The sequence below is a fragment of the Oryza sativa genome, chromosome 4, assembly GCF_034140825.1.
Source record: "Oryza sativa Japonica Group chromosome 4, ASM3414082v1".
Classification (NCBI taxonomy): Eukaryota; Viridiplantae; Streptophyta; class Magnoliopsida; order Poales; family Poaceae; genus Oryza; species Oryza sativa.
Genome location: NC_089038.1, coordinates 4465160 through 4607234, shown reverse-complemented (window position 1 = coordinate 4607234; position 142075 = coordinate 4465160). Strand labels below are relative to the sequence as shown.

The following is a 142075-nucleotide window of genomic DNA, read 5'->3' as shown; positions in this document are numbered from 1 at the left end:
TCTATTTTTATGTCGATTCTCCTCTATTTTATGTTTATTCTTTGCAAGAGATTAGTAATCCTAGTGCTAGTGGAATATATATTATTTAAATACAAATATGCATTGCGAGCATAACTAGTTCTTATTTTAGTAATATTGACGGGCGAAACTGATCGCTAACGACCGTCAACAGGGCCATGTATTAGTAGTGTATTATATGACTATATATGATTTGAATAGTAGTTAGCTATACTATTAAACTTGCTTTTAGGAGTCTTCATCGTCTCACTCAATTGGCATCTCCTCTTAGGCCTAGTTCTTTCCAAAAACGTTATATCGAATCTTTGGATATATACACGGAACATTAAATATAGATAAAAATAAAAACTAATTACACGGTTTGCATGAAAATCGCTTGACGAATCTTTTGAGCCTAATTAGTCCATGATTAGCTATAAGTGCTACATTAACCCACATATGCTAATGACAGCTTAATTATGCTCAAAAGATTCGTCTTATGGTTTCCAAGCGAGTTATGAAATTAGTTTTTTTTATTTATGTCTAAAAATCCCTTCGGACATCCGGTCAAACATCTGATGTGACACCCAAAAATTTTCTTTTCGCGAAATAAACGCATCTTTACTAAACCATGGACCTTATCCATCTACAATTTCACATCATATTTATTTAATGACCGATGAACAGAAATAGAAAAAGAAAGTATTTTTTTAAGACTAACATTCGATATTTAGAAAATTATAATGGCATGGTTATAATTTTTTTTTATGGTTAGCCCTGTTTAGATGGGACTAAAACTTCTAAGTCCATATCACATCGGATGTTTGAAAATTAATTATAAATATTAAACGTAGACTATTAATAAAACCCATCCATAATCTTGGACTAATTTGCGAGACGAATCTAATGAGCCTAATTAATCCATGATTAGCCTATGTGATGCTACAGTAAACATTCTCTAATTATAGATTAATTAGGCTTAAAAAATTTGTCTCGTGAATTAGCTTTTATTTATGTAATTAGTTTTGTAAGTAGTCTATATTTAATACTCTAAATTAGTGTCTAAAGACAGGGACTTAAGTTAAGTCCCTGGATGTAAAAACCACCTAACATTCACTCCGCACCTACCGAACACACCGGAAAGATCCAAACCCAAAATAAACAACGAAACTCGCACAAAAAAGGGAAAAAGAATGCGCCACCGTGGCCCACCGCCGTGACCTCGCCGCCGGCGAGGCCTCCCCTGCCCATGGACTCCGCCGGCGTCATCCTCTCCATCCTCAGCAAGCTGCAGTCTCTCGGCTTCTGCGCCCATCTCCGGATCGGCGACGCCGCGGCCTCCGGCCCCCCCTCGGACCTGTTCGACACCGTCCTCGCCGCGTTCCTCCGCGAGGTCTACCCGGGCGGCCGCGAGGTGCGCCCTCTCCCGGCGAAGCTCGGCGACGGGAGCCGCGTCGACCTGCTCCGCCTCTTCTCCGCCATCCGCGCCGCCGGCGGCTACGCCGCGACGTCGTCGTCCCCCGCCGTCTGGGCCTCCGCCGCCGAGTCCGTTTGCCTCGACGCCACCCTCGCCGCGCCCGTCAAGCTAATCTACCACAAGTACCTCGCCGCCCTGGACCGCTGGATCCAGAGGCTCGTGGAGGCGCATGGACCCTTCCTGGATGGCAACGACGGGAGGAAGAAGCCAGAGCCATTCTTCGATTCCAATGGAAGGGAGAATGAAGAACCACTCTTGGAATGCAATGGGGGAGATCTGCAGCATCCAATCTTGAAGAGGAAGAGGGAGGACATGGTTGGGATGTTGGATTGGGTCAGGGAGCTTGCCGAGAATGGCGGTGAGGCAGGCACCATGGCTGCCGGCTCGGCGAATGGGTACTACTCGTTGGCGTTGGCAGCGAGGAAGGCGGTGTTCGCGAAGAGGGCTCGCCGCTCGAGCATGACGATGAATGGTGCACTCATGCAGGTTATTCCAATACCTTCAGTAGCACTTTATCGAAATGTTTGGCATCATTCATGTTGTTTAATCGTATTTTGATGTACTAACTGAATTGAGGTTAGCTTAACTATGATGATTCACCGATTGTATTAAGGCCTTGTTTAGTTGGGGAAAATTTTTGGGTTTGGTTGTCACATCGGATATACGGACGCACATATGAAGTATGAAACGTAGTCTAATAACAAAACAAATTACAGATTCTGCCAGGAAACTGCGAGACGAATTTATTAAGCCTAATTAATCCATCATTAGCAAATGTTTACTGTAGCACCACATTGTCAAATCATGGCACAATTGAGCTTAAAAGATTCGTCTCGCAATTTATACGCAATTTGTGTAATTTTTTTTTGTCTACATTTAATACTCCATGCATGTGTCTAAACATTCGATGTGACAACGTGAATTTTTTTGTTTTGGGAATTAAACAGGGCCTAAATCTTTTTGCTCAAATCCAATTGATAATGCTTGTTGAGAATAGACCAACTTATTGACGCATCTTTGTGATATTTGGCATTTTAGTGTAATTTGGAGAGTACATTTGTATTTCTTAGAGATTACACTGATATGATTGTTTGGAAGATAGTATAATGCCAACAGAAAGCCTAGGCGAAAACATTATTTCCGTCAATTCCTCCCTTCTGAGCCATAGTTAGATACTCGACATAAGTTGCTACCTGAGTCGGGAGTTGGCTATAATTGTTGATACATGCTAAAATGATCATTCTAATCGTACCTCCAATACTTGATTATTTGATATCTATTTATATGTTCTATAGTAATCTTGATAAGAAGATGCATACCTTTTCGCTCTTTGATAACTTGATACCTTCACAATAATAAAATTTAGAGGAGTTTAAAGGTTTTCTTTGGGTTCTGATTGATTCATAAATTCAATTGAGTTTGTGAGAATGGTTAAGTGTCTGAATTTCAAAGGATATGCATTGCATAAAAAACAAATAAATCCAAGTTTTTTTTACATCAAAACGAGTTGTGGAAAACAGCAATAAGCAGCACTCCAAATTCTATTTTGGAAGCTTTTTCTGATGGGAAAACTATCAATGATACTTTTAAAGCTTTTTTAGTTATAATGAAATGAAATTGTGGAAACTCCCATAGATAGGCAACTTATAATTCACATGCTATATCTTTCTTAGGTATTCAATCTTAGCTAAGCTTTTCTTGAATTTCTCTGCTTCTTATCTTTCTCTGGCATTCATCACTGTGGAATTTACAGAACAGTACAGAATTCAGCTTGAACCATGTTTCGCACAGGCAACAGCAATACTCTGGGTCGATCTGCAATATTATTAAAGATAACTTTGAGGAATAATAATAGCATTCGGCTGCTATACGGAAAGTTCTTTTTTATGACTAACTCATACTAACTAATTCTCTCTCCTAGGCAGATGGATTATATTTTTGACTCCACCTAAGACTGATCATATGATTCCTTGTTTTTGTTCCAGCTTCTAGGGTTTCCTCTTGTATAATCTCATTTATATACTGTAATCAATGTATTCATTTATGATCTTTTAGCTTAGGAATTGAGGCCTATGGGGGTCTCATATAATTATTGCTTTGAATATTTGTGTTGGTGGCTGTAATGATTTGTTCAAACAAAACTGTTTTTGCTACAACTCACTGACACATCGTAATGCTGTTACAAATAATTTGGGGCCTATCCTTTTATAATTTTCATGGCACTGAAACATACTCTTTCCTTACATCCTGCTATTACTAGACTTCTATTTCTGCAAAAATGGTGCAGACTGCAGCGTAATCCACAGACTCTGACCCCTCCACTACCAACTTTGGTTCACTATTCAATTTGGGGATACTGTTCAGTTTAGCAACAGTACTTAGGAACCATATTTATTTTTGTAGATTACTGATCCAAATGCCATCATGGATACAAATTACAGATTATATCAGATTAATGATAATTATATCCTCTGAATGTTTTGGTTTATGGCAAAACCAACTCCTACTGCATAGCAAATCCTTCTGCACACTCTGATTTCCCAAAAGCTTTGTTTGAATCATCATCTTGGATGATCAAGAACTTCGATATCTACTGACAAAGAAGTATAAAGGCTCTTAAATTTAGTCTACATTGACCATCATACCTAAAACTCCTAGTTTATGCATAAATCCTTCTGCATCCTACAATTTCCTTAAATCTTCAAATAGAATTAGATTTTAATTAGAATGGAACCACAAATTTAGTTTTTGTTTGGTTTCCAAAGGAACTACAGTATATAAATCGATTTGTAAGCCAATTCTAAGGGTCAATTTGTGTTTGCTGATTTACTGTGCTGCGCTGTTGTTCTTTTGTTTTTAGCATGGAAATGCAGATGTAAAAAATATTGTAGTTTACTTTGTAAATCAAATTAAGTTTAGTTAAATTTTGTTATCAAACTATTAATTTCTCGAACTCATTCAGTTTTTGGTTGCCAAAGGAAATGCAAAATCCGAAATCACCATGACGTTGTGATTTTCGTGCATGATATTGTCCTAGCACCTAATATACCCCTTTTTTGTTTTCTGTCGTTTGCAGGAAATATTTCCAATGGATTGCAAGTGCTGCATGAGTTCCAGCACTACTGGAATTGACACACAAGAAAAATGCAGTAAAAAGATTCAACTTGTCATTCCACAGGCTGGTTCAGATATTAATGAATTGATAAATGTTGTAGAAAACATAAATGTGCCTTCAATTGGAATGGAGCAAGAGAACAACATTATTGGACAAGCGAAATATGAGAGTAGGAAACATCATAACTCTGACAACTGGCTTTTTACGAGTCAGCAGAGGAACAAAATACCAGTGGGCTCTGAGTTCCAAGCACAAGTACCACAATGGACTGGTGAGTTGCCTGTAAGCTATGATAATGCAGAAACCAGGAAATGGTTGGGCACAAAGGTCTGGCCTCTGGAAAATGGTAACAGGAAATTATCATATTTTTGTAACCCTGTTGGAAAAGGTAGAGAAGGTGTTTGTGGCTGCAACCTTCCAGGATCTGTAGAATGTGTTAGGTTTCATGTTGCAGAAAGGAGACTTCAGCTGCGACGTGAACTTGATTCAGCTTTCTATGCATGGGGATTTGATCGTATGGGAGAGGAAATCGCACTTTCCTGGACAGATAAAGAGGAAGCAAATTTCAAGGCTTGCGTGCAGCTTAATGCCCCATCTTCAGGAAGGAATTTCTGGAAGCGTCTCCATATGCTTTTTCAGTCAAAGGGTAGGAAAGAACTTGTGAGCTACTATTTTAATTGTTTTCTACTTAGACGGAGGTGTTATCAGAATAGGATGACTCCAAATAACATAGATAGTGATGATGAGGATGAGACAGAATTTGGATTCTTGGGTAACCGCCTTGGTCATAATGCAACTAAGTATGACAGTTCCAAGTATACCCTTTGCATCGAAAGTACACACTGCATGGATCTCAACCAATAGTTTCTGATCAGCATTAATGAAGATGATTGAAGTTTAGTAGTTCACTTCTCTTGCTGTTGAGTGTCTTGGATAAGGTTTAAATAGGCGGATTGGAGTTTTGGTGTTTAACTTCTCTCATTGCCAATGGTTTCTGCGCGATATAAAGAAGCTTACTGAAATTTGGCAATTAATTTCTTCCATTGCCAATGGTTTCTGATCAGATATAGAGAAGCCGATTGAGTTTGATAATACACTTCTCTCTTTGCGAAAAGTTTCTGATCAGATGAATGCTTTCATCCACTGATTTCTTATGCAGACGGAAATGTAAATGCTTAAGTGCAAGCCAATCATTTGAACAAGTTGCTTACCGCTGCGGAAGATTTGACCGAAGCTTGCGATTGAAGTTGGGAGGCAAGTTTTGATAGAGTGTAGTGGCACTGATATGTGAACAATCACATGGATTCATTATATCCACAAGGTGAAAAAGAGAACAGCGGTAGCATTTTTACCGATGCTTCCTTGAAGGTATCACATGTACCATTTTCTAGTTTTATCCTTTGTGTAAAGTAGTTTTGCATACATTGCACAGTAGTATGATTAACTGTTCCTTGCTCTAGGCTCCCTTTTCGTAGTATTTATCTAGACTAAGGGCTCCTTTGGATGCACGGGGAGAAAACCCCTGGGAAATAATCCCCCAAGGGGATCTTCCCTGTGACATATGAACTCCCTCCATTTCCTAGGGAAGTTGCTCCCGTGAGGGAAAAGTCCCCTACGTTCATTTGGAAGACTCCCACGAGGGGAAATTCCACGCTCCATTCCTTTGAAAATGCTAGCTGCTAGGGTTTAAAATGCGTAGCATGATAAAATATAAAACTCACGATAACTAACGAGCAGGAGAAGATAATCAGGGTGACAAAATAAATTCAAAAATTTCATAGAAAATTTGGAATATCCACAGAAAATTCCAAAAATTCAGACATTCATATGGAAAAGGCATAGCAAATTTGGTAAAAATCCAGAAAATTCACAAATAATTTGAAAAATTCAACATTCAGCTAATACAAAATATGAAAAATTACAAAAATTGAACCTTGGATGATTGGAATATTTTACATAGGCATACATTAAAATGACAGATAAAGCAAGCTAAAACATTAGTGTGATGTCTTTTCAACAACTAATGTGCAATCATTAACAGTTGGCACACAAATAGACACACATGTAAGCAAAGGTTAAGTGGAAAAGATATAATCCTTGGAATTTTCAAATAATCATCTCGGTGCAACTGGTCTTAATCTTTACTCTTGTCACTTGTTGATCCCCAAAACTGCAATTTCACAATAGATAATATGTCAATTTTTTTCTCAATTAATGGTTGCAAATCAAAACACAAGAAACAACAAGGGACAAATTTCGCGAATCATCGCTGAAGTGCTAATGTATTGCATCCACAATTATGCTTCTAGGATTCTATACAAGAATTATGTATCCAGAATTTTGAGGGCTATTTTCATGTACTAGACTAATGTACTTTCTACATGCATACTGTATTATGTTACCAGAATTCTACAGTGCTACTAAGGTAAGTTTTTCATGCTATGCTGCATACAAAGTCAAAATTCCTGAATCATTTCCCATTGCATACAACCAGATAAATAACCACCAAACAATTGCAAACGGAGTTTTTAATGGACACTTAACAACATTGGAGATAAGAAGATCATTAAAAACTGATAGTGATTCAGAATTATGTATTGCTTCCAGAATTCTACACCAGAATTATGCATTCATAATTTAGAGAGCTATTTTGATATTTTCATGTATTCCAAAATTCTATACAGTACTAGTCAAGTAAGTTTTTCATGCTATGTTGCATACAAGTAAAACATTCTGCATCCTAGGGAACTTGACATAGAAAATTCTGCATCATAGGGAACCTGACAACAATAATATCTCAAATTCTCAATCAACCAGAACTTAACATGATATTTCCCATTGCAAGTATAGCAGGGACCAATACGAAAAATAGTTCATCATCCTCTAGTAAAAACTTTCTAATTTGCTCGTTTGCAGAGCCCATCACTTTTCTGTTAGAAAATCAGACTAAAATTACAACAAAAAAATAAAACAACTGATTGGTAAAAAAAAAGAGAGCAAGATTCATCATGGCAAACACAAAAGGGGCAAGAAAGAATTATGCAAGACAGCATAAGCAGGTCTGCCACTAAAATTGACAGAGCAATACTGTACGTAAAAACATCTCAATACAGCCACTAATTCTTCCTGCAATAAGAGCAGGATGAACACCAAAACAGGTTTAATTGCAACAATTTCTTTGATGTGCTATGGTTCACTGTCTCATATTCAGAACACAATTTCAATTCAGCCATGTTATATACTACAATTCAGTGATTGACTAGCACAGACAACAGTTAAATCAGCTAAAATACTTCAATGAACAGCCTACTAAAAAATCTTATCTGTACAATGTACTTTGCAAACAAAAATCATCATGCCATATACTGTGCAAACAATGAATAATAACATTATTAGGGATACACATGCAGATGCAGTGCAACACGTACTTGTCCACTACTATATTAGTACTCATCATGTCTGCATATAGCTATAATAGTACCCATGAGTGCTGTGCACAATACACTGTAGATATGAAATCAACTGAATCCTGAATTTCTGATCATCTCTGATGGCATATGCAAAACTTATAGCTAAGCTGCCATTAATTAATTAGACATACTGTTATGTGGATCGATCTTTCGGCGTATCGATGAAATGAACAAGTCAGTGCTAGCTGTATATAAGCTAGTAATTATATACAGCAAGACAAATCTCTGTGATACTAAACAGCAAAACAAATCTAGCAAGAAGGAGATAGATAGTCATAATCATCTCTTGCAGTGCGTTCTCACAATCCACAGACCAGAAACTCCATTGAACCCTAGCACCTGCGTGTACCCATCCCTCCACGGATTCAACGCTCAAGAACAACATAAATCTACCGGGACAACACAGAACCAAGCTTACAGCGGGGAAGAAACTAACAGAGCAAGAATTCTTTGCGCGCGTGGAGAAACAAACCAAATCAAGAAACAAACCAAATTCTTTGCTACCTTGGATCTGCGCCTCAACGCCTCCTCCGCCGGTGCGTCGCGCCACCTTGGATCTCCCCCCGGTCCTCCGCCGGTGCTGTGCGCCCGTGCTGCCGAGGCGCCGCTGCGTCACCGCCGCGTTTCTGTGCCTGCGATGCGAGAGATGAGACCGAACGGAGGCGAAAACCCTAGAGGAGGAGAACGGGAACCCTAGGAGGATGAGAGGAGGGGAAAGAGGAGAAGGGCTTATCCTTCTCGCCGGAGGAAGAGTCCCGGTGGTGGCGCGTCTCACCGGAGGAGGAGGCACGGCGGCGCCCGCTCTTGGTCGCTGCTTTTGCGCGAGAGAGCGGCGGATCGGGAGAGGAAAATTTCCTGACCTCGAGAGGTCGGGTTCCTTTCCCTGGGGTTTCCCCGCGGATTGGGCCGGGAAATCCCTGCCTCGTGGGTTTCCAAATGGACCAGAAATAAGGAATAAGTTCACCGGAGGTCCCTCAACTTAACAGCGATATTTTTTGAGGTCCCTTAACCACAAAACCAGAAATGTGTACCCCTAAACTCACTCAAACCGTTCACCGGAGGTCCCTCAGCAGTATTTTTTGCCCGGTTTTGCTGACGTGGCATCCTAGTCAGCAAAAACATTAAAAAAAACACGTGGGGCCCACATGTCAGCTTTCACATATTTTTTCTCCTCTTTTCTTCTCCTTCTCTCCTCTTCTCTTTTCTTTTCTCTCTCTTCTCTTCTCCTTCAGGCTGCAGGCGGAGCAGCCGCGCGCCATGGCCGCCGCCGTCGTTAGCTCTCCACCGTCGTCGTCACCGTGGGCGAGGCTACGCGGCGCGGCCATCCGGCGGCGGAGCGGAGGCAGCGGAGCGCGGCGGCGGAGCGGAGGTAGCGGGCGGAGCGGCGAGCACAGATGCGGGCGGCGCAGCGGAGGGCGAGCGCGGCAACGGAGCAGTGGAAGGCGCGAGCGCGGCGACGGGCCGAGCAGTGGAGCGCGAGCAGGCCGCGGACAGAGTAGCGGAGCGCGAGCGCGGCGGCCAGCGAGTTTAGGAGGGAGGGAGAGGCGGTCGGCGACCAAGAAACAATCTCTTCCTCTGCCTCTTCCCCTTCTGCCGCCGGCGGTGCCTCTCCTAGCATCGTCGGCCACCCGCGGGGCCACGGCGGTGACGGCGGCCGAGCATGGGGGAGCTCCTCGTCCCATCCACTGTCTTCCGCTTCGCCTAGCTCGCCCTCCGCTGCTTTGCCCACCGCTGCGCTCGCCCGCCGCCGCTCCTCCGCCGCGCTCGCCTTCCGCTGCACCCCCCGCATCCGCGCTCCTCCGCTGCATGTAATGGGATATATACATGTGAGTGTGCTCAGCCATATACACATGCTTGGCTAATACTCCCTCCGTTTCGTTTTATTTGACACCGTTGACTTTTTAGCACATGTTTGACCGTTCGTCTTATTAAAAACTTTGGTGAAATATGTAAAACTATACGTATGCATAAAAGTATATTTAACGATGAATCAAATGATAGCAAAAGAATTAATAATTATTTAAATTTTTTGAATAAGACGAGCGGTCAAACATATGCTAAAAAGTCAACGGTGTCAAATAAAACGAAACGGAGAGAGTATATACGTCTGCATGTTATCGGGCGGAAAACCAACAAGAAGCTAGCTAGGCTATAGCTGGTCGTCTCCATGCATGCATATATATGCTCGTACGAAGACGCATGTACATGCGGCCGTCTGTACCCGGCGTATATGCGTATGAGCTACGACGTCAAGTGCTACCGCGACGTCGTCGAAGACGACGAGGGTCACCGCGCCCGCGCCGACCACCGTCCACGACGCCGATGGCACACCGAGCGTGGACACGCTCCTGCTGCAGCTGCGCGAGCTGGGCGTCCGGGAGGACTATGGGATCAGGCCGGCGACGCTGCCGCCGCCACCACTGCCGCTGTCGCGGCACAGGAGGAGCGCGAGCGACTGGGGTGCATCGTCAGCCGGCACTTCGAGCCACCTATGCACGGCCACTGCGACGCCTGGCCGATGCCGCCGAACGGCCGCGCCGTGTAGCCTCGCCCACGGCGACGACGACGGTGGAGAGCCGATGATGACGGCGGCCACGGCGCGCGGTTGCTCCGCCCGTAGCCTCCGCTCCGCCGCCGCGCTCTACCGCCGGGATCACCCGCCGTCCGCTCCGCCCACAGCCTGCCACCGCTCTGCTGCCGCACTCGCCGGCCGCCCGCATCCGCGCTCGGCCATCGCGGCTGCGCCCGCCGCCAGCCTGAAGGAGAAGAGAGAGGAGAGAAGAGAAAAAAGAAGAGAAGGAGAAGAAAAGAGAAGAAAAAATATGTGAAGCTGACATGTGGGCCCCACGTACTTTTTTAATTTTTTTTGCTGACTAGGATGCCACGTCAGCAAAACCGGGCAAAAATACTGCCGAGGTACCTCCAGTGAACGGTTTGAGTAAGTTTAGGGGTAGACATTTCTAGTTTTGTGATTAAGGGACCTCAAAAAATCTCGCTGTTAAGTTAAGGGACCTTCGGTGAACTTATTCCCAGAAATAATACCAGTGGCAATTTCCCCCGCGGGCCTTTCTCCCAGGGATTGGGCCGGGATCCCGGTGGTTTCCTGGGCTGCTAAAGGAGCCCTAAGGGTTAGATCCTTAAAAAGCTATGAGCATGTATGTAGAGGTTAGTCTTCGGAAACTATCACTTTTTTAAGATAATGGAAGCTTTATTAAGACTCAGTCAAATACACCAAGATGATACATTCCAACTGAGCCCACCCCCGGCCTCTGCATAAAATGCACACAACCAATAAAAGGACAAAACTAAACCCCCATCACGAAACATAGATATTAGTGACTATCAATCCATAGACTAGATTGCCACCCATGCTCCTGGGTAAAAACATCCCGTGCCACCTGGTCCAAATGTCGAGATATCACCGCAATAGTATCCCGTAATCCCGGTTTGTGGAGGATAGCCCAGGTACGTAACCACCGGGTTACTAGAGTAATAACCTGTAGAGGAGAAGACACTAACTTGTTATCAAAAATAACCCCGTTTCTGCTTAGCCAAATGGACCAACAAATAGCTGCTGCACCCATCAAAAACAGATTTCTCATTTCTTTAGGAACACATGAAAGCCAACGCCCAAACATATGAGTAACATTTCGAGGAGGTTGAAAGTTAGAGGCCATATGAATAACGGACCATACCAAACGAGATAGATGACATTGGAAGAACAAATAACGAGATAGATGACATTGGAAGAACAAATGTTGAATGGTTTCATCCTTATGACAAAAGCAACATTTTTTACTACCTTTCCAATTTCGCTTAGCTAGGTTATCCTTGGTTAGAATTACTCCCCGACGTAAGTACCAAAGGAAAACTTTTACTTTTAACGGTACATTAATCTTCCAAATACGTCTATTAATATTCGGGACGCCCATATGAACAAGAGCTATGTAATGTGAATTGATCGAGAAGACCCCATTGGGGGTGAGATTCCAGCGAAATTCATCTTGCTCTTGTGTCAACACCAAATCAGCTATGAGAGGCAATAAATTATGCCAAGCAGCTAATTTTGCTCCAATTAAATCTCGTCTCCATGAAAAGCTTGGAGGGTTTGTTTGAAAGATTTGTGATATTGTCGTTTGTTTATGCCTAACTATAACAGTTATAGAGACAAGGATATTGATCTCTCAACGAGGCATTACCCAACCACTTATCTTCCCAAAACCTTATTTGAGAGCCATCCCTAATACGAAAAGACCCAAACCGAAAAAAATCTTGTTTGGCCTTCATAAGACTATCCCAAAAATGTGAGTCGCCTGCTTTCCAATAAGCCTGAGATAAAGGTTGTGATCCCAAATATTTGTTACGTATCAACTGTTGCCACATTCCGTTTGTGGTAAGCAACTTGAATAGCCACTTGCTAAGTAACGCTATATTCTTTACCTCGAGGTCATGAATTCCCAGCCTCCCTTGATCTTTGGGACGACAGATGATGTCCCACTTAGCAAGCTGGTATTTTTTCTTATGGCCATCCCCTTGCCAATAGAACCTAGATCGAAGGTAATCAAGTTTTTTAAGTACCCCACTAGGTATTGCAAGGAACGACATCATATACATTGGGAGACTACTAAGTACTGAGTTAATCAGTGTTAGTCGCCCTCCCAACGAAAGAAGTTTTCCTTTCCAGCTACTTAATTTCTTTTCAAATCTTTCGACCACTTCTTTCCATTCCGCATTTCTTAACTTCCTACAATGGATCGGAATGCCAAGATATCGAAAAGGAAAATTACCAACCTGGCAACCGAAGAGTTGGGCATATTGATCTCTATACTCAAGTGCTTCGCCAAAACAATATAGTTCACTTTTATGAAAATTGATCTTCAGACCTGACAATTGCTCAAAGGCTAGAAGCACCGACTTCATATTCTGAGCTTTCTCAAGGTCATGATTCATAAAAAGAACTATGTCATCGACATATTGTAATATAGATAGTCCCCCATCAATCAAATGCGGAATGAGACCATCTACTTGCCCTTGTGTTTTGGCTCTATTTATCAAGGTAGCTAACATGTCAACAATAAAGTTGAATAGGATTGGGGAGAGAGGGTCTCCTTGCTGAAGGCCTTTTTTAGTCTGGAAAAAAGGTCCGACATCATCATTGACTTTGACCGCCACACTTCCCCCGACGATGAAAGATTTGATCCAAGAAATCCACTTGGGCGAGAAACCTTTCATCCGTAGAGTTTGTAACAAGAAGGGCCATTTGACCTTGTCATAGGCTTTTTCAAAGTCAATTTTGAATATCACCCCATTTAATTTTTTTCTGTGTAGTTCATGAACTGTTTCATGTATGATGGCGACTCCATCTAAGATGTTTCGCCCACGCATGAAAGCTGTTTGTGTTGGATTCACTAAATTGTCAGCTACCGAGCTAATTCGGTTTGTGGCGACCTTAGTGAATATTTTATAACTGACATTTAACAAGCATATTGGTCTATATTGTTGGATTCGATTTGCTTCTTCAACTTTCGGAATAAGAGTAATCACCCCAAAGTTTAGACCAAAAATTGGAAGGCTGCCAGAGTGGAATTCATTAAATAAATTCAGTAGATCATGCTTAATGACTTCCCAAAATTTTTGGTAAAATTCAACTGGGAAACCATCTGGTCCAGGAGCTTTATTATGATCCATTGCAAAGATCGCTTCCTTTATTTCTTTCTCAGAAAAGGAGCAGTAAGAAAGTCATTTTCTGCTTGTGTGGCCTGAGCCATATCCTCAGTTATGTGCTCATCAAGTGAAAATGAGTTTTCCGCTGGCGGTCCAAAGAATTTCTTGTAAAAATTTGTAATGTATGTTTTCAACGCCTCAACCCCCTCAATTTTTCCTTCATCCTGATCTAGGAAGAAGATCCATCTTCCTATGTTTGCCATTGGCAATCAAGTTAAAATATTTTGTATTATTGTCTCCAAGGAGAACGTCTGAGACTTTTGAGCGTTGGTACCATCTAATCTCCTCTGCACAAAGTAGTCTTGCAAGATTATCCCTCGATTGATCAAGAAGATTTCTTTCTTGATCCGAAAGGAGTCACACCTCTGCAGCGATATCTAGTTCGTCAACGGTCCGTTGTAGATGAGCTTTTTTCTATTTAAAGATACCATTGGTATGAGCAGACCAACCTCTCAGATGTCGGCGTAAAGCGCTCATTTTTTTATTCCATCGTTGGACTGCATTACGACCCTTGATTGGTTTATTCCAAATTTCGACAACACGATCATGGAAATCGTCGCGCAGAAACCAGCTAAGTTCCATCTTGAACTGCTTAAGGTTTCCGGCAAAGGCCGCTTCCCCTGTATCAAGGAACAAAGGCGTGTGATCTGACACCCCTCTATCTAGTGCATGAACCGATTCCATAGGGTATTTGGATTCCCATTCCGTGGAAGTAAGAACCCTATCTAGCTTCTCATACGTCGGTATAAGGAGCGAGTTTGCCCAAGTATATTGCCTGCCTGTTAGAGCGATCTCTCTTAAGTCAAAGCTATCAATCACAACATTGAAGAGAAAAGGCCAGCGAGCGTTGTATCGGTCATTGTTTATTTCCGCACTACTTCTCAAAATGTTGAAATCCCCCCTATTAGAGTGGGGAGATGATTATGCTGGCACGTGCGAACTAACTCTGCCAAGAAACTAGATTTAAAATCATCTTGGGCCGGTCCATACACTGCCATCAAAATCCATTTAAAGTTATCCTCCCTATTGTTGAGATGAAATTTAACGAAAAATTCCCCTTCAACAATTAAGGATAGATCCAATACAGCCGCATTAACCCCAAGTAGAATACCCCCCGATCTTCCTTTAGGTGGGAGACAATGCCAAACAAAATCAGCACCTCCAGAGAGGCGATCTAAATTTGTCTTCGACATTTCGCCCTTTCTTGTCTCAAGCAATGCAACAAAGTCTAGCTTTTTTTCTCTAACAATATCTGCCACAAACCGGAATTTAGCCAAGTCTGAAAGACCTTTGCTATTCCAAAAAATTTCTTTCATGATGAAACAATTTTAGTGGTTTTTGGATTTTTGGGATGAGACTTTCGCTCTTTCCTTTTTGAAGATGATTTAGATTTTCTAGTGGAAACCAACAAGTCACAAATTTTGTTACTTTGGTCTACATCCTCCATATCAATCTCCGAGATATCCTTAACTAAGTGAGCGAGTAGGGCGCCATCAATATCGTCGCCCTCGTCATCACTTGTCATAAAAGGATCTACCTCCGACACAAAAGAAATGGACTGGTTGTTTTCTCTAGGCTTGGTTGCTACTTTTGTTCTATCTACCTCAATATGTTTCAAGACATTGAGCAGAAAAGAAACATTAGAAGTACCCAAAGAAACTCCTAAAGATTTAAGATTGGAAGCAACATTAACATGAGGTAAAGAAGGTAGGGACTGAGAAGGCCTAGTAGCAGTACCTTGCTGAAATGATGCAATACGAGAGGCCGAGTGCAGCTGATTCGTCGGTGCCGAAACCTCCCGTGCCGCAAAGCTATCATCCAAATTACGCACTGCTGTCCTCTTCATTGCCTTGAGCAGCGAGTCGTCATCCCCTCTAGCGATGCCATCCAAGTTCTCAACATTGGATCGCATACTACGGCGACGAGGTGTGGAGGAGCCAGCCTTGCTGCCACTTGCGCGAGTCAACTGCGGTACAGGCGAAGAAGTGTTTATTTTCCCTTCCTGTAAGACTTCCTCATGTGCCACCGGAGAAAGGACAGCAGTTGTCCTAGTTGCTGCAGCCGACCTAGGGGTGAGCAAAGGGAGATGTTCCGACCCCGTTGTCTGCGTGCGAAGTTGCTCAGGTGCAGAAGGGATGCCGTCCGGTTTATAAGAGCAGGTATGTGTCATAATTCTTGGTGTTGACCTGGCTGTCATGACCTCTTTCTCATCAGCTATCACAGGCCGAGGAGGTGGCAGAGGCTGGCAATTCACAAGAGGAGTTAAGGCCAGTTGCATGGCTGTAACATCTGAAGATTGCTCCTTTGGAGGAGTTGTATTTTCTGAGTTCCTTGCCTTCTTATGCACCTGATCATGGTGACCATCCCTTGATGAGTCATCTTGATCTTCTTGTGTGTCCCCATCATGATCCATCTGATCAACCTCCATAATCTTAGCCGGACGAAAACTCTCATTTTCCAAAGCATAAGTGATAGGGTATCCCAACTTTCCAAAGACAACATCCGTTGTGATCGGCAACACTACACTGCTATGCATGAACACCTTCATTCTAATCACCCCCGTGCGTCTGTAAGTGAGCATATCAACCTCCTGTGTAGCCCCAATGACACAACCTAATGCCCAAAAGGCCAAGTAATGATGCCATGGGGCGGGCACACCCGACACATGTATCCACACCTCATCCAATTCATATGCCGGTATCACATCATCAGGAGTCTTCCACTCAATTATTGTCATTGAAACCCCGTGATTCTTTAGACGGAATTCAACGTCATCCATCCTCTTTAATTCCTCAAAAGAAGGGAAGGCGACGAGGAAAGAGTTGTCACCATGAGGGACAGCTTCCCACTTCCAGTCCGGCCTTATCCGATGAGCTAGCTCGGCCTGAACTATCTCTCGGGACAGCACGCCACCGTGAATGGATACCAATGCCATGGGAGCAGTTGAGGGTGATTGCACATTCATTCCAAAGCCACTAATTTGGAGAAAACCAAACTCGGTTTTACCGAAACCAAAAAGTGAGCATGTGGGTTTCGGCAACTTGAGCACTGGACACTTCGTTGCTAGATGAGAATCCTTCTTGTTGCAAATGTAGCAATCAAGGTCCGCTTTGCATACCTGCGCCATATGGCCACTTGTTTTGCACCTGTGACAAAGAGGCGGTCTCGGTTTCTTTGCTTTAGCTGTCTCTACTTGCTGCGTTGGTATCTCCCTCTGTTGTTCTTGGTTTGTCGGCACCGGCGCTGTGGGTGGTTGTACCGGTCTAACTTGGAGGGCAGTCCGCGACTGGTCTCCATGATCGGCGGCCCGGGATTGGCTCCCTGATGGAACTTGCTGAAAGAGTGGTGCTGCCCTTGAGCAGCCCCTCCTTGCCAGCGTTGTTGCCTCCAAATCTTGGGAGATGTGGACGCTGGAACTGCTGTTTCCTCACGACGTTGCCCAGCCATCGCCGGGTCGAGCCGCCATTGCCGCGTACGAGAGTTTGCCCTGGACTGGTTTTTTGGGTAGAGATTGTGGTACCAACCAACGAATGCGAATCCGAACTATTTCGATCCCACCACCGAGAGGCAGGGGTCGGGAAGCCAATTTCCTCCCAAAAGTTGTCAACTAATAGTAGAGAATCGGAATCTCCTGTTTGAGAGGCAGTTTTCATCTCCTCACCTTCAAGGCTAGCTAGTAGCCAACTACCGAGTAACTGTTCTGAAGCAGGGAAAAGAGACGTGCTATCCATGGTCGAGAGATGATCAAGTCCAGAGCCATGTTCTTGATCGCACCCGCTTGGAGAAGCTACAACGCCCATCCTCAAAAACATCAGATAAACTATGTCGACGAGAAGGACGCCGTGCATCACCTCCATCGATTTGGGCATCACCTGCAACAACAGCGCAGGCTTCCGGCGCCGACGCCGATGACGAGACCCTCTCCCTGGACTGAAACACGATCTCTGCCTGACAGGGAGAAGAAAGAGCCGCCGAGGAAGACGATCTCTGCCTGATACGTTTTCGTGATTAGGATGCAGCGCCGATGAGGGCAGGAGGCATCTGCACAGAGCGTGGATGGCGGCTTGAAACAGTGCCCGAATCCTGTTACTGAATAGGCCAGTGCCAGGAGACAGGAGGAGGATCCGGCGCCTCCGCCAGCGAAGCCCCGACCCTGAAATCGCCCAACTATCGCCCCTCCACAAAACTCGGGCATTCAAATAGATGAATACTGTATGATATTTCTCATGTTCGGAAACTATCACTTACTCCCTCCGTCCAAAAAAAAAAAAGACAAACCCTAGGTTTTCGTGTCCAACTTTGACTGTCCGTCTTATATGAAATTTTTTTATAATTCGTATTTTCATTGTTATTAGATGATAAAATATGATTAATATTTTATGCGTGACTTGTCTTTTTAATTTTTTTTATAATTTTTTCAAATAAGACGAACGGTCAAACATTGGACACGGAAACCAGGGTTTGTCTTTTTTTGGGATGGAGGGAGTAAGATGTTGTTCTTTGTAGATTCAGTATATATGTTGATAACACCCTTCCCTGTAGTCTCCTTTCGACTTGCAATATATATGGTTGAAAAATGCCCCCATTTTATTGTGTTCCAGTTCACTAAAAAAGTTATCACCTACTGTGATGTTCTTATTTGGTATGTTCCATATATTCAGTCATGTGGATTCCGCGCATACTGTATTGTTTGTCTCTTGCTTCTTGATATGAAATGATGTACGTAAACAGGTCAAATGGAAGTAACCGAAATTCCGTGCTAATCAAGAGTCCCATCGCTGGTAAAAGCCTGCATAATGCAGGTTGGATGGTATATGCCTCTGAAAATAGGACTTTTGTGCTTGTTCAGTATGTTGCAACTTGCAAGAAAGGAATTGCCAGCCAGGCTATATTTTCTCGTTGTTACTTTATCCTTGGAAGGTACCAAACAAAGTGAATTTTGCTTTTCTGCATGTCTGAAATGTCTGTTAAATTTCATGACGGAAGTTTAATCCATATATATATGGCGAACATACACTGGCTTGAAACTAAGCATTCCGTTTAGTCTTGTGTGAAAGATTGATGTTTCTTCTTTCATGGAGCTCCATTATTGAATCATATAATGTTATGTGAAATATTATTGTTTCTTCTTGCAAATGGAGATCCATTGTTGTATGTACCATGTATTGTTATGTGAAAGATAAAGCAGGGACCAAAGAAAAATACTTTGTTGTGTAACGGGTTCTTTTGCATGCACCTAATGTTTGTAATGGTTCCGTTGCAATGCACGACGACTTTTTTCTTTATCTTTTGCTTTCATTTTTTTATGGAAATGGGCAATGTCTTCATTTTCTATTATGTATTTTTTTAACAACGAAGCTTGGATGCCAATGCCAATCTCTTTTTTTGGGGTGGGGTTGGGCGCTCGTCATTAGCGCTTTAATGACTGTGCTAATCACATTAATTATGCTAATAAATGAATAGTTAAGTTGAGAAGTTTTGTAATATGAGATGAAAGTTTCCAATATTTGGATAACTTAGACTTGAAAGTTTTTAAAATTTGAGTTAAAAGTTTTCGAGAATTAAGTTGAAAGTATTCAAGATTTGAGTTGGAAGTCATCAAAATTTGAGTTAACATTTTTCAAATTTTGAGTTGAAAAGATTTCAAAATTTGAGTTAGTTTTAGATTATGAGTTCAAAGTTTTTAAATTTTGAGGTGACGAAAGTTTTCAAATTCCGAGTTGAAAGTTTAAAATATTAGATGTGACTTTTTTTTAAGAAAGTTCTAAATTTTATTTGAAAGTTTTAAATTTCATGTATTCTACCTCCATCCCAAAATATAACCACTTTTGGCTATGTATCTGGACACACAGTTGTCCAGATTCATAGCTAAAATTGCTTATATTTTGGGACGGAGGGAGTAGATTTTTAAATGTTTAGTAAAAAAAGGAAAAAAAATCTAGAATCTCCTGCCAAAAAAGGAAATCTTACCTTAGTTAATACTCCTTCTGTCCTATTTTAAGTGCAACTATAGTTTTCGTATCCAACGTTTGACCATCCGTCTTATTTAAAAAACTTTAAAAAAAGTTTTAAAAAATAAGTCATGTATAAAGTACTATTTATATTAAAATACGGAGGGAGTACAAGGTGTAGACGATATCATATAGAGACAAAACCTATATAAAAGTTGTAGATAAGGATTAGATCTACAATTTTGTAGTTGATAAACTTTTCATTTGAGCTTATCTATGGTGCTAAATATGGTTTATAAGTTTGGATAGCAGCAGCCACAAAATAATATCATTTGTTTCTAAGACAAGAACTATTTGTAGGTTTGGTGTTAAGGTGACTTTGTGTGAATAGAGAGGACTTGAGTTCGAATATTTCTTGACACGTATATGAATATGAGTTGAAGAAATAATATGAATTGTGGGATTAAGAGTGTGATTGTATAGGAGCTTAACAAAAATACTAATTTTTTTTCAATTTTTTAGCACCTACAAAAATAAAAAACGGCTGCACCCTTATAGATGCCAGTTCTAAATTCATAGTCAATAACCGGCACCTATCTACCCTATAAGCCCTTTAGAAAGCAATAGGAGTGAAAAAAGATGGGTATTTCCTAGCCGCTCGGCCAGGAGGCTCATGGGAAAGTTACTGGATAGAATTATATATCTGATATTATCCGAGCTCAAATCCAAATCTATTAAAAGTATGAATTAGGATATGAGGAGTTATCCATATGTATGTCCTACATTATCAAACATATAACAAACAAACTAAATGTTACTATTTTAGTTCACCAGTAATATTACACAACCGTTTTCTCATCGAATCTTTTTTACACTAATTTCCTCCTAGACTTATTATCTATTATTAGAGTTATAAATAGATATTTGAATATGGTTTCATGAACATAAGATACTTGATGAGCACCTGACAGCGAGCGTCCCGATTTTTCCCTCTTTCACAGCAGATATAAAAATCAAGCAACAACAAAAATTCAGAGAATAACTTGGTTTGGCTTACAAGTATTGCAAGCCAAAACCCTAGAAAAATCCTCCACCCGTGCTTGACCAAGACGAACAGAAGATGAGATCCTCTAGAATCAAGTGACGAACCCAGGATTTAATCTCCTGATCTCGCCTCCTCCTTAAGATCGGCAACATTTCAACTCTGTGTAGATGGGATCGCCATCATCGGTCTTCCAGGAACAAAGCTCGGCAGGAGAAACACCAAGATAAAAAGCATGTCGAACCGGACTCAGAACCAACTCGGTTCCTAAATGCTAGACAAAAATAAATGACTCCCTGTTGATGAAAAACCCATGCTCCGCCGATGGTGCTGGATCTGTGTTGGCGCAAACTAAGTCGACAACAACGACGCCCTGAGAGATTTGCTTAGCTTCAGTGCAGATCTAAAAATTGATAAGATGCGAGCGTGCCAGTCAGCTTGATCCTACAACTGACAAGATATGTAAACAACAGATCAAATAGCTGATCGACTAACAAGCCGATGGAGTAGTTCTTGCCGATGTTGATAGAGTTTTGAACAATCACCTATATGTCCAATATAGATAACGGTATAAAGACAATTGGCTAATGATAATGTAATAAACAATAATATAATCCGGTAGAAATCAATCGGCTAATAATGATGTAATAGAATAAACATTGATCCGATGGTTAAAGTATACATCGGCCGGAGGTCTGATGTCATAAAATCTAGAAGGTTAGATAATTAATGAAACCTTTGTTGCGATCGGCTAAAACCAACTTATATGCAATCTTTGTAAGCCGGTGCAACGTCCAGATAACTCATCAGCTGAAACCCCAATGAAACCCTTATTATAATCAAAGACAGGTTAGCCTTTATGATTCTAGTTACGATAAGGGATGATGCATCGCAAAGTATGCTGAGAAACATAAATTCTAAATAATCGAGTCTTTGACTAAAATTTAGGATGGTGGATACCTTAATTAATCTAATCTAGCAAGATAATTTAGCCGATGCCTATATAAACCCTACAATGTATCTCAACAAATCTGATCAAATTAAGATGCTAAGTTAGATTAACTAAGATATATGATAAATATGTAGGCAAATATATCAACCGAATCAGAGCAATCCAAGAGGTTGAAGGGATGTAGCCTTTAACAACACCAATTTAGTCGATACAATTGTCGGTGCCGGCGGAACGTAGGACTTATCCCTTCGCTGGAGATCGAAAGCCGATGCAGCCCTGCGCCAGATGCCAAGTTCCACCAGTGATAAGTAAAAACCTTGGAAAATAGGGTGGCGATGCGCCGATAGTAGTTTTATTGATCGAGAGAGAGTTTATAATGACCCCGGGTATACATATTTATACCCATGGATAGATACTAGTCCTTTTTGGATAGGAAAAAAACTAAACGTAAAGTTCTTGTCAGATACGAAACATATTTTTCTAAATATAAAAAGAAACTACATATTTTTCTAAATATAAAAAGAAACTAACAGACTCTTTCTAATTAATAGATAAACTGTCATGCCGCATCCTCCTTGAATCGGTCTCTTCTAAATAAACTTTCCATAATTAATTAATTTCCTTAATCGAATCTATCAAGAATCCGACTGCTGGCGACTTGACAACTCCCGTCGGCCGATTCTAGGATTCTGAAGCTGATACTGACTCTAGGCCTATGACGACCTCGGGGCTTACCAAATTTTGACGTTAACACTCTAGCTAATCACCTCTAAGAATAATAAAATAATATGGCATCTATGCTAATCTCTACTATTATAAAAATTGAAGATGTTTTTGCCAGTACTTTGGTACGTCATTCGTGAATGAGTCGGTTTTTAATTCCGTTTTCTTTTGGAAATACATATATGTATTTGAGTCGGCTTTTAAGTTTGTTCGTTTTTGAAATACAGAAAAGACTCCTAATTGCAGGTCATGATTTTCTAAAAAAATATATATACGTCCAAACGAATTCCTATAGTGAATTTCATATTAACTAAACCATATAACAATAATAAAATTAAAATAGCTTTCACCCGTTGCAACACACATGCATTATTTTTTCTAGTGTAAAAACAACAATAGAAAATTAAGATAACACCACCAATACCTAAGTATTGAACTCTGATCGTGCGTGCAGGAATATAATAATCCTAATAATCCGGCACCGGTGCCTAATGATCTCTGTTACCTGGATTGAACCGAGGAGAAAAAATGTTGTCTCAATTCCTTTTCTTCCTTGGCCGTCAAGGTAGCATTATCATCTACTGATTTACAACCTCCTTAATTAACAAGCACGGGTTTCATGTCAACAGAAAATTGCCGTTTAGCCATGGACATAACTTGTGAAAAAGAAACTTGATAATAGGTGGTGTAAAATTGTGACAGTACATGGTATATAAATTGTTATGTTCCAAACATATAAATGACTTTTCCAATATTGAGATTTATAATAATAACTACATATATGGCTGTGTTCTTTTCCCCTCTTTCAACTCACTTTCATTGTTTCCGCGCACACGCTTTTCAAACTACTGAACGGTTTACTTTTTGCAAAAGTTTTCTATATGAAAGTTGCTTTAAAAAAAATCATATTAATCCATTTTTCAAGCTTTTTAGACTAATGCTTAATTAATCTCAATATAATCGCGTGCTTTGTTTTCCGTGTCAGGAGGCAAGGTGGGAAACTTGCCCTCCCGAACACAGCCCTGGGTTGCAAATGCACGACACATAAATGATTGAGATCAAAGCATTAAAAAGATCCAAAAACTAATATTTTCTTGATGATGTGGCTCTATGCATGTCAAGCTTTTGATTCTAGTAACTATACTAAGTAGGTTGTATGAATTCGGGTTCAGGCGGGTTAGGTGTGATACTGAGGAATAGTTCTGGCAAACCCATTTTTTCTGCTTGCGGATTCATCGAGCGCTGCAGTAGCCCTTTGGAAGCTGAACTACTAGCCTGCAAAGAGGGCATTATTATGGCCCTTGGACCTTGCTGCCCATCATTGTGGAGTTTGATTGCTCGGTCGCAGTGAATATGATCCAGGCTGCGATGGAGGAGAAGTCTCAGTTTGCCCATCTGACACGGGACATAGGAAACCTGATCACAGGAAACAGGGAAGTTTTACAACGGAAATCAATCGTACTCAGAACCGCATTAGCCATTTCCTAGCCAATAAGGCCCGTGCTGAACTCTGTATAGAGTTTTGGCCAGACGAAAATTGTGATATTAACTCACAATTTGTTTGTGAGGAGGCTGCTTCCGAGTAATATATTCTCTTTTCCCCGAAAAAAAATACTAAGTAGGTTGTAAATGTACATGATATATAAATTGTTGAGATCAAAGCATGAGAAATATGCAAAATCTAATTTTTTTTTTATGATGTGGCTCTTTGCATGCATGTCAACATTTTTCTCCAACTATTAAAATATATAGATTGGATACGATACATGATAAGTGATGGCACTATCGATATCCATACCCGGCCCCAACTGAAGAACAATACGATATACTGTGATTTGAACCTGTTCCAGCTCTGAGGAAAAATATGAAATAGGATACAAGAACGTGATATGACCGGACATGACCTGATTTCATCTCTATATAGAGATAAAGAAGTTGTGTAAAATTACCGCGTCTAGTGATGCGAAGAAGTTACTCCCCTGAAATAACTGAGTAGATTATCGGCTTTGGATGTAATGAATTCACGTTGGAGCCATATGTATATATCGATGAGTCATCGATCGAGCTCTTGCAAAACGGATATGTAGACTAATGGTTGTAGTGACCTAAGTAGCACTCTAAGGTTCTGAGTTTAAATCTTTATATGAGTGAATTTCACATTAGGTTGTTTGATAGGCTAAGTTCCTAATTTAAAAAGGCTGCATATATCCGGTTGGATGTAGAGACCGGGCAAAATATACCCTTCTCTAAAAAAATAAAAAATCGATTGAGCTCTTTTTTTTTTCTTTTCTTCTACCTTTCATCTTTATTCGTTAGGTGTGTCCCAAGCAAAGAGCAAAGCATTGGATATATTCCTTTATGAAAGGCAATGCCAAAACGAAACATGAAGATAGCACAATTGAGTAGCTACACTACGCATCAAAGTGCTTATTTAATTCGCTAGGTAGTTCCCTGGCCTTGACGATCAATTGTTCATCACCATTTTTGCTTTGCGACACCGTACGTCCATGTTGCCCCAAACAACTCCGCTTAATTTGCATTGACGATCACTTCTGCCACCAGGTACTAAATTAATTATTTCTTGCAGTTTTTGTTTCTTTTTCTTCTCAACGATAGGCATTTGGATTAACACGCCGGTTCATCCATGGCCATCTTGAATAAAACTTAATTAATTTGTTATTGCAGGGGAAGTGGAGATCCATCTCGATCGATCGATAGATATGGGTTAGATTTGTTTTGTGGAGCTTCTTTTACTTGTCCTTGGAGATAGACAGGAATTCATCATGCGTCGGGAGGTATTTTTTTTTTGTTCTTCCTCAGAATGCAGCAGATACATACATATAGTATTGTTAATTATACAGTTTAATTGTATATGCTTTCGAAACAATGATAGATTTGCGTGTGCGCACTCAGAGGGATGATTGTGCGCATATTGTGAGTGGCAGTGTTTATACCGTGTTTCTTAAAAAAGCATTGACCAGTTGGCAGTTGTATTATCAACTGTTGGTAGTGATGGACAGGAAAATATACAGTGGAAACTACATACGTAGTGAGACCTGAAAACTACCGTTTGATCAAAAAATAGACGTCTGAGATTCATCCAATCATTAAAGTAAAAGTTTTACTCACAAATTCACTTATGAGTAAAAATTACTCATGGTGATGTGGATGAATCTCAAATGTCCATTTTTTATCCAACGGTTGTTTACAAATTTTCACTACATATGTTATATGTTGTTTGCACTACATATTTTCCTGTGATGCTGTACAGTGCCTATATACAGACATCGTCTCGTTTTTTCCCTTTAATAGGTAATTAATTAAGCAATTATTATTTGTTAGCTTAAGTAGTCAGCGTTCACAGTAAAAACAATTTATAGAGGAGATGTTTGAGCTAATAATTAAATTAACCTAATCGCCGCATCCTTTAGTTATCTCTGATGATGATGTGCGCCCGGGTGTTTTTTTGTTTCTGTGCATGCATGTATGACCACAAATATGGCTGGTTAATTATTTGTGTAATCCGGAAAAAAAAAATTGTACCTGTGACACTGCCACAACGTAACCAGGATTATTTCTGCGGCCAGCTATAGCTACCTTTTTCTGATGGATCTGCACCTTTTAAATAACTAACAATCTATAGATATTTGATTATTAAAAAAACAATCTATAGATATGCTATATAAACCTAAACTAAACATTAGTAGCTAGTATAACAGACTAGGAATTACTTATGTATTATTTGCGGTCAGGGAGTGAGAGTGACATCAACTAATCAATCGGCATATAATGCAGCGCATTGATGCGACTAGTGTTGAGGCGGCGGTAGAATCACTAATCCCTTACTTGGAGGATACCAGCAGTGCTGCACATAAGTCCATCTACTTTGACGGATGGGATGGACTGGGTGCGTCTGCGGTGCTCAGAGCGATAGCAGAAAATCCAGCGCCATCTCTGAGGAAGAAATTTGACAGGATTATCCATGTTGACTGCTCGAGATGGAAGAAACGAAGGCAACTGCAAAGAGCGATCGCTGATCAACTCAAGCTTCCTCAGCATGTAATGGATTTGTTTGATAGGCAGGATGAGGAGGATGATTTCAGCGGGGTTGAAGAAAGCTCCAGAGCAGAGGTAACAGATATCGGAAAGGAGATCTATCAAACCATCAAGGACCTCAGTTGTTTGTTGATTTTTCATAATGGGAGTGACGACACAGTTGATACAAGCAAACTTGGCTTCCCCCTATACGATTGGTCTGATAATAAAGTGCTTTGGACCTTCAGAGGAAGGCTACGGCTCAATCCAAAAATTGCAGATAATGTGGACAGTTCACACCTCAATATTTATAGTCATTATTATTATCATTTTTATTCATTTGAAAGTTTGAATGATTTATTACCAAGAGAAGCTGAAGAAATCACTCAATACTCAGGTGAGCTCCACCTTGATGGCACCAAAGCTGCAGAATGTTGCTTGTATCTATTGTCTCTGAATTATAGGGGTGGCCACATCATGGACTACAACTGGGCAACCCATGCCTGCAACTATTGGGTTTGCGATGGAATAATAACAGTACAAGAAGAAAAAGGAGGAGGTAGCCTACAGGAGGACCAAGCATGGGAGCTTGCAGCTGCTCTGCATCAGGAGATACGTCTAGAGGACTACTCATCCAACAGAGTGCCTGGTTTTGGTCATTATTTGGATACTCCCCCAAATCGATGGGTTTTGGTCACCCAGGAGTCTGACATGAAGGACAAACCAACTCTAGAAACAACGTCCTTGTTCATTGCATTCCAAAGTGTGGTATTGTTACCGGATGACATGTTCCATCAAGCAAACAAAGTCCAAGTACTGAGATTGTGCAACTGTGCCTTCAACTTTTCGTCACCTCCTTTCCATTGCTGCCACAACTTAAGATTTCTTGGCCTGGATAAATGCCAAGATCATCGGACACAAGAAGCTGGAGAGGATAAGAGCAACACTAGTTCAGCACTGGAGTTTTTTCAGAGGCTATGGGTATTAGACATATGCTACATAGATTGGGAGCTGCCTTTCCCTACAGAGAGTACAAGAGAGCAGCAAATGGCAATGAACATTAGGGAGGTACATATAAACAAGGGAAGGATTTGGCGCAGAAATTTTGCATGGCGGCGATTGAAGAACCTTCGAAAGCTTCGAGTAATTGAGCCTACACACCCTTGGGGTAACAAAGGGGAAATAGATGAGTTTGCTGACATGCTGAAGCTGGAGATCCTTGACCTGTCTAAGAATACTATGATACAAGTTTTGCCAAGCCTATGTGGTGCCAGTAGCCTCAAAACACTGATCCTAGATGATTGTGTTGTGCTGGAACAAGTTGGCCCCCAGGGACTTCCTCCTTCGCTTGAATCATTCAGCTTTGCTTCAAGAGAAGGAAACAAAGCTAAAATCTCATCTATCTCCTTGGCTGGTTGCTCGAGCTTGGTGAACTTCACATTACGTGGGCCATTGCAAAACCTTAGGGGATTGGACCTCTCTGGCACAATGATAAAAATGCTTGACCTTCGAGATGTACAAGACTCATGTATTGGACAAATAATTCTGCTACGGTGTGAGAAGCTATGCACCATATTATGGCCAGAGAAAGGATTCCCAAACCTAAGCATGCTACACATTGATTCATTGGTTTGCCATGTAGAAACAGAGCAGCAGCAAGCATATGCAACCGTGATGGATTTAAGATTTGTTCAATCCTTGGTGTTAAGAAGCAATAACAAGTTCTGTTGGAACTGCAATAAGACCCATATAAATATATGCATCTCTTCTACCCCAAAAGATGCAACACCAAAAAAGAAGACAATGAGCTATTACAGCGCTCAAAAAGTAGTTGGCTCACCTCTACACATGCCAATAGTCACCACCATTCAACCTGTTGTTTGCTACAAGGATGTCAACTTGGCCATGATATCTGCTATTGAGCTGGAAGGCAGCAGTGCACCACGGCATGAGCCACTAGACATCCATGTGGAGATCGGAGAGGGAATAAGCTATGCTAATGTTGTCAGTGAACAAGCATTGAGTGCAGTATCATTTATGATGAACAAGGCCAAGTCTTTGCACGTACATGACAATTTTTCAATCACCAGTGTTAACCCTAAACACGTGATTTTGACAGAGGATAAGGAAATTACATGGTATTGTCTAAAGAGGTGCCACATTGAGAGATGTCACAAGTTGAACACTGTCTTCTCTACCGATTATATCAAATACCGCTTTCAAACACTGGAGGCATTTTCAGCAGCTGAGCTCATGATGGCAAATTGTATTTGGAGCAGAGGAAGGACATTCCCTGGTTGGAACAGTAATATGTTTGCAAAACTGAGGAGTATACACTTACACTACTGTCCGAGGCTCACGTTTGTGCTTCCACTATCATGGCCTACTCCATACTCACACTTGCCCAGCTTGGAGACTCTCCACATCGTCTACTGCAGTGAACTCAGACAGATCTTCCCCGTGGAGGCAGTTGCTCTAAGGGAACAACCAAGAGGTGTGCTGAGATTCCCAAAGCTGAAGCACATCCACCTGCATGATGTCCCCAAGCTGCATCAGATATGCGAAATCAGCAGGATGGTTGCTCCTGTGCTCGAGACAATCAGGGTGAGGGGATGCTGGGCTCTCAAGCGCATCCCCGCCATCAACGGTCGCCCAATCGTGGACTGCGAGAAGGACTGGTGGGAGAAGCTGGAATGGGAGGGGATGAATGTTGGCCATGACCCCTCCCTCTTTGAGCCTCGCCACTCGATGTACTACAAGAAGGCTCTACCCAGATGCTCTCTTCTCCGGTGAGGCGACATGCAGACGCTGTATCAACTGCTGCTCACTTGTTAAGGTACTCATGAATGAATGCAATAGCATTCACTACCTTCTCTAGTATTTGTTTTCTCCATGTTAATTCGTCTATGTATGTATGTATAGTACACATTACATTAATTATCACCGGCAAATTAATAAAAGCTACTCCTACTATCCACCTGCTTTAATTTGCAGTACCTTCATGCTAACTGCTAGTTCAAATGCAGCTGATAAAAAAAATGGAGCACATCGATATGATGTATAGTAAATTGTCAGAAATATATGTCTCTGGGAAGTATTAGTTGTGTTCATATATATGATTCTCTAATCACTTGTATACTTCTTGCATTGCTTCTGTAGATTTACTGATGGATCAACCAAGTTGTCTGCATGCTTTCTTCCGTCTCGCTGCAGTGGTTTCGAGTGTTTGCTTGTTTTCTGAAGAATAAATTGGTGCATCATGTGCTTGCAGCAAGCACCTCTGAGTTGTATATATTGTTGTGTGCTTGCATACTAAGTTAATTAATTCGCGTGTGTGTCTCTCAGGGGAGTGACGCAGAACCATCTGTGTGTGTGGATTTGTTGATGATGTATGTGCTTGAAATAAGAGGGTCTGATGGGCCTCTGTGGTGTGCCTACCACTAGTTCCCAGAAGTTCATGGTGTGACAGTGTGTAATTGCAAACGAATGGACATAAATTAAATATTGATGCTGCATCGTGGTGATGCTGCAACAAATGTATTGTGTGATCTACATGTGGACTACTGATTTGATTGTTTAATTCTAACATCTGTTAATATATTTTCCTGGCATATGTATGGATTGGAGTGACTAGATAAGCTTAGATGGCTGCATTTGCATAGCCATCAAAACGAAACAACTTCGGTGATTTAGTTAATTGCAATTTAATCATGTGAGGATATATGAGGTTTTTGAGCCAACATTGCTTCCTATATGTGTTATTACTTACAACTTGATCCTGCTTGTGAATTCTACAATAGAAAATTTTATACCTGTAAAAAAGAACACCTCTAACTTCAGTGGGTTATAGCCATGTGTTTTATCCCAGTTAAATAAGTAATTACAGGTCTATAATTTGCGCTGGCATTGTACCAATTGTATGGCTTCCAAGCAAGCTAACCAAAGTGTACTTTTTTGAATAATGATCCGGCCAACCATAGTATTGCAACAGATATATACTAAAAAATCAACGCACCATTTGGCGTGCCCAATAATTTCAATCTCGTATGTGTTGTTAAGGACTTCTATGGAATATAAAAGGTTCCAATAAGACTCTTAGATCATGCTAGATATAAAAGACTCAGTTATGTTAGAGTTTGTATTGAATATGCATATAAAGTCGGTTACAGTTTAGATTTGGAGTTATACTAGGTGCAGGAATAGAGTAAGAGTTGGACTCTATCCTAATCTCTCTCTTAAATAGAGGGCGGACATGTTGTAACCGTATGGTGACTTAGCAATATAGGCGAGAGGTAACAGCTGTCGGCAGGGGTCGACCGAGGGGTGTTGTAACTCTGATACGCTGTAATTATATTGGATCAGGGAGGAGCTCCTGTAATCAATGCCTAGATATGTAGGCTACGGTTACATTGTCAAATATCGTGCCTCATTGTTGTTATTAGTCTTGGATCTTCTACGGCGTTTCTTTCGCATTTGGTTTCCGATGTGAAATTCGGGTTGGTTTTATAACACGTTAGTGGTATTCTTACCACCATATACAAATATTTTGTACAATAGATAGAAGATAGTATTGTTATTAAGATATTATTTTTGGATACTTTTAATTTGAGATGAACTTATGTAAATAATTCATTATGGATTTCATTTCATTATATTTATTCAAGTTGAATTGAATTTATATTTTAATTTCTAAGGTATTTAAATATATCTAACTTTTTTGGGGAAAATATTATTTATTTGAAAAGACTATCATATCTTAATTATAGAAGAGTTATTAGTTTTCTTTTAAATTTATGCTTCATTGGCCATGACGGTCTATTAGACGGAATCTTTTTATTTATATATTTAGTTTTTTATAAAAACAGAAATATCTTTTTTCCAAAAATTACAGTAATATACTCATAATGTTCCTTGGGAGGACGTTTTCCAAAAATCGAGAAGGGCTTTAAAATTTTTCTTTTTTTTTTTGCATCTACACACTTTTCATTGGTTTTAAATGTAAAAAACTAATAATGCTTATTTGACACTGAATAATTTTAAATGAATAGGTGATAAACTAAAAGGTTGTAGACCTACTTGAGCTCTACAACTTTTATATAAAATTTGTCTGCATCGGAGGTTGTTTGAAATGTAGATATGAGAATTAGTAAAAATAAATTTTAAATTTTCTTTGATGAATATTCAGACTCCTAAACGATCTTAAAGGAAAGTTGTTAACTAGATGATCTCCTCGAGCTCTACAATTTTGATGCAAAGTTTGATTTCATCTTATTTAATGTGACATATCTGTAAATTATAAAAAAACGAAATTAGCAAGTTGTGCTGAGAATTTTGCATTTAAGCTCTCTCTTGCTCTCTCAGAGTATGATTTTTTTTTAAAAAAAAAAGAATAACACACTCCCGAAAGATGTTATGCTATATTTCTGTAATTTTTTAGTACAAAATTTCTAGTTTTTCTACAAACTTTTTCTAGTATCAAATTTGGACTTCACTGCCACAAAAGAGCACACATCAGTGCCCCTCATCAGTACCGGTTTGACAAAATCCGGCACTGATGATGGTTTTCAACCCAAAAAACAAGTTCGCCGGCATTGATCAGGAGACATCAGTGCCGGTCTTATAATCATCCCGCACTGATTGTTCAACGACACATTAGTGCCAGTCTTGCCACTAACCGGCACTAATGAGTGATACATGAGTGACGGGTCTTACTATTTGGAGCGAGATGATTGGACTTTTGGCAGGAAAATACATCAGTGCCGCCAGGTCTTTGGAATACTCAGCATTGATGCCAATCAGATCAGTGTCAGGTATTCTAATGACCCGGCACCCTAATCATATTAGTGCTAATTTCAGATATATGAACTTAACTTTTTCATACAAACTCGGATTGTGACAAAGTTTATATAATAATTGTAACTCTCGATAAGATTATGATTTTGTAGCTGACAACCTTTTCATTTGAGTTTTTTTAGATACTCAAATTCAAAATTTAAATCTCGTTTAAGAAGGCTCAAAAGAAAAAAAAAATATTCATTTGCCAACAAGATTCATATGCAGGTGAGTTGGTAAGGATATGTGTTTGTGGGGGAGATGTCTTGAGTTTGAATCCTTGCAATGGCAAAAATTATATACAACTTGCAAAAATATATATTAGTGGTTGGGGCTTTGTATATACATGAGTAAAGATGGTAGGAGTATTCAAAAATATTTTTTAGCCTAAATTTTGAATTTGGCTCCGTATTATCAGTGCCGGGTTTAGCCCACACCCGGCATAGATGAACCCATATCAGTGTCGAGTCTACAAATACCCAGCACAGATGTGCCCACATCAGTGCCGAGTGTAGAGAATACCCGGCACATATGAGTCTATCCAGATTCTACCTAAGTACTTCTAAGTACATCTGTGCAGGGTTGAGACCTGGCACTGATGAGAGGGGGTCATCAATGGCGAAAATTTTGTGCCGGGTCTATTTCCGGCACTGATGCCAATTACGAACCGGCACTGATGTTATTTTCTGTAGTAGTACTTGTATTTTTTTCTTTGGGATTTCTAAACATGTTCATATACCTCGAACAACATAGAGAAATTAAGTATGGACTAATGACATATTTATGGAGCTTCTGACGACTACAACTTCACTACAAATCAAAAGTACCCAAACAATCTAGTATTTCTTATAGATTGTGAATCTCTATGGATGTAAAAGTCAGAATAGTGATGGACGCAACTTTAAAATATAGATGGGGTGGCATCTAGCAAAGAGCTAGACCTAATTAGATAATGATACAACGATAAAAATCATAGTCACCGGTTCACGGCACCAGCAGCAACGCACAACACGAACATTGAGCAAGTTAACAGCGGAAATTAGTAGTTGAACAAACTTCATAGTCAGTAGGCAAGGCAGTAAGCGTAGTCACAAAGATGAGATACGATGGATGCCTTATGCCATGAATTAGGGATGAAAATGATTGAACACAAAATCATTTATTTAAAAACAAATTTATAAGCATATGGGAATATTCATATTTTAAAATATTCATTTCACTCCCCGGGACTATTTCATTGGATCCCTTAACCGCTAAAATATATTTTGCTCATTTGACCCCTAAACTATTGAAAATGGTTTGCTTTGCTACTTAATAGCATTTCTCTTCTTTGTTTCTCTTTATACAAGTCATATTTTAAGAAAATATTTTCTAGGCCATAAATGACATCATTATCAAAGCTTCAAAATATTTTAAAAATAAGCGCTTCAAAGCATATGTAAATAGTGACAAAATTAAAAAAATATTAAGAGGTAGGTCATAATGGATCTATCAATCATACCAAATTTTTGTGCAAATATAACTTATATATGACTTATATGAAGAGAGATTATAAAAAAAGAGAAATGTTGTTAGGCAGTAAGGGGAACCGCTTTCAATAGTTCAAGGATATAAAACGAGATAAAAAATTATTTCAGGTTTTATGTGCTTCACCAAATAGCTCAGGAGAGTAAAGTGGATTTTTTTATATATTTACCAATTTAACTATTCACTGTAGATTGTAATATGTCCTAAAGAAATAAAAAAATCAAATTTTATGTATGACCAAAATTAGAAATGGTCAAAATGGTACTGCTTATATAGAAATAATACTCATTTGGTCACAAATTTTCATATATGTTTTAACCCCTACTTAAAATACGTAATTTATCTGATTATTTAATAGTGGGCTCATGACTAATGTGCTAGAAACAAGATTAAAAATAAGGTTTGAGGGTGTCGTGTGACGTGCACTGTAGCTGGGCCGACCAACCCAGAGAGTATGTCCACCACTATTTAAAGAAACAAATTATAGCATATCCATAAGTTGTTTTTGCTAGCTTCTCCGGATTTTTACGAACTGAATTTCTTTCTCGGAATTTAAAGCTTCCAAATATACCTAAATCAACATTGAACATGGAGAAATCAAAGTTCAGTACATACAGCCGCCGGTCCATATTTTTCTATCCTCTTTTCACTTGATTATAGTGTGCAATGAACGAGGCCACGAACCTACCTACCTACCGCTGCTCAACGTTGGGCAGAGGCCAGATTCTTTCCATCTACCCTTTTTTTTTTCCGCATGCATATGTCTCCGGCAGTATGGAGGCCACACGCACAACGCAACACCCATGTGAGTTTTGATTAGTAAAGGGGGCTTCATTACAAAAGTTGTTAGCTTAATTAAGCAACATCAAAGAGCAAATATATTTAAATATAGGGTGTGGTGAAGTAATTTTGATTTACTAATTACTAATACAACTTTGGGATGATATATGATTGGAGTGAATTGTAATTTAGGCATGTAAACATATTGGAATTAATGTCTAGTATTAAGTCAATAATGTAAATGAGATTTGAATGCTTTTGAGGCCACATTTATAGAGCGTACGATGAGTGCTTATTTACCTCGATGCTACACGTTGGAGTAGAAAAAAGAGCTATAGTGAATGGAAATTTTCACACGATATTCCTTTGAAATTATAGGGAGCGAAGAAAATTTGCTACGTTTTTTTCTTAACTCCGTTCCTACAAACTAAATGGACAAATAGTATTGGTTATTCTTAGGATTGTAAGATTCTTGTTTCCATATTCTTATTATTTGTGAACCGAAATAATTGCAAACATATATATAGCAAGTAATAATAACTAAGAAAGATTCCAGCTGTGATTCGCCGCCACTCAAAACCAAATCAACAACGGCTCAATCATCAGCTACAGCTATCATGAATATAATTGGTCAGCATATTAGCAGCCGGACAGGAAGGATCCCCACGAGACAACCCAGTGTTCGCTACAACCTTTTAGAGTTTGTATAGAAATTGGTTTGATTCGAGCTGAAATTGAGAAAAAATTATATTGCAATTTGCAAAGAAGCTTAACTTTTCTAAAAAAAAAGAATTTTGTTTTGACTAAAGAAATATAGCAATTCATTTTTTAAAGAAAAAGAGAGTGTTTTAATGGTTCTTAGATAGACACGGAAAGATACACTTAATTTATGGTGTGCCGCCAATTATACCTTAAGCTCGGGAAACAATAAGTAGTCAAAAAATCATACCGTAAATTTAGTTCATGAAAACCCATAAAAACTCTCTGAAAAATATTGCTCCCTCGGTTTCTTTTTTATGGCGTTTATTCAACATCGTACATTTTATGATGAAGGGAGTATATTTAATTCCATAACCTCTACTAGCAAATGTATTTTTCCAAACACCTAGGTTTTATTTTTTTCGTGGTGAACAAAAAATCATGCTTTTACTGCTTGTAAAAATAGCGAGACACCTTATAAGTCTTAAGTCTAGTCTATCATGTGAAAATCGATTTTTACATGTGGGGTATAAAGAGGTCTACCTTCAGAAATTAATATGTGTATTTTTCACGTATTGAACGTTAGTTCAAGTATATTTTCAAATATGTTTTTTTCAGTAGCGAACGCTATATTTTTCTTAGGTTCAATAACAAATGGATAAGGTCTAAGCTGATCTTTTTCATTTCCACCCACAAGATGCTTGACAAAAACAGTTGTGCAAGACTTTAAAAAAACAACACTGAAAAATAAAAGGCCAAAAAAGTAATTGATGAGTAAAACTTTTATGTCTATGTTAGAGATTTCAAAGTTAATGCTAAAAATAAAATACGATAAAAAAAATCAAATTTCACTCTAAATTTAGTATTCAAAATTTTAATTTTAGCTATTTCCGTGCGGTGGGAATCAGTTTTCGCGTGCGGATCTTCCACCCGTCTGGAACGAGGTGTCTGCGAAAATACGATTTTTCGTGTGGGTGACGCACCCGCACGCGAAAATATAAAATCGAAACAAAAAAATCGAACCCTAATCCAGCGACCGCCGCCGCTGTCACCACCGTCGTCATCGCTGCCTTGCCCGAGGCTCGCCGCTGTCATCCCCGCGGTTGCCAGCGACGAATCCGGCCTCCCCGCAGTGACAGGCGATGAATCCGGCCTCCCCGCGGTGGCCGGCGATAGATCCAGCCTCCCCGCGGTCGCCGGCGACGAATCCGGCCTCCCCGCGGTGGCAGGCGACGGATCCGGCCTCCCCGCGGTCGCCGGCGAAGGATCCGGCCTCCCCGCGGTCACTGACAATGGATCCGGCCTCCCCATGGTGGCCGGCGACGGATCCGCTCCGCCACCACCACCCTAGCCGATATCGCCACCGCACTTGTCTATGCCGCCGCTGCCTCCGCCGCTCTAACCGATGCCGCCGCCCTAGCCGAGGCCGCCGCTGTCACCGGGGTTGGGAGATGGGAGGAGGAGGAGGAGGAGGAGGAGAGGTATAGGGAGTAGGAGATGGGAGGAGTGGGAGGAGTCGAGAGTGAGATGGGAGGAGAGGGAGATGGGAAGAGATGGGTGAGCGTGGGATAGGCGGTGATGGCGGGATTAAAAAGGTGTGTGGGCTATTTTCGTATGCGCCAGCGAAAATTGATTTTTCCATGCGGTCATTTTAAAGAGCCGCACGTGAAAATGGAGCACGATTTTTGCATACGCAACCACTTACGATCCGTCTGCAATCTAAAATGAGTCCCGTCCAGAAAAATCGAAAATCATTCGTGTACTAGTGATTGAGCTCCAAATTATCGTGGAATAGAGTTCTACGGTGTGTTTGAGAGGAAGAATTAGAGATTTCTTCTTCGTGCACGAAAAACAAACTAGCTAGCGTATTAGCGTATCATTAGGGCCCCTTTGAATCGCATGATTGAGAAAACATAGGATTTGGATAGGAATGCAAGTGTAAAACAGAGGATTGCAAAATACAGGAAAAACATAGGAATGACCGTTTGATTGAACCGCAGGAAAAACGCAGGAATTGGATGAGAGAGATAGACTCAAAGGAAAGTTACCAAGAGGTTGAAACTCTTACTAAATTTCCTCCAAAATCTCTATAGGATTGTCCATTCCATAGGAATTTTATTGTGACTTAATTCATCATCAAATGTTATTTACACATGATATAAATATTTTCATATTTGCACAAAATATTTAAATAAAACGAATGGTCAAAAAGTCAGCGGCGTCATACATTAAAATACGGAGTCAGCGGCATCATACATTAAAATACGGAGGAAGTACAAGGTGTAGACGATATCATATGGAGACAAAACCTATATAAAAGTTGTAGATAAGGATTAGATCTACAATTTTATAGTTGATAAACTTTTCATTTGAGCTTATCTATGGTGCTAAATATGGTTTATAAGTTTGGATAGCAGCAGCCTCAAAATAATATCATTTGTTTCTAAGACAAGAACTATTTGTAGGTTGTAGGTTTGGTGTTAAGGTGACTTTGTGTGAATAGAGAGGACTTGAGTTCGAATATTTCTTGACACGTATATGAATATGAGTTGAAGAAATAATATGAATTGTGGGATTAAGAGTGTGATTGTATAGGAGCTTAACAAAAATACTAATTTTTTTTCAATTTTTTAGCACCTACAAAAATAAAAAACGGCTGCACCCTTATAGATGCCAGTTCTAAATTCATAGTCAATAACCGGCACCTATCTACCCTATAAGCCCTTTAGAAAGCAATAGGAGTGAAAAAAGATGGGTATTTCCTAGCCGCTCGGCCAGGAGGCTCATGGGAAAGTTACTGGATAGAATTATATATCTGATATTATCCGAGCTCAAATCCAAATCTATTAAAAGTATGAATTAGGATATGAGGAGTTATCCATATGTATGTCCTACATTATCAAACATATAACAAACAAACTAAATGTTACTATTTTAGTTCACCAGTAATATTACACAACCGTTTTCTCATCGAATCTTTTTTACACTAATTTCCTCCTAGACTTATTATCTATTATTAGAGTTATAAATAGATATTTGAATATGGTTTCATGAACATAAGATACTTGATGAGCACCTGACAGCGAGCGTCCCGATTTTTCCCTCTTTCACAGCAGATATAAAAATCAAGCAACAACAAAAATTCAGAGAATAACTTGGTTTGGCTTACAAGTATTGCAAGCCAAAACCCTAGAAAAATCCTCCACCCGTGCTTGACCAAGACGAACAGAAGATGAGATCCTCTAGAATCAAGTGACGAACCCAGGATTTAATCTCCTGATCTCGCCTCCTCCTTAAGATCGGCAACATTTCAACTCTGTGTAGATGGGATCGCCATCATCGGTCTTCCAGGAACAAAGCTCGGCAGGAGAAACACCAAGATAAAAAGCATGTCGAACCGGACTCAGAACCAACTCGGTTCCTAAATGCTAGACAAAAATAAATGACTCCCTGTTGATGAAAAACCCATGCTCCGCCGATGGTGCTGGATCTGTGTTGGCGCAAACTAAGTCGACAACAACGACGCCCTGAGAGATTTGCTTAGCTTCAGTGCAGATCTAAAAATTGATAAGATGCGAGCGTGCCAGTCAGCTTGATCCTACAACTGACAAGATATGTAAACAACAGATCAAATAGCTGATCGACTAACAAGCCGATGGAGTAGTTCTTGCCGATGTTGATAGAGTTTTGAACAATCACCTATATGTCCAATATAGATAACGGTATAAAGACAATTGGCTAATGATAATGTAATAAACAATAATATAATCCGGTAGAAATCAATCGGCTAATAATGATGTAATAGAATAAATATTGATCCGATGGTTAAAGTATACATCGGCCGGAGGTCTGATGTCATAAAATCTAGAAGGTTAGATAATTAATGAAACCTTTGTTGCGATCGGCTAAAACCAACTTATATGCAATCTTTGTAAGCCGGTGCAACGTCCAGATAACTCATCAGCTGAAACCCCAATGAAACCCTTATTATAATCAAAGACAGGTTAGCCTTTATGATTCTAGTTACGATAAGGGATGATGCATCGCAAAGTATGCTGAGAAACATAAATTCTAAATAATCGAGTCTTTGACTAAAATTTAGGATGGTGGATACCTTAATTAATCTAATCTAGCAAGATAATTTAGCCGATGCCTATATAAACCCTACAATGTATCTCAACAAATCTGATCAAATTAAGATGCTAAGTTAGATTAACTAAGATATATGATAAATATGTAGGCAAATATATCAACCGAATCAGAGCAATCCAAGAGGTTGAAGGGATGTAGCCTTTAACAACACCAATTTAGTCGATACAATTGTCGGTGCCGGCGGAACGTAGGACTTATCCCTTCGCTGGAGATCGAAAGCCGATGCAGCCCTGCGCCAGATGCCAAGTTCCACCAGTGATAAGTAAAAACCTTGGAAAATAGGGTGGCGATGCGCCGATAGTAGTTTTATTGATCGAGAGAGAGTTTATAATGACCCTGGGTATACATATTTATACCCATGGATAGATACTAGTCCTTTTTGGATAGGAAAAAAACTAAACGTAAAGTTCTTGTCAGATACGAAACATATTTTTCTAAATATAAAAAGAAACTACATATTTTTCTAAATATAAAAAGAAACTAACAGACTCTTTCTAATTAATAGATAAACTGTCATGCCGCATCCTCCTTGAATCGGTCTCTTCTAAATAAACTTTCCATAATTAATTAATTTCCTTAATCGAATCTACCAAGAATCCGACTGCTGGCGACTTGACAACTCCCGTCGGCCGATTCTAGGATTCTGAAGCTGATACTGACTCTAGGCCTATGACGACCTCGGGGCTTACCAAATTTTGACGTTAACACTCTAGCTAATCACCTCTAAGAATAATAAAATAATATGGCATCTATGCTAATCTCTACTATTATAAAAATTGAAGATGTTTTTGCCAGTACTTTGGTACGTCATTCGTGAATGAGCCGGTTTTTAATTCTGTTTTCTTTTGGAAATACATATCTGTATTTGAGTCGGCTTTTAAGTTTGTTCGTTTTTGAAATACACAAAAGACTCCTAATTGCAGGTCATGATTTTCTAAAAAAATATATATACGCCAAACGAATTCCTATAGTGAATTTCATATTAACTAAACTATATAACAATAATAAAATTAAAATAGCTTTCACCCGTTGTAACGCATAGGCATTTTTTCTAGTGTAAAAACAACAATAGAAAATTAAGATAACACCACCAATACCTAAGTATTGAACTCTGATCGTGCGTGCAGGAATATAATAATCCTAATAATCCGGCACCGGTGCCTAATGATCTCGATCTGTTACCTGGATTGAACCGAGGAGAAAAAATGTTGTCTCAATTCCTTTTCTTCCTTGGCCGTCAAGGTAGCATTATCATCTACTGATTTACAACCTCCTTAATTAACAAGCACGGGTTTCATGTCAACAGAAAATTGCCGTTTAGCCATGGACATAATTTGTGAAAAAGAAACTTGATAATAGGTGGTGTAAAATTGTGACAGTACATGGTATATAAATTGTTATGTTCCAAACATAGAAATGACTTTTCCAATATTGAGATTTATAATAATAACTACATATATGGCTGTGTTCTTTTCCCCTCTTTCCTAACTCACTTTCATTGTTTCCGCAGACACGCTTTTCAAACTACTAAACGGTTTACTTTTTGCAAAAGTTTTCTATATGAAAGTTGCTTTAAAAAAATCATATTAATCCATTTTTCAAGTTTTTTAGACTAATGCTTAATTAATCTCAATATAATCGCGTGCTTTGTTTTCCGTGTCAGGAGGCAAGGTTGGAAACTTGCCCTCCCGAACACAGCCTGGGTTGCAAATGCACGACACATAAATGATTGAGATCAAAGCATTAAAAAGATCCAAAAACTAATATTTTCTTGATGATGTGGCTCTATGCATGTCAAGCTTTTGATTCTAGTAACTATACTAAGTAGGTTGTATGAATTCGGGTTCAGGCGGGTTAGGTGTGATACTGAGGAATAGTTCTGGCAAACCCATTTTTTCTGCTTGCGGATTCATCGAGCGCTGCAGTAGCCCTTTGGAAGCTGAACTACTAGCCTGCAAAGAGGGCATTATTATGGCCCTTGGACCTTGCTGCCCATCATTGTGGAGTTTGATTGCTCGGTCGCAGTGAATATGGAGGATGATTATGGAGGGCATTATTATGGCCCTTGGACCTTGCTGCCCATCATTATGGCCCTTGGACCTCAGCATGTAATGGATTTGTTTGATAGGCAGGATGAGGAGGATGATTTCAGCGGGGTTGAAGAAAGCTCCAGAGCTGAGATAGCAGATATCAGAAGGGAAATCTATAGAACCTTTATGGACCTCACTTGTTTGTTGATTCTGAACAATGGGAGTGATCACACGCTTGATATAGCCAGTTTTGGCTTCCCCCTAAATGATTGGTATAATCTTAGAGATAATAGATTGCTTTGGACCTTCAGAGGAAGGCTACGGCTCAATCCAAAAATTGCAGATAATGTGGACAGTTCACACCTCAATATTTTTAATGATGATTATTATTATTCAACTGAAATTTGGAAGGATTTTTTACCAAGAGAAGCTGAAGAAATCACTCAATACTCAGGTGAGCTCCACCTTGATGGCACCAAAGCTGCAGAATGTTGCTTGTATCTATTGTCTCTGAATTATAGGGGTGGCCACATCATGGACTACAACTGGGCAACCCATGCCTGCAACTATTGGGTTTGCGATGGAATAATAACAGTACAAGAAGAAAAAGGAGGAGGTAGCCTACAGGAGGACCAAGCATGGGAGCTTGCAGCTGCTCTGCATCAGGAGATACGTCTAGAGGACTACTCATCTAACAGAGTGCCTGATTTTGGTGATGAATTGTATACTCCCCCAAATCGATGGGTTTTGGTCACCCAGGAGTATGACATGAAAAACAAACCAACTCTAGATACAACGTCCTTGTTCATTGCATTCCAAAGTGTGATATTGTTACCGGATGACATGTTCCATCAAGCAAACAAAGTCCAAGTACTGAGATTGTGCAACTGTGCCTTCAACTTTTCGTCACCTCCTTTCCATTGCTGCCACAACTTAAGATTTCTTGGCCTGGATAAATGCCAAGATCATCGGACACAAGAAGCTGGAGAGGATAAGAGCAACACTAGTTCAGCACTGGAGATTTTTCAGAGGCTATGGGTATTAGACATATGCTACATAGATTGGGAGCTGCCTTTCCCTACAGAGAGTACAAGAGAGCAGCAAATGGCAATGAACATTAGGGAGGTACATATAAACAAGGGAAGGATTTGGCGCAGAAATTTTGCATGGCGGCGATTGAAGAACCTTCGAAAGCTTCGAGTAATTGAGCCTACACACCCTTGGGGTAACAAAGGGGAAATAGATGAGTTTGCTGACATGCTGAAGCTGGAGATCCTTGACCTGTCTAAGAATACTATGATACAAGTTTTGCCAAGCCTATGTGGTGCCAGTAGCCTCAAAACACTGATCCTAGATGATTGTGTTGTGCTGGAACAAGTTGGCCCCCAGGGACTTCCTCCTTCGCTTGAATCATTCAGCTTTGCTTCAAGAGAAGGAAACAAAGCTAAAATCTCATCTATCTCCTTGGCTGGTTGCTCGAGCTTGGTGAACTTCACATTACGTGGGCCATTGCAAAACCTTAGGGGATTGGACCTCTCTGGCACAATGATAAAAATGCTTGACCTCCGAGATGTACAAGACTCATGTATTGGACAAATAATTCTGCTACGGTGTGAGAAGCTATGCACCATATTATGGCCAGAGAAAGGATTCCCAAACCTAAGCATGCTACACATTGATCCATTGGTTTGCCATGTAGAAACAGAGCAGCAGCAAGCATATGCAACCGTGATGGATTTAAGATTTGTTCAATCCTTGGTGTTAAGAAGCAATGACAAGTTCTGTTGGAACTGCAATAAGACCCATATAAATATATGCATCTCTTCTACCCCAAAAGATGCAACACCAAAAAAGAAGACAATGAGCTATTACAGCGCTCAAAAAGTAGTTGGCTCACCTCTACACATGCCAATAGTCACCACCATTCAACCTGTTGTTTGCTACAAGGATGTCAACTTGGCCATGATATCTGCTATTGAGCTGGAAGGCAGCAGTGCACCACGGCATGAGCCACTAGACATCCATGTGGAGATCGGAGAGGGAATAAGCTATGCTAATGTTGTCAGTGCACAAGCATTGAGTGCAGTATCATTTATGATGAACAAGGCCAAGTCTTTGCACGTACATGACAATTTTTCAATCACCAGTGTTAACCCTAAACACGTGATTTTGACAGGGGATAAGGAAATTAGATGGGATTGTCTAAAGAGGTGCCACATTGAGAGATGTCACAAGTTGAACACTGTCTTCTCTACCGATTATACTAAATACTGCTTTGAAACACTGGAGGCATTTTCAGCAGCTGAGCTCATGATGGCAAATTGTATTTGGAGCAGAGGAAGGACAGCCAGTCCTCGGGACGATAGTTCCTTTGCAAAACTGAGGAGTATACACTTACACTACTGTCCGAGGCTCACGTTTGTGCTTCCACTATCATGGCCTACATCAGACTCACACTTGCCCAGCTTGGAGACTCTCCACATCGTCTACTGCAGTGAACTCAGACAGATCTTCCCCGTGGAGGCAGTTGCTCTAATGGAACAACCAAGAGGTGTGCTGAGATTCCCAAAGCTGAAGCACATCCACCTGCATGATGTCCCCAAGCTGCATGAGATATGCGAAATCAGCAGGATGGTTGCTCCTGTGCTCGAGACAATCAGGGTGAGGGGATGCTGGGCTCTCAAGCGCATCCCCGCCATCGACGGCAGCCTCCGTGGTCAGGACAGTTGCCCAATCGTGGACTGCGAGAAGGACTGGTGGGAGAAGCTGGAATGGGAGGGGATGAATGTTGGCCATGACCCCTCCCTCTTTGAGCCTCGCCACTCGATGTACTACAAGAAGGCTCTACCCAGATTCTCTCTTCTCCGGTGAGGCAACCTGCAGACGATGTATCAACTGCTGCTCATTTGTTAAGGTACACATGAATGAAATGCAATAGCATTCACTACCTTCTCTAGTATTTGTTTTCTCCATGTTAATTCGTCTATGTATGTATGTATAGTACACATTACATTAATTATCACTGGCAAATTAATAAAAGCTACTCCTACTATCCACCTGCTTTAATTTGCAGTACCTTCATGCTAACTGCTAGTTCAAATGCAGCTGATAAAAAAAATGGAGCACATCGATATGATGTATAGTAAATTGTCAGAAATATATGTCTCTGGGAAGTATTAGTTGTGTTCATATATATGATTCTCTAATCACTTGTATACTTCTTGCATTGCTTCTGTAGATTTACTGATGGATCAACCAAGGTGTCTGCCTGCTTTCTTCCGTCTCGCTGCAGTGGTTTCGAGTGTTTGCTTGTTTTCTGAAGAATAAATTGGTGCATCATGTGCTTGCAGCATGCACCTCTGAGTTGTATATATTGTTGTGTGCTTGCATACTAAGTTAATTAATTCGCGTGTGTGTCTCTCAGGGGAGTGACGCAGAACCATCTGTGTGTGTGTGAATTTGTTGATTGTCGATGTATGTGCTTGAAATAAGATGCATGGTCTGATGGGCCTGTGGTGTGCCTACCACTAGTTCCCAGAAGTTCATGGTGTGATAGTGTGTAATTGCAAACGAATGGACATAAATTAAATATTGATGCTGCATCGTGGTGATGCTGCAACAAATGTATTGTGTGATCTACATGTGGACTACTGATTTGATTGTTTAATTCTAACATCTGTTAATATATTTTCCTGGCATATGTATGGATTGGAGTGACTAGATAAGCTTAGATGGCTGCATTTGCATAGCCATCAAAACGAAACAACTTCGGTGATTTAGTTAATTGCAATTTAATCATGTGAGGATATATGAGGTTTTTGAGCCAACATTGCTTCCTATATGTGTTATTACTTACAACTTGATCCTGCTTGTGAATTCTACAATAGAAAATTTTATACCTGTAAAAAAGAACACCTCTAACTTCAGTGGGTTATAGCCATGTGTTTTATCCCAGTTAAATAAGTAATTACAGGTCTATAATTTGCGGCTGGCATTGTACCAATTGTATGGCTTCCAAGCAAGCTAACCAAAGTGTACTTTTTTGAATAATGATCCGGCCAACCATAGTATTGCAACGGATATATACTAGAAAATCAACGCACCATTTGGCGTGCCCAATAATTTCAATCTCGTATGTGTTGTTAAGGACTTCTATGGAATATAAAAGGTTCCAATAAGACTCTTAGATCATGCTAGATATAAAAGACTCAGTTATGTTAGAGTTTGTGTTGAATATGCATATAAAGTCGATTACAGTTTAGATTTGGAGTTATACTAGGTGCAGGAATAGAGTAAGAGTTGGACTCTATCCTAATCTCTCTCTTAAATAGAGGGCGGACATGTTGTAACCGTACGGTGACTTAGCAATATAGGCGAGAGGTAACAGCTGTCGGCAGGGGTCGACCGAGGGGTGTTGTAACTCTGATACGCTGTAATTATCTTGGATCAGGGAGGAGCTCCTGTCATCAATGCCTAGATATGTAGGCTACGGTTACATTGTCAAATATCGTGCCTCATTGTTGTTATTAGTCTTGGATCTTCTATGGCGTTTCTTTCGCATTTGGTTTCCGATGTGAAATTCGGGTTGGTTTTATAACACGTTAGTGGTATTCTTACCACAATATACAAATATTTTGTACAATAGATAGAAGATAGTATTGTTATTAAGATATTATTTTTGGATACTTTTAATTTGAGATGAACTTATGTAAATAATTCATTATGGATTTCATTTCATTATATTTATTCAAGTTGAATTGAATTTATATTTTAATTTCTAAGGTATTTAAATATATCTAACTTTTTTTGGGGAAAATATGATTTATTTGAAAAGACTATCATATCTTAATTATAGAAGAGTTATTAGTTTTCTTTTAAATTTATGCTTCATTGGCCATGACGGTCTATTAGACGGAATCTTTTTATTTATATATTTAGTTTTTTATAAAAACAGAAATATCTTTTTTCCAAAAATTACAGTAATATACTCATAATGATCCTTGGGAGGACGTTTTCCAAAAATCGAGAAGGGCTTTAAAATTTTTCTTTTTTTTTTGCATTTACACATTTTTCATTGGTTTTAAATGTAAAAAACTAATAATGCTTATTTGACACTGAATAATTTTAAATGAATAGGTGATAAACTAAAAGGTTGTATAGACCTACTTGAGCTCTACAACTTTTATATAAAATTTGTCTGCATCAGAGGTTGTTTGAAATGTAGATATGAGAATTAGTAAAAATAAATTTTAAATTTTCTTTGATGAATATTCAGACTCCTAAACGATCTTAAAGGAAAGTTGTTAACTAGATGATCTCCTCGAGCTCTACAATTTTGATGCAAAGTTTGATTTCATCTGATTTAATGTGACATATCTGTAAATTATAAAAAAAACGAAATTAGCAAGTTGTGCTGAGAATTTTGCATTTAAGCTCTCTCTTGCTCTCTCAGAGTATGATTTTTTTAAAAAAAAAAGAATAACACACTCCCGAAAGATGTTATGGTATATTTCTGTAATTTTTTAGTACAAAATTTCTAGTTTTTCTACAAACTTTTTCTAGTATCAAATTTGGACTTCACTGCCACAAAAGAGCACACATCAGTGCCCCTCATCAGTACCGGTTTGACAAAATCCGGCACTGATGATGGTTTTCAACCCAAAAAACAAGTTCGCCGGCATTGATCAGGAGACATCAGTGCCGGTCTTATAATCATCCCGCACTGATTGTTCAACGACACATTAGTGCCAGTCTTGCCACTAACCGGCACTAATGAGTGATACATGAGTGACGGGTCTTACTATTTGGAGCGAGATGATTGGACTTTTGGCAGGAAAATACATCAGTGCCGCCAGGTCTTTGGAATACTCAGCATTGATGCCAATCAGATCAGTGTCAGGTATTCTAATGACCCGGCACCCTAATCATATTAGTGCTAATTTCAGATATATGAACTTAACTTTTTCATACAAACTCGGATTGTGACAAAGTTTATATAATAATTGTAACTCTCGATAAGATTATGATTTTGTAGCTGACAACCTTTTCATTTGAGTTTTTTTAGATACTCAAATTCAAAATTTAAATCTCGTTTAAGAAGGCTCAAAAGAAAAAAAATATATTCATTTGCCAACAAGATTCATATGCAGGTGAGTTGGTAAGGATATGTGTTTGTGGGGGAGATGTCTTGAGTTTGAATCCTTGCAATGGCAAAAATTATATACAACTTGCAAAAATATATATTAGTGGTTGGGGCTTTGTATATACATGAGTAAAGATGGTAGGAGTATTCAAAAATATTTTTTAGCCTAAATTTTGAATTTGGCTCCGTATTATCAGTGCCGGGTTTAGCCCACACCCGGCATAGATGAACCCATATCAGTGTCGAGTCTACGAATACCCAGCACAGATGTGCCCACATCAGTGTCGAGTTTAGAGAATACCCGGCACATATGAGTCTATCCAGATTCTACCTAGGTACTTCTAAGTACATCTGTGCAGGGTTGGGACCTGGCACTGATGATGAGAGGGGGTCATCAATGGCGAAAATTTTGTGCCGGGTCTATTTCCGGCACTGATGCCAATTACGAACCGGCACTGATGTTATTTTCTGTAGTAGTACTTGTATTTTTTTTCTTTGGGATTTCTAAACATGTTCATATACCTCGAACAACATAGAGAAATTAAGTATGGACTAATGACATATTTATGGAGCTTCTGACGACTACAACTTCACTACAAATCAAAAGTACCCAAACAATCTAGTATTTCTTATAGATTGTGAATCTCTATGGATGTAAAAGTCAAAATAGTGATGGACGCAACTTTAAAATATAGATGGGGTGGCATCTAGCAAAGAGCTAGACCTAATTAGATAATGATACAACGATAAAAATCATAGTGACCGGTTCACGGCACCAGCAGCAAAGCACAACACGAACATTGAGCAAGTTAACAGCGGAAATTAGTAGTCGAACAAACGTCATAGTCAGTAGGCAAGGCAGTAAGCGTAGTCACGAAGATGAGATACGATGGATGCCTTATGCCATGAATTAGGGATGAAAATGATTGAACACAAAATCATTTATTTAAAAACAAATTTATAAGCATATGGGAATATTCATATTTTAAAATATTCATTTCACTCCCCGGGACTATTTCATTGGATCCCTTAACCACTAAAATATATTTTGCTCATTTGACCCCTAAACTATTGAAAATGGTTTGCTTTGCTACTTAATAGCATTTCTCTTCTTTGTTTCTCTTTATACAAGTCATATTTTAAGCAAATATTTTCTAGGCCATAAATGACATCATTATCAAAGCTTCAAAATATTTTAAAAATAAGCGCTTCAAAGCATATGTAAATAGTGACAAAATTAAAAAAAATATTAAGAGGTAGGTCATAATGGATCTATCAATCATACCAAATTTTTGTGCAAATATAACTTATATATGACTTATATAAAGAGAGATTATCAAAAAAGAGAAATGTTGTTAGGCAGTAAGGGGAACCGCTTTCAATAGTTCAAGGATATAAAACGAGATAAAAAATTATTTCAGGTTTTATGTGCTTCACCAAATAGCTCAGGAGAGTAAAGTGGATTTTTTTATATATTTACCAATTTAACTATTCACTGTAGATTGTAATATGTCCTAAAGAAATAAAAAAATCAAATTTTATGTATGACCAAAATTAGAAATGGTCAAAATGGTACTGCTTATATAGAAATAATACTCATTTGGTCACAAATTTTCATAAATGTTTTAACCCCTACTTAAAATACGTAATTTATCTGATTATTTAATAGTGGGCTCATGACTAATGTGCTAGAAACAAGATTAAAAATGAGGTTTGAGGGTGTCATGTGACGTGCACCGTAGCTGGGCCGGCCAACCCACCCTACCCAGAGAGTATGTCCACCACTATTTAAAGAAACAAATTATAGCATATCCATAAGTTGTTTTTGCTAGCTTCTCCGGATTTTTACCAACTGAATTTCTTTCTCGGAATTTAAAGCTTCCAAATATACCTAAATCAACATTGAACATGGAGAAATCAAAGTTCAGTACATACAGCCGCCGGTCCATATTTTTCTATCCTCTTTTCACTTGATTATAGTGTGCAATGAACGAGGCCACGAACCTACCTACCTACCGCTGCTCAACGTTGGGCAGAGGCCAGATTCTTTCCATCTACCCTTTTTTTTTTCCGCATGCATATGTCTCCGGCAGTATGGAGGCCACACGCACAACGCAACACCCATGTGAGTTTTGATTAGTAAAGGGGGCTTCATTACAAAAGTTGTTAGCTTAATTAAGCAACATCAAAGAGCAAATATATTTATTTAAATATAGGGTGTGGTGAAGTAATTTTGATTTACTAATTACTAATACAACTTTGGGATGATATATGATTGGAGTGAATTGTAATTTAGGCATGTAAACATATTGGAATTAATGTTTAGTATTAAGTCAATAATGTAAATGAGATTTGAATGCTTTTGAGGCCACATTTATAGAACGTACGATGAGTGCTTATTTACCTCGATGCTACACGTTGGAGTAGAAAAAAGAGCTATAGTGAATGGAAATTTTCACACGATATTCCTTTGAAATTATAGGGAGCGAAGAAAATTTGCTACGTTTTTTTCTTAACTCCGTTCCTACAAACTAAATGGACAAATAGTATTGGTTATTCTTAGGATTGTAAGATTCTTGTTTCTATATTCTTATTATTTGTGAACCGAGATAATTACAAATATATATAGCAAGTAATAATAACTAAGAAAGATTCCAGCTGTGATTCGCCGCCACTCAAAACCAAATCAACAACGGCTCAATCATCAGCTACAGCTATCATGAATATAATTGGTCAGCATATTAGCAGCCGGACAGGAAGGATCCCCACGAGACAACCCAGTGTTCGCTACAACCTTTTAGAGTTTGTATAGAAATTGGTTTGATTCGAGCTGAAATTGAGAAAAAAATGTATTGCAATTTGCAAAGAAGCTTAACTTTTCTATAAAAAAAGAATTTTGTTTTGACTAAAGAAATATAGCAATTCATTTTTTAAAGAAAAAGAGAGTGTTTTAATGGTTCTTAGATAGACAAGGAAACATACACTTAATTTATGGTGTGCCGCCAATTATACCTTAAGCTCGGGAAACAATAAGTAGTCAAAAAATCATACCGTAAATTTAGTTCATGAAAACCCATAAAAACTCTCTGAAAAATATTGCTCCCTCGGTTTCTTTTTTATGGCGTTTATTCAACATCGTACATTTTATGATGAAGGGAGTATATTTAATTCCATAACCTCTACTAGCAAATGTATTTTTCCAAACACCTAGGTTTTATTTTTTTCGTGGTGAACAAAAAATCATGCTTTTACTGCTTGTAAAAATAGCGAGACACCTTATAAGTCTTAAGTCTAGTATATCATGTGAAAATCGATTTTTACATGTGGGGTATAAAGAGGTCTACCTTCAGAAATTAATATGTGTATTTTTCACGTATTGAACGTTAGTTCAAGTATATTTTCAAATATGTTTTTTTCAGTAGCGAACGCTATATTTTTCTTAGGTTCAATAACAAATGGATAAGGTCTAAGCTGATCTTTTTCATTTCCACCCACAAGATGCTTGACAAAAACAGTTGTGCAAGACTTTAAAAAAACAACACTGAAAAATAAAAGGCCAAAAAAGTAATTGATGAGTAAAACTTTTATGTCTATGTTAGAGATTTCAAAGTTAATGCTAAAAATAAAATACGATAAAAAAAATCAAATTTCACTCTAAATTTAGTATTCAAAATTTTAATTTTAGCTATTTCCGTGCGGTGGGAATCAGTTTTCGCGTGCGGATCTTCCACCCGTCTGGAACGAGGTGTCTGCGAAAATACGATTTTTCGTGTGGGTGACGCACCCGCACGCGAAAATAAAAAATCGAAACAAAAAAATCAAACCCTAATCCAGTGACCGCCGCCGCTGTCACCACCGTCGTCATCGCTGCCTTGCCCGAGGCTCGCCGCTGTCATCCCCGCGGTTGCCAGCGACGAATCCGGCCTCCCCGCAGTGACAGGCGATGAATCCGGCCTCCCCGCGGTGGCCGGCGATAGATCCAGCCTCCCCGCGGTCGCCGGCGACGAATCCGGCCTCCCCGCGGTGGCAGGCGACGGATCCGGCCTCCCCGCGGTGGCCGGCGAAGGATCCGGCCTCCCCGCGGTCACTGACGATGGATCCGGCCTCCCCATGGTGGCCGGCGACGGATCCGCTCCGCCACCACCACCCTAGCCGATATCGCCACCGCACTTGTCTATGCCGCCGCTGCCTCCGCCGCTCTAACCGATGCCGCCGCCCTAGCCGAGGCCGCCGCTGTTACCGGGGTTGGGAGATGGGAGGAGGAGGAGGAGGAGGAGGAAGAGGAGAGGTATAGGGAGTAGGAGATGGGAGGAGTGGGAGGAGTCGAGAGTGAGATGGGAGGAGAGGGAGATGGGAAGAGATGGGTGAGCGTGGGATAGGCGGTGATGGCGGGATTAAAAAGGTGTGTGGGCTATTTTCGTATGCGCCAGCGAAAATTGATTTTTCCGTGCGGTCATTTTAAAGAGCCGCACGTGAAAATGGAGCACGATTTTTGCATACGCAACCACTTACGATCCGTCTGCAATCTAAAATGAGTCCCGTCCAGAAAAATCGAAAATCATTCGTGTACTAGTGATTGAGCTCCAAATTATCATGGAATAGAGTTCTACGGTGTGTTTGAGAGGAAGAATTAGAGATTTCTTCTTCGTGCACGAAAAACAAACTAGCTAGCGTATTAGCGCATCATTAGGGCCCCTTTGAATCGCATGATTGAGAAAACATAGGATTTGGATAGGAATGCAAGTGTAAAACAGAGGATTGCAAAATACAGGAAAAACATAGGAATGACCGTTTGATTGAACTGTAGAAAAAACGCAGGAATTGGATGAGAGAGATACACTCAAAGGAAAGTTACCAAGAGGTTGAAACTCTTACTAAATTTCCTCCAAAATCTCTATAGGATTGTCCATTCCATAGGAATTTTAAAGGATTGGATAGGATTCAATCCTTTGTTTCAAAGGGATTTATAGGAAATTTTCCTATAGGATTGAAATCCTCTAAAATTCCTATGTTTTTCCTCCAATTCAAAGGGGCCCTTAATTAGAAATGAGCTAAAAAAATTAAAAGTGAATTAATATAATCTTTAAAGCAACTTTCCTATATACACTTATTAAAAAAATACATCATTTAACCGTTTGAAAAACGTACGCATGAAAATCGAGAGAATAGAAGTTAGGAAAGTGAAAAGAAAAAGAATACACCCTAAGGTTGCTTTCAGACCAGAAGAAAGATAAGAAAAGATCTTTGTTTTCCGTGAACACACCCTGGCGGTGTTTTAAAAAAACAAAAATTGTTTCAAAAAATCATATTAATTTATTTTTTAAGTTTATTAATCATGTGCTAATGACTCACCTTGTTTTGCATATCTTCCAGGTATTCTCTTTTTCTCTCCTCTCAAATACACTCTATATCTAATTTCGAAATCTTTAAAAGAATATATATATAACCCACCAAAATAACATGTCCACATCCAGTGACAGCAACACCCATTATAAATAAACAAAGCCACATAATATATTCTTTTAATATATCATCTCCTCTCTTCTGAATTCCGGGGCTTCCGGCGCCACATAATAAATAAACAAAGCCAGCCAGCAGCATCGCCAGTGAGCCACAGCACCGCCGGCAGTGACCAACAGCAACCAATCAGCAAATCAGCAATGGAGAGGGCTCTGATGAGCCTCATGAGGCGGCGCTCCCTCCTCCAGAGCGGCGGACGAGCACCGCCGGCGATGGCCGCCGCCGCCGGTGGCTCACCATTCTTCTCCACCCTGCAGCAAGCAGCCGCCGCAGACCCGGTCCAGTCGCCTGGCATCTTGCCAGGGCTCAAGATCAGGGACTCTGCGTCACAGGTGATTTAACTAATTACTAGTATTTCCTTCTTGCTTTTTTCTTTTAATTTAATCTTGTGATTGTTATCAAGAACAGATTTTTACCATCCATGCATGTTGTCCAGAAGGGAAAAAAATGATTTTCTTTTGCCCCCAAACACATTTTAGAAAATCTTGAATCAGTTGCATGTTCTGGCTTAGTACGGAGTAGTGTTTATTATTTTAATTTCGTTTTTTTTTCTATTTTATTCCAGCTGATTGGGAGGACACCCATGGTTTACCTGAACAAGGTCACTGAAGGATGTGGGGCCCGGATTGCTGCTAAGCTCGAGTTCTTGCAGCCGTCCTTCAGCGTCAAGGACAGGTGACTAATTAATTAGTAATTAAGTACCTGATGTATCTACTTTTGCCTTGATTACTACTTATCATTAGCACCAACTTCATTCACTGCTCATTTGGAATGATAACAATCATTGAACAGCTAATGTAATCGCCATGGCTTGCATGTCCTTTTCTCTCTGTCGTCTTGTAGCCATTTTTGTGATATTTTGATTGGGACCTGATATTTTTCAGTGGCTGGAATTATAAGTTTATCCTTAGATAGCATGTTGGGAAAGTAGCAAGGTTTCTTTCAGACAATAGTCAGGCTCGTGCTCTTGTCTGTCTGAAATATCTGAATGTGACAGATATACTGTGGACCTATGTTTGGTGAGGATTAAGTCCAGATTAGTGCCACTTTTTTATTGGACAAGTTCCATTTTGTAAGCTCTAGGTCTCCACCCGATGGAAAGGGGATGTATTCGTTCACTACTTTTACTTTGTCAGTTCGTCTAGACTAATTTAAACACATATTGCTTTAAGACCAAACTAAGGAAAGGGGATGTATTCGTTCACTACTTTTACTTTGTCAGTTCGTCTAGACTAATTTAAACACATATTGCTTTAAGACCAAACTAAGTACTCCTCCGTTTCAAATTATTTATCGTTCTAGATTTGTCATAAATCAAACAAACTTATGTTTGTTTCATTAGTTTTTAGAAGTCTGTAGATTAACATGTGAATTATATTATGACAGTATTTCTTATGGCAAATCTAAAAATGTAATTCTTACGATGTTAAACTATGTTTATAAAAATTGATGATAAAAATTAAAAAGTTTGATTTAAGACGATCATAGAACGAGGAATAATTTGAAAACAGAGGGAATATTTGAGGCTTTGACTCAAGGCCACACCATCTATCTATTTCACTTCCAGGATTTTAATATGGTCTGGCACAATATTATTGGTTCTGTAGAATAGTTGGTTACCATAGTTCATAGCCTTCTAAAATATGACAAATTACATGGTCTTAACTCTTAAGGATGATAGTATCAACAGTTATTCACCATAAAATCAGAATATGCACAGATGAAGGAAGAAAACGAGAAGCTGACTAATTATAAATATGAAAAAAAATTTCTTATGCATTAGCCACACATGGGTATATAAATTAATTACTGAGCTTGAATTTTGTTTTTGGTGTGGTGTAATGCAGACCAGCAATTTCAATGTTGGAAGATGCTGAAAAGAAGGGGTTGATCACCCCAGGTAAGGTCAGTGATCTAATTCTTTTGAACAACTAAACTCATTAAGTACAGAGATTGACCACTGAAATTAAGCTATACTAAGTAACAAATTTTTATCACAGTGCCATGTTTAAGTTAAATTCATATTTATGTACCATTAAAATTTTGAGAAAAATCTTTCACAGTGCTAGCATGGGCTGTTCAGTTCTTGACCTGGATAACTCAAGGGCATTTTGCTTCAGGAAAAACGGTTTAACATTGCTGTGAAACAAAATCAAACACACCTTCACCTGGATTTATGACATCTAAGTTCTAACCAAAAATGACAAATCTCCTGTCGAACAGACCACACTGATCGAGCCGACATCAGGGAACATGGGTATTGGCCTGGCATTCATGGCTGCTCTTAAAGGGTATGAACTCATACTCACAATGCCTTCATACACCAGCCTTGAGAGGAGGGTGACCATGAGGGCCTTCGGCGCAAAACTCGTCCTTACCGACCCAACAAAAGGTATGGGAGGCACGGTGAGGAAGGCCGCCGAGCTGTATGAGAACCATCCTAGCGCGTTCATGCTGCAGCAGTTTGAGAATCCTGCAAATGTCAAGGTAAAGTCTTCTATTCTTCAATGCAAAAAATCTGCACGCAGTAGTACTTGTTGTAATCTTTGATGAAATGCGAAATCTTGGTTTTGGTCAATCCTGCAAATTCTTGCTGTAAGATGATATATTATGTTTATAGACCAAGATTATATGCGTAAAGCTTCCCATGTGAGCGAATTAAAGCTCAATTCAGACATATAAGTTTCATATTCTGGAGTAAGTATGATACTTCAATTGCTATTGTTTCTGATTTGTGTTGATCAAAATTGAAGGTACACTATGAGACAACTGGTCCAGAAATCTGGGAGGATACACTTGGGCAGGTTGATATTTTTGTCATGGGAATCGGGAGCGGCGGCACCGTCACTGGTGTTGGCAAGTATCTTAAGGAGAAGAACCCCAATGCAAAGGTACTAAAACAAAAAAAAAAAAAACTCCAGATATATGTGTGAAATTAATGCCATTTGTGTGTGTATGCAGATCTATGGAGTTGAACCTGCTGAAGCAAATGTTTTGAATGGTGGCAAACCAGGTAAGATCTAGCTCTCAGGAAGATTTATCCCTTTTTTTTTAGATAATGAAGATTTATCCTTTTGTAGTAGGTAATTAATTACTTATCATTTCACTTGTCATAATGTTGTTCACTGAACCGAATTGCAGGTCCTCACCTCATCACTGGAAATGGAGTGGGATTTAAGCCGGAAATTTTGAATATGGATATAATGGAAAAGGTTATTGAGGTAAATGAATTTAGGTTCACTTCTTTTCTTAGTACATTATGAGAAAGATTCAGAGTTTTACTGGCTAGCACCACAAGTTGGCTTTCGAGACTCACCTCCTCCTTAATACCATCGATTACGAAAGGGCATGTAGCCTAGTGGTTACAGTGACCTGAGTAATACTCCAAGGTCCTAAGTTCAAATCTCCTATGGAGCGAATTTCAGATTGAGTTATTTCCGGGGCTAAGTTCCCTATTTCAATGGCCGTATATATCCGGTTGGATGTAGAGGCCAGGTAAAAAAAATACCCTTATCTTAAAAAAAAAATTAAAAAAAATAAAAAAAAAAACCATCGATTCCTTTCTTTCGTATCCAGCTTTTTTTTTTTTTACATTATACTATATAGGCAATACTAAGTTGCTAAGTAAAACTGGCATATGGTAGGTGAAAGGTGAGGATGCTGTTAAGATGGCTCGAGAATTGGCACTGAAGGAGGGTCTTCTGGTAAGTGTCAGAATATATTTGTTTCTTGTTGTTCAGTCAATGCTAAATGTCAGTAATGTCAGAAAATAAAACATCATGCAATAAAAAAATCGATATTCAAAATATAGAAGATTTTTCTTAGCTCTGCAAGAATGTTGGTTAATGTGGAATTGAATGGCGATGCACAATTGCACTCAATTAACTGTTACTGAAATCTATAACTTTTTTTTTTCGTTGCAGGTTGGAATATCATCAGGAGCTAACACAGTTGCTGCTCTTGAACTAGCAAAGAAGCCAGAAAACAAAGGGAAGCTCATTGTGGTATGTCACACATATCCTATTTGTGCACCATTAATTGCAAAGTTAACATGAATAAATTTCAGAAAACCAGCCAATGCGACTTTTTTTTCAGACTGTTCTTCCGAGTTTAGGGGAGAGATACCTGTCATCTGCATTGTTTGAGGAATTGAGAGCGGAGGCTGAGGCCATGCAGCCAGTGCCAGTGGACTAACTTGGATAATCAACCTAGGCATTGAGTATTTGATGAACGAAATTGCTATACTCTAAATAAATTTTCAATTTGTACTTTAATTCCCCATTACAAATTATGTATCTTCAGATTGTGCTGTCACTGAACTATATAGATGGACTCTCTCTATGTAATTCCACATTTATCAGAATAACCTATGATCTCCCTCTCCTTTCTTTTTAAGTTCGAGTTTCTATTTTCCAATTTTAATGGAACAGGTTAAAAATGTAACAAAGATATCCATCTAACTATCTGCAACTCTTCGGCCCCCAAAAAATACAGAACTCAAAAAGGAGATGATAACTATGAGGATATCAACTTGGACATGATAGTCATTGAGCATCCTGATTATGCCAATAGTGTAGCACCATTTGGAGATTGGAGAGGGAGTAAGCCATGCTAATGTGGCCAATGAACAAGTGTTGAGTGCCGTAGCGATTCTGATGAACAGGGTCGATTCGTTGCATCTGCATGACAATTCTTCCATCACCAATGTCAATCCTAAACACATGTTGCTGTCAGGAGATAGAAGAAGTTAGATGGCTTCGTCTAAAGTGGTGCTGCATTGATAGATGTCACAAGTTGGACACTGTCTTTGTCACCGATCATGCTTACTAGCGCTTTAGATCACTGGAGGCATTTTCAGCAGCTGAGCTCATGATGGCTACTTGTGTTTGGAGCAGAGGAAGGATGAACACAGCTGAGCACATAATTTCCTTTGCAAAACTGGGGAGCATACACCTGGGAGATGTTTGCCCATTTGTGAAGGTACACCTGAATATATAGCCCAACATTCTCTGTTGTTTTTCTCCTTAGTTCCATGTATGCATAGTCCACAATATCATCTGCAAATAAGTACTATCTATATGTAGTATCCACCTGCAGCACCTCTGCTAATGGCTAGTTAAAATGCAACTAATTAAAAATGAATCATATCGGGGCTTATAGTAAATTGTTATTATATCTCTATGGCAATTGTTTAGTTGTGTTCCTTGATATGATCCACTAATCACGTGATCACCTCTGTAGATTTCCAGAACTCCATGGTGTGAGACTATTTAGTTCCAAAAGACTGGAGAATGGAGATAAATTATATACGTGATTGATGCGGCATCCTGCTAATGCCGCAACAAATGTTTCTAAGGATGCACTTGCATAGCCTTTGAACAGAAAACAACTTTAGTGATTCAGTTAATTGGAACTTAATTGTTTGAGGATATGGTGATGTCCCTCTCTGACATTTCTACTGCAAGTAAAAGGGGTGTGAAATGCTATGATACAACCTGGACCAAATTACCTGCTCAATGAAACCCATTGTTATGTCTAAGCCAAAAAGAAAGCAGAAATCTACAATTAAAGGCACACTATAGGCCGTGAATTAAATAGGTTAAATTTTATAAAGCAAGCATTCATCACTGAACAGAAGCAAAAATATTTACCGTGATATCATATATAGAACAAAGTCGACGGGAATAGTATATCCACCTTTTTTATATCATATTCTTGAAGAAGCCTTTAAAGCATTGGCTACTTGTTAAAGATAACTACAGAACACGTACAGAGATATCTATAAGGTGAACAATGAAACCAAAGTCTTAGGTTACAAGGCAGAAAAGAATGCATCTATTGAACAGCACGACACTCGTATAGAATTTCGATATGTTAGGAAATGTAGACAAATCTAGATTGCTTGGAGAACACTTGCCAACTCATATAAAGAAGGAAAATTAAAGCTGCAGATCCAGGCTTTTCAGTCTGCAAATTTTACCCTAGTCATGATATAGGCAAAGATTCTCATTTTATTTCCTTTCTATGAATGGGATAAAACTTATAATATTTTATAAGCACTATAAAGTTTGACTTTAGTTCGATTGATAATAGCTCGCTTAGTTTAATTTCAAAAAGAATTTGAAGGTTTTTTAAGGGCTGGATGAAACAATTATGGTTTTCTTTTAACAAAAGAGAAGAATTGTATAATTACCTGAGAACCTGGTAAGTCCAATTAAAAATTCCAACAACATGACGATCTGCAGGGCTGGAAAAGAAAGATGATCCCACAATTATTTTAAAGAATCCCTAATAACAAAATACATAATTTTCTGGCCTAAATAAAGCCGAGTTAGTAAAGAAGCAAAACTGATGCCTTGAAGTCAGAATGAAGTAAAGCAACACCAAAGAAAGCACATTACATCATGGTGCGAGAGAGAGAATTTGATTTGGAATTTGTTCCAGTTCATTCCTGCTTTAGTAAGCAGGTGTCATGTGTGTTTTGCTAAGTGAAGGTGATTGAAAAATTGCTACAGTGCTCATTTTAAATAGCAATACTTGTTTCTGCTTTCCAACCGCAACAGGTGACAGATCATAATAAATTTGAACTGAAGATGTCAATGATTCCTCTCTCCAATGAAATTTGCAATATTTCAGCATTGCATCGTTCATATCTAAGGGCTGCAAGAAGCAAAACTTCTAACCATGCATTCTGCAACGAACTCTGGAAGGAGAATCAACTTCAGTGCCATTAGGAATGAAATTCCCAATGACCATGACATTCTTACTTCACTGTCTTTGATAGTACAATTAATCTTGAGGCTTCTGAACCTGTATCCTACTCCAGTTGGGGAAAAACTGTATTAGCCAACCTAACAAGAGATTCAAAAGTCATCGCTGCATTACTCTTCCTTCTGGCATCTTTCTCTCAACTGGGCCAATTCTATTTGGTGGCCAGACTATGTGTGTGACCCTCCCCTGCATCAGACCGAGAGGAATCTGCAGATTACAAAACCCAAGATGTTCAGTACCAAAAGAAAAGATGCCAATAAATTTATTTTGCTGTAGTGCAACCCAACTACTAGTATTTAACATCAAGAAAGTTGAGTGCTACCAGTAGTTTCTGGTAATTCCATTACAGGGGGAAGCAAAACCAGCAAATGGTTAAACAGCACAAAATCAAGAGGCCTTGATACATATCCTGTCTATCTGACTTCACATTTGGATTTAAGGCTCAATTAAAGCAATACTAACAGACGATGTGCAAGAAAAAAAATGTTACTATTAGAAAGCATAGACAGCATATGGTAACGTTCAAATCATATGGCAATACGATTCTTGCATTATAATGATATATAAAACGAAAAGAAATCAGTATTATGGATAACAAATTTTAAACTGCAGGTCGACTGCGGTTTATCAATGCTGTCATTGAGTACATGAACACGATAACATACATAAACATAATAGGCCAGATGATACTACCTCCGTCCCAAAATATGGGCAAAATCCCTTATATTTTAGGATGGATGCAGTTTCTTTTTCTGAATTAGTGTTGTCGATGAGCAGGACAGTCCTGACCAAACAGCCCAGGTTTTTTCTTAATGATTTACTCACTGTGTAGACTTTGGTGATTACAGAGTTACAGTACGTAGTAATTTCCATAAAAAATGTTAACATGCTTCTTCTAATTAGGCCTAACTAGAGCCTTCAGAAAAAGTAATATGTGTAGGTAGTATTTTACTAGTCTATAATAAGGCCAACTCAGTTTACAAGCTATTTGAAAATCGAAGGAATTATTGAAGAATTATACTCTTTCCTTGTCCTTTAAGCTTATATTATTTAAAGTAGGCATTATGTCTTCTCAGTCTATTTTTTTACAAAAAAGTAATTCTGGCTGTCAACCTGGAACCATTAATCTATATAAATCATTGTCCCATTCCCCATGTATATAAGTTGAAACTACAATACACAAGGACGCGCAAAGGCATAACAATGCTTTGGAATGCTCTGATTTATAATACACAGGGATTTGACTTGTTCATATCCAGTGCAAAACACACCAAGTAGGTAAACAGCAGCCAAGTCGGAGAAGCTTTTCATCTTGTATAGGAGTCTATGGTGATGAACTGAGCTATTATCTATTATTATAGAACCAATACCCACTAGCAGCACCCTAAATGCGCCATCGAAATTTTGCGACCGAAGCTATTAGCCGGTAATCTTTTAAACATCCCCGCAGATCCACTTAAGTAGCCATACATATCGGCAACAAGTGCACACCACAGCTAAAGCAATGCCAGCAGCATTGGTTTATACACAGTTGTTACAACACATATCCTTTTCATGACATTTGAAGCTTTAAACAGTGCCTAAGTAAGGTAGCGCAAAATCAGTAACTAATTTTTTTTGCATGTAATGTAAGCAATATAATCTCTTACAGGGCCATAGCTTCGCGAGTCCCAGCTGACGTCAGGATTATCCCCTTCCACCCAGCAGTGCCCCACGGGTATCTGCCGGATCTCCTGAGCCGCCGGCACCTGGATCCAGTCGCCGGGCAACGCGATCAACCTCTTCACCAACAAGCTCCGGTGCTCCGTCGGCGACCTATCAGAAAAAAATCACACAAAACAATTCAAGATCCAGAAAAAGAACAAACAAACCATCCCCAAGAACTCACTCGGGGGTGACAGCGGGCGGCAGCGGCAGAGGCGAGAGCTCACCGGAAGACGACGACGTCGCCGCGGGACAATCCGTAGCGGGCGTCGAGGCAGAGCCGGCTCACCAGCGCGCGGTCACCTGCGACGCGAGCAAAACGCGGCCAAGTGAAGCGCGCGCGCCGAAGCTCTAGGTGGCGGGGGGAGATTCTTGGGGTTGGGGTTACCTTGTTGGGACTCCAAGGTGGGGTTCATGGAGGTGCCACGCACGGTGATGACGGAGGCGTACCGGTCGTTGACGGTGACGACGACGAGGGTTCCGGCGACGCAGTTCCTCAGGAACGACCGGAGGAGGGGCCATGGCCCTGCCATGGCCGAGGAGGAGGAGGAGGAGTGGGTCGTGTGCCTACCAGCCCGATGATGGCGCCACCACCTTCGATTCTGCGACGGCGGCGGCGCGGCGGCTCAGAGTGGCGAGCTTGCGGCGGCGCGTTTTGGCGTATATTTTTACTGGTTTGTGATGTGCAAAGAAAGAAACCTAGGAGTAATTTGTTTCACTTGCCTTCTGTTTAAATTTTCGATTGAGTCAATTTCACAGATATATAAAGGATAGTTTGTTCAAATTATCGCAAAATATTATATTATGAAATTATAGCTTTAGCATTCAATTTATCATAAAACAATATATTTGCGGTCATGTATTATAAAATATGTATTTTCGTGATAATTTTAATGTTAAATCTCTGGTGCACCAATACGTTTTTTAATACTTAGGTCAAAATACATGTAGTTTTACGGGAAATTTACAATTTTATGTAACCTCTTCTACTTGTGTAGTTATTGTTTGTGTTACATAAAAATTGCTTCCTTTGTTCCAGGTTGACATTTTCACTTTGGTTAAAATCAAGTTACTTTAAGTTTGACTAACTTTGTAGACAAATATAGTAATATTTATAATACTAAATTAGTTTCATTAAATCAATTATTAAATATATTTTCATAATAAATTTGTCTTGGGTTGAAAATGTTATTATTTTTTCTACAAACTTAGTCAAACTTGAAGTAGTTTGACTTTGACCAAAGTCAAAACGTCTTATAACCTAAAACAGAGGTACTACTATTATTTGATATGGATAAAGACCAACAGATGATCTAATTTAGAGCGGGCAATATAAACAACTAGATGGGTTGATAGATAATCTAATTTAGAGGAGACGGTATAAACAACTGGATGATTTTGCCTCCTCCTGGTTGGTTGACCAGTTTTTATAAGCTTTTATGTTGTATACCATTGAAAAAATACATGTTTCATCACTTCTTTAGCATCATAATGTATTTGGTATTATGCTTCCTCCTAATACATGCAACTTACACATTACACATTTAGATTCTTCATGGCAACTTTCTGCCATTTCGACAAATTGTATATTTATATGGTTATTAACATGATTCTTTTGAAAGCAGGTTTTGTACCGTGGCGTTCAAACTTGTTAGAAATAGGAACACGGGCTTCCAAGACAATAAGCAAACAAAACCATATGAATATATAAAAGTTTAGTGTGACAAATGACACCGCCTATATGTAACTTGTTTTATTATGACCTATTTACATGGTGAGGCATAATAGTACTATTGTCATAAAAAAGGAAAAGCAAATATGTACACAGATAAAATAAGCCAGCTGACCACATGATCACAAATTGGAATGAGCACATTAGGCTTGCCATCAAGTTGATTTCAACCTGTCCAATCTAAAAATGATCTGAAAAATGAGCTGACAATATATAACTTCACTCACAACAAGTTTATATCCTTGTTAGGTGAATTCAAAATCAGTAAAAAGTGGTATTGTGACCATAAAGTCAGTTTTGAGCTTCTGGATCTCCTCCTTTAAAGCAGCGCTATCATTACACTTACCAACTAGTAAGATAACAAGCATCCTCTCATCATAAATGAGCTTTCATTATTGTGATACGTTCACCAAAATTATTGTAATTGTGTCACCCAAGTGTGATAGAAGAAAGTATAAACAAAAATTTGGTGCCCTAAGATTCAATGGACCCATACCCTATATGTTGCTTAAGAGATCTCAAGAGGCTGAATATTTGAATAACATGGATAACAATATAGAAAAGTTATACAAGCATAGCACAAACCTATCGGCTAATAGATAACTCAACTCTTTTTTTTAAGACAACCTAGCTCTTTAATTGTGCCACGGAAAAAATAGGATAAGCTACAGTTTAGGCTAGGTGCTCTTACTAAGTTTTCACATTGGATCATCCTTCAACCATTCTTTTCACCTAACAAAAGCTAACTTTACCTTTTGTTTAAACATGGACTACTCGCATTCCATCCATTCGCCTCCATCACCAAGTCCGATGACTCCACCTCCAAATCTAGTGACTATGCCGCCGCTCCATACACTAGTTCTCTTTCTTCTTTCCCGGACCTAGGGGAACCGCTGGCTTCCAGCAAGGAGGAGCTCGGATCCAACCTCCCCTCTCTTTAGTAGGGCGGCTCCTGTCTCCCGAGTCCTCCCTAGCTCGATGCCACCAGCCTCGACGATGACCATGGGAGGAGACACATCGGTGGCTAAGGGTCCGACTGTGCGTGCAAAGGCGAGGAGGAGGAATGGCGGTGGCTCATAGAGAAGGAGCAGGGAGGGCGGTGCATGGAGAAGAGGAGCGGCAACTAGCGGATGCTAACGGCGTCCTTGGTGGCACACCACATCCAAAGTGTAAAAAATATATAATATGTCTGGATTTAAGCGAAAAATTTAAGATAATGCTTGTAGTTGATAATTGGGTAATAATAAACTAATAATAGCGTCACCAACATGTATTTTACTTAAAGAATAAAAGTAAATTTCATCAAATATCATTTATTATGATTCAAGCTACATAATATATATATATTTTTGGCATGTGGCATATAAACCTAGGTATTATGATCAAAAAGTTTCATAAACCACACCATTAATTATTTTGACATACTCTTATATCAAAATAGAAAAAAAAGTACATTTATACGGCTGAAAAAAAGCTTATAGATGTTAGATGTGATTATAAAACTCAAAAGTATGTAATTAAAGTAAAAAAATATGAATAATATGGTTTTGTGAAATATTAGTATCATAATACCTATGATTATGCGTCCCGTGCCAAAGTTTCTATGATTTTACATGAAACTACGACCATAACCCGGTGAAATTTTACTAAATTGAAAAAAAAAGGAGATGGAGTTCTAAAATCATTGTGCATCTTCATTCTCCCCCGTCCCCTGCGTCAGGGGAAAAAGAGAACAAAAAAAAAAACAACACAAAACAAAAACTCCCGTCTCGTCTCCGCTCCTTGCGCCTGCGCCGATCTCCGTCTCGCGAGCAGAATCCAGAGCAAGGGGAAGCCGCCGTCGTCCGTCCTGCTGCATCCTGGTGAGCATCCACATCCCCTTCCTCATTCATCTCTCGAATTTGCCTGCGCGCGTTAACCCTAGCTTCTCCTCTTCTAGATCTGTGGAACCAAAGCTTTTCTCTTCATTTCAGAGCCTTAACCTTAGTTAATACAAGTAACACTTTGTTTCTTTTTTTTTTGTCCCCGAAAAGAAGTTTGGGAGTTCGACTGAATTGAGCCCCCCATCTCCCAACTTGGATTGGATCCGCCCCCTGCAAAAGTGCAAAGCAATACTTGTCAAAATACACCAGAACACACACTGCAGATTATGCTATTGTGATAACAGTGGGGGCAATTAGGCAATAACTAATACTACTAAGAATTAAGAAAGTTAGAAGCATAGTTAGTGTTATCAAAAAGAAAAACTTTTTATATGAAAAACGAGGGAGTAGAATAGGGGTTACATATTCAAACCGTAATAATTGATTGCTTCTTTCAGTCATTGGATAGAAACCAGGTTTGATCTTTTGAGTCACCTTCTTTCATTTCTAATTGCATGTGTGCTGTTGCCTCTGTTGTTACCTGAAGAGATTCTCATGCGCTTAAATGCGCCCCAACCTAATGAGCTGTTTAATGTGAGTGCGAGATAGACATTATAACGTATCGATAAGTGCATTTGTTCATCTATGCACATCACTGAGTTTCCTGTCAGGAGCTTTCTCATATCCAAGCTCTCACATGTGGCATAACTACTAGCTTGCTAAGTTCTGGGTCTGATTGTGAACTGGAGTAGTTTTGGTTACAGTTTATTTTGTTTTTGAAGCTCTAATTTTCATATGAAGCGATGAAAGCGGCTTAGATTGTTTCCAACTGATTAAACCTTTTTCCAAGTACTAAATCTATAGGCTTGGATATTTATCAGATTGTTACACTAGGAATAGTTATGGTTGTTTTTGTTGGAAATGGCTTCAGCTTCAGTTATACAGCTGAGCCAGCCCATTGCCCCACTATACAAGAATGCATATGTCTCTTCATGTTCTACTATTCTAGAAGCGGGGAGGCCTGGCCAGTGCCTCCTGTTGCTTGGTGTCCATGCTATCACTCTGCCTACTGGGGTTTTCAGGTGGCCCACCTAATATTAATCTTGCATTCCTGCTGCCTTGCTCCTGGTCATCCTGCCTGTCATTTACTCATCAAGCCACCCATCTATAGATTGTACACGTGGGCGAGATCATTGTTCCTCAGACCTCATTAATAAGGCCGCGCTATACATTTTCCCAATTATATGATTGATGGTGATTCTGAAACATGTTTTAACAAACATATATATTCTTCTTATAACTTGCACATGTAGATACTTGGTTAAATTTTCTATATGAAAAATGATATGAGGAGAGTCATTCCTTTCAATATAGATAAGGATATAGGATAATCTTCAGATCTTGGTTGTTATATTGTGAGAATCTTTTGAGCTTACCAATTGATAGGTCTTGAGAACAAGTGCTAATCTCCTTGGACCTTGGCCTTTCATAATTTTAGATGTCCTTTTCTATCTTTCTGTGAAAAATTTCTCATTTGCTTGGTGAGATTGACCCTTCTTAATAATCTTGACTTCTCGAGTACTCACCCTATTTTTTTTTGTGCACGTGGCAAGTGAGATATATCATGTAGTCGATAAATTCCTTGTCATCAATATGGACCATTGAGTTCCTTTGATGCCATATGAGTTTCATGCTCATATGCAACATCTCTGCCCACTGTTTTCCCTGTGGTTCTGATGTGTACATCAATGTCATTAACAGTATCCCTTGTCATTGCACAGTTATTGCTCCATTCTTGAACCTTGCAGTTTAACAAAATTTCCATGTATTCTTCTTAGGAGTTCTTCATCTGTCCTCAAAATGGTTGAATTGAAATTTGTTGCAGTAATTGACAATTTCATGCTTCCTTTTAAAGTATCTAGGTCTATATGAGCATCTTATCAATTGCTAAGGGCCAACTCCCCTTTTTTTTATTATATTTTTCATTGCAAAAAACTTCTCTTTATTTTTTAGGGAGCTATCTTTCGTTGTCTCTTGAATTTCATTGACTAAAGTACATCTCCTTACCTTTTCCATATGTGATATTGCAAAAAATGCAGTGTGTGGAGATGTGACCCTGTTACACCCTAGGGTTAGCTTTCTCAAGTCATAAAAGCGCACATGTAGTGGCCCTTGTTGAATTCTATCATTCTGGTCAATGTTTAATTGTAGAATCCAATGTTGAGATATATATGTGTGCACATAACATTTGGTTATACCTATGTAGTTTTTGATTCGCTAGCAAATTACTAATGTAGTAAGAATATTATTATGATTTTCTGGTTGAAGTGCGTAGATAAGAATATTATTATGATTTTCTGGCTGAAGTGCGTAGATGTACACTGTACTGAGGGTCGAAGTTTGAGTTTGTTATTATGTAAAATTTCCATCTGTAAATACTTTTTTGTCCTTCGCGACAGGAACTTAAACATTAAATAGCAACCATTCACTCACATAAACACAACACAAAGACATCATGCAAAGAAAGCAATGAAAATCAGGGTAAGCCATATAAAACAATTCAGTATAGCACTATCATGATAGAACATGGTTTGAAGTATTGTTCAGTGAATAAAGAACTAAGTATGTGATCTTTTGTACAGGAATTACTTGCGAATGGATGGCATAGATATAGTATTTTCACTGCTAGGTTGAACATCTCAGTCAGAGCATGATTATCTAGTGCACCCATGCTTTTCATATGCTGTCCAAAATTGCAAATTTTCTCCCGGTATCCTGAAGTACTCTTTTCCTTTCTTTTATAGGTTTTTGAGTCAAGCACATGTCCAAGGCACGGAACGTTTTAGTTGCCACTGGTTTGTTGGCCTTTGCTGGTGCTGGCTTAGCATTTCCATTCTATTTTGTGTAAGTCTGAACTGTTCATCTTTCTTGTGCTTCTCAGCATGGAGAGAAAGTATTATGCATTTGCCTTACTTTTTTCTTATCTTCTGTGATTTACTTCAGGAAATCAAAGAACAAACCCATCATTGATTCATCAAAGCCTCTACCTCCACAGGCTACATTTCGAGGACCATATGTGAATACTGGATCGCGGGACATTGGACCTGATTATACCGACTACCCCAAGAAGTGATCTATCTATCCAAAAATCAGAGGGACTCTTCTTGGACAGATGATATTGTTAGATTATTGGGACCTATAACTTTGAAGTTGTACTGACATTGTTATGTGTACTGTAGTCAAGGATTGGGCTTCCAGACTTTTGAATGTTCATGCACCCACCCAAGCAGCGCAAAACCAGCAGTGAATAATTATTTCCAGTTGGGACTGTCTTGTCCTGTGCAAGTGCTCTTATGGAGTTTCAAGAATAATTTTAGCACATAGGTTTACTATATATTATCTTTTGTTAGTTCATGGAATTTATTTTAGGGATGTCTAGTGTAGGTGATGCTACGTTTGCGACACCATTACAGTTTCAAACAAAGTGCTGGTTTTCATTTTCTTTTATACTGTGCTAGTATTGATGCTAACATTAGTGAGCCCAGTGATACAAAGATGAGTTGGGAATTTCAAGAAGCAAAGTTCACAGTTGAAAGAATGCATGTAATCTCTCTCTCTCTCTCTCTCTCTCTCTCTCTCTCTCTCTTTTTTCCTTTTTTTTTTTTTTTTTTTTTTTTTTTTTTTTTTTTGCAAAGAGCATCTACTTTACCCACCCAACATTAGGATTTTCTTTCTTGGTATCTCCTCGCCAGTGCATAGCATCGATGCTAGCCTCTAAAATGGGTTGGGTATCATCGGTGGAACACTAGCGCATCATACATTTGACAGCATGTGCATTCATATACCCTATGTCTTTAAGCACCTTCGAAAGAAAGCGTCGACAAGTCTTAAGATTGATGAAGTCACTACGGACGAAGTAGTCAGCATTTCACATTATTGAGGGGTACGTCACCTACCACTGTCATCGGATTCATATCGTCTGATGTAGCTGTGGATACGGTAGAGGGACGTCGGGTGTTGCTCGTCCATTCGATCTGCATCCAACGAACCGAAAAAAATACAGCGGCTTAACAGGCTCTAGCTCGGCTCATGCAAACTAAATCAGCCCACGAACAGCCTCACAACTGCCCTACTCGTTCATCGCCGTTGCGCGCGCTCAATGCTCAGTAATATGGAGGGAAAATTAGGCGCGCAACGCTCGGACAGAGGGAAAAAACTAGGTGTTGTTCAGAGTTCGACAACGCGGCCGGCGGCCGACGAAGAACAACGTGCTTTTTTTTTCACTCTGATCGTGAGTATGTCTCAACTGATTTTATATCTTCTACCATATCCCTCGTGAATGGCTTGATAGAGTTGATCAAACCTCCCTTATTTGGTTGTCTTTTGATGCAGCAACGGGGGTTCCCAATCTTTCGATGAGAGGAGGATAAACTTCGATTTGGGGGAGGACACGACGTTGGCGGTCTGACTACAACTACTACAGGGGTGCTGCGCCTTAGCAACCGATACACCGACTCCACATTGTTGCTGTTCTTGCCGTGCCAAGAACAACATTGAACCTGCAAGCAATCAAAGAACAAGTTGACAAGGAAACAGCTCACGGCACTTGTCAAATGATGAAACTGAAACAAACCAAAATAGGGTTCTAAATACAAGTATCCGGGTGGTCTGGCCGACACATGCGAGTACAAGGAAGTAGCTGCAGCTAAACTTTCATCCAAACAAAACCCAAAGTGCAAAATGGTGGCTGCTAGGAGTTTATATAGGTGGAGGAATGACCAGGAGAGGAGGTGGGAGCAAACCCTAGGTTTTGTGGACCCCTAATGGGCTGTAAAGATACAAGGCCCAAGCCCAAGTTTCTGATGTGAAGAACTATTTTTGTCATTCTGAGCAGCCTGGGTCAAATTTGATGGTGAGGCCACACATAGCTGAAAGTAGACGACGAGATCTTTCCAACAAGTACTCATTTGCCCCGTTTGCCCTCCGGAGTGAAGAACATTGACTTCATCAAATCAACGCTGCTAGTGCTGCTTGCGAACTGGTTCCTCTCCCATGTTCCTAACAACAAGTAGATCACAACAACCACTTAGTAGCACCCAATTCTGAGAAGAACTTGAATGATTAGGTAGGAATGACTTTACCTAATAATTAAGTTCACGAGCTCGAGCTCTAGTCATTGGTCCTTGTTGTGCAATAGGCATGGTTGTATCGTTGGAAGGGATGTCCTTATCATCTTTGATCAAGTTTTTCTCTTTTCCTATGGAAGAATTGATTGATTAAAGATATATATCGAATATCTGCCATCAAAGTTCTTAGATGGAAGCAGATAGGTTTGTTATACAACTCATGCTTTAGTACGTTCTCTGTTCTTTTTTGTTATCGTAAATATGCATGTCTCATACTTGCTGTTTTTCTATACAGAGATATGCTAGTTTAATGTTTGGTACCTCATGTTGGCATGGAATTCGACAGCCTAGATGAGGGTTGGATTTATTGGCACTACTATGGAGGTCCAAAAGGATTTGAGGTCAGAAAAAGGTACACGAATAAAAAAGAATGGTAAATTTTGCTACAGAATACTGCGATTTCGTGGTTTTAGCAGCAGACATCGCCCGATGGGTGGGGGATGAAGGGCTTGACGAGGGCACCGCCGTGGAGGTCGTCGTCGCACGGGGAGCAACAGAGCTGTCGCACGGGGAGCACATGTATGCGCAAAATAAAACATACAGCACCGGAAGGAGTGCCTCGTAAATGCACAAAATCGGAGGGGTTTTATGCAAAGTGTCGATTGGCTTTTTGTGTTGTGTTGCGAGGAGAGGCCTTCCGCTCGAAGAAATCGAAGCCGCGCTTCCCCTCTCCGCCTCCGCCTCCGATCTGCTGCGGCGGCGCGATCCGGCAGCCGGCGACCTCCCTCCGCCTCCTTCCCGACCCTTTCGTAGCTTTCTCAATCCCCTCCCCCCCTCCTCGCGGCGCGCGCACGGCCGGCTGAGAAGGTTTCCGAGGGGGCCGACCTCCTTCTAGGTATTGGTTGTTCTTCCCTCAATCTTGGCTGATTCATCCGGGCTTGACTTCGATTAAGATTAAGATTAACCCCGTCCATGTATCCGGTTTAATTTACTAGTGATCTTGTTGAAGACCTTCGTGTTAAATTGGTATATGAGTGATCTTGCAATGGGGATTATATTACTAGTGCTTATTGGAAAAATATGTGCTCAGCGACGAATATGGCACGCATATCTCTTCATTTAGAAATTATTTACATTATGCTACGCTGTAGAATGACTGGGGTACCCATCTCCGCGATGTGTTTTGTACAAAATTTGGCGCAGGAATAAGTCGAATGATATGCCTAGTAATTAAGCAAAAGAGCTTCCTTGTGTATACTTGTGTTATATGTCAAGTTCTTCCAATGTCATGTAAAAGATTTGTTTCAGTCGTTTTTCTTTGCCCCGCAAACATATGTAACTATCTAATTATCTATCTATCCATCCGTTTGACCAAACATTCACTTCTTCTTTGTTGCAGCCATGTACAACAATTATGGAAATTCTCCTGGAATGCAGATGCCTCCTATAGGGCAGATGCCTCCTGCCGCAGGGCAGATGCCCTCGGCAAATCCTCAGCCTGGCCAATTTGGCAATCCATTTTATGGTGCGAGCTCAGGTCTAATTAAAACTGGGTTAGGAGCATATGGAGAGAAGTTCCTTGGTTCCAGTTCGGAATTCATGCAAAGCAATGTGAGTAGCTAGCTAGTGAAGAGCCTTGACCCTAGTGTTTTAATTACTCGCTATCTTATTAGTTTTGTCACACTACCTCTGAATATGTATTGGTTTTGCAGATTAACAGATACTTCTCCAACCCGCAGTACTATTTCCATGTGAATGATCAGTATGTCAGGAACAAGCTGAAAGTTATACTGTTTCCGTTCCTTCACAGGGTAGTTGCCTCACCAGAAACATTTTATACGAATCTTGTTCTTTGAACTGCTGTACTGAAAATAAACAAGTATTTGCAATGTCTTCTCAGGGGCATTGGACTAGGATAAGTGAGCCTGTTGGTGGCCGACTGTCGTACAAACCTCCAATCTATGACATCAATGCACCGGATCTTTACATCCCTTTCATGGCATTCGGTAGCTTCATTATTCTTGCGGGCTTTACATTAGGTTTCATGGGAAAGTGAGTTGTTTTTAACCATGGTTCTTCAATTGTGAAATACTTCAAAACCCATTGCCCCTCATGTGATTGACTTCTATGCAGGTTTACTCCAGAAGCTATAAATCTGCAGTTCAGCAGAGGACTCATTGGATGGGCCTTGCAGATTGTGATCCTGAAAGGGCTGCTCTACTCGATGGGCGGTGGAGAGGTGCCGCTGCTCGACCTGGTAGCTTATGGCGGATATCTATTTGCCGGGCTTTCCCTTGCTGTCATCTCGAGGCTTCTGTGGGCTTACTCGTACTTCGTTATGATGCCATGGATGAGCCTTTGTATGGGGGTGTTCTTGGTGAGGACGATGAAGAGGGTGCTCTTCACGGAGATGAGGAGCAGCGAGAGGCACTCGACGCGGCAGCACTATTTCCTGCTCTTCCTGGCAATTTCGCAATTCCCCCTGTTCTTCTGGCTTGGCAACATAGGTGCATGAAAACATTTTTCTGGTTGCGGTTTGTCGGTATAATAGTTAAACCGTGGTGTTTAGGTTCATTGTAAAATAGTTTTTCAATAGATTTCAACAGCTTGTGTCGTTTGTCCATTAGAGTATGTTTATCGACAGGGTTTGGTAGATATGTGCCGATGTAAGTTTATGAGTTCATAACTGGATTTATGTTCGATCTCCGTAAAATATATATACAAAAATTTTGTTTATAGAATATTCCTGTTAAGACAAAATTTGCCTCTTTTGATTAAAGACGATTTGCTTTTGCATTTTTAATTATTTTTTCCATAAATCCTTCATCACTTCGTTTTCGTTTTTTGATGCCTGGTTGGCCAAAAACGCGTACACAATTTTGATCATGTGATTGGAGGTAATACATTTTATAATTCTGCTTGTACCGTAAACTAGAACGCATGTTCATTTGTTTCGATCTACAGTTACTGAAACTGGCATGCAATTTTAACTCTGTATTGCAGTACTAACAAATCAACCATACGATTCAAATGAGTAGAAAATACGACCATGGAGGTCTAAACACTGATTCATATGAGTAGCAATCATAATGCTTGCAATACAAAAAAAACCATGATAATGACAAGCAACATCCCAGTTGTGAAGGGATAAAAACTGAAGTGAAACCACCTCCTGTAAGGAACAGTAAACGAGACTCCCAGGTTTTCCTTCTTAAAAGAACAGCACAAATGCATCTGAATTTGTTCTGGAAGAACAACGAGGTTACATGGATTTCGCAGTATGCAATTGCGTGTTGACAGCCATTCCTCAGAACATAAAAGAAAATGTAGCATAGCAAGTGTACAATGGTACGGTGGTGTGTGTAGCGGTGGAAACTTCGGCATCTCAGAGCTGGCAAGGCAACCAAACGAAGGCTACAAGCACCACTGTCAAACTTCATATTATTACATTAGGTATACTCCTTTCGTCATTGTCACAATCATATTGCCAACCGTCTCAGTTACAACTTCAGATGACATGTGATGACTCATCAGAGGTTGCATCGAAGAAGACCATAAAAACACCCACCAGCCCTGTTGGTCACCCTCTGCCAAAACAAAGTCTTGAATTAGGCAAAGCTACAAAAATTGTAGAAAGAAAAGTATACTTAGTTCTACATGAAAAATGATGAAAGTTTCATAAATAGAGCAAGGAAACAGAAGTATATTATTCCTAACATCGTCTATTCATGGCAGTAAGAAACTTAGAATCAAAATCAGGTGCATTCAGGCCTAAAGCTAGAAGATGCAACATAATAATAAATTGGCTTCAATAATTATTTCTTTCATGTCTTGGGCTTCTAAGACATGTTGGCCTAAAGACAAGTGTTCTTGAAATTAAAACAAGAGTGTCAAACAAGTAATGATACAATAAGGAGTGATAAGCTAATAGGAAATAAACCTATGCAGCACCAAACAGAACACATAAATTTCTTCACAATGGAACCTTCACACAAAAAACAAATGCTTCACATCACAGTAGGGCAGGGGTAAAACCACAAATTTATCACAGTACTTGCTAGCTTGAGGTTTTAATAGGGCCAAATGTGATATATGTTCTATAGCACACGACAAAATATCCTTGTATTGATTCATAAACAATGTCATTTACAAAGTTGCAAATGTTAAAGCAACATAATCCCTTCAACCCAAATTGTAACAATCTCTAATTGGCAGCACTAGTACCATCCTCTGCCAAAGGAACAGACACCATTCTCAACTACAGACAGTAAAATTAGCCAGCTTAGGGCCTGTTTGGTAGAGCTCCAACTCCTAAATTTAGCTCCTGGAGTTGAGTCCGGAGTAAAGTTGTGTAGCTGCCTAAACCCAGCTCCACCTCTCTAGTTCATTTTGTGAGAGAGCTCCACCTAACTCCGCTCCCATTTTTGGTGGAGCTAAAGCTGTTTGGCTGAGCTCCAGCTCCAGGAGAGGTGGAGCTGGAGCTGGAGCTGTGCCAAACAGGCCCTTAGCAGTTCATGGAGGGTAAAGCGATGACAAGGAAGCCTCCATCAAAGACCTCATCATCACCACCATTCTTTCGGTGCATATGCTTTGTTCCAAACATGATGACAAAGAATAATGAAAATATTTTGGATTGGGAAAAGGAAGAAATGAGTCAAATGTTGATTTTAATTAGGGGTTGGGAGTAGATGAGCTTGACTGATACTTGAAATGATTTTTTTTTAATCTTAGATGTAGATTCCAGATGGTAAACTAATATACAGAATTGCACTCACTAGTAGAAACTACAAACTGATACCATGGCCATACGTCTGGTTGACATCAGAGACAAAACTATGAGGAATTGGACAGTATGAAGAGGTGTTCCTATCACATAACAAAGCATCCTAGTTGACTGGGAAAGCCCTTTAGAAAGGAAGTTTAATGTCATAGATTCAATAGTTTATGCATTGGTGCTAAGTACACAAATGTTCCAGTCTCCAACCTATTGTCATCCGTATCACAATAAAACAAGCTAATTACCGATGAAGTTACTTTGCAAAGGACAAGGAACTTACCAAAAATGATTTAACCTGTTTAGCTACTGTTACAGGTTAAAAAACTATCCCCCCCAGACTTTATTTCTGGCTTTTTGGGACAGAGGTAGTAAGTAACATGTCTTTCCAGCATTGGGCATTTAAAAAGCAAAATGATGAGGTGTAGAAATGTGTTATTGTCATATGATATTAGGAGTACAATTCGATGATTTAACAGAAGATCAGTATGTGACACTATAATCATGATGAACCACCTTTATATCAGAAGCACTAAGATAGCATCCAACACTTTATATGAAAAACCTAACCACTTATACATAATATGAGTAGGCATACCAAATTTATGTACGTTGTGAACTGTAACCAGTCAAGCATTGTCTAGTCCAGTTACAACAAAAGAGTTGATCATGTTCCAACCATTCATAATAGCTCATAAAAAAGCCGGTTTTCATATGTACTATAGAACTAGAAAACATATATAGTTTCACACAAATTAACAAGTACAAGATGCTGATATAGATTATTATTTTCCATTAGAGCATGTTTGGGTCAAAATATCTATGCATTTAGGCTTAATATAGATACCCAAAATCCCAAATCCATGCAAGTGACATGTCAATAATCATATGCTAAATTCTAACATAAAGCCAGAGAAACCCAGATTTGATAAAGAGCTACAGATGGGTCATACTACCCCCAAATGGCAGCATGAATAGTTGAAGATCGTAGACTATTGTTCTATAATATAGAGCTTCATAACTTTATAAGTAAACAAACTTCAAAAGGTAGCAATAAGTCATCATACATATTAAATTCATACAAAAACTTTTCAAGTTTATTAGTTTATTTATACCCAAATCAGAGTGCGACCTGAATCCTGTACAACTATGTTCTATTAGATTACGTGGATAAGCCATGCTGATATCACAATGCAACATGATTATAATTGTTGTACTCTTAATCAGTAATCACACGGATAGAACAAGCATATAAAAGCAGTTAAAACATCCTACTACCATTCAAATTATCATAGCCTTCATAAGGCCTAACTAGTCTACCATGACTTTTGCAATGGTGTATGCTAATTTGATTAATCCCAACAATCTCTCTGTTTATAACCAGGGAGCAGTAAGTATACACATAAATGCAATATTTTGGGCAGAAAGGAAATTAACGATCGCATCTAATTGGGGAAAGGTGTGGTGTCTCGATAAAGCATTTAACTGCTCAAGAGCCATATCAAAACTCAAAAGAAGCTTTAGAAGAGCCATAAGGTCCATAATTGAGTAAGAAATAACAAAATAGATCTAGCCAGAATTGCTAAAACCTAAAAGTAACATTATGTGGCAAAGATAATGTCATGCAAAATGCAAGAATGCTAGGAACAGAGTATGCCAGTGTCCACACACTAAGCCACTAAAATGCAAACAGGTCACCATACTTAAGGTAATAAGGTAATGTGTGTGTGTTTCTGAACCGCACAATAAACTAACAAATGAAGAGATGTGTTATATGTCAAAACTGAAAAGCCAACAAGATCTTAATATACCTCACTGTTGAGCCAGATCGCCATTTAAGATTCTTAAGGTGCAGTTTGTCTTTGTGCCAGCGTCCCAAGATTACGAGCCCGACAAGAGCAGCTGCAACCACCACAGACCAGAGAGCATTTGTTTCCTTGGCTTGGTGATACAGGCATGACATATGTTTCTTCAGCCAGCATTTGCAAGGGGCGCCAGAATCACGGCTTTTGCTGTCCGCAGATTCTGAGGGCAGATCTGATTTGTCATGAGAGTCATCAAAATCATTATCATCATCTAAACCTTGCTCCTCGTCCTGAGCATGAAACGAGCCATGCTCAGCAGCATCACCCATCATCATCTCTACATCATTGGCCGAGAGGTTCCTTCCTTCATCATAGAACTGAATCCTCTCCAACCCAGCACCATAGTTCCCACCGACATTCTTGAAACCCTCGTCTTCCACGCTCGTGCTCGCTTCCTGCGCATCCTTCTTATGCTGGATGTCATCAAAGCCGGCATCGATCGGCAGATTCTCATGCTCGCTTGGAGGGAACACAAAGTGGCCAGACATGAACAGCGCGCTCTCCGAGCCCCGCCCTTCCTGACTTCCATCAAGGCCTTTGGTCTGGTCTCCTTCCTGACTTGCATCAAGGCCTTTGGTCTCAGCCGCCGGCCTGTCTCCTGCTCCACCCGGCCCCGGCGCCGCCGCATAGGCGGACGCAGTAAGAGTCACCACCTCCCAGTCCGCTCCACGGGGAGTTGCTCCCTCTCCCGCCGCCTCCTTGTCGTTATCAGCCATATCCACAAATCTGATCATCAAGAAAATCACTCCAACATGAGAATCAGGTTAACCCTCACCAAACTAAACAAAATAAATAAAAATTGAAAAGCTGCTACTGCTATCATCAGTTTACTAGTAGTACATAGTACACCACGCATCAAACCAAAGCAATCCAATCCATCAGCACATGGTACATGGGGGGACTTCAGATCTAGAATCTTAGGGCTGGATGCAAGCAAATCTAGTCTAGAGAGAGAAGGGGATGAGGATGAGGATGCGCGTAACGGGTGGACTGCTCACCAGGGAGGGAGGATGCGGCGGAAGCAGCGGCGGCGGCGCGGGATGGAGATCGAATCGGCGGCGGCGGCGGGAGAGGAGAAGGGAAGGCGATCGTGGAGGGATATGGTGCCAAGGCGCAGAGGGAGGAGGAGTGTGGGTTAGGTTTGCACGTTGCGTGAAAAAACAAAACCGATGATGATTTTTTGGTCAATGTTGTAAACGGACCATCATCGCAGATAATAATAACTCCCTCCGTCCCAAATTACCATTACAGGACACCCTTTTTTTAAGAAAAATAAATAATAATAACTCCCTCCGTCATTAAATATTTGATGTCGTTAATTTTTCTAAACATGTTTGACCGTTCGTATTATTCAAAAAAATTAAGTAATTATTAATTTTTTCCCTATCATTTAATTTATTTTTAAATATACTTTTATGTATACATATAGTTTTACATATCTCACAAAAGTTTTTAATAAAACGAATAATCAAACATGTTTAAAGTCAACGGCATCAAATGTTTAGGGACAAAGGGAGTATATGCTAAATATTATATATGTTATATCACTGTATTCAAATTTTAAAGTACTTTCAAGTGATGCTAATATCATATTTGTTGGAAATATAATATGAGATAAATTAATAGTATGTTATTGAAGACCGTGTAAAAAAATATAGGTCTTATAATTTGGGACGAAGAGAGTAATAAGGTAGAAAATCCAAGAAATACTTGTCCAATTTTAGAAAATATCATAAAAAAGTACGAGTTTCAAAATAGTAACGTTACATGTGACTTTACTAAAAAAATACTATCATCTTTAGGATGAACATGTATTTCGCGGGATCAAGATGGATGGAACCCTAACGATTATGGTATTTTTTTTTCACAAAGTCGCTTTACGATGACATTTTATGTATCTCGAATTTGTCGATGGTATTTATTGAAATTAATTGGACACTTGTAAATGGTATGTTTTATATTTTCTCTTATTAAAATCTTAATTTTTACATATGATTTTATGATTCTAATTATTTGGCACATTTTCGGACCTTAGATATATTCACACTGGATTTAGACTTTATAAATTGAATTAAAGTGGTTAATAATTTTATGATTTATTCAAATGTTACATATCTATATCAATGGATTTACAAAGTTAGAAATACATGGCTTCACGAATCATAATATAGTGTTGTGACAAACATGGCCTAAGATGCGAATCTACGATTTTATGATTCTTTTTACAGGATTCTAAGATTATGATTTTACGTATAACTTTCGACTTGGAATCACAATTTCAACAACTTTATAGATAACCTAAGTCAAAGACTCATCTTGGCATAATTTCATCGGAAATGCTACTGGGCGAGCGATTGCCCTCGCTCTCCCAGGGCGATCAGTTTTCCAACCCCCCCTTCCCTCCCTCCACCTCTCCACCTGGTTTCCTTTTTTGGCACCACATTATTTTCCTATTTTAGTAAATTTATACACCTAAAGTTTACACATCTAAAATTTAGAGACCAAAAGTTTATATATCCGATTCAAATTTGAATTTGAATTCAAATATTTTTTTATATATAGTATTTATATACATCTAAAGTTTATACATCTAAAGTTTATAGACCTAAAGTTTATAAGTCAAAAGTTTATATACCCGTTTCAAATTTGAATTTGAATTCAAATATTTTTCATATATAGTATTTCTATACATCTAAAGTTTATACACCTAAAGTTTATAGACCTAAAGTTTATATACCCGATTCAAATTTGAATTTGAATTATATCTGATTCAAATTTGAATTTGAATTATATCTGATTCAAATTTGAATTTGAATTCAAATATTTCTATATATAGTATTTCTATACATCTAAAGTTTATACACCTAAAGTTTATAGACCCAAAGTTTATAAGTCAAAAGTTTACATACCCGATTCAAATTTGAATTTGAATTCAAATTTTTTATATATAGTATTTCTATACATAAATTTTTCTAACTTTTATTTTTCAAAAAAATTTGTGTGGTCTACTGTAGTAGAAAGAGGAGAAGGGGAGGAGGAAGGGGGAGAAGAGGGAGGAGTATAGGGGGAGGGGGGGCCGGATCCGATCGCTGGGCGATCGTCCTGGCGATCGATTGCCCATTAGCCCCCCCTAATTTCATATCCCAAAACTATTTTCACTTCTTAACTCATGTATTTTATCTATTTGTGATTATATTGACCATTTAGATGAATATTTTTTCTATGTTATAGGAAATATAAAATTTTAAGTTACTATAATTTAATTTACAAACTCCAAATCTGCCGACAATCTGAGATGGAATTGTGCCAATCACGTCTTACATTTGGTTCTAAACGAGTCTCTTTGTTATTGTCACACCCTAAAAATTCAAAATATATAAATTGTTGTTTAATTGGAATTTTTAGAAATAATTTTAAAAGCCTTGAAGAGAAGATCTAATTTTAATTAATAAATTCCAATGTAAAATGGGGCCAGATAAAATTTCATTAAATACTTTACTTAATTCTATAATTCCTAGATTTTTCTAGGATTTATTTGAGCTAAGGAAGTATTTTTAATAAATGGAATTGCATTTCATGAATAATTTAAATTGAAAAAGGTTTTTAAAAGTCTCTTTTGGCTTTGGGCCGAAAGTCGGCCCAAAACCGTTCTCTCTCTCCTCGGCCCAAGTCGGCCCAGTCCGCCGCAGCCGCGCGCGCGCCCTCGCTCGCTGACAGGTGGGGCCCGCCTGTCGGAGTCGTCGTCTTCGTCGCGCCGCCGCCGCCCGAAACCCTAGCCGAGCCGCGCCGCCGTCTCCTTCCAAATTCGGCCGTGTCTTTCCTTCTCCGGCCGAATCGTTAGAGGGGAAATGATCCTCGGGATCTCCTCTACCTTTTCTCTTTTGGAATCATCGGCTAAAATCGCTTGGAAAGTGTTTGATTCGAGGTTGATTCGGATCGGTTTTTCTCTCTCCGAGCCCGAGGTTTCCTTCGTGTCGCCGGCCGCCGTGGGCCTTTGCCGCCGCCTCCTAGCCCCTTTAAAAGGATCCCCGGTGTCTCCTCTACCCGCCGCCACCCTCGCCTTCGCCTCTCGTCGCCGGTAGAGCCCTAGCGCTGTGTGACCTCGCGCCGCCGTCGTCGCCGCTGCTCCAGCCGTGCGCCGCCGCCGTTCCAGTCGTCGCCGTCGCTCGGGAAGGTCGTCATCGTGGTCGCCGTCGCGTCGCCGTCCTCGTCTGCTCCTCCGCCGTTGCTGTAGACTGCCGGAGCACCGTCGCCGCCGTCGACCCGATCTTCTCCGCCGCTTCGACCTCGACGCCGTTGCCGTCCGTTGATCTTCCGCTGCTTCTTTGGTCACCGGTGAGTTCGCCGCGTCGCGCTCTACGTCCTGGTGCCCTCCGTTCTCGTCGTCGCGCCATCGTTCGCCGGCGAGCTTGCGCCGCCCGAGCCGCCGCCGGTGGTGACGTCACCGCTGACGTCATCGTGGCCGTTTGCCGTGAGCCGGTCGTGGACCGTTCGATCTCGGCCGTCCGTTTTGGATGGATCGATCTCGGCCGTCCGTTTCCGTGAACCGCCGCCGTGCGCCCGGTCCACCGCAAACCCTAGCCGCTGACGCAATAAATCCCTTTTTCCTTTTCAAAAATAATTCATTATTGCGTCATAATTCAATTAAAATCGATATAAGTGTTTTAATCCGATTAAATCTTCAAAAATTCATAACTAATTCATCTTAGCTCGGATTTAGTTGGTTCAAGTCTCTAAATTTTTCTAAAATTGAGATCTACATGTTAAAAATATCCACATGTACTGTTCATGCTTGTTTATGTGCTGTTTTGGTGATTTTGCTTCTTTCTGTTTAGATTACGACGTTTCCGGAGAGTCCGTTTTCGCAGGAGGAGACTTTGAAGAGTTCCAAGGCCAGCAAGGCAAGTCACACAGATCCTAAACAACCCTTGAGCATGTTGATCCTATTTAAAGCTATTGTTTCTATTCAACTATTGCATCTATTTTCGAATGTCATTGGGTGGAATTAACCTATTCTTTGTTATAGCCCTTTTGTTCTTGATTACTTTATTCCTTGATACCTTGGGTTATTATAACTTGACTAGTTGAGCTTTATATATTGGTTCAACTAGATATTAGATATGATTGCTTAGCCAAGCTTAGAAACATTAGCACACTATTGGGATAACTTATGATTCATTATTATTTAATGATGGCTAAATGATAGCTCACGATGGTCAATCGTGATTGGTTAATTAATTAATGTGCCAACTAAAACCTGATAATGGTGGGTTGTGAGCACATGGTTTTGAGAGTCGTGCTCATGACAATTAAGGACCGGTTCACGAGTTTCGGTTGTGAAACATTAACCGTGCCAACCACAAGCCAGCGTGGGCAACGGCTTTACCTTTTGTATAGCATGGTTCATTGCGGAGCACCAGACTGAGAAGTGGCGGAGATAAGCCTACGGGGGTCGCTGGGGAGTCCATGCCTTGTTTATAAGGGGGTGATTATGATCCAGGAAAGGTGCGCTGTAGTGGATTGTGTTGTGCGAGAGGTAATGTCACAGCTCCTTTCCGAGGTACCGTGGTGGTATTGAGGCACATGGTGACATGATGTGGGGCTGTGTCTTGTGGGTACAGTGGTACATCTCTGATCAGAGTAAAACTATTCGAATAGCCGTGCCCGCGGTTATGGGCGGGTCTAACAATGTCTTTCATGATTAGTCTCATACTTCTCACCATAATAAAAGGTGCTTTTAACTGGTAATAATTTGATTAGCTCCTGGTTTGGAATGGTATATTCCTGGTTTGGAGATAGAACTGTGCAGCCGGGATGGTTGTTCAGAATGGTTGGGCCTATGCAACAGGGTATGTTGTATAGCGTTGGATTAATATTGATTAATTATTACTTAACTGTTTTATTAAATTCTCAAATGTTTGTTAAATGTTGTTTATGCAAATGAAACCCTACTATGCCATCCTTTGGTATCCTTGTGCACTTGCATATTTGCTGCGTGGCTTGCTGAGTATGTCATATACTCACCTTGCAATCAGTCATCAGAGGAAGAGTTCTACAATGATGCTGATGGTGTGGAGGATTAGGTGTAGCCCTGGTCAAGCTGCCTGTGGAGTAGAGTCGTCTGCGCCGTTTATCTTATTTTCCGCTGCTTAGATCTTTATTGATTGAGAGGAACTATCTACCTCTGTAATGACATTATATTCGCTTATTAATTAGAGTAATAATTGTACTCTATTATCAATTTGTTATTGTGTGCCTCGGCTGATTCCTGGACGAGGGTTCACACACATGTAAGCGTTTGGAATTTTGGATAGAAATTCCGGGCGTGACAGTTATCCCAACAAGGAAGGAGGAGTCGTGTAAAACAGACCAAGTATGAAAAGGAAAAAACTTTTCCTACAAAACTCTTACAATCACATTTAAGTAATACTTAACATTCATATTTATGGGCAGTTTGTTTTGATGCATGAAGACAAAGGCTTCTGTTCTTTTGATGTAGAAAGGTGATTAGGGATGGTTGCGTTTTTCTGAAGGTGAATTGTAGTGGCCTAGCCTGGGCCAACCTGAGGTCTCAACTAGGGGTGAAAACGGTACGGAAACGGACGGAAACCACCTTTATCGTTTTCGTTTTCATTTTTTTTTCTTTTTCATATTTTTTTCGGAATTGGAATCGAAATCGGAAACCCCAGAAATGAAAACAAAAACAAATATTATCGAAACCGAAAACGGAGCGAAAACGAACCGGCGCGGATACGGTAACGGATATTTATCGGAATATAAAAAACCCTTAAACTAAAGTTCTCAAATCAACGAAAAATGTAGTTAAATATTTTTTTCTAAAACAATAAATCAATATTTCTATATTTTATCAATTAATAATAATACAACTAGTTGTACACTTTACTTTCTTGGAGAAAAAGAACTATATTCATCTATAAATAAAAAGATAATTAGGAAAATAAAATATAAAGTATTGGACTAAAAAATATCTCTATTTAATTAAACATCTCAATACATAAATCTAAACATTTAGAGTAGAAAAGGCTTAAGCTAATCAGTTGTATATGAGAAATTTTCTATTTCCGATTACGAGAAAAAACCTGAATTTGTTTCCGGAAAATTTCCGAATTCGTTTCCGGAAAGTTTCCGACGGATTCCGAGTTCCGACGGAAACTGCCCTTATCATATTCGATTCTGTTTCCAAGGAAATATTTCCGATTTCGTTTCCGTTTCTGAAAAATTCCAAACAAATTCCGACCGACAGGTTCCGTTTCCGAAAACAGGTCCAGAATCTGGAAAGTTTCCGTACCGTTTTCACCCCTAGTCTCAACCATAGTGGCCCATAGTGGTCGAAGGCAAATTGTACTGGCCCATTATAATGGTTGATATATATAGAATAAGTCCACTTGTTGTCCCTCGTCTTTACGTCGAGTTTAGTGGTATCCCTAAACCACAATACCATAAATCTTAAACCTCTAACTTACGAAACCAGGTTAAATTAGGTAATCTGATAGTATAGATGGCTGGTTACATGGATTTGCAAGTTGACCTAATCAATTTATACTGACTAAGCGTTTATGTGGGAACTAGTTGATCCCACATGTCATCCTCACTCTCCTCCCCTCTTTTATCTCCTTCATCTCCCTCCCTCCCCTCCCCCTTTTTTCTCTCCATCATGGTGGGGATGGAGGCTGAACCAGAAGGAGGAAGACGACAAGGCTCGTGGATTCCATTGCCAGCAATGTCGACAATCGATTGCCAGGTGTTTATGGCATTGAAGCTACATAGGTCGGACTCCATACTGGAGTGGGACTTCTATGCCTCGATGGTAGCAAAGGATTGCACCTTGGTGGCCTGAGCACGCAACAGCGCGCAGGGGTTCTTGTCGTGCATAGAGGAACAAACCCTATCGGCAGCGCAGTCGCAAGCGGCGAAGGGCACGCCACCCCGCATGAGCTCCAACTAGTACTGTTATTGGTGCCACTTCTCCGCATGCTGCCAGCACCATCTCTGCCCACGGATCTCCACCAGGTGCTCTCCCTGCTCCCCCACCTCGTCTCCCCGCGCCACCTCCTCTAGGCCCATGCCTACCTCCTCCCCCGTGGTGGCCACTGTCACATGCGCCTCGTCTCCACGCTCCTCCCTTGCATCCCTTCGCCTCCCGCTCCATGACCACGCGGTCACGCTCGTCTGCCGTGTCCATCCCTCTGTGTCCCTCAAGGCTACGCTGCGGATCCACGGCGTGGGTAGGGGCGGGGCTGGGCTCGGTCGTAGCTACATTCCTAGGAGAGAGAGGGGAGAGGTGGAGAGATGGGGAAAGAGGAGAGAAGGGAGGAGGAAGAAGGTCGAGCTCGTCAGCTCCCTTGCCTCCCTCCTCTTCTCCTCCTCCACCATAGACCACCGAAGCCTCCTCATCGTCGACCTCTCACTGCCACTGCCCCTCTCCCCGCTGGTGAGTCCCTGCGGGATAGAGGGAAGAGAGGCGATAGGTGAGGAGGGGTGGAAGTTCACTTACATATGGATCCACATGTTTTTTTTATTTTCTTTTTATTGACTAGGATATCACGTCAGCAAAACCAACCATGCATACTATCGTGGAATCTGATTGGGACGATTTTACCATAAAACCATGAGTCACTCCGGTCTAACCGCTGGGTTGCCCAGTTAAACCGACCACATACCTTCGGTTTAAGCAGCGTACCTCTTGCCCGATCTGACCGGCCATCTAGTGCCGACCGTATTGTTCACCGTCAGAAAACGCTACTCACCATATTATCAATAAACACTCATCTTTGGTAACTGTTTATCACAAAGATTAATCAACACACGATTCTACAAACAACATCATGTCATCCAGATAAATATAAGTTCTTAAGTATATATAGTGTTGTTAGTAGCTAGCCAGGTTATGCTAACAGCCGGATTAGTCTAATCAATCAATTTAGTAATTAGTACTAGTAGCTACTACTAAGCAATTGTAACATATCATGCTAGCAATGCATGCTGTATATATACTAGCTGCTGCATTCATGCATGGCACTCGCCCTAGATACGACCTGAAGACTGACAGCTAAATTAATTAAACCATATGGATTAGCTGGTAGATCGAGGTCATATATGGCTCATTTTTCTAATGTATTGAAATGATCAAACTCATACACTTGTACAGGCGCAGTGCCCAAGCACTGTCGCCGCTAAACAAAACAACATATATACGTCTAGTAAGAAAAGCCCAACAGCATGCATGCATTCATACCATCAGAGATAATTTATTTAATTTAGTATATACTTCTACATGCTTAATACCCAGACTTTATTTTTTTTCTTTATTCTGCTTTTGTTATTTTTCAAAAATTAAAATTCGCCCTAAGATATTTAATTTGTAGTTGGGTTATATACTATAAATGGGTTATATACTATAAAGATATCCAAAACTATTGCTTAAGGGTTTTTTTTTCTTAAGTCTTGAAGAAGTAACCACACACGAGAAATGCAACTCATGATGTCAAGCAAAGTTGTGAAAAAATAGTGGAGAAAATGGAACTCATGATATATGTTAATTTTTTTCCACTATTTTCTTCATAACCTAAACAAAACCTTATCACCTGAGGATGGTTTTATATCATCTGTTAAGTATGCATACTTTATATATGCTCTAGTAAATACAAAGGCTGCGTTCGGGAGGGGTCCTCCTCCCCGGCACGCAAAACGAAACACGTATTATTGCATAGTTAATTAAGTATTAATATATATTTTTTAAAAAGGGATTAATATGTTTTTTTAAAACAACTTTCATATAGAAATTATTTGCAAAAAACATACCGTTTAGTAGTTTGAAAAACGTGCACGCGGAAAACTGAGTGAAGAACACATCCAAATTGTATCTGTTAAATACAATTTTACACTAACAAAATCTTGTAAACCTTATGTAAGTGGGACAAGGAAGTAGTAAGCCCACTTCATGGTACACATTTATATGCAGATATGCACGTCAGCTATCGCGGTTGTCTTTCTAACGCCCCATCTTAATTATATATAACAGTGAGCTATATTTTCAAACTCTATGACTTTGCATACTATAGTAATGCAATTAAAGTTCATAGTACATCCCTAACACAAACATAAAAAATTAGTGGAAAAAAGTTCAATTTTTTTTGGGAGAGAATTTTGCTCCATATGGCCCTGGTAGCATATGAGGGAGGCTCAAGCAGGGATGGACATGTCTCCAAGCTCTCATCCGTTGACTTCTCCCTATCTTCTCTCTTTCTTAATTTCTCCTAAATTTTCTTTGATCCATCTCCATATATACTTACATGTATGCAAATCTTAACCTCAATTATGCAATTGATGTCCTTTGAATCTCTAGCTAGCTATATAGTTGCAAATTAAACCCTAGAATTAAGCTGGATTAGCTAGCTAATTAATTAGCCGAATGAATCCACAGGAGTTCCAATTCTTCCAGGGGGTGGAGCAAGAGATGCTCTTGCTATCCCATGGCGGTGGCGGCGCGGCGGCGGCTGCCTCGGACGACGTGCTCGCCTACCATGTCGGGGTGCTAAGGGACAAGGTGCAGCAGCTGGAGCCGCTGGTCGGCATGGTCGTCGTCTCCCCCGCCGCGCCGCACGGCCAGCTCCGGCGCGACGCGGCGGCGATGGCGGCGTCGAGCGCCTGCTCCGTCCTGCAGGAGATAACTGCCGCCGCCTCCGCCGTGGCGCACCGGCTGGAGCAGGCCAACGCCGCCTCCTCCGCCTCCTTCAGGCGAGGAGTGGCTTTCGCCGACGACGCACACGCCGCCGGTGGCGTGCAGATGTTCGCGGCGGGCGCGCACGGCGGCGGCCAAGGCGGTGATGACGAAGCCGGCGCCTCGCTGTTCCACCACCACGGGCCGCCGGCCGTCGGCGCGCCCACCGTGTTCCGCGCCGGCGCCACGACGACGGCGGCCGCGTCGAGCAGCGGCGGCGGAGACGACGACGGCGACGGCGACGGCGAGGTGGACGTGGTGGAGCTGGAGGCGTCGTACCTGCTGGCGAGGTACACGCACTACTGCCAGGTGTGCGGGAAGGGGTTCAAGCGCGACGCCAACCTGCGGATGCACATGCGCGCGCACGGCGACGAGTACAAGACGGCGGCGGCGCTGACGAGCACCGGCGCCGGCATGAGGGCGGCGGCGAGGCGGTGCAGCTACTCGTGCCCCGCGGAGGGGTGCCGGTGGAACAGGCGGCACCCGCGGTTCCAGGCGCTGAAGTCGGTGGTGTGCGCGAAGAACCATTACCGGCGGAGCCACTGCCCGAAGATGTACGTGTGCGGGCGGTGCGGCGGCAAGCAGTTCGCCGTGCTCTCCGACCTCCGCACCCACGAGAAGCACTGCGGCGAGCTCCGATGGCTCTGCTCCTGCGGCACCTTCTTCTCCCGCAAGGACAAGCTCATGGGCCACGTCGCCCTCTTCGCCGCCGGCCACGCCCCCGTGCCCGTCGCGCCGGAGGCGTCGCCGTCGACGACGACCACCGGCACCACGACGGACAGATCACGTACGGGATTGATTGATTAATCAACAATATATTGCCTGTGAAATCAATTCAGTTCGTTCGAATCAATAGTGTGTGTACAACTGTACATACTACATATAGGTAGGTTCCCATTTCATGCTCGAATTTGAATTCTTAATCAATTTGATTGGAGCTGAGTAAATTTCATAAAACCTCACTTATTACAATCCAACTTATACAAAAACATAGGGATTTTGACACGTGGCAGATAACTCCAAGTATTATGATCCTAAAGTTTTATAAAACCACACACCGCTAACCAATTTGATATACCATGATGTCAAAATTTGAAAATGCTATATTTATATGATGTAGCATTTAATTATATGATGGATCTATAACTTATAAATTTGAGATGCAATTGTAGAACTTAAAAGTGTGGTAGATTAAAGTCAAAATGATTAATAGTGTGGTTTTGTGAAACTTTATAGCCATAAATACCTGGGTTTTGTGCCATGTTTTAAAATCTCTATTGTTTTGTGCAATTTAGATCGTAATACATGTGGTTAGGTGAAATTTAATCATTTGATTATGTGCCAATGTCTCGGTATCTAAAAGTAAAATTAGCTTGGTACTTATAACTAATGCTACATTTGCAAGTTATCCTATATACTTAAGTTCATCCCCACATACATATATGTGCCTTGATTTGTATGGTGCATCGATCATAGCATGGATAGTGTACAACTAAAAGCCCACAAAAACTCTTTGAAATATTGAAATATCTATACTCCTTTTAAAATAAAGTAGTAAATGGTGGATTGAGTGTGGTTTAGGGTTTATTAACCCTTATGGTTTTGCCACCATTCTCATCACCAACTTCCTACTTTATTTTTTAACAGAAAAAAAAACAGATAAGACTAACTAGAGGGCACACATGTTAATAAAGCCCCTCCCAACTTTCATTTTCCGTGAGAAGAAAAAAAAACGGTGTAGGGTTAAAGGATTTACATATAAGTAATTAATATATGTAGTAATTAAAAGATGATATATAAAAGGAGTAATGATTATAACGGGTTAATATATAATTTTCAATTAAAATCCTATTACAATGCATATGCTAGGCATCTAAAATGGAAGTGCTGGTGCACTTCTTTGTCCATTTTCATGCTGTACGTGCCTTTTCTGCTGCTGCCACTGTCGCATGCACCTTCTTTGTCGTCCATATCGAAATGCAGGATTTAAGATGATGTACAAGAATTCGACAACATTTGGTAGGATTTAAATTTGAATCTACAAAAGTTCCTAAAAAAGAGAAAAAAGGGTGACATATGCACGTGAATTTTTTGTGCCTATCCAAATGAGAGAGATTGAGAGAAAAAAAAAGGAAAGAATAATGGGCTAAGAGTCCATTACTATTTATTAGGCCTAGAAAGCCCATTTAGGAGGAAAAAAAGAGTCTTTTTTCTACTTTGTTATAATGAATGAATGTTACTATTATGGCAAAGTTAATGTAAAAATTTTCTACAGTATTCCTGCATTTTTTAGTTTTTCTAAAATTTCCTACATTATTTTACAATTTTCATGTATTTTATAGATTACCATCAATTTTCATGTTTTTTGTTAGTTTCACGTGTAACCGGGAATTATGACTGTAAATCCTTGATTTATTACCAGTATCGTAGATAATTAATTTGTTCCCGATTCGATGATACCATCTGAATGATTATCGTTATAAATCGCTGGGATATATATTGATACTATGGGTGTGGGTACTGTTCTGGCATATCACGCCTTTCACTTGGAATTCAAATTTCAAACTGGAAATTTTGAATTTTATCGATAACCGCTCGATTATCGTAATAACCATGAATGCGACGGGTAGCGGTTCCTGACCCATACATAAACCATATTGCAAACCCTGACATGAAGAGGTTGAGCAGTCTAGAACTGGAATAATGTCTAAGAGCAGGTACAATGGCAGGCTATTAGCCAGCTATAAATATATTTTAATGAGATAAGCGATGAGAGAGAAGAGCAGCGGGCTACAGATCTGTAGCCAGCTGCAGCACGAACTCTAAAACGCAATATGTGTATGACAGGTGGGACCATATATTAATAGTATAGTAAGCGACTATTGTATGAATTGGCTATTAGATTAGCTATAAATAAATTGGAGCCGGTAGTAGGCTATACTATTAAACTTGCTCTAATAGTTCTAATTCATTAGTAGTTTAATTGGGACTTTAGTATCGTGGACCAAGCACATTTAAGGTCGTCTTAGAGTTACTTATACATGCATGACTATATATCTAAAAAAAATTATATATATGTTTGACTAGATAACCACTAAGTTACTTATACATGCATGACTATATATCTAAAAAAAATTATATATATGTTTGACTAGATAACCACTATGGGTGTGTTTGCAACCCTTTTTCCCAACCCATATCTTTCATTTTCTGCGCGCATGCTATACGAAAGTTGCTTTAAAAAATCAAATTAATTCATTTTTGAAAAAAAATAGCAAATACTTAATTAATCACGTGCTAATGGACCGCTTCGTTTTCCGTGTTTACTGTGCACGTGGGGAAACTGGAGTGGCGAACACACCCAGCAAATAGTAGTAGTTAAATAGTTGACACAGGGGTCAAAAGTTACCTCCATTGTCGAGAAAAACCATTGTGGGTCAATTCTAATTCAAGATCTTTGTAGCAATCAAGTTTGACCATTAATGCTAGTGTTTGGTTCATACATAAGTGAGTTATGTCACAATTTTTTAGCAAGTTGATCCACTAGCTTGAGCGTTTTTTTGCCATAACTTACCATAATTGTGACCAACAAATTCTTAGCCATACAATATGTGGCATGCCACACTTTGCCAAATATTCTATGGTAAACCATAAAAGTCATCCAAACAACCCTTTGTGATGGATCAAATTAACTCTTGTGATGGGTTAATTTGATTTATGACACTGTAAATTTGGTTATTCAGAAAAATACCATTATAATTCGTCTATATGTTCCCGTGTCACTGAAATTTCACAAAATTAGAAACGTGCCACTACCGTCATGTTTTCCATCCATCTCCTTCTCCATCTTCTTCCTTCTTTCTCCTCTCATGTCGTGGGGGCGGTGGGGCTGTGGCACGCGCTGAGGATGTGGGCGCGGCTGTGGAGCAGCGGTGGCGGGCTTCGCTGGCTCGACGACCTCGTGCGGCGCTGCGGCCGACGAGAAGGCGGAGCGGGCGGGCACGAGGCGCGGCGGCTCCCTCTCATCCTCCACTGCCTTCCTCCCGAGTAGATCTGGCCGCCGCTCCACCCCACACGCGTAGATTCGGCGGCGGCGCAACGGATCTGGCATGGATGACGGTGGGAGGCGCGGTGGTTGGTGGCAGCCGTCTCGGCGCCGCCGCTGACGAGGAGGCGAAGCGGGCGGGCACGAAGCACGGCGGCTCCCCCTCATCCTCCACCGCCTTCCTCCCGAGCAGATCTGGCCGCCGCTCCGCCCCACACGCGTGGATCCGGCGGCGGCGCGGCGGATTTGGCACAGGCGACGGTGGGAGGCGCGGTGGCTATCGGCGATCGTCTCGGCGCTGCTGCCAACGAGGAGGTGGGCGGGAGCTCCTTTCGCCCCGCTCTCTAGCCGACGAGGTCACCACCGCCTGTCTCTACTTCCTCCGTGTTGTCCCCGCCCAAGTCGGCGACCAGATTTGAGCTGCCCTAGATGCCAACGACGGCGACCAGATCGACCCGAGCTCCTTTCGCCTTGCTCTCTTGCCGACGAGGTCACCGCCGCCTGTCTCCACCTCCTTCTCTGCGCCGTCCCTGCACAGGTCGAGCTCGACGCTGCCCGCCTCCGCGCGGCCAAGCTGGAGGAGCAACTTGGCCGTGGTCAGAGGTTGGTGGCCATGGCGACCACTTTGGCCTTTGCCACGCCGAGCAAAGAGAGCCGAGTGAGTGGAGACAGGAGAAAGAAGGAAGAAGACGGAAAAAAATGGAGATGGATGGGAAACGTGATGACATGGCACAGTTCTAAAATGTTACGAATAGACGAATTGTATTGTCATTTTTCTGAATAGTTAAATTTATAGTGACATGGATCAAATTAACTCTTGTGATGTTGGATGTTGCATATGCACCTTTTTTTTGGATTTTGCATATTCACTTGCTAGTGCTTACAATCACCAGAGAATAGCAGAGTCATTTGTACCTAAAAAATTCGAACAAAACTTTTACAAACAAAGATATTAACTGTTTAATTTAATTAGTTACTCCCTCCGTCCCACAATATAAGGGATTTTGAGTTTTTACTTACAACGTTTGACCACTCGTCTTATTCAATTTTTTTTACAAATATAAAAAACAAAAAGTTGTGCTTAAAGCACTGTGGATAATAAAGTAAGTCACAAATAAAATAAATAATAATTTCAAAATTTTTTGAATAAGACGAGTGGTCAAACGTTGCAAGTAAAAACTCAAAATCTCTTATATTATGAAAAAATATAAGACGGATGGAGTAGTAGTTAAAAACATCTTAGTACTCCATCCATTGTAAAATAAATTAACTATTATACATGACTCTGGACAAATACATACATAAAAGTTGATTTATTTTAGCATCGGAGATCAGCACAGGAGCACACAGTTACATCCAAATGTCATTGACTATGAATAAAAGGGTTTCTGGTACCAATTAATCTTTGCTTCTTGAGTTCTTCCACTGACATGACACCAAGAGACCACTTTCTTTAATTTCCCGTGTGCCCTTGTCATTATTCTTCACCCTTTATCAGTTCACCTGTCATTTGACTCCCTATAGACTTCTTCAGATATGTGACACAAACCATCAAAAGTTTCTTCACTTCTCAAGGGTACCAAACCTGCACCGAACCCTCCAAAAAAAAAAAAGGCAGATCGATCCATCTATCTACCTGTCGATCGGTGCTAGTATTAATTGTTGATGAACATTTGAACAGACGACTGGTTGTTGCCAGTAGGAAAATCTTAGCATACGGACTGTACGTGAATCCAATTACAGCTCTCTCGATCCCCTTTTTCTTTTGCATTTCTTGCTGCAGTACTGTTGCATCAATATTATTAATTATCATATTAGTAGTAGTAGTAGTAGCTAGGCCATGCCAAGCGTGAGCGGCCAAATTAATTAATTCAACAAGAAACTAAAGCAACTTTTAAAATTGTTTTCAATTGATTAATTTGCTCTCTCTATTTTTTTTCTGGTCCAAGAAGCATTGTCTATCCATCCATGCATTTGTCATCTGCCAACTCACCTACCTGATGGTTGGGTCTCATATGCAATGTTTCTTTGATTTTTGTTGCTATGTAGGAGTAGTATATATAGAGAGAGGGACCTGAGATGTTGCTTGTGAGTTTCAGAGGCTAAAAGCTAGCTAGGTGTAGATAGCTTCTTGTGATATATTGCCTCTGCTTGCCATGGCGGTAGCTCACCTTCTTATCCAACTCATCTCCATGGCTGGCAATGGTGTTGGAGCCTGCAGGGTGCAGATTATTCCGGCCATTATCTTTCTTCAGCTCCTCTTTAGAGGTCAGTATATGCATTGATTATTATTATTATTATTATTATTTAAAAAAACTCTACATAAGACAGTACGAAGTATCATATTGATATAGTAGGAGTATACACATGGATCATCGAGCGCTTCCTTTGATTTTTAGTTTTTTCATCTGTGTGGAGTATACAATTATTCTTGGTAGAGTTTGGTATTGATCAGTTTCGCTTTTATTTCACCATATATGGGGACCATATTTTGAGATTTTCTTTGGAATGTGGAGTACATTTTTTAGATTATTATACTTCATTTTTATCACAGGCAGCGATGACAAAAAAAAGGCCAATCAATTCGGATGTGACATGTTTTGTATAAGTTCTGTCGAAATTTAGTGCGTTGTCTACAAGTAGCACCCGAATTTACCATGTTTCCAGCAAGCTGGTTCGAATTTGTTTTCTTCCGACAAATTTCAATAAGGCTGTGTTTAGTTCACACCAAAATTGAAAGTTTGGTTGAAATTGGAACGATGTGACGAAAAAGTTGGAAATTTGTGTGTAGGAAAGTTTTGATGTGATGGAAAAGTTGAAAGTTTAAAGAAAAACTTTGAAGCTAAACACGGCCTAAAGTTCAAAAGTACATATGCTCAAATTTGTCCAGATGAGTTTTCAAAAAAATGAAAAATAATGTTTGATCTTCGTAATGCACTTATGCCCACTAGTTTGCCAGCTCGTGTGGACGATGAAATTACTGACAAAATTCATGCAAATGTTTGATAAATGTGATTGATTTGCAGCTCTTGGCGCGGATGGCGCGTCGTCGTTCAGCTTCACCAACAGCTGCCAGTATCCGGTGTGGGTGGGCGTGCTCCACGGCGCCAGCTCGCCGGCGCTGGCGCGCTCCGGCTTCTACCTCGCGCCGTCGGGCACGTACCACCTCGCCGCGCCGTCGTCGGGGACATGGTCCGGCACGTTCTGGGCGCGCACCGGCTGCGCCGTCGACTCCTCCACCGGCCGCTTCACCTGCGCCACCGCGGACTGCGGCTCCGGCGACGTCGCCTGCAACGGCCGCGGCCCGTCGCCGCCGGTCACGCTCGCCGAGATCACCCTCGCCGCGCCGGGCTCCGGCGGCCAGGACTTCTACGACGTCAGCCTCGTCGACGGGTTCAACGTGCCGGTGCGCCTCGCGCCGTCGTCGTCGGGCGGCGGCGGCGGCGACTGCCACGCCGTGTCGTGCGCGGGCGACGTTAACGCCGCGTGCCCCTCCGACCTCCGCGTCGTGTCCGGCGCCGGCGCCGTCGTGGCGTGCCGGAGCGCGTGCGACGCGTACCGGAGCGCGCGCTACTGCTGCACCGGCGCCTACGGCTCGCCGGCGGCGTGCGGGCCCACCGACTACTCGCAGGTGTTCAAGGCCGCGTGCCCGGCGGCGTACAGCTACGCCTACGATGACGCCAGCAGCACGTTCACCTGCTTCGGAGCATCCAGCTATGACGTCACCTTCTGCCCTCGATCTTAATTACAATGTGATTGTTGCTAATTATAAGTTATATGAAACTATATCATCAATTCATCATTATTATGATGGTTGGTCTGCTCTGCACAATAACGAAGGGATCGGAGAGAGAATTATTTATTTATTCTTAGGCTCACTTTATACTTCATACACAAGAGTCATCAGAAACCCCCATATTTCATTTGAAATTTTCCTTCAAATTTTCTGCATTTTAAACAGTGTATGCCCTGGATTTTATAACATAAAGGACAGCTCACTATCATGCATTTCATTTACAAATAAATTACCAAAAAGAGCTACACTGATTCCATGAGATTCATTCTTTCTTTTACCCATTGTTGTTTGGTTCCGATGCAACAGTAATATATTACTCGCTTTGCTTCATATTATAAGCCGTTTTAACTTTTTCTTTAGGTTTGACTAAGTTTATAAAAAAAATTATCAATATCTATAACATAAAATTAGTTTCGTTAAATGTAACATTGAATATATTATGATAATAGGTTTGTTTTGTGTTGATAATATTGCTATATATTTTCTAAAAATTTTATCCAATTTTAAAAAAATTGACTGAGAAAAAAGTTAAATACTTATTATATGAAACAAAGGGAGCATTTTTATTTACTTAGCATGCCATATTTCCATGTAACTATAAGTATGTCTTTTTTGTTTGTTTGTGATAATCACAACAGTACAATACAATACCCTTACGGAGATGACAAAGCATGTCGAAACTTGGGCACTTTATTCGATACTACAAGTATGTATTTTTTTTCTCTAAAACTATACTATTAGTATACTAGCCCAGTCTCTTCATATTCTTCCATTTATTTCTTCAGGAATATTCAACTTGAGGACTTTTATTCTCTTATCTTCATTCATATTTTTCGACATAATATGAACGTTTTCCCAAAGGCATCAACATCTAGGTTGAACGAACACTGCAGTTGTTCTTCTTGGCACGGTGAATCGACCTTTGGACGCCTCGTATGCTGACTGCCTGACTAGAGCATCCGATGAATTCACCTGAACCATTTCAAAATAGCCAGTTAAACATCGAATCGCCTCTCAACCAAATCAGTGGTATTCTTAAAAATTTACTGACTGAGGAGAAATTTATGACAAATTTGTAGATATAATTCAGTTATGAAAGATATTGACAAATAATAATTAAATATCTAGTACCCAACTTGATTTGTACAATTCACTTGCCAAACATTAAAAGCACTTGGGACACCAAATACAATGATGAGAGACAACACTTCAACAACTGGAAAGTACTAAGGAGGTATCATCTTGATGAAACTAAAAACTGAGCATTACCTGAATAGGATGCAATTCAAGCCCCAACGAAGCGAGATCATGGATTTCAATAGACACTTCGTGTGGACAGACATTGAAGATCGTCACGACATAAGAGAAGCTGCAGAAAGAGATAGGTAGTTTAGCTACTTTGGAGAAAATAAAAAGTTTCCCATACCAGGCATTGCAGTCTAGAAACAGCTGCATAATTTTATTTTTCAGCTCATGCAAAATTATGCTTCCCAAGATTACGTTCTATTTATTCCAAAACATAATTACATAAGTGCTACTTACTTTTTATCTAACTGAGCCATTTTACATTTTTCATTTTGAGCATCTTTAATGCTCATGACAATAACTCCTGGTACCATCGAGGGACCTGTGTTGTGAAAGCGAACCCTTTGCTGAAATAGGATAGGACACAGTCAGATGTGAATAAAACAGAAGAGGTAAAGAATCATTATTAAACAAAAAACATGAGTTTTTTGGTGCAAGTTGCTTGCTGATAGTTTATTTGTTTTTGTTAAGGCACACAAATGTTCCAGTATGATTGTTTGCCGCTAATTTTCAGGTAGTCATTGCTCACCAACTACAGAGGTGTAAATATACATCTCTATATTTTGCAGATTACATAGCTCCCTGTCTACCATAATGCATGACTCTCATTCACGATAACTTCATTCTGCGAGAAACGTCTACCATCTATAAGGAGGCAACAAGTAAATAAACAAACATAGTTGCATATTTGCGCCTGCACATATTGCGCCACAGTAGCATGAAAGTAAAGTTGCAGGTATAACTTGTTGGCATGAAAAACACATGTACCTCAATGTCACTTGCTGTACTTAAACGAAAGAGCGGTGAGGAGTATCTGATCTTCAAGATGTCAACAAAATTGTCGAAGACAGAAAGAATGTGATTTTTCAAAGGTCTGAAAGATGGGTTTTCCAATCTTGGTTTTATCCTGCAAAGGAGTTCCATTTGAATAACAAATACAGGTTCAGAACATGAAAGGAGAAAGAGACGATATATTTTAGTATATCAAGATAGCACAATAAAATGTACTCCATCCATCCCAAAATATAACAACTTTTAACCATCACGATTTGTCCCAAAATATAACAACTTCTCCACCATCATTCTCTTCCCAACCAATCACAACCCTCCACTATTCATTTTTCCCACCTACCTCCACTACTCATCCAATCACAACCCTCCACCACTCACTTCCACCTACTTTCTTAATAGCCATGTCCAACCCTAAAACTTCTTATATTCTGAGATGGAAGGAGTAGCAAAAAAAAAGGGGAATGATAACAGGAATAAGAGTTCCTTGCATGATGATACACTAAATAACTCAAGCAGAATTTAGAAACTTACAAATGCCAATTTTCTTCATTCTTATCTCTTGGAGGAAGTCCTACACCCCAATTGTTTGTTTCATATGTAAAATCAAGCCTTAGAAAAGGATGAAACGGTATATAGTCAGATGTTAATACCAATTAACTGTTCAAAGCAAATCGAATTATTTTCCATATATAGAGGAAATTCAAACGTTGCAATTAATTGCAACAACTGATGTTTTCATCAAGGTCAAGAGGGCAGTTTATTACTTGTTAAACCAATCACCAGAGTTATATGAATCTCGATCAAGTGACTTAGATCTCAGTATCTCATCACCAGCATGGAAGAAAGGTATTCCCTGAAAGAGCATATAGGAGTATGAAAATTCAAAATAATGTAAACTGCTATTAACATCCTTTTTCTTTTAACTATAATTTAGATTGAACACTGTAACACATACGATCTATTCTCTACAATTTTCTACTACAACTCATAAGGCCTCTGTTGCCTGAACAACTGAGTCCACATGGATGGCAAAACCAAATTTGGTGGACCCGCAACAGCAGATCGCAGAAAGTAGCGATCACAGCAGGTAATGAACATTGTGTGCTCATCTTACGAACAAACTATTGTACAAGTACTGCTTTTTACTCAGATTATAATCAAATTTGAAGTGTTGGTATGAAAAATGTATTGTCCTAGCAAACGGTATTCAAAATTTTGCTGGTAATAGAAAAATGATATTAATATTGCCAAACATGGCCATTTAATGAGCCCATACCATGAGAAAGGTTTGTACATTGACAAGAAGATTAGTCAGGTGATATTACTGTTTTTAATTTTATTTTTAGCAACCCATGCTTTTGAAACTGATTCTCTCACTATCCACTCCTATAAAGTGATAGTACTGTATGCACTTGTACAGACCTGGGATAATGCGATCATGCTAGAAGCCAAATGATTTATCCTGCATTTCTCATCAATCGATAGGCCAATTGGGGTCTGCACCAACAATCAAAGAAAACATAGAGAAAACAAGATTGTTAATCCTTTCTAAAGATTATTAGTTATTTTCCAAGGAGTGGGTAGTGATAAATATACTTGAACATACTTAAATTGTTATTGCAAATTATATCATTCAATGAATGCAGTTTTATTATAAGATCCAGTAACTAATTTTGCCAACTGTAAGCAGCACAAAAGGTAAATCACACTAATATCTCTTATCAACTACATCACTTCTAAAGGATGAAAAAGAAGGAAAGATTACTATAACGTAATACTTGATGAAAAACATCGTACTAGCTATTGATGTAACAGTACATGTGACATACCTTTATACTGACAATATCAAACAGAGTCTCATTATCATGAGCAGAAACATAGTTTATCTGAAAAACACACAAGAGTGTATTATAGAAGATGGTTGACAGTAGACTTTGAAGAAGTGATACAAAAAAGAAAAAATCCTTATGCACAGAAAAAATGCAATTATGAAAACCTATTATGCTGCACTTGTGAGAATAAATACTTGTAATAAGTACCGACCATTCTGTTTTTTAAGAAAAAAACATACAGTTTCTACAGGGGATGAAGTATAGCCAACTGGTGATCCATCAAAAGTGTAAATGTCTGATCCCTTCTTAGCTTCTCCAGTATGAGTTCTTAGTACATAATCCTTCAGGTTACCAGCTAGTCCGATCTGGGAAAAGACAAAAAGATTGGTTTTATGAGGTTGTGCTCATTTATCCAATATAACTCTTCCTTAGAAAACACGGTAAGAAAGCACAACTAGATCCCAGCACACAGGAAGCAAATAACAATATAACATAATTGAAGCAATGCTACAACAGATATGTTTTGATTTAAATGGTATCTTCCAGGTTGTGATGTTTCCGAATCTTTCTAAAATAAGTACATGTGCGATTACTTCAAGAATGGATTATAAAAAAAAAATCAAGATACTTAACATTGAATTAGTTGAAGTAAAAAGCAGAACACAGATTTGACATGATAAATGATGAGTTCAAATGAAAGTCGTAACAATGGATTTGTCCATTCCAAATAGCAGCAAATTAGCAACTACTCATTATTATGTGTAAAATAAAGTTATTCGGCATAGCACATTAGCACTGTAGATAGTACTTACCCTTAAACATAAATTTGGGATAGGCAGATTATAATCTCATACTAGTTACAACAGACCTAGTTGAATGCATTTGTCTGAAGGAGTACCTACTTGAGGCCATTTCAGCGTTGTTTTTGTTCTATCCATAGTGTTTTAAAACTTAAACATAAAAAACCCATGAGAAATTACATTAGTGGTCAAGATTTGTTTTCTTCTATGAATTTCTATCCAAGTGATTGCCAAGTCATTTCTCAGATTCCTATTTTTGATTGTTTGCTAGAGTTAAATGAGGAAAATCCAAAACTTATTTCTATGATAAAAGAATTTTTTTGTGCCGACCAGAATAATATGCATCATTTGATAGATATTAAAGAGTGGTATCCGGTGTTGAAAATAGAGAACTCAAGCAACAGATGATCCAAGATTCCAAGTTCCCCCACATGCCTTCATTAACTCTGATAATTCGTTTATATCTTCTTTAACCAAAACATGAAATGATCAGCAGAATATATTTCCATCAAATTTATAGGTCCAAAACAAATTTAAATTCAACCAGTGGTCAACCTGTATGTGATCAGCATATGTAGCAAGTTCACGCCTGGTATCTGCTTCATTACCCTGATAATATCCATTAGGCTGCACAAAATGACAAGTAGAAGATATTCAACACTACTGGATTCTTGGAGCTAGTCTAGAAAGATCGTAGGTATAATGTATTACAGTGTATCACGTCCAAGGATACAAGAAACAAAATGTATAGGGGCTAGGCTGGAAACCAATAGTTACTGATTCGTTCTGTCTATTCCACCTTCCTATTTTTTTAATCCATTATACATATCTTTCCGTCAAAGTAGATGTGTTTGTTAGGTATTTTATAATCATTAACATCAGGAGGCATGGTATCTACTAGTCTAAGCCGAGAACCGGTGACTGGCTGGTTTCAATCATTTTATATTTAAATTTTTGGAAACACACAAAAGCTTTGCATGTCAAATATATCTCACTAGAAGAAAGCAACGGGTACACCATGCAAACTACACAGTGGTAGCTGCAAAAAGTGAATGGCTCGAGGTACAACTAGATTACTTGATTACACAATTCAATATCCAACAAGAAAAGCAGAAAAGGTAAATATTTCAGCCATTTTTTCTTATCACTAGTTGCTGCTTCACTCTACTAACTGGTAAGGATACATAAATTATTACTACTTCTGAGGAGAGTGATGGATCATTATGTGACAGATTTAACAGGGATGGCTTATAACTGGAAAGGATTGTTCTAATACATGGTTCTTTTTAGATCAAAGGCCAGGAGGCCCTGCTTTTTTAGAAAGCATAGGTCGATACAGAATTATTCATTGAAGGGGATTCCATCAAGCCATTCACTGTTCTATTACATCAACGATCACCAAACATCACTAGATAACAGGATAACTAGACTACCAAAAGACACCTTCATATCCACATCTAGGCAATTATGTGGCAGGACCAGGAAGTGAACAGTTTAAAGGGACACCCACAAAAGCAAAACTAGGGACTAACTATTAACAACTAGGTAGAACTTAACAAACACCAAGTTTTATCTCCAGTCAAACACTTGATTGAATAAAAGGGAAGCTCAATGTGAATTTCAGAAACTAGCCTCAATCAGATAGGGTTGCACAACTTGTGGGATTAAGATTGGGTAAAAACTTAAGGAATACTGATAAGGGAAAAAATACCAAGTGAATCTCAATATGAGGATTTTAACCTGAAATACTGTACTATGAAAAAAAAGACCACTAATGCAGGGGTCTTAGGAAAGATAGACACAAGTAGCTTGCTACTGTAATATCACGTACTGATTGTCATCTCCAGGACAGTTAGTAATATGAAGGGCATCAAAATTACCTCCAAGAACAGACCGGTAGAAAAGCCTTGCTGTAGAGGATTACCAAATGGATTACCCCCATTAACAGAATCGCGGATCCTATCGTTGAAACTGCAATGTATGGTGGTATAGGATAATGGATACTACAATCTTGAATAGAAAGATGGAAAATAGATGCAGAAAAAGAAACTGGATAAATTTCTAACACTGTCTATAGACACTACTACATCAAGTGAAAAAAGACAAGAACCAAGTTTGACAACTAAAATATAATGTTAACAGGAAAACGTTTGGCAGATGTAATAGTGTCAGAGCATCCATTTTGCAAACCTGTACCATTCCCATACTTGAAAACCGACATTCTAAGCAATAACTTGGTCAAAATTAATAAGGGTAGGTCGACTGCATGCATTTTAGGACAATAATTTTTTTTATCAAGGACTATTTTTCTATGGCTGGAAAGAGTATAGAATAAAAATGTACACAGATGGTAATTTAAATATCTACAAGGAAACTTTTGCAGGTTCCTCTGTATGGCATAATTGGCCTCTTCACAGCACACGATGAGTTGGTATCAATTCAGGATTAACTTACCTACCAATTCCTGTGCCACTCATATTAATCTGGGATGCATTTATTCCACGCTTATTTTGTGCAACCTCACCAAAGTCCCATCCTTCACCATACCTGGAAATTAAATGCCCTTATCATTATCAGTACAATGCACTAAATTAATACTGAGACCATGAAAACTGATTGTTCTGAAACTGAACAATCCAAGTCCTTACAAGTATATCTTTGAACCATCCACTCCATGTACATCCCTCGTAAGGCTTCGAATAGCAGATTTTGCTCTTATCTGTATTTATCAACCAAGAAGGTTCTAAAGCACACAGTAGCGATGCAGTTAAATTAGAAAACAGAGTCAGTTGCCTACAACCATTTGGCCGCATGTCCCAGGATCTCAGAAAAGAATATACTCCGTTTCATATTATAAGTCGTTTTGGCCTTTTTGCTAGTCAAACTTTGTTAAGTTTGACCAAATTTATAGAAAAATTTAGCAACATCTAAAACACCAAATTAGTTTCATTAAATCTAACATTGAATATATCTTCATAATATGTTTGTTTTGTGTTGAAAATACTACTATGCTGTTTTATAAACTTTGTCAAACTTAAAAGAAGTCAAAACAACTGATAATATGAAACGGAGGGAGTAACACACTGTTGGCAATAAGGAGTGCAAGGGAAACAGGCCAAGAGTCTGGTAGTGAGGATGGTGTATAAACTCCCCACCTTTGTTGATACTGAATTTTACAGATTCTCCAGACTGAGTTTTACAGGTACTCTAAATTGACTAACAAGTTAAATATACACAACCTGATGCGACTAAGTTTAGATATATCGACCATCTAGCCCTAACAATACAAGGTTAGAAGGTTGGTAATTATATCCAGAGTTTGTGCTTTTATTTTAACTAGAAAAAATGCCCGTGCGTTGCAACGGGTGAAGACTATTTTAATCTTATTATTGTTATATGGTTTAGTTAAGGTAAAATTTCACTGTGTTAAATTCGCTTGGATATATATTTTGTTAGAAAATCGTGAGCTACAATTAGGAATCCGATAGTCTCAAGTTAGCATGCGAGTTTTTTAAAGAGATTTCTTATACGATTCCTTCTGTATTTTCAAAAGCGAACCGAGTCAAATACGGATTTGTATTTTCAAAAGCGAACAAACTCAAAAACCGACTCATACACGGATGACGTACCAAAGTATCAGCAAAAACATCTTTAATTTTTATAATAGTAGAGATTGTGCAGATAGACATCACGGTGAACTTAACATTCAAAAGAGATTTATAATTTAAAAACGACAGTCCCTCTGGTTCCAAATGTAGGTTGTTTCAGGGGCAATTGAACCCCATTTTTCCCAGACACCCTTGATAATTGAATGCGACGATTCTCATGAATAAATGAAGTATCACTACTGATCTGCAATAATTGCAGGGCAACAAGATAATTGTAACACTTCTTAGTTCCTGTGCACAGCTCTAAAACGACCAACATTTGGAACCAGAGGGAGAATTGACGAGGCTCAATCAGATCATTCTTCCCATTGATGTTCCAAGTTTGCAAATAAGATAGGAATTATGCAGGTTAAACAATAATAGGTCAAACCGATGATTGATGGGCGTTCAGTGCTTTTACTACATCAAGAGAATAAAACAAAAAGAATCTTTCTGTTCAGACAACTACTTAATATGCATCTTCGAATTGAACTTACTTACCATGGTACTTTTCATGATATGCCCCATAAGATCAAATCTGAACCCATCAACCTACGACAAGAATATATAATTGTTAAGATGCAGAATAATAAAGTGCAGCACTTGGAAGACATGTAAAACATAAACATGAGATTGTTTTGACACTTCAGAAAAAAAAATCAAAAAGGCTCTCTTGCATGTTCCAGAAAAAAAAAGGAAAAAGGAGAAGCAAGGTACTCTCTCTCTAAAAGGAGGCGAGACATTGCCAGAAATTACAGATATTCTTGAATGTATAAAATAAAAAATATATGATGTGCCAATAGTACAATATTATTATCACAACTTACTTTGTAATTTATTGCCCAATTTAAAAGGTCATCCACGATTAACCTATCAACCATGAAATGCTCACTTGCTGTATTGTTCATAGCCGCACTATTTTCGATCTGACCATTAACGTTCCGCCTAAGGTAATATCCAGGAACAATCTGTAAATATCCCATACAAAAACAAGATATTAGAAGACACATTAGGGGGCAAAAACGGAAAAAAAGACTTAGAATGCTATTGACCATTTTTTAGAACAATCTATGATACACATATCGTTGAGTTAACGAACACATACATGTAAGCATTTTAAGACCCTTATCATTTCTTGGCTTAAAATAAAAGTTCACAAATTACATTCACTTGGTATACAAGAAGCATTTTGGTGGCTTATAGCTACGCCACAAAAATTCACATATTTATGAAAATCATGTACAATCAAGTTAAATTAATTTCTAAAAATCATGAACCCTGTTATGCTGTACTCACCTTTATTCTGGCTCTAATCTACTAAATGGATACTGGACAGGCAGTAATGGCTTCTGCACAATGGCTGTTTTGTTCCTCTCTAAAGATGTGGTGTTGTAGGGACGTGCTAGTGTGCTGCTAAGTGCTAAATGCCAGAAACTTCTTGTGCATACGTATGTATTCTTGATTGGACCAAATTTAATTAAACTGTAGTTCAAGTGTTTTACTACTGCAACAACAAAGACATTACATCAAATATACTAAAAAAGAATGATCTGTAGATCAGAACAATTATAAACAAAAATGTAAGTATTAGAAAGTGATAACCTTGTCAAGCACTGAGGAGACACCAAAGGGGCCACTTGAGTCTAAATGATTGTATACAACATCCATGACAACACGAAGACCTATGCGATTCAGGGCCTGCAGTACAAATTTCATCAGAAACGTAACATCCGTTCTGCATAGAGCTGACAGAATTGGTCATTCCATGAATTACAGCACAAGGATGGAAGATACAAGTTAGAACATATTTTCCCTAAAACAGGTGACCCTCAATCAAATCACATGAAATTTGTAGAATTCCTGCTGGAATCACACATCCAAACAGGGTGATATTTCATTATGTATGCATTTCAGGGTTGAAATAGAGAACACACCTGAACCATCTGTCGGTATTCAATAATACGACTAGGACCATCTGGGTTACTTGCATAGCTTCCTTTTGGAACCCCCCAGAGTACAGGGTCATACCTTTAGTGTGCATATGACCGTGAGAATAATTTACAGGCAAGAACATAACAAACTTTACTTTGAAAAGACCACCAAGATGCATTAGTATGTGTAATGTTTGAAAGAAAAGAGCAAGGAAGAATACCCCCAATTGTAAGGATCCTCTTGCTGAATAGATACTATTGCAGCTTGTTGCTCATCTGAACCTGGAGGGAGTTTTGCCAGCTGAGCCTCATCTGCCAGAGTAAATGAATTTCCCCATTTATTCAAACAGGAACAACAAAATAAGTCAACTAAACATACATCAGATGGAAGTGAAAGAATTTAGTCCAATCCACTAAGGACTTATAAATAGTCATCACCAAAAGATACCAACCAAACAAGAACCTTTCACATATTTCCATAAGAAAAAAAATTCATGAGCCATAAAAAAGAAATTCATTTCTGGAATTATGTTGAACTCAAATGTTGTGTAATTTCTGTTCTACACTTGATTAATAATGTAGATTCGATTTTGTATTTTATTAGAAGTTCAAATTAGAAAACACAAAAAGTAAATTGCAACAGTGACTTAACCATCGACTACTCAGTCCATACAGTTAAATGGTAAAACATAATAAAAGAAACTTTCCTTACCAACAAATTTCCAATTGCTTTTGTTGTCATCAACACTAGCAAAATGAAAGCTTGGTAACAAATGAACATGAGTCAAGCCAGCAGCAGACAATTTTCTCAGGTGACGTATTCCTGCTGAATCCTGCATCACAGTTTCCATAATGCGACCAGGATGTTTTGTTATAGGTGGTGAAACAGAAATCGTTCAGTAAATTAAGTCTGAACAACCTGAAATGTAAATGCACGAAATCCTCCACGAGAGTTACAGTCCACTGTGCTATCATGAGCACTGTAATTAACAATTAAGATGAAGCAGAGAAGTAAATTCTCCAAAAGAAACATGCATAAAATCCATCAAATTTACAGTTGCATAAATCAAGTAGCACAGTTCACCTGAAATCACGAATATGCAACTCATAGATGCTTATGTCAGAGAAGGACTCAAGGTTTGGCTTCTCATCTGACAATTCATCCCAGGAAGCTGGCTTTAAAGTTTCACTATTAATGTCAACCAACCAAGTCCGTGTGCCATTTGCAGAAAGCCTGGCCAAATTAATAGTAATATTTTTTTTCAATATCTGTATGGATTATTAAATTAGTGTAACAAATTAATTAAAACACACATACCCTCTGGCATAGGGATCATCAGCTAAACATTTCTCAACTTGTGATGTACTAGGATGATAAACCTTAACTTCATACAAATAGTACTGGTTCTCCCGGTATCTTGGTACAGTAACACTCCAAACACCATTTAACTCCTTGAGTTGCACAGTTTGCAGTAAAGGTCCTGCTGGACCATCATAGAAGCATACTCTAACATCCTACAGAAATAGCAAGGAAATTTTAGTTGCAAGCAAAAAATATAAGGGACCATAGATAACAGCTGAGATGCTTAGTGACGTTCTGCAAGCAGACCTGAGCTGTAGGAGCCCAAAGGTAGAGGTCGACATCTTTATCACTGAAAACTGCACCAAGTGGTCCAGTATAAGCAAACATGTCATCCAATACACCAGGTAGTTGCAATCCAGTAACATCTTGATGCCTCCCATGAGCTGCAACAAAAAAAAAACAGTAGGTGAGAGTTGCAGAAGAAGGCAACATAAGAGCAGAGATTTTCGGATTACCATCATAAGAAGCGACAGCTAGTTGGCATTTCACAAGGCTCGCGACATCAACAGAGCTAGGGACTCTGAAGGTTCTGTAACTTCTGATAAACGGGAACTTCTCAGCCACCTGAAAAATGTCAAGTGGCAGTCCATATGAATTCGTCAAGGATTATGAAGAACGAGTACGCACAACAGCACAAATCACTCTTGAAAAAATGGTACACTTGTCAACTAAGAATGATCTTACATTGTCTGGAAGGCTGGCATGTTCTGGTTCGAGTTCAATTTTTGAATCATAACCTACCAAATCAGCAAAGATATTTCAAATTTGGTATGCATCAATAAGTTTCTACAGCTATCATAAATCATCTTTGGGTGAAAAGAGCTTAACAGACAAACAGTTTACTTCACCTACCATGAATGGCCCCATCAGATACGTGCATCGTGGCATCTCTGCTTGCATACAGGAAGAGGGAGGTGTCTTGATCGTTTACATTCCAGGCAATCAGAGACCTTGTCACCCAGTATGCCCTCGCATCCGTCACGAACCCCTGAAGATGAAACACATCAATGCTAGAGTAAGCTTCACAAAAATCAGTTCATATGGTGTCTAAATTCAAAGAAAAAAGTCGGAAAAAATTTAAGAAATTTTCACTCTTGTGCTGACGACACAGCCTCACAAGTTACTAATCTCTATCAGTGTTTGCAATTTCGGTCTGCAGACACTATTCCGCCCGAAATTTTCCATATTTTTTGTGAGTTTAGTCAAAATCTGGTCAATATTTCTTCATTTTTTAAAAAAAAAAGTTCTAAAAATTCCAAAATTTCCCCGGCATTAGTAAATACGCAGAACAAAATTGCAAACCTTCTATATGGTAAGTACTCCATCTGTTACAAAATATAGCAACCTATAACCGGATGGAACACATCACACATCCTAGTACTATGAATTTGGACATTTACGGATATATCATATCTGGTCCTAGAGGGTTATATTCTACGACGGAGGGAATATTATAACATACATCAGTACGGTCACTGGGAAGTGGGTCCTACGGCGTCAGAGGGACGACTTTGCAATACCAGAAGAACCCCAAGGGGCTTGTTAAAAAACGTAGCAATGAAACAGCGGCTGACATGTGGGCCCCACATCCCACAGGTGGGGGCATCTCGGTAATTTGTCGGAACGCGTGGGAGTCCAGCGACGATTGCGACATCAACGGAAGAGAAAAAAGCAGCCGCGAGCCAGCGATGGCGCACCTGGGAAGCCACGGCGGCGGCGCACTCCTCCCCCACCGCCATCGGCGTCCGCGGCGAGGCTGCGGCGACGGCGGGCGGCCTCCGTGTCCCGCGAGCGGCGGCGCGGGCGGAATGCGCGTGCCCCTGCGGCGGAGGCAGCGGCCGGGCCGTCCCCGATCTCCCCGGCGAGGCGGAGGCGGAGAGCCGCGAGGTCGTCGGCGCGAGGAGGAGGAGGGAATTGGCGTGGAGCAGCATCTGCATTTGAGAGGGTTTGGATTCGGGGGGGAGAAGGCGAATCGAAGGCGAAGGCGAAGCGGTGGCATTTGGAGCGAACAATAAATAAATGAATAAATAAATTTTCTTTTGTGCGAAATGAGGAGACGACGAGAAACTAAAGCGGACGGTTGTCTTTCGGCCTTTGGCGTTTTTTCATTTTCACCCTTTTTTTTCTTTTTTTTTCTTTTATTTTTCCCTCACGTTTGGCTCATCTCGTGTTGTACTCCAACAGTACAATCTTTTTTGGGGTGTTTATTTTTGTTTTTTTATTCTTTTTGACGAGTTTCACTTTAGTTTGTTTGGCCATTCATTCTCTATTGGAAACGCAAAGTGTGAGAGAAATTAAAAGAATCGAAAAGAAGTTTTTCTTTTTTGAGTCAGCCAAAGAAGAAAGTGATTAGAGGATGAGTAATTAACGAGGAATGATGTCATGACGGCATGACGTACACTCGAGCATGAATGACTCTTGAGGTAGAATACCACCCACAAAAAACAAGTGATTAAGTGAAGTGTCGTCTAGGATTACTTTCTACGACGGCAGATAAGGACACTCTTTTTCCAGAAAAATATAAAAACTACAAAGTGGTATACGGAGAATTTTGTGATATTTTTATTATTTATGCGCGCCCATGTATGCCATTTTGGATCTAACATGGATGATTTTGGTCGTTGATGTGTGTACAAGATGATGGTAGATATAATTCAAGAACCTAAAATTTCAATTTCAAAGATAATACGTATGGTTAATATAACTATCATAATACTCACGTGTTGCAAGGGATAAAGATAATTACTTGTACATATATACTTCCTCTAGTGCATGTTAATGTCACGATCTCCAACAGTACAATTTAACCTTTAATAACTTTCATAAAAATGTATTATGAACAACTATGAATGTAATTTGCATCGAATGAAAATTATCGACGAGCTATACCTGACAATTAGAGACATGAGACATGTATTTTTATAGATGTTCGGTTTTTAATCATAAGTTGTTATATTTTAGGATGGATGGAATATATTGTGGGTCTGTTTTTTTTCTTTTTTGGCAAGATTTTTTTTCAATATGTTGATGATGCTTTAATGGTGGTTAACTTCGTCATGTCAAATTATCAACCACCACCGGTATATATATAGGTTCCGTCCAATCTAGAAGTGCGATGGATGAAAATAACTGGGTTGGTGATCTTAATGGGCTCGCTAGCTCAGTTTTGTGCTCGGGCCATGCGGCTGCACGCACATTTGCCTGTGGAAACAAGTCCATTGACACCTTCCAATATAGGTCCAATGCGAATCATATCCCTTATTCCCTTAACTATAACATCAAATATTTTAATCCTCTATCTATTAAAACTAGTCCAAACTGAATCACTCAATCGTTTTGAGGATAATTTTTATTGACGTGGCTTATTGACCTAATCAAACAGATTGAGTCAACATGTGGGGCCCCACATGTCCTTGTCTCCACTTCTTTCTCCTTCTCTCTTTCTTTTCTCTCAACTCTCTCCTCTTTCTCTCGTCCCCTGCAGGCTGCATCTCTCTCGGCGTCCTTTCCCATCTACCCTCTTCCTGTGCCATGGTAGTTGCAGAGGAAGCCATGCATGGGTAGTAAGCTTTAGGGACGGCGAGCAGATGACTAGCGAACTTTTGTTGTTGTTGCTTCGCCATTGCCGTGGAAGGCCCCTCTTCCTATGCCATGATGGCCGCCGAGGAGGCCACAGGCGTAGCGAGCTTCGGGGTAAGCGAGCGGATCTAGGCGCGTGTAGCCGATGAGATTCTACTGTCGCTGCTTCGTCGTCATCGTCGCCGTGGACATCCTCTCTTTCCCATGCCATGGCAACTCCCGAGGAGGGCGTGAGCAACGAGCTTCGGTGCTCACGAGCAGATCCAAGCAGTGTGGCTAGATCCCTCCTCTCCTTTTCTATCCATCGTCGTGCATGCCGCTACTGCTTCTAAGGCTCAGTTCGTTTGTCCAGGTTCCCAACCTCTCCTTCTTGATTTTCGCGCGCACGCTTTTCAAACTGCTATTTCGATGCGTTTTTTTGTAAAAAGTTTCTATACGAAAGTTGTTTAAAAAAATCATATTGTTTCATTTTTGAAAAAAAAAATTAGCTAATACTTAATTAATCACTTGCTAATGGATCGCTCCGTTTTTGGTGCAAGAGACAAGTGTTCCGAACCTGCTCTCTAGAACGCAGCCTCAGACTTGTGGAAATATCGCCATTGTATCCCTTCCTCGAGCCTCCATGACCTATCATTGCTGCTGCCCATCCTTCCCGACACGTTGAGGCCGGAGCCAATGTCGCTGAGATGGATGGGGATCGACGAGAATAGAGGAGATAAGAGAGGGAGTCACTGATATGTGGGTCCTATATATTGACTCGTCCGGTTAGACTAGGTCAACGAGCCATGTCAACAAAAACTATGCTCAAAACTTCAAAGGAAGCTATTTTGCACCGATTTAAGTGCAACCATGAGTTTCCGTGCCCAATTTTGATCTTTTGTCTTATTTATTTTTTTTATGATTATAATTTTATTATTATTAGATGATAAAACATGAATAATACTTTATGCGTGACTTTTGTTTTAATTTTTTTTAAAATTTTTTTAAATAAGACGAACAATCAAAGTTGGACACGAAAAAACATGACTGCACTTAAATTGGGACAGAGGGAGTATGAATAAGATCAAAATTTTAGAGGTAGTGAAGGTGGACTTATTTTCCCATGCTTGTAGTGGACCTTACCTCTAGCTGAGCGGGCTACTCTCGCGTCGTCTCGGCTAGGTGGGCCGAGAAAAACCGAGCCCATACGCGTGAGTTTTAAGAAACCTTCCTCGTGTTCGATTCGGATCAAATCCAGTACCCTATAAATCAACCATCGAGAACAAGAGAAAAAAACAAACCCTAACTAACACCCCGATATCCAATATGGATACGCCGCCGCCGATGCAATCTGACGCGGCGGCGCCGGCCGCCGTCGTCGACTACTCCAACCTCACGACGGACCTGGTCATCGACATCCACGGCCGCCTCGCGTTCGTCGACCGCCTCGCCGTCGGCGCGGTCTTCGGCGCCGCGGGACACGCGGTGAAGCCGGAGGCGCCATGGCTGGTCCTCCCCGGCGACACCCCCGAGACGAGCCGTCTCTACTCCGTCGCCGACAGGCGCGTCGCCGCCACGCGCGCCCCGGACCCGGCGATGCGCGGCTGCTGCGTCGTCGGCTCCTCCGGCGGGTGGGTGGTCACCGCCGACACGAGGGCGCGGCTGCACATGGCGAACCCGGTCACCGGCGAGCAGCACGAGCTCCCGGCGATCACGACGTGCCCCTTCTTCTACGTCACCAACCCGACGTGGCCGCTCTTCCACGTCAACATCCTGCAGGACCAGCTCATCCGCGTCCGCCACGGCGGCGGCGAGAAGGTCCCGGCGGCGAGGCTGCCGCTGTGCACGCTCGTCGCCGACCAGATGCGCGGGTGGGTGTACCGCAAGGTGGTCCTCTCCACCTCGCCGCGGCCGGGCGCGTACGCCGCCATGCTCCTCCTCGACGTCGACCGCCACCGGGGCAACCCGGCGTTCGCGACGTCCGACGACCCGGCGTGGCGGGTTGCCCTGTCGCCGGACGGCGTCGAGGACGCCATCCACCACCGCGGCAAGTTCTACTCCATCACCTACTCCGGCGTCGTCGAGGAGTGGGACCGCCGCGGCGTCGACGGCGTGTTTACCAGCAGGGCGGTGTCGCGGAAGCTGCCGGCCATCACCGACGGCGGCGGCGGCCACCACCACCGCAGGTACCTCGTGGCGGCGCCGGGGGGCGGCGAGCTGATGGTGGTGACGAAATCCTTCAAGGTGGTGGAGATCGGGGAGCGCTACATGGACAGCGAGAGGCGGGTGTGCTTCACGGTGCAGGTGCTCGACGACGGCGACGAGGGGGGGAGGTGGAGGAGGGCGGCGAGCATCGGGCAGGCGGCGGTGTTCGTCGGAGCGAGCAGCAACTCGGTGTGCGTGTCGACGAAGGCGCACCCGGAGCTCAGGCCGGACTGCGTCTACTTCGCCGCCGACGAGCTGGTCAAGGGCCCCTTCTGCAGGGACGAGGACCGCGGGTTCCACAGCTACCACAGCTGCGACGACAAGAAGAGGGTCGTCGGCGTTTACAGCCTCAAGGACGGCGGCCGGGCGGAGGGGTTGCCGGAGCTCGGGGACCACGCCACCTGGCCGCCGCCGGCGTGGTTCACGCCATTGATTTAATGCATCGTGCAGCCACAATTTTGATTGTTGATCGATCGGTTTTTGCATCATCCATGCCCATGCATGATTATGGTATGGATTGCCTATCGGCCGGCTAATATCGTGAATAAGACTAATGCTTCCTTCCGTTCCAATTACACTTTTTTTTGGACAGTTATATTTATGACGTCACATTTATAAAAAAAAAGTCTGATTTTTTATTGTGTAATTGCATATAAGATTTAAAATACTTGTACTATGTTTTTTGAAGTGCTTAATTATAAATGAGATAAGAGATTGAAATAATTAATTATCTCGTTGATATTATCGATACACTTTAACCAGCAAAGAAAAAAAAACAAAAAAAAAACAGGAGGGAAGCGCATGTCTTCCCGTCTTCCACACCATAGTCTGCCTTGACTGCCACAAAATGTGGCGATAGCATTTTAGCACAATATTTCGTCTTTTATACTAAATGAGCTAGTGTCAGCCAGTGTCAATCCTCAAATTATAAATCCACAACCCCAGTAGACAAACTCTTCTAAGGGTGTGTTTGAGGGATAGGAGATTAAGAAGATTGGGAAGATACGTAAAACGAGGTAAACCATTAGCGCATGATTAATTGAATATAAACTATTTTAAATTTCAAAAATGGATTAATATGATTTTTTAAAACAACTTTCCTATAGAAAATTTTTGCAAAAAACGCATCGTTTTGTAGTTTGGGAAGCGTGCACGCGGAAAACGATGTACTTTCTAACTCAATGTATCTAGAACGAACGCAGCCTAAATCTTCATTGAGGATCTAAAAACAAGCTTCGTCAGACTCTCTAATAGATCTAAGGGACGTGCTAATGTGTGTGTTCGTGTTGATAAGCTCACCTGTTCTCGTGTCATGGGCTCTTTTTTAGAGAAGTGGTTTCTACCCTGGCTTAAACTTTCAGATCAGATTGCAAAACTTTCGGTTCAAAATTTTAAGCTTTCAACTAGAAATAAAAAAAACTAAATCTTTCGGTTCAAAATTTTAAACTTTCAAAAAATAAAAAAACTATCGGGTCGATCAACTTTTGATACTTTTAGCTAAAACATTCAACTAGAATGGCAAAATGCCAAAATTGCTGATCATCCAAAGTACGTAGCTTTCAACTAAAATTCTCAAAACTTTCATATTCAACGTCTGAGACTTTCTACTTATGGACTAAAATTTTCAAATAAAAACTCAAAAAACATTCAACTAAAACTCACAAAACTTTCAGATACAATACTTGAAAACTTTGTATTAATGGACAAATTCCAACATGAATTTCAAAATTTTCTACTCAAAAACCCATGGAAATTTTCCGGGGCCCATCAGCAAGGAGAAACTGTGGAGGAGAAAGGAGAAGTCGGTGTCCCAAGCTTGCCGCTATCTCATCGGGGACGGAAGAGGAGGATCTCTATGGAGCTGCTGGCTTGTGTGCCGACGTACTTGCAATGCTTCTCATTGCTAGTGCTCAATAAAAATCAAAATCACAACGGAAACAATCAGCAAGAAAATGATTAAAATATCACAACAAAAAATTAGGGGCTTAGAACCTCAATCGAGCAGAAAAACTCACATTGTAGAACAATTGAGGTTTGATGATCAATGAGCACACCACGCCTTGATGTGAAAATTGAAAAACAAAATCACCAATTGCAAGGATGAACTGATAGTTTCCACCACAATAGAGAGGGGAGAGGGGAGAAAAGAGAAGGGTATCGCGTGGAGGAAGAGAAGAGGAGGTTGATGAAAAGAGGAAAGGGAGTGGAGGAGCATGTAGGCTTATGTGAGCCGACCGTGTGCCGCCAATGCATGTGCGTGAAATAGTTTTCTCCTAGATATAATAACTTGATTGAAGAATTTTCCCCTAGATGTAATAACTTGATTGAAGAATTAAAAAACTTAGTACTTTATTAGAGAAGACCGTAATAAACTTACTTGACTAGCACAATTGCACCATAGAAGGAAGGGGATTAGGAGGCAACATGAAGGAGGCCCACCTGATCTGACAGAAACCCACATTTTGACTCACAACCACCTATATCAGTTCTGTATAGAACAAACAATCAAATCATATTTTTTTTTAGAATTACACACTCACACTCACCCACATGAATTTATTTTAAACACAATTAGTTAAATGGCATTTTGAAAAAATAATTGACAACATATATTGTGATCCCTGTGTCACTGCAACTGCAAAAATCTATATATGTACCAGCACCGTGTCACTGCAGCTGCTGCATCGGCCGGTTGGAGAACCGCCACTCATAAGCCTTCCCAACCACTAATATGGATTTTTTAGTAGTGTACACTTGAAAAAAAAAATAAATAGCAAATTCCATTTGCATTATGCGGTGTCAAATATAAAAAATATTATGTTTTCCGTAAGAGTATATCATATCAAATCATGCTTGTTTATAAATATATGCTGCTAGATTAAATTAATAGTTTTTTCTAAAAAATAATTCTTTAATATTTAGACCGCATGCTAACTGGTGCAACTAGGTTTACTGTGTTTAGTTCACACCAAAATTAAAAGTTTAGTTGAAATTAAAACGATGTGACGGAAAAGATGAAAGTTTATGTGTGTAGGAAAGTTTTGATGTGATGAAAAAGTTGGAAGTTTGAAGAATTATTTTTATCTAAACACGGCCTTAGTCTTACAAAATCCGGTAATCTGAAACGTGTCACATCAATCAAGGACTCTATATATATGTACACTTCCGGATTCTATATACGAGAAATTAATTAAGACGACGTAACGATCGAGAAACCCTACGATAATTTGTTCCATGGACGCGCCGAATCCGACGAGATCAGATGCAACCACGACGCCGGCGACGGCGGACGACGACGCCGCCGTCGACTACTCCAACCTCCCGCCGGATATCGTCGCCGACATCCACGCCCGCCTCACCCACCTCGACCGCCTCACCGTCGCCGCCGTCTTCGGCGCCGCGGGCCACTCGATGAACCTGGAGGAGCCATGGCTGGCCATCCCCGGCGGCGAGACGACGACGACCGCGCCGGCGCCGCCCACCAAGCTCTACTCCATCTCCGACCGCCGCGCCGCCGCCGCACGGGCCGGGGAGGCCGCGATGAGGGGCTGCTTCTTCCTCGGCGGCTCCGGTGACGGTTGGCTCGTCACCGCCGACAAGAGGTCGCGGCTTCGCATGGTCAACCCGGTCACCGGAGCTCACCGCGCGTTGCCGGCGATCACCACGTGCCCGTTCTTCTACACGACGAGCTGGGCCGGCCGCGGCTCCCACGTCAACCTCACGGCGGGGCCGTTCATGCGGGTCAGGCACGGCGGCGGCCCGCCGCCGCCGCCGCCGGAGCAGCTGATCGGCACGTCGCTGTACACGGTGACCGCCGGCCAGGTGCGCCAGTACGTGTACCGCAAGGTGGTGCTCTCCGCCGCCGCCGCGTGCCCCGGCAGCAGCTACGCCGCCATGCTGGTCCTCTCCCCGGACCTCGGCGCGCCGATGTTCGCGACGTCCGACGACCCGGCGTGGCGCGTGGCGCCGTCGCGCGACGGCGTCGAGGACGCCATCCACCATCGCGGCCGATTCTACTCCGTCACCTACACGGGCGTCGTCGAGGAGTGGGACCGCGGCGGCGGCGGGTTCACCAGCAGAACCGTCGCGACGGCGCCGCTCAAGCCCGACGACCTCAAGAACCGCAAGTACATCGCGGCGGCGCCGGACGGCAAGCTGATGGTGGTGGTCAAGTTCTTCAAGGACATAAAATACCAGACCAGAGGCAGGGATGGATATTTGCGGAGAACGCACACGGTCACGGACAAGCGTGTGCTGTTCAAGCTGCTGGTGCTCGACGACGAGGAGAGCGGGAGGTGGAGGAAGAAGGAGGAGGAGGTCGGGGACGCGGCGGCGGCGGCGCTGTTCGTCGGGGCGAACGCGTCGATGTGCGTGGCAGCGACGAGCGGCGGGGACCTCGCCGGCGGATGCATCTACTTCACCGACGACGACGTGGCGCGGGGTCGTCCGTTCGACAAGAGCAAGGACGATGATCACTGGCGTTACAGGGAGGACGACAGGGAGATCGTCGCCGGCGTGTACAGCCTCGAGAAGCACAGGGCGCACAAGCTGCCGTTGCTCCAGCGGCGGCGGCGCACGCCCAGTTACGGTCACGATCACGACGACGACGACGATAACTATGATGGCAATGCCGATGCCGATGACAATGGTGGCGGCGGTGATGATGATGGTGAGGATGAGGAGGAGGTGCAGATAGGCAAGATCTGGCCGCCGCCGGTGTGGTTCAAGCGTTGCACCTCCGCCACCTCCTCTTCTTCCTAATATATCAGGAGAAAATAAAATAAATTTGTGTAAACTGTAAAGTGGCAATTTTGTAAGTATAATGTGGTTTATAATTTTCCATAATTATTCAAGTTTCATGAGGAGTAGGATATTTCATGAACAGAACAAATGCATATTATTACGCAAGGGACCAAATATACTCCGTTCAATATTACAAGTCATTATGACTTATTTTAATAAGAACGTTTTTTATTTTGATCAAATTTATAGAAAAATAGTACTCCCTCTGTCTCAAAGTATAGCAACATTACATATATCTACAAAGGGAGTAATATCTTTAAGGGTTATATAGTATGAAAGTATGGTTATATAGTATGAAAGTATATGTAATGTTAGATTTAAGGGTTAATTGGATCCACGACTTTCAATCCGCTAGTTTCGAAAAATATCATTACTAATCACGTAATTGGAATCATGCCACTGCCAAACATCCAAAATCAGATCTATGGCACTTTGTGGCTACCATATTTTCGTATAGACCAAAATACCCCTGCCTCTTACAACTTCACAATCTGATGCTTTAATCCAATTAAAATTTCAAATAAGAGTACGAAATCGCTGCTCCAACAAATCTTAATCTTAACTAATTAAAAGATTTGTATTTTTCCTTTCGTCACATTATTTTTTCGTCTGTACCGTTCGTCCGATCCACCGATGACCTCTGTTCCCACCTGCGCCACGCGGATATCGCACAAATTCAAATATCGATATAAAATCTAATTATCGGACATATAACCAGAGGAAAATAAAATGAACGAGAAGAATAAAAGAACCGCACAAACAAAAAAATCGCGCAAAAAAAAAAACCCTCGACCGGCTCAAATCGAACCAACTTTTTTCATCGAGTACTTCAATGCCGCGAATCCCCCAATACAATACCCAAGATCCCCAAATTGAAGATGAATATATGAACAACAAAAAATAATCCCCATATCCTTATTTCAACATATGAACAACACATACAAATCCTCAAGATAAAAAAAAGCATGAATAAATATCAACAAATCACAAAAATAAGTCTCTTAAAACATTCATCACAAAAATAAAATCATAGGGAGGGGATGGAGGAGCCCCAGCGTGCCCACAACCGCTACCCACGACCGTGCTCGTCGCCGATGCATCAGCCGCAGCGCCCGCTCCAACCGCCGCCTGCTCCTGTGCCCAACACCAGAAGAGGGGATGGAGGAGACTATCGAGGAGAGGACGCCGCCCGCCGGAGGAGGAGCTCCGCTGGCTAGGGGAGGGCACTGAAAGTCGTCGAGTGAGGGCGCCATGAGCCGCTGTGGTTGTGCGGGAGGGGGAGCGGGAGCAGCGGCGCTGCCGGGATGCCAAGGGCAGGGCACCGCCGGCCATGGAGAGGACGCCCTAGCTGAGGGGGGAAGCAGCGTCGCCGGTGGGGGAGGAGGACGGGGAGCGACGAAGGGAGGGTGTCGTCGGCTGAGAGGAATGTGCAGTGGAGGAGAGAAGAGATAATGCGGGCGGGCGGGCGGAGAGAAGACGAGAGGAAAAAGGGAAAGGATAAGAGCAGGTACAATAGTAGATGGTATGCCGGCGACATGCAGACCACGTAGACCGGATCGATGATTTGGCAGAAAAAAGGCAGGAGAGAGACGGTGAGTTGGCGACTAAACTGTCGCCCAGCTGCATGCGTGTTTTGAGAAAAGTGGGCCCCATCGGTGCCATAGATCAGCAGCGGTGAGACAATCTCCAGATAGAGAATAAGATGAATGAAGAATAAAATATTATTGCAATGAAAGGATGGACAGACGGGTTAGAGCCTGCTTATTGTGCTGGTAAGCTACTAAACCAACTTTTGATGATGTGCGGAAAATTGCAGCCGACTATGAGCGTTACTATTGATCTTGCTCTAAGAGCAGGTACAATAGCAGGCTATAAGCCAACTATAACCACATCGAGAAGAAAAGAGAAGAGAGAGAAAAAAGCGGGTGTTGACGGTCCTTAAATCATAATATCTGACTGTCAATACCTGCATATAATGAAATAAAACATGGTATCCAACTTAGTGGTAGGTAGTATTACTAATCATTTCCACTAGTGTTGGTGAAATATGTGTATGCAGGTAATTTGAGGAGAAAACACATCCGTCATGTGACAGAATGCACCTCCGTGCATTCAGGACGCGTTTACACGGATTAGAGGCCCAATAAGTCAATAAAAACCATTTAGAATTGGGCCAAAACATAGCCCAGGTTGTTGGGGACGCAATAAGCAACCTCCCGGCCGAAGGAGAGGCCAGGAGGAGAGTTTTTGGGTTCGGCCGAACCCACCAGTTCAGCCGAACCAATCCTGGTGCTTCCCGCCATCTGCTTTCACCTGGACGGCTCGGATTTCTCCCCTAAGGCGGTTGCAGGGTGTTTTGGTCATTTTCTATACCCCTAACTGTCATTTGGAGCCTATATAAGGAGGTCACCTTCTCATTTCCAAGACACACAACTTTGAGCTGAATTACAAGAGGCTCTATTGTATCTTTTGTACATTAGAATAAGGTAGAGAGTGAGGGAAAGCTTTGGAGGAGTGCCCGAAAGTTTGGCGCTCATCCGACTTCTACCTCGACGAGTGTAGCTTCCTAGGAGGAATTCTGGAGGAATACCGGAGCTATCGGTACACTCTGCTCCGGGTTCGGAGAACTTCTTCTATAAAGTAAGCATTCGTGTTCCTTTCTTATGTTATTTAATTACTTTGTTTAAGTAAGATATATTTTCATCTTTGCGGGTTCATTGTTTAGTATTCATACTAAGTGCTCTAGTACTAGGACTCTGGATAAAGAAGGAAGTTCCTGTACGAGTATTAGAGTAGTAATTAATAACTTAGACGTAGTGTCTAGGTTAGATGTTACATTTCTTTGTTGTGTATCCCACGGATTTGTCAGAGGTAGGCGGCAAGTGGTGACAACCCTGAATCCCGTCCTAGTAATCCTCCACGTTCGGATACATCATAGAGCTATAGCCGGAACCACGCTGGCAGACCAGCAAGGGTCGGTGCCCGAAGCAATAGATAGGAAATTACCTTTACTTAGTTTAGATAATTAAAACTCATAGAAAGTCCTCTCTAGCCTAGCCTGCCTATCATCAGTTGTTGTCCTTGGATAGTCTTAGCCTTAGGTAGATTACACACGTTCCCTGAGTTCGATATCCTTTTAGGGTCACCCGAAGGTGAAGTGCTATAGCGGTATTCTGTGCGCTTGCGGATTTATCTGTGGTTGTAAGAAATACCAACAAGCATTTCTGGCGCCGTTGCCAGGGAACGGTTGCTAATTTATCCGAGTCTAGGTCATCCTCGTATCTTATTTTTATTTCTTCTTCTTTTATTCTTTTCCTTGATGGAGCAACCCACAATTCGACACCTTTTTGCTCCTCGGGCTGATCTTTGTGAGCCGTCCTGTTCTGCAAAACCAATCCTATCCGATGGCTACGAAATCGGTCCTGGCTTTATAGCCGTGATTCGAGAGCAAACCTTCTCTGGGGGTATTGGTGAAAATCCATATCTCCATCTTCGGGACTTTGAGCTAGTGTGTTCATGTTTATCCATCGTAGGCATGACAAATGAAACTCTAAGGTGGAAGTTGTTTCCTTTTTCTCTTAGAGATGAAGCGAAGCAATGGTACACTCTGTCTATCAAGAAATTCCAAGGTGAATGGGAGGAGCTTAAGTGCAAATTCTGCCTTGCTTTCTTTCCATTAACCCGTGTAATTAATCTTCGATTAGACATCCTTTCTTTCCGACAGAACGAGAAGGAATCTCTCGGTGCAGCTTGGGCTAGGTTCTTACTGTTAACTTAGTCTGGTCCAGACTTGTCTTTACCTGACCATGTGTTGTTACAACATTTTTGGTACGGGTTAGACAAGGAGTCTACCGTAAATCTTGATATCTCCGCCGGAGGATCCTTCGCACACAAGACAACCGCCGAAGGAAGAGAACTCTTAGATCTAATCTTAGAGAATGATTCTTTCGGCCGAAGCGAAGCCATCCCGGAGGTCGAGATTATCCATGAGGATCCTCTGCACATGGAGTCGGAACCCGACTCAACTGCCGAATCCTCGTTCTAGTTGCTGGAGCGGGAAGAAGAAGAAATTCATCCTCCGGAAATTCCATTCCAATTCAGGGATGATCTTTATGAAGATTATGGAAACACCCTGAATTATTCCAGCAATACAAAGGCTCATCCCAAGCATGAGCCGTTCGAGGAGGTGATGTATGTATCTTCGTTCGTTTCTTCTGAACCTATTGACCATCTTCATGAAACGGAACGACCCTCATCACCCTCGATCAAGCCTAAGCCTTATCCCTCTGTCCCTCAAAACGTTGTTATTGTTTATCATCAAGAAACAACCAGGTTCTTGCACGATGTATCTCTTGAGAAGGAGGCCATAGACAAGCTTGAGACATCGACTCTGGAGGACGTGAGAAAACATTCCACTTATGAGCATGAAAGTTTTTCTTTCAAAATTTCCCTGGATTCATGCTCGCTTAAAGAATCCCCAGAGTCCTGTTCGATTAGTACCGCTTCTCTGTGTGAGGACCACAACCACCTTACAGTCCTCATTTCTAACATGTTTAGAAGTGTGGCTGTGGATGCTTATATTTATCATAAATACTGCAAACCTCGTACTTGCTTGTGGCACTAATCTTGCAGAGCGATGTCCCGATGGTCAAGCTTTTGACCATAAACAAAGCACTGCCGAGAGATACCCCGGATTATCATGGTAAGTTTTCTTCCTGATAAAAGCAATAACCAGTTTTTAGGATAATATGCACCTTCGGGTATTCTTGGTCGCTAACCATTGCATGTTGATATTAAGAAACGAGGGTCATGCGATGCCTAAGAACACTAGCTACATCAATTGTACACTTTGGTGATCCTTGGTATTGGAACACACTCTATAGGAGAATCCGACATCACACACTTGGTTTTGTTGTCTTGCGACCCAAAAGTCCAAGTGTGGGGGAAGGTCGACGAGCTTTTCATGACGAGTTCCATCAACCAAGGCCATCTTGGTTTAAAGTTGGTGGTAGTCCTAACTTGCTAATAGAAAAGAAAAAAAAGAAGATAAAAAAAGAGGAGAAAAGAGAGACAAGAAAAGAAGAAAAAAATGGGAGAAGAAGAAAAGAGCAAGAGAGCTGACGAGCTACATTTGGATCAAAGACCACATTATGTGCGTATCTTTGAAATATGGCTATACACCTCACTAGTAGCAATCATGCTGCCTGGCTACAACTAGTCCCTCTCTCGAGCTCATGTGCCGCCTTGGCTTAGCCTTTATCCACTCCTAGCTGTGCACAACTTCTCGCTCCCGTAACACCTATGCGCATACAAGCAAGAGGAGTTGCCCTCTTCTTTTCTAGGTGTTTGCTGCTCCACTCCAGTTGGCACTTGCATATTTGCCCAGAAATAGATGCATCCTACGTCTCTGTGCCAACGGATCACGCCTTCAAGGCACAAGGTTCTTGCACCCGAAGGGTGTGCATGACCAAACTGCTTGCCTGAGTTGGCATGGTCAAAGCGCCTTCCTCCGGTACAATCTGCATTGAGATGGAGGAGAAATCGACAATCATATGTGACCATACCACCAGAGATTTTAACATACACATCATGCTTGCGGTAAGTGCACTCAGGTATACGAAAGGCAAAAAAATTCACATCTTTTATTCATACTTATCTCTATTTGAATGAGACTTGAGTATACATGGTTATATTTCTTATGTCTATTTGCATATGCTCTGGTTTGGGTGTTTTTGCGAGACATCCATAGGCTTTTTATATTAAGCATGGTGCTTAGGTTAAACTAGTCTACTTTAATCAAACTAGACATGGAGTCCAGTTTGATTAATGAACTCTCAGAGTTAATATGTTTATGGACATTGGATATATATCTTCTGTGGACTAACCCTTGCAGAAAAGTTTTCAAACTGACGGGTGAGTCCTCAAGTTCAATACACAATGGAGATAGGTCAGGGCCAGAAACAAATCAATTGGTAACATGTAAAGGAGAAACATATCACCTATCAAGGTGCACGGTGCGTATATTATTAATTGCTCCTTTAGCATGTTCATGCAAATTTACCTCAGCCCTGTATGAGTTGTGCTTAAACGAAAACTTGGCGAATAATAAAAATTTGAAAAAAAATGTTTTCAGAATAAAAGGACTTTCTCTCGAAAAATAAAATAAAATGTTGGCAAACTTGTGGGATCCACGCTTCTTAAGTTTTGAATCCATTTTCATTTTAGCGTGGATGTGAACAATTAATCTTGAGGCTATGATAAAATCTTTTTAAATCTTTATAGTCCCTCGAGTATTTGTTGTCCACTAACCTTTTGCAAGAAATAAAAAGGCAATCAAGGAGCAGTGTACAATAACTTCAAACACTTATATCACTCTCCTTATCCATGAGAAAAGATATGCACAGGGTACCAAGTAGAACAAATGCAAAACTTGTTGTATTCTTGCATTCGGTTCAAATCTTGGTAAAACCTATCTGGTAAGAATCACATCCACCATGTGCATCCTCATCTCATGTCTCCATCCTGCCAGGATACCCACCGTATCCATTGTTGCCATAAAATAAAAAAAGAAAAAAAATAAAATTAAAAAAAATAAAATAAAGTTGGCTCCTTGGTCTTCCAACCAAGTGAGTCATTTTTGCTTCACTCTTGTCTTTCTTTTTCTTTTTGTGTCCAATAAAGAGCCCATGTACAAAGACAAGTGTGGGGGTGATCTTGCACATCAACGCCATAACCAAAGCAAGATCACCCTAGAAGGGATGAGCCATGACAAACCACACAAGGAAAATTGATGCAGTCAGACCCAATAAGGGGTCAGACAAATCTCTAGTTCGGCTGAACCACCTCTACCATGAATCGTCCTCTGTTTTATACAGAGCGTAGGTTTGCACAATTTTTCCTTTGGACATCCATTCTATATTGAGTTCAATTTGATAACCAATTCTAAAATATCGAAGATAATTAAATTCAAGCTAGGGATGGTACAATTAGAGTTCATGGTCCACTTGAAAATAACATGCATGCCTATTATTCTTTGCTCATTACTTGTTGCTTGTGATGATATATCCAATAGGGACCCTATGCTATCTAGGTAATTGATGAATGAGATATAGTCTGATGGTAGAAATCCTGCTCTTCATGTTATACACTTGGGAATTTTATAAAAGAAAAAAATATAACGATGCTAAACTCCTCATTGATATTTTTATTCCCACTAGAGCCATAGGTTGATCATTCATGATTAGTTTGCTACATACGCTGCTTGTCTTTACATTGAGCGTTGTCAAGTTTTGTGACCCTAGTGAAATGCTTTTCATACTTTCATGGTCAAGATCACACACATTCCACATACACCCACCTATGCTTGACTTCTACACTAGAAGTTAGCATTCCTCATTTACCATTCATTCCATTCATCTCCCACAAAATAAATACTCCATATCATTTATGCCTCTTCTTCCAAAGATCTTTCAATAAAAAAAAAGAAAGAGAGGCATGGCTATGCAAAAAGAAAGAAAAAACAGTGTTCATACAAGTATGGAGCATGATGATGGAAAAATAAGAAAAAAAAGGAAAAAAAGGAGATAGCCATGCACTCTCCCAAAATTCAAAAGAGAATAAATGGAGGAGGTATACAAAAGGAGTTATTTTTATTTTCCTTTTTCCACCCACAAATTCACCATACACATACACATGCATATTCTTGACCAGAAAGTATGTCTTGTATTTCCATGGATCCATTATTTGACTTTGCAATATATATGATGCAAGTAATGCTCTACTCTTTTCCATACCCTGAGCTCCACATAAGCCTTATTAAATGGCAGGAAAAGAAAAGGCACAATCATATGCCTTTGTGAGGAATCATACACTTTGAGTGATCGAGAGAATCAATGGAGGAGCAAAGCAAAGTTATAATTTTGTGTTACTTGAAAACCCCCCAAGTTGTTCTTCATGAAAAGTTAGGGTGACTTGAGTCAAGATTGTTCCATTTCTCAATTGCCCAGGATCGCATGGTAGACACTACAAAGACCCACAAGTACATGTATGGCTTTGAATAATTTGTTTGCGTAATTATTAGTAAGGAAGTCATAACTCTATTGTAGAATACATAGCCTTCACTCGGGACGAGTAAAGGTTAAGTGTGGGGGTGTTGTTGACGGTCCTTAAATCATAATATCTGACCGTCAATACCTGCATATAATGAAATAAAACATGGTATCCAACTTAGTGGTAGGTAGTATTACTGATCATTTCCACTAGTGTTGGTGAAATATGTGTATGCAGGTAATTTGAGGAGAAAACACATCCGTCATGTGACAAAATGTACCTCCGCACATTCAGGACGCATTGACACGGATTAGAGGCCCAATTAGTCAATAAAAACAATTTAGAATTGGGCCAAAACATAGCCCAGGTTGTTGGAGACCCAATAAGCAACCTCCCGGCCGAAGGAGAGGTCGGGAGGAGAGTTTTTGGGTTCGGCCGAACCCACCAGTTCGGACGAACCAATCCTGGCGCTTCCCGCCATCTGCTTTCACCTGGACGGCTCGAATTTCTCCCCTAAGGCGGTTGTAGGGTGTTTTGGTCATTTCCCATACCCCTAACCGTCATTTGGAGCCTATATAAGGAGGTCACCTTCTCATTTCCAAGACACATAACTTTGAGCTGAATTACAAGAGGCTCTATTGTATCTTTTGTACATTAGAATAATGTAGAGAGTGAGGGGAAGCTCTGGAGGAGTGCCCGGAAGTTTGGTGCTCATCCGACTACTACCTCGACGAGTGTAGCTTCATAGGAGGAATTCTGGAGGAGTACCGGAGCTGTCGGTACACTCTGCTCCGGGTTTGGAGAACTTCTTCTATAAAGTAAGCATTCGTGTTCCTTTCTTACGTTATTTAATTACTTTGTTTAAGTAAAATATATTTCCATTTTTGCGGGTTCATTATTTAGTATTCATACTAAGTGCTCTAGTACTAGGACTCTAGATAAAGAAGGAAGTTCCTGTACGAGTGTTAGAGTAGTAATTAATAACTTAGACGTGGTGTCTAGGTTAGAGGTTACCTTTGTTTGTTATGTATCCCACGGATTTGTCAGAGGTAGATGGCAGGTGGTGACAGCGCTGAATCTCGTCCTAGTAATCCTCCACGTTCGGATACATCGTAGAGCTATAGCCGGAACTACGCTGACAGAACAGCAGGGGTCGGTGCCCGAAGCAATAGATAGGAAATTACCTTTACTTAGCTTAGATAATTAAAACTCATAGAAAGTCCTCTCTAGCCTAGCCTACATATCATTAGTTGTTGTCCTTGGATAGTCTTAGCCTTAGGTAGATTACACACGTTCCCTGAGTTCGATATCCTTTTGGGGTCACCCGAAGGTGAAGTGCTACAGCGGTATTCCGTGCGCTTGCGGATTTATCTGTGGTCATAAGAAATACCAACAGCGGGCTACAGATTTGTAGTCAGCTACAACATGGACTCCAAGACGTTATGTGTGTATGAAATGTGGGACCGGGTAGGTAGATTACACACGTTCCCTGAGTTCGATATCCTTTTGGGGTCACCCGAAGGTGAAGTGCTACAGCGATATTCTGTGCGCTTGCGGATTTATCTGTGGTCGTAAGAAATACCAACAGCGGGCTACAGATTTGTAGCCAGCTACAACACGGACTCCAAGACGTTATGTGTGTATGAAATGTGGGACCGGGTATTAATGGTGTAGTATATTTTTATAGTTAACTATTGTATGAATGGACTATTAGATTAGCTATAGATGATTTGGAGCTAGTAGTTGGCTATACTATTAAACTTGCTGTAAGGGCAGGCGGAGGAATCGAGGCGCGCGTGCGCACCGCTCTCTTGATTCATGTACGTATACAGATAGGCACGCAGTCAAACCAAAACCGACCTATTGATCGCCCGATCGAGAGGTTGTTACGTGGGCGGAGGTGGGCGTGGCATGTCACGGACTACGTTTGTTACGTGGCGTCGAGTAGGAGACCACCGTTTCCATCGTGACAGACAGGGCGGAGGCAGAATGTTTAGTTGACACCGTGATTAGGCGTGATGCGCGCGCGACGGCGCCGGCAGCTGCAGCCGCATCAGCGCGAAGCTGCATGCCTCTGTTAATGGCGTGAGGAGCAGCAGCCACCAATACAGATCCTTCTATCTGTGACAGCCTCTAACATGCCTGAAAATAGCAGGCTGTCACAAGGAAGTCATCTCAATCGGACCGAAAAAGTACCCGATTGAGATATGGTCGCACGGACATATTAGATGGGCATAAAACTTAAGCCCGTCATGGATGACACCTATCAGTGACGGGCCGTAGTTGAGGCCCGATTGAGATAACATTCCAAATCTCAAACGAGCTTGAAGTTGGGGCCCGTCACAGATGACCATCATCTGTGACGGGCACCAACTTTAGGCCCGATTAACATAACATTCCATATCTCAAACTTACACATATCTCAAACTTAAGTTGGGGCCCATCACAGATGACCATCATTCATGACATGCACCAACTTGAGGTCCGTCACAGATGACTCATAAGTGACGGGCTATATACTAATCCCCTGTTTCTCAAACTTACAAATATCTCAAACTTAAGTTGGGGCCCATCACAGATGACCATCATCCATGACATGCACCAACTTGAGGTCCGTCACAGATGACTCATAAGTGACGGGCTATATACTAATCCCCGGTTAACATGACTTAATCTCTATCGGGCATTAATTAAAGCCCGTCACCGATGAGTATTTTTTTCCATTTTTCATATGAAATGTTTATATTTGTAAGTTGAATTATAACAAAATAATTAACTTGCAGTATAATAATTTCTTTTACGAGTCAAAATAATTTTATGGGTAGTAAATGATATCAAATGGAAAAGTCATTAACAACAAAGTTGTATAACTCATCAAGATTTATAACTTTTATTTTGGTCATTTTTTTATATAACATTTTTTGAGCAGTTTGAATTTGATTTTAAATTTGAATTTGAAAATATGACAACTTCAAACAATATTTTCAAATACTAAATGATTTCAACTAAAAAAGTTATCAACAACAAAGTTGAATAACTCATCAAGATCTATAACTTTTATTTTGGTCATTTTTCTATATAATATTTTTTGAACCGTTTGAATTTAAATTTAAAAATATGATAACTTCAAACAACATTTTCAAATACTAAATGATTTTAACTGAAAAAGTTATCAACAACAAAGTTGAATAACTCATCAAGATCTAAAACTTTTATTTGGTCATTTCTTTATCTGATAAAATGTTAGTAACATTGTTCATATATTAGTTAGTGTGCATGTTCAAGGCACGTCGATATATATTGATTGAAATTCATATTCTTGTTAGTTCACATTAACAATGAAGAGAAACATATATTCAATTTGAACCGATCGAGATTCAAGTTCTATTATCGATCATGTCCAAAGACCGTGTCATGCATTAGGAGGGCACTCGGTGCAGCCCGCAACTAAGCACTAAGCCACCTGGGAGCGTCCAACCCTAGCATATCTGGTAGCCAGTGGGGGTGTGCCGGTGGCTAGAAGTCAGCGGGACAAATTTTTCTTTTTTAAAAAAAAAAACTTGTACTGATAGTTTTTATACCGAAGGCTGTGGATTTCTTTGAAAAATGATTAATCTAATTGGAAGGGAATATTTCATATAGTTTAAGAGTGTTACATGATAATTAATTTGGAAGTCGAAGTAAATATTCCAGCGGTATATGATTGGTGGTACGTGGCATCATGAATACAACAACATTCTTTTTATGGTCTTCCACTGACTACCCAGATTAACTCATCTCCATGTAAACTGAGAAGCGGGAATTCATCAGTAGCAGATAGATCTCCAAGTTGAAAATTTCCTTTCCTTCCACGCATTCAGATCGAGGAAATACAGACAAGTTTTGTTGCACTGTCCAAACTTACGTGCTGATGATCGGTGATATCCATACTGTTTCTGCCTACATGAATTTGGAAATCAAGCAAAGCAGGAAGCCTGATTTGTTATATTCTTCAGTTAGGTTTAAATGGATTGTCTGATTAGGTTGCAAGCATCTTTTGATGTCCAGTCATAGCACCTTACAACGAATAAAGCTGCCATGACAGTAACAAACTTGGTTATTTAGTTGAGCAACAACATACATGCAAGGTGCAGCAAGCCTACAATATCTAAATCTGTGAAGTTAACAGTGTAATTAAGATGTTGTATTCAAATATAAAACTAAAAAAATAATTATAATCCACTTTTGACCAAAACATTAAGTAAAATAATATGGAAACATTTAAAAGGGTCAGTTTCGCTGCACATTATTGACTAAACAGATAGCTGAAAATTTCCCTAACAGAGCTTACACATTTTGAGACTTTTAGTAAACTAAAGAAAAATGTGATATTTGATGGATGAATTCAGAAAGAGAGAAAACCAATCCGTAAAACAGAAGCTACTGGGAATGAATATTAACACGCTTAACTGATGGACCTACTGTCTAGAAGTAGTTGAGTAGTTTTGAGCAGAGTGAAATACCTGTCCTGTACTGCAGATGGTGATCAATTGCACTTCTGTTTTGTGCTTTGATCAAATCAGTTAATGCGATTACATTCTTTTACTACATTTGCATCACCTGACAACCGAATAATTCTCATAAAGGGAAAACAAATGAAATTTGAAGGTAGAAGAACTAAGGATAATAACCACCTCATCAATTTCAGTATAAGAAAAACTAAAACTATGCAATATGGTCATTGGTTGGGTAAAAAGGAAAGGTTCCATGTTACACGTTGTCGACGGCATTAGCTAGTGCTATCTGAAGCCCTGAACTGAACTAAAAAAGTCTTTGAACCTACGTTATCCTGCTTCAAAGTTAATAGGAACAAAAATCTTAAACAATAGAAAATTAGGTTGCACATATCAACAAAGATTAGTAAAATCTAAGCGAGTGATATATGAAGTCATGAACTAAAAATAGTCTCCAAACCTAGGCTATCCTACCATCTTCATTTCTGAGTTAATAGGTACATACATCTGAGTAAATAGAAAATTAGGTTGGAGAGGGTATTCAATTGAACCTAGCTTTTTAGCAGAAAATGAAAAGGAAAAGAAAAGGTATTTAATTGAATATGTACTTGCAGCTCTGAATTAAAAGATATTCAATTGAACCTGAATTTTAGCAGCAAAACGGAACCATCGCATCAAGTGCAAGTTGGGGATCTGTTCAGAAGCAAGACGCCACAGTTGGAACACTTTGAATTCAGATGAATTTTACTGAATGGTCTGGCACTACTGCTGAATCCAAAAGAAATTAATTTATTTATCTCGGTGAAAAAGAAATTGTATTAAGGAAGAATCAACATATCAAAAAGAAGATTGTATTTTATCTAATTAAAAAATGTCAGTTTCTCAAAGTCGCCTCAGCTTATTTTATTCAGTTATTCTCTATCTACAATCTATATCTTCTTCACTAAGTAGCTTTGCAAACATGTGGCAACCACAAATCAGAAGGACAAATAAATCTACCTTGATTTGTCTTGCAAAAATCTGAATTGCTATGTTGTTTTTTAGCACACAGAATTGGACTTGTAGTTCTAATCTCTCAAATAGAATCGTACAACAATACCCGGTGAAAAGCAGAATGCCCAAGCTTTTCAATAAATTGTAGAGTAAAAAGATCACCAGGATGGTGAAATTTTATACTTCATTCGCTATATTTTCAGATAAAAAGCTACATGTATGTATAAACCTAATACTGACTCATGGACATCCAGTTCATGAGTAGAGAAGATTAACTTTCCAGTTAAAGGAACAGAAGAAATTGTGCTAGTCACCTTTAGAAGCAAAAGGACAAACTTTGGGATTGAATCTAATGCCTTCACTTATTGGCATTTCTCCTGTTACAATTGAAGGCAACAAAATGAATCCTTGAAGCATCAAAAAAACGCTTACTCCATCTACAGACAAAACAGAGAGCATTAGATATTTATTTGATGTATTCCTGCATAGATGGCCAAATCATGTCCAGCCGGATGATTACTATATTGCAAAGCAAAATAATAACGTCGAACATCACCAACATGATGTTAAACCCAAGGAGTTAGGAACCAATACCAATCTGTCCTTGGAAATGTTCCCAATCATCACGGTGTGCTCGATCCCACATCCCAGCCTGAAACTGCACCAAAACACATAAACAGAAGAGATGAATGAGAGCAGAAACATACATCTGAACCATGCGACCAAACCAAAAGGAAAGATTTCCAATAGTCATACAAAAACAGTCGCACGGTGCAGTAGAGGAGCATGGCACAAAGCAATGTACTGTCAGTCATCTTCCTCGACGTTGCCCCGTGCTCCGGCGTCGTCTTCCTGTACCGGCGGGGTAGAGAAGGTGGACGATAGCGTGAAGACCCTCACACAGATCGAAGCCATTTGTTCAGCAGTGTTGAAGGAAAGACGGCAAAGCAGAAAAATCAGATCAGCATGAGAAGGGATAACCAATGGCTTGGGGCACGACGTCACCGGAGATCGACGGCGCGGCGCGGAAGCGGCGGGCATGTGGAGGGCAGGGCGGGGGGGTGGAGCTGGGAGGGCCGTGGAGATGGCGCAGGTGAGGGCGGTGTGGGGAGGAGGAGAAGCGATGGCACGGTCGGCCTCGGCGAGCGCCGCGCGGGCGAGTGGGCCGGGGGGCTTCTTGGTCCCCGCGCCAGTGGAAGCGGCGGCGGCGCGCGCACGGGCGAGGAGCTGGGCGCCCTGCGCGAAGTGACGGCGACGGCGGATGACCTCCCAGCGCTAGTAGATGAGAAGAACGGCGTCGGCGGTTGGATCGGGAACCGGAGTCCGCGGCGGTTCGACGAAGGCGGTAGGGGTGGGGGACTGGACGGCGTGGGGGTAGGAGGCGGCGGCGGCGATGTGGCCCGCTCGATGACGGCTCCGGCGGGAGGTAGCGGGCTAGGGGAATCGGGAGCGCAGCCCGGCGAGCGGAGTTGGGGCGGCGGGCTCGCACGAGAGGCGGCGGCGGGAGGCAGCGACCCGGCGACGCGTGAGGGGCGGGCGCAGCCGCGCGCGAGCGGAGCGGCGCCGGCGGCCGCGCAGGAGGATAGGTTTTCCTTTTTTTTTTTCTTTTTTTGCGGCGGTGGGTTCTTCTCTTTTTTTTTTTCGATTTTGCTATATATTTGTCGACAAATTTTCTCTCAAAAATTTGACAGATGTAATTACAGTACAATCGTAATGTAATTACACTGTAACTTTCATGTAACTACACTGTAACTATATGTAACTATAGTGTAACTTGTATGTAACTCTCAAAAATCTCTCTGTAATATGTTATTTGGGTAAAATGGAGGTTGTGGGAACAAATCCTTACACATATGTGTGTGCTGTGATTTTTTTTTCTTCCTCACCAAAACAAATCTTGTAATAGATTTAACGATTCAAAATTACGTGAAACTTATATACAAGTTACACTGTAGTTACATGTAAGTTACACTGTAATTACATTTAAGTTACATTGTAATTACACTACGATTGTATTATAATTACATTTGTCAAATTTTTAGGAGAAAATTTGTCGACAAATGTATAGGTGGTCCCTTTTTTTTCCGCTAATCGCTGTTTACTGACGCGGGAATCGCGTTGATCCAATTTTTGATATAAACCGTGGGATGAATAGATCTAAGGGTGTTAGCAGAGAAAGCTGTTTGATGAACTGGTGCTTTTTATATTCGTATAGATATGTATAGTTTATAAAATCAAATAAGAGATATATCAATTTTGTGAACAATGTTACTATCACTTTATCAGATGAATAAATGACCAAAATAAAAGTTATATATCTTGATGAGTTATTCAACTTTGTTGTTGATAACTTTTTCAGTTGAAATCATTTATTATTTGAAAATGTTGTTTGAAGTTGTCATATTTTCAAATTCAAATTTAAACGGTTCAAAAAATGTTATATAGAAAAATGACTAAAATAAAAGTTATAGATCTTGATGAGTTATTCAACTTTGTTGATGATGACTGAAAAACTTTGTTGATGATGAATTTTTCAGTTGAAGTCGTTCACTAACAAAAAAATTCTATTTGAATCTCTCAAATTTTGAATTTCAAATTTCAAATTGTTTAAATAGATTCAGATGGAGAAATGACCAAAATAAAAATTTTGCACCTCGATGAGCTCTACAACTTTGGTTTCAGTGACTTTTCCATTTGAAATCATTTATTAACCCTAATTTTTCTTCGAAGTTATCAAATTTTGAAAATTCAAACTTTGAATTGTTCAAATGAACTTATTTGTATAAAGGACGATACAATAGTTGTAGATCTCGATGAGTTATACAATTTTGTTGTTTATGATTTTTGATGGTTGTGTATGTAAATGAATGTATATGAATGGAGGATTTTGGGGTGTGACATATCCCGACCTAGGGCTTAATAAGATTAATAGAATATTCATACCAACAAGCTACAACTACTCTTTTGGAAGCCAATCTCCAAAGAACTTTGATATTAAGCGTGCTTGGTTTGGAGTAATTTCGGGATGAGTGACTGATCGGGAAGTGAACTTCCCGGGTGCGCACGAGTAAGGACAAGAAAAGATTGGCCTGAGAGAGGCGGGACGGCATGGCATGGCTAGCAAAGGCCTGAGGCTAGCCAAAAATATTTTTTTTTTGGGATTATACTCATCTGTGACAGGGATTAACTTAAGCATTGAGATGACTCATCTGTGACGGGCATTAACTTAGAGGTGCACACGAGTAAGGACAAGAAAAGATTGGCCTGAGAGAGGCGGGACGGAACGGCATGGCATGGCTAGCAAAGGCCTGAGGCTAGCCAAAAATAATTTTTTTTTTGGGATTATACTCATATGTGACAGGGATTAACTTAGGCATTGAGATGACTCATCTGTGACGGGCATTAACTTAGAGGTGCACACGAGTAAGGACAAGAAAAGATTGGCCTGAGAGAGGCGGGACGGCATGGCATGGCTAGCAAAGGCCTGAGGCTAGCCAAAAATAATTTTTTTTCGGATTATACTCATCTGTGATGGGCATTAACTTAGGCATTGAGATGACTCATCTGTGATTGGCATTAACATAGGCCCGATTGAGATGACTCATCTGTGATGGGCATTAAAAAAGATTGGCCTGAGAGAGACGGGACGGCATGGCATGGCTAGCAAAGGCCTGAGGCTAGCCAAAAATAATTTTTTTTTTGGGATTATACTCATCTGTGACGGGCATTAACTTAGGCATTGAGATGACTTATCTATGACGGGCATTAACTTAGGCCCGATTGAGATGACTCATCTGTGACGGGCTATAGTTAATGCCCATCACGGATAAGGGTCATCTGTGACGAGCTATAGTTTAGGCCCGATTGAGATAGATCATCCGTGACGGGCTATAGTTTGACATGTCATGTAGGTCAAAGCTATCGGTGACAGGCTTTAATTAGGGCCCGATTGAGATAGGTTCATCCGTGACGGCCGTTTGCCCGATTGAGATAACTTTTCACATCAGTGACTTTTAGCCTGTGACGGCTAGGTTGCTGCGTCACTAGAACGGATGGAGCCATGAGTGACTTCTAGATCTGTCATCCCCAACCACACTGAGAGCATCCACGGTGGCAGATGGAGCCGGCGTGGAGGAATCGTCAACCACGACGATCACCCGTTTCAATCAGTTGCCGCCTATTCCCTCCATTACCAGCACCGGCAGTTTCCACCGACACGGGCAGCATGGAGCGTCATTGGACCGCACGTCGCAGCTGTTGGATACACCGTCCCTAGGATGGAACCTCACTGCCACCACCGCCGTAACTGGATCTGCTCGCGCTGAGCTGTTGTTGACGGTCGTTATCGATCAGTTTCGACCGTCAATATTACCAAAACAGAGGAGAACTAGTGATGCTTGCAATGCATATATCTGTTAGAATAATAATATTCCATTAGTATTAGGTATACTAACCTTTCTGCAGAGTATGACAATAAAGTGGAGGAGAATCGACGTCAACTCAAATGATAAATCAATCGGACGATGTCGAGAACCAGACTTGTGTATGAATAGGCCAAGAACTAAGAATTGATACGACAAACTGGGTCAAAATTCACAAGTCTGCGGAGAAGAACAACAGAGGAGGTCACCAGCCAAACCATGGGCTGGTTGGGCCAGCCCCAGGTTCGGCACCTCCCTCATCGCCGCTGGATGCAGGGTTTCTTTTAGACGGTGTGGTTTAGCTCCCAATGACGGTTAGAGGGTATTTCCAACCATTCCAACCATCACAACCGTCATTGGGAGGCTATAGAAACCCCTCACCTTCTCACTTCACTCACACCCCAAGCAATAGCTCTCTCATTTCTCTCAAGTTTATTTTAGTAGTATCTAGCTGGTGGAATAGGAATGGAGTAGAAATCAGAAGTCCGGAAGCCTTCGGAAGAGATCGGGTATGGCTCTAGTAACTTTTCTCTTCTCTTTTGTAAGCTTTGTACTTTTATTAGAATACTCTTCTTTATACATTTATGGTATTGAAATACTTTCCGAGTATATGAGTACTTACTTTACTTTATATTCTTGTTATCTAGGAGATGCTTTGGTGCGGGTATAATGTTTGCTTATGCAATTACTCTATATCATGACGATGATATTAGAGTAGTATCTGTTAGTTTAGGCGTGGTGTCTAGATTACGGGATATCATTTTTTGGGGTTATATATTGTGGATGAGATGTGGGCCGTTGATGGTGACAGCTCAGTACGGGTATTCCTCCGCGCCGATATATAATCCTAAGTTAATTTCCTGGGGAGGGTATTCCTCCGTATTTAGCCCTGGTTGTATGGTCATGACGGGCTATCGTAAGGAACTCGACAGTTAGGGGTAGCTTCTCGAAGTACTAGGAGGGCATCGGATAGAGGGTATTAGCTAGTATATCAGTTAACTAGAATGTAGGGAAAATTGCGAAAAACACCCCATCATAAGTCACTTCAAGTTTGACATTCCACCCCATAAGTCATTTTGTTGAAAATACCCACCCGCTAATAAGTTTTGTTGCAAAAACCACCCCAATGCCTACGTGTTTAACCGAATCAGTTCGTTATTGCTGATGTAGGGTTACCACATGCTAAGCTAGCCAAGTCAATCTTGTCCAAGTACTTGCATTAGACTTATTTTCTATATTTGATTTTTTTTTTGCATGTAGCGAAACTAAGTGCGACAATGTTTAAGCTCTCGTCAACAATTTTATTTGTGGAATCTCACAAAAAATGTACCAAGAATACTCTAGAAGTATTTAGTTTTGGTAAAGACCATATTGGTGGCTCACATTTTTTAAAAACATGTTGATTTAGTTAAGCATGTGTTTACTGGGGTAGTTTTTGCGACAAAATTGAGTAGGTGGGTGGACATTTGCAACAAAATAATTTATGGGGTGGAATGTCAAACTTCAAGTGACTTATGGGATGATTTTTGCAATTTTTCCTAGAATGTATATATACTATGTATATTAGAAGTATAGGAATATATTTTCTTTCTCTTTTCTTTCCATCTAGCTTAGATGATTTATTATGAGAATGAATAGTACTACTTGTGTGTTACTCTACCCTTGGATTATCTTAACCCCTGCTTAGAATATGATTATCACAAGTAATATATAAATTATAAGCTGAGTTCTCTCTACATGATCTTCTCACGGGATAAAATAAATACGATACCCTTGGAATACTCTCAGGTGAAATGCTATAATGGTATATCCGTGCGCTTGCGGATGAACTCTGTAACCATAATATACCAAAAGTATTTCTGTGCCATTGCTGAGAATTATATTTGTAGTACCGTCGTTAAGAAATACCAACAGGTGTCACCATCGCCGGACCACATGTCGTTGTTGTCGGACCTCGCGCTCGTCGTCGGCGTAGCCACCGCCGGACCGCGCATCGCAGCTACTGGATACCCCATCCCGTAGGTCAGAACCTCACCACAACTGCCGTTGCATAAGGATCGACTCGCGCTGAGATCGTCACCATCGCCGAACCACAGGTCGGACCTTACTACTTGATACAGCGTCCTCTAGGCTGGAACCTCACCACCACCGCAGCCGTAACTGTATCTGCTTGCACGAGAGCAAGCTCGCGCTGATCTCGTCATCATCGCTGAACCATAGGTTGCTGCCACCGGACCTTGCGTCCGCCGTAGGCGTAGACACTGCAGCTTGCTCAGCTGCCATCCCCACTGCTGCTAGGCGCTTGCATCGGGCAAGAACGGGGAGCAAGAACGGGGATCAATTTGGGATAGGGTTGTTGGATTTGAGGCTCGGGATAAAAGGTATGTTATGGGTATTTTGGTCCATATAAAAATACAGTATACTAAAAACAATTCAAAACACGTAATAGATGTATAGCGGTATGAACCAATTTTTATAGTGTTGTGATGACGTCATTCCAATTATGCAAATAGTATGGTACACATATAATTAACGCTATATTTAAAGGAACTAGCTAGATTTAATTTAATGGAACTAATTTGATCTGATAAATGTTGCTACCTTTTATAACAAGGTTTGACTGCCGTGGAACCCACGTCAATCTCACACCAGGGTCGTTCATGGAGGTCTGTTGGGATACGCGTAGGCTACGATAGCATAAATCAAAATTTTCTATTGCGTAAACCAGGAACCATGCGAGTATTAGATCATAGATCGTTACCACTCGACGCGCGGCGCAGCGGAAGAAAACACTGAGAAGTCGAAGGAACTCTCGCGAAGTAGCGCGCGTCGGTGTAGAGGAAGTAGTCGATCGCACCGGCTCGACCTTCTCCTCCTCGTGCGTTCTCCTCGCCGTACTCCCACGCCGATCAGCACTACAAACCAGCGGCGCCTCTACCGGTATCCACACGTACAGGGACGAAACGCCACGCGCAGATGTGCTAGCACCCGCGCGGGGCTAGGGTTTTGCTTGGGGAGGGGAGTGGCGGCTAGGGTTTCTTACGTGATGCAATACCTCCGCCGGTCACACCCCTCACGAATATATAGGATCCATCACTCGGGCCTCCAAGGCCCGTAGGACTCCTATTCGGATCCCTATCCGAATCAAGCTCATGTTGGATCTCCATCCAATCCCCTTATTCCGGCCCATTAAGCGTGCGACCCTGTAGGTTCATGTACACTCGGTTGTAACCCGAAAACTCATTTTCGGTCCACGCGTCAACAGCAGCCCCTAGCAGAACGTATTGACCCATCGGGCATCCATAAAAATCATATCGGCTGAACCTTTAGTGTATACTTGTATGAACCCCTTTGCCTCACTATATCGATTAAGCTCAAGGCTAGATATGTGCCATGCTCTAATAGCTCAATCATTCACTCGAACATGTGATAGATTATATAACTTGTGATTGACTCCTCAATCACCTTTGGCATGGCCATGCACTTCCATAATCTATAACATCGAGGGGCCCAGAGATATCTCTCCATAGGAGGGGCAAATCCCATCTTGATTATTCATATCTCACTACATGTTTCATAGTATACCCGAAAACTACTTTTATAACTACCCAATTACGGAGTAGCGTTTAGCAATCCCTAAGTAAGCTACTACACATGTTGAGAACCATGATAATCTCAGGTCTAAGGATTCAACACCAACACTAAATGAGATCACTGATGACACAACACAAATGGCTCTTGTAGTGTCTCATGTTGGGTCTATCCAGCAACATGTTCACCAACATGTGTCCACATTATTAATTTGGTATCTCTATACCATGATCCATGAGACATGATCATCAATTAATACATGTGCTGATCATATAAACATATTTGTTCCACATATGATATTTGATCAGGGATCCTTTAGAAATAGTAACAAACAACATAAAGAGTCTCATGAAACAATCACATATTCATTAACCAATAATGAGTTATCTATTTCAAGGAACAATGTCAGATAAATATGTAAACATAGTATGTGATACAATCATCTCTATGATTGCATCTAGGGCATATCACTAACAGGTCAACCACGGTAGTGATCCCCACCGCCGTAGCAGCTGATCGACACGTAGCTATACATGGTGACCGTCAGCTAGGTGCTCTAGTTCATGCATGTACCGCAAGGTCATCCTCTCTGCCACCGCCGCTGCACGTCCCTGCAGCTATGCACTAGTGACGAACTGATCTTTTTTCTGTGGTACCTAAAATCAAAATTCTCCCGGTTAGATTAAGAAACGGTACTGAAGATGCTCTAAGTTCCTCGAAGCATTTTTAGTCCAGAGAAGTCCCTTGAAACATTTTTAGTCCGGGGATTTAAAAATTGATATTTAGTCTCGATTCTAAATATTTTTTGTCCAATCTTTAGTCTCGGTTGAGAGACGATACTATAAAATTGCATAGCAAATGAAAAATATATGTGGGATGTGGGATTCAAACTCAAGATCTCTCAACTTAGCCCTTACACATGTAACCATCCTATCTACTACACACATTTGACTTGAACAGTGATGCGTTCTTTTTAAACTAACCCAGAAAATGTATTTAGTCCCGGTTAGTAACACCAACCGGTTACTAACCAGGACTAAAAATATTTTTAGTCTCGGTAGTAAAAATATCTTTTGTAAACCGGGAGTATAAAACCGTTTCTCCAACAGTAATGCCACCATGCTGATCCTCGCCCAAGACCTCGGCGCGCCGTTATTCGTGTGGTTGGTGGCACTCTCGCACGGCGGCATCAAGCACTAGTACAAATCCTTCTATCTGTGACGGTCTCTAACATGCCTGGAAATAGCGGGCCGTCACAAGGAAGTCATCTCAATCGGGCTGAAAAAGTGTCCGATTGAGATATGGTCGCACAGACATATTAGAAGGACATAAAACTTAAGCCCGTCACGGTTGCCACCTATCAGTGACGGGCTATAGTTTACGCCCGATTAAGATAACATTCCATATCTCAAACGGGCCTGAAGTTGGAGCCCGTCAGAGATGACCATGATCCGTGACGGGCACCAACTTTAGGCTCGATTGAGATAACATTCCATATCTCAAACGGGCCTTAAGTTGGGGCCGTCACAGATGACCATCATCCGTGACGTGCACCAACTTGAGGCCCGTCACAGATGACTCATAAGTAACGGGCTATATACTAATCCCCGGTTGACATGACTTTATCTCTATCGGGCATTAACTAAAGCCCGTCACCGATGAGTATTTTTTCATTTTTCATATGAAATGTTTATATTTGTAAGTTGAACTATAGCAAAATAATTAACTTGCAGTATAATAATTCAATTTATGAGTCAAAATAATTTTACGCATAGTAAATGATATCAAATGGAAAAGTCATCAACAACAAAGTTGTATAACTCATCAAGATCTATAACTTTTATTTTGGTCATTTTTCTATATAATATTTTTTGAATAGTTTGAATTTGAATTTGAAAATATGACAACTTGAAACAACATTTCAAATACTAAATAATTTCAATTAAAAAAGTTATCAACAACAAAGTTGAATAACTCATCAAAGATCTATAACTTTTATTTTGGTCATTTTTCAATATAACATTTTTTTGTACCGTTTGAATTTGAATTTAAAAATTTGACAACTTCAAACAACATTTTCAAATACTAAATGATTTCAGCTGAAAAAGTTATCAACAACAAAGTTGAATAACTCATCAAGATCTAAAACTTTTATTTTGGTCATTTCTTCATCCGATAAAATGTTAGTAACATTGTTCATAAATTATATATATATGTGTTATAGTTTATAAAACCAGATAAGAGATATGCCAATTTTGTGAACAATGTTACTATCGCTTTATCAGATGAAGAAATGACCAAAATAAAAGTTTTAGATCTTGATGAGTTATTCAACTTTGTTGTTGATAACCTTTTCAATTGAAATCGTTTAGTATTTGAAAATATTGTTTGAAGTTTTTATATTTTTAAATTCAAATTCAAACGGTTCAAAAAAATGTTATATAGAAAAATGACCAAAATAAAAGTTATAGATCTTGATGAGTTATACAACTTTGTTGTTGATGACTTTTTCAGTTGAAGTCATTCACTAACAAAAAATTCTATTTGAATTTCTCAAACTTTGAATTTCAAATTTCAAATTGTTTAAATAGAGTCAGATGGACAAATGACCAAAATAAGAATTTTGCACCTCGATGAGCTCTACAACTTTGGTTTTGGTGACTTTTTCATTTAAAATCTTTTATTAACCCTAATTTTTGTTCGAAGTT

General features: G+C 40.5%; 13 protein-coding genes and 2 long non-coding RNA genes across 22 annotated transcripts; 10 read left to right on the top strand and 5 right to left on the bottom strand.

The window, feature by feature from the left end:
- Positions 1-1126: 1126 nt before the first annotated feature.
- On the top strand, positions 1127-6048 carry LOC4335051 (AT-rich interactive domain-containing protein 2). Of its 2 annotated transcripts, XM_015778122.3 has the most exons (3): positions 1127-1960; positions 4551-5235; positions 5749-6048. In XM_015778122.3, the coding sequence occupies exons 1-3, from the start codon at positions 1247-1249 to the stop codon at positions 5766-5768; spliced, it is 1419 nt and encodes a 472-aa protein (XP_015633608.1). In that variant the 5' UTR covers positions 1127-1246; the 3' UTR covers positions 5769-6048. The 2 variants fall into 2 exon arrangements, with proteins under 2 accessions (XP_015633608.1, XP_015633607.1); XM_015778121.3 differs by having other exon boundaries at positions 4551-6048.
- Positions 6049-6435: 387 nt separating this feature from the next.
- Positions 6436-16723, bottom strand: LOC9272529 (uncharacterized). 2 transcript variants are annotated; one of them, XR_001545130.3, is made up of 3 exons: positions 15521-16723; positions 8564-9861; positions 6436-6759 (listed from the first exon to the last, which is right to left on the bottom strand). XR_001545130.3 is itself a non-coding variant. In XM_066309310.1 (2 exons), the coding sequence occupies exons 1-2, from the start codon at positions 16716-16718 to the stop codon at positions 11414-11416; spliced, it is 1341 nt and encodes a 446-aa protein (XP_066165407.1). In that variant the 5' UTR covers positions 16719-16723; the 3' UTR covers positions 11248-11413. The 2 variants fall into 2 exon arrangements, 1 of the variants encoding a protein (XP_066165407.1); XM_066309310.1 differs by lacking the exons at positions 6436-6759; positions 8564-9861 and adding an exon at positions 11248-11556.
- Positions 16724-24855: 8132 nt separating this feature from the next.
- LOC4335049 (uncharacterized) lies at positions 24856-30022 on the top strand. The gene is made up of 4 exons (XM_015778622.3): positions 24856-25013; positions 25137-25246; positions 26247-29322; positions 29646-30022. The coding sequence occupies exons 2-3, from the start codon at positions 25235-25237 to the stop codon at positions 29277-29279; spliced, it is 3045 nt and encodes a 1014-aa protein (XP_015634108.1). The 5' UTR covers positions 24856-25013; positions 25137-25234; the 3' UTR covers positions 29280-29322; positions 29646-30022.
- An 11911-nt stretch (positions 30023-41933) lies between these two features.
- On the top strand, positions 41934-45129 carry LOC112938768 (putative disease resistance protein At4g19050). The gene is made up of 2 exons (XM_026025118.2): positions 41934-44420; positions 44745-45129. Exon 1 carries the CDS (start codon positions 42041-42043, stop codon positions 44375-44377), a length of 2337 nt encoding a protein of 778 aa, XP_025880903.1. The 5' UTR covers positions 41934-42040; the 3' UTR covers positions 44378-44420; positions 44745-45129.
- Positions 45130-53256: 8127 nt separating this feature from the next.
- LOC4335048 (bifunctional L-3-cyanoalanine synthase/cysteine synthase 2, mitochondrial) lies at positions 53257-57563 on the top strand. The gene is made up of 10 exons (XM_015780776.2): positions 53257-53500; positions 53734-53843; positions 55016-55073; positions 55392-55655; positions 55922-56059; positions 56130-56181; positions 56310-56389; positions 56813-56872; positions 57092-57172; positions 57264-57563. The coding sequence occupies exons 1-10, from the start codon at positions 53309-53311 to the stop codon at positions 57360-57362; spliced, it is 1134 nt and encodes a 377-aa protein (XP_015636262.1). The 5' UTR covers positions 53257-53308; the 3' UTR covers positions 57363-57563.
- LOC4335047 (uncharacterized) lies at positions 57402-62279 on the bottom strand. Of its 2 annotated transcripts, XR_001545516.3 has the most exons (5): positions 62032-62279; positions 61871-61946; positions 61589-61754; positions 59852-60146; positions 57402-59415 (listed from the first exon to the last, which is right to left on the bottom strand). XR_001545516.3 is itself a non-coding variant. In XM_015780777.3 (4 exons), the coding sequence occupies exons 1-4, from the start codon at positions 62174-62176 to the stop codon at positions 60039-60041; spliced, it is 495 nt and encodes a 164-aa protein (XP_015636263.1). In that variant the 5' UTR covers positions 62177-62279; the 3' UTR covers positions 59521-60038. The 2 variants fall into 2 exon arrangements, 1 of the variants encoding a protein (XP_015636263.1); XM_015780777.3 differs by lacking the exon at positions 57402-59415 and having other exon boundaries at positions 59521-60146.
- On the top strand, positions 58016-62172 carry LOC136355990 (uncharacterized). Its single transcript, XR_010740611.1, has 2 exons — positions 58016-58148; positions 61591-62172. It is a non-coding gene; the product is annotated as an uncharacterized lncRNA (long non-coding RNA).
- Positions 62280-65081: 2802 nt separating the features above from the next.
- LOC4335046 (uncharacterized) lies at positions 65082-68744 on the top strand. 3 transcript variants are annotated; one of them, XM_015778594.3, is made up of 5 exons: positions 65082-65237; positions 67697-67778; positions 67880-67926; positions 68042-68141; positions 68241-68744. In XM_015778594.3, the coding sequence occupies exons 4-5, from the start codon at positions 68059-68061 to the stop codon at positions 68368-68370; spliced, it is 213 nt and encodes a 70-aa protein (XP_015634080.1). In that variant the 5' UTR covers positions 65082-65237; positions 67697-67778; positions 67880-67926; positions 68042-68058; the 3' UTR covers positions 68371-68744. The 3 variants fall into 3 exon arrangements, with proteins under 3 accessions (XP_015634080.1, XP_015634079.1, XP_015634078.1); XM_015778593.3 differs by lacking the exon at positions 67697-67778; XM_015778592.3 differs by lacking the exons at positions 67697-67778; positions 67880-67926.
- Positions 68745-71040: 2296 nt separating this feature from the next.
- LOC4335045 (uncharacterized) lies at positions 71041-73104 on the top strand. Its single transcript, XM_015778395.3, has 5 exons — positions 71041-71258; positions 71763-71974; positions 72076-72174; positions 72264-72415; positions 72497-73104. The coding sequence occupies exons 2-5, from the start codon at positions 71765-71767 to the stop codon at positions 72876-72878; spliced, it is 843 nt and encodes a 280-aa protein (XP_015633881.1). The 5' UTR covers positions 71041-71258; positions 71763-71764; the 3' UTR covers positions 72879-73104.
- A 290-nt stretch (positions 73105-73394) lies between these two features.
- On the bottom strand, positions 73395-78152 carry LOC4335044 (ATG8-interacting protein 1). The gene is made up of 3 exons (XM_015781340.3): positions 78001-78152; positions 76949-77728; positions 73395-73950 (listed from the first exon to the last, which is right to left on the bottom strand). Exons 2-3 carry the CDS (start codon positions 77716-77718, stop codon positions 73944-73946), a joined length of 777 nt encoding a protein of 258 aa, XP_015636826.1. The 5' UTR covers positions 77719-77728; positions 78001-78152; the 3' UTR covers positions 73395-73943.
- A 9047-nt stretch (positions 78153-87199) lies between these two features.
- Positions 87200-90196, top strand: LOC9271610 (protein SENSITIVE TO PROTON RHIZOTOXICITY 2). The gene has a single exon (XM_066309294.1). The coding sequence runs from the start codon at positions 87435-87437 to the stop codon at positions 88548-88550; it is 1116 nt and encodes a 371-aa protein (XP_066165391.1). The 5' UTR covers positions 87200-87434; the 3' UTR covers positions 88551-90196.
- A 3567-nt stretch (positions 90197-93763) lies between these two features.
- LOC4335043 (thaumatin-like protein 1b) lies at positions 93764-95654 on the top strand. Its single transcript, XM_015781467.3, has 2 exons — positions 93764-94056; positions 94815-95654. Exons 1-2 carry the CDS (start codon positions 93945-93947, stop codon positions 95531-95533), a joined length of 831 nt encoding a protein of 276 aa, XP_015636953.1. The 5' UTR covers positions 93764-93944; the 3' UTR covers positions 95534-95654.
- A 466-nt stretch (positions 95655-96120) lies between these two features.
- Positions 96121-109267, bottom strand: LOC4335042 (pullulanase 1, chloroplastic). The gene is made up of 27 exons (XM_015781466.3): positions 108952-109267; positions 108107-108242; positions 107939-107991; positions 107710-107818; positions 107501-107637; positions 107210-107406; positions 106976-107125; positions 106811-106871; positions 106604-106724; positions 106113-106203; positions 105895-105988; positions 105563-105658; positions 104788-104928; positions 104462-104512; positions 102962-103032; positions 102768-102860; positions 102194-102284; positions 100869-100940; positions 99753-99878; positions 99511-99567; positions 99104-99178; positions 98446-98534; positions 98213-98290; positions 97658-97796; positions 97127-97236; positions 96854-96953; positions 96121-96556 (listed from the first exon to the last, which is right to left on the bottom strand). The coding sequence occupies exons 1-27, from the start codon at positions 109189-109191 to the stop codon at positions 96449-96451; spliced, it is 2886 nt and encodes a 961-aa protein (XP_015636952.1). The 5' UTR covers positions 109192-109267; the 3' UTR covers positions 96121-96448.
- Positions 109268-112115: 2848 nt separating this feature from the next.
- LOC9270612 (uncharacterized) lies at positions 112116-113740 on the top strand. Its single transcript, XM_015779222.3, has one exon. The coding sequence runs from the start codon at positions 112139-112141 to the stop codon at positions 113453-113455; it is 1317 nt and encodes a 438-aa protein (XP_015634708.2). The 5' UTR covers positions 112116-112138; the 3' UTR covers positions 113456-113740.
- Positions 113741-129463: 15723 nt separating this feature from the next.
- On the bottom strand, positions 129464-132996 carry LOC9268906 (uncharacterized). 3 transcript variants are annotated; one of them, XR_001544910.3, is made up of 6 exons: positions 132112-132996; positions 131950-132013; positions 131670-131792; positions 131005-131130; positions 130372-130468; positions 129464-129941 (listed from the first exon to the last, which is right to left on the bottom strand). It is a non-coding gene; the product is annotated as an uncharacterized lncRNA (long non-coding RNA). The 3 variants fall into 3 exon arrangements; XR_001544911.3 differs by having other exon boundaries at positions 131005-131127; XR_001544912.3 differs by having other exon boundaries at positions 131005-131055.
- Positions 132997-142075: the final 9079 nt, after the last annotated feature.

Coding starts and splice junctions, on each gene's coding strand:
- LOC4335051 (XM_015778121.3), top strand. CDS start 1,247: ATGGACTCCGCCGGCGTCATCCTCTCCATCCTCAGCAAGCTGCAGTCT. Junction 1,961..4,550: donor TGAATGGTGCACTCATGCAG/GTTATTCCAATA, acceptor TGTCGTTTGCAG/GAAATATTTCCAATGGATTG.
- LOC9272529 (XM_066309310.1), bottom strand. CDS start 16,718: ATGGCATTGGTATCCATTCACGGTGGCGTGCTGTCCCGAGAGATAGTT. Junction 11,557..15,520: donor TATTGCATCATTTCAGCAAG/GTACTGCTACTA, acceptor TCTCCTCTACAG/GTTATTACTCTAGTAACCCG.
- LOC112938768 (XM_026025118.2), top strand. CDS start 42,041: ATGGACTACAACTGGGCAACCCATGCCTGCAACTATTGGGTTTGCGAT.
- LOC4335048 (XM_015780776.2), top strand. CDS start 53,309: ATGGAGAGGGCTCTGATGAGCCTCATGAGGCGGCGCTCCCTCCTCCAG. Junction 53,844..55,015: donor TCCTTCAGCGTCAAGGACAG/GTGACTAATTAA, acceptor GGTGTAATGCAG/ACCAGCAATTTCAATGTTGG. Junction 55,074..55,391: donor GGTTGATCACCCCAGGTAAG/GTCAGTGATCTA, acceptor CCTGTCGAACAG/ACCACACTGATCGAGCCGAC.
- LOC4335047 (XM_015780777.3), bottom strand. CDS start 62,176: ATGGCAGGGCCATGGCCCCTCCTCCGGTCGTTCCTGAGGAACTGCGTC. Junction 61,947..62,031: donor CACCTTGGAGTCCCAACAAG/GTAACCCCAACC, acceptor CTCGCGTCGCAG/GTGACCGCGCGCTGGTGAGC. Junction 61,755..61,870: donor GGCGACGTCGTCGTCTTCCG/GTGAGCTCTCGC, acceptor TTTTTCTGATAG/GTCGCCGACGGAGCACCGGA.
- LOC4335046 (XM_015778592.3), top strand. CDS start 68,059: ATGTCCAAGGCACGGAACGTTTTAGTTGCCACTGGTTTGTTGGCCTTT. Junction 68,142..68,240: donor GCATTTCCATTCTATTTTGT/GTAAGTCTGAAC, acceptor GATTTACTTCAG/GAAATCAAAGAACAAACCCA.
- LOC4335045 (XM_015778395.3), top strand. CDS start 71,765: ATGTACAACAATTATGGAAATTCTCCTGGAATGCAGATGCCTCCTATA. Junction 71,975..72,075: donor CGGAATTCATGCAAAGCAAT/GTGAGTAGCTAG, acceptor TTGGTTTTGCAG/ATTAACAGATACTTCTCCAA. Junction 72,416..72,496: donor ACATTAGGTTTCATGGGAAA/GTGAGTTGTTTT, acceptor ACTTCTATGCAG/GTTTACTCCAGAAGCTATAA.
- LOC4335044 (XM_015781340.3), bottom strand. CDS start 77,718: ATGGCTGATAACGACAAGGAGGCGGCGGGAGAGGGAGCAACTCCCCGT.
- LOC9271610 (XM_066309294.1), top strand. CDS start 87,435: ATGAATCCACAGGAGTTCCAATTCTTCCAGGGGGTGGAGCAAGAGATG.
- LOC4335043 (XM_015781467.3), top strand. CDS start 93,945: ATGGCGGTAGCTCACCTTCTTATCCAACTCATCTCCATGGCTGGCAAT. Junction 94,057..94,814: donor TCTTCAGCTCCTCTTTAGAG/GTCAGTATATGC, acceptor ATTGATTTGCAG/CTCTTGGCGCGGATGGCGCG.
- LOC4335042 (XM_015781466.3), bottom strand. CDS start 109,191: ATGCAGATGCTGCTCCACGCCAATTCCCTCCTCCTCCTCGCGCCGACG. Junction 102,285..102,767: donor AGTGGCACAGGAATTGGTAG/GTAAGTTAATCC, acceptor CATACATTGCAG/TTTCAACGATAGGATCCGCG. Junction 99,179..99,510: donor TTGATATTGTCAGTATAAAG/GTATGTCACATG, acceptor TTGTTGGTGCAG/ACCCCAATTGGCCTATCGAT.
- LOC9270612 (XM_015779222.3), top strand. CDS start 112,139: ATGGATACGCCGCCGCCGATGCAATCTGACGCGGCGGCGCCGGCCGCC.